At 39.3% G+C, this 144,179-nt stretch overlaps 1 pseudogene; it reads left to right on the top strand.

Moving 5' to 3' along the window:
* The first annotated feature begins 46,186 nt into the window (after positions 1 to 46,186).
* LOC149200514 (uncharacterized) lies at positions 46,187 to 47,184 on the top strand (annotated as a pseudogene).
* Positions 47,185 to 144,179: the final 96,995 nt, after the last annotated feature.

Below are 144,179 nucleotides of genomic sequence, written 5' to 3'. Positions count from 1 at the left end.
TGGCGACTCATATCACACGGTCACTAATGATTGCTATGACATACCCCTCTTTCCTTTATCTAGATGGTATCTCACCTTGATTGTTTTGGCGAGGCCTCCCTCGCTACTAGATCCTGCTATGTCTGCGGGGTTATTCCCTTTAAGTGGCAGGTGCATAATCCGGTGGATTAGGTCATCTGTGATCGGGATCGGCTCTTCCAACCATAGATGTCCGTCATGAATGAGACATAGTAGCTGTTAGATCACAAATATGGTGATGGTCATGCGATGATAGTTAGGTATCCACCTGTTGAGGGCCCCGAGGTCGGGTCAACAACAAGGGGGATACCCACCCGGTCCGGAACCTAGTTGGCGGCTCCTTGCCCGTTTGGAGTAGCGGGTCCGACTGGGGGTAATGGGACCAGTTTCCCAATGTGATGGGTGTGTGTGTGTGCGTAGAGTCTGATGGTATTAATCTAAGGAAGGGGGAAGGATTCTTTTAATCTAGTCTTAATTCTAACTGCTAAATGAACTCTATGCTAATGTAATCTAATGAAGAAAAATAAATTTAATCTACGCTAACCCGGGGTGTTTTTCTTTTGTTATGCGATCTAGAAAGATTTCTAACAGCAGCCGGTAATAAATATCATTCAACTGATATCAGAATATAAATCAATAAAGATAAACCATTCTGCATAAGAAGTTAGGCAGAGTAGTTGTGAACAGCATATCGCATAATCAGTTTTCTATATGTTAAACATAAATAAATGACCCCACCGTACAGAAGTGCCAAATGGTAATACAGACATTCATGCAATAACATACAAAGAACTCAGCCACATATCACTTTAGGAATACTAGCAGAATCTAGCCAAGAGATAAAAGTACCATTTATGACTAAGTTCACAAATAAACTCTAAGTAACAATGATTTATTTCTACTTGTTCTAACATCTGCTAAGAGTACAGAAGTGAAACATCAGTAACAGATATTAAAATGCAAACATAAATAAATCTCGATCCATCCATTCATCAAAAACCTCCTGTGAGGGTGCAGAAGTGCATGTTCTGAGGATAAGTTTTTTGACAGATTTCCGGACCCTTCTCAAAAAACCATGAGAAGGGTTAAATACTACTAACTAATCAATATTAATTACATGAAATTAGGGAATCGGCCTCAAATGACCGCCCTTTTACTAAAAGCAACTTTATTTCTAAACTTAAAATCTAATTTCTGACCGTTTCTGTATATTCTCTTTAGTGCTGTCAACAGTGTAATGCTTTCCTGGGAAGAGTCGGCTAGCCGCCTTCTTGTTTCGCTCGGGAGATAAAAGTGGAAATAGCAGGAGCTGGCACTTCCTTCCGGCAGACCAGAAGATATTTTCGAAAACCTTTCTCTAGCTGGGTGTATTCGCCGTGTGTATACTTAGCGTGTCCCAGTTTCTTCTCGAACTGATTTTTCTGTTGCCGTTTTCGGTTTCTGGTCGTGCAAATGACTGAGTGGGTTAAGAGTCGTGCTGTATGGGCAACTCCCTGTGTCGAGAATTTCTTCCGTTCTTTGTTCCAGGTTTCCCTGAAGCGTTCTCCTTCTCATGCGCTTCTTTCTCTGCTTCACTAAGTCTTAGCTTCAGGATCTTTTCTGAATATGCTGCTTTTGTGCGCCTTTGACTCTGAGTCCTGGATAGTCTAATTTCATCAGTGCCGGTTGGCTGATAGCCTGGGATCCGCGGTTCTGCTGCATGCGGCATCCATTTTGCGAAAGCATTCCCTCTTTGCTGATTGGCGCTTTCCTCTTTCCTTCAGATGTTTCCTGCATATAAACTTATATCAGTTGCGTGTCTTGCAGTCTACGCAAAGGAGAAGTGAAATGAAAAGACTTGACGTGAAAGCATTAATCTGTAATGAATGCATAATTCTGACATCCATCATCACTTGACTCTTCGATAAATGTAACGCAATCATTCCTAGATAATTAAGCATGCGGTCATTAAATTCTTTCAAGGCGCGTGCTTAATGCATGGGTCTATCGTGTGGTAAGTCTTTTCAGATCGCAGGTCGCAGATCGCTGCCATCGCAGATCGCAAATCGCTGCCATCGCAGGTCGCAAATATCGCAAGTTCTCGTTTAATGGTTACGTCGTATAGCGTAATGCTTGCGATTTGCGATATCGCATATCGGTGATCGCATTGCTCGAAGGTTTTTCTTTTAAGGGGTGCGTGTGAAGTATGCGATGCGATGAACTTCGCATCGCAATTTCGCAGTATTTGTTTTTTGCGCTCGAGTTATGCTTCGGCCTTTCTTTGCGATGCGATTTGAGCCTTAGGGAGAGAAATACAAAAAACTTTAGAAAAAGTATTTTTTTGAGATTTTCGTTCAGGGTCCCCTCTTCGCTTGACGTTATTGCTAATGTCAAGTGAAAAAAGGGGGGTTGTTGGTGACCACAACAATGGCGATTCACTGTGAAGAACCAGTTATCTCTGCTTGTTCTATTGCATTTTCACTTCCAAAACAGAAAAGTTTTCTTATGCCTAAATTTTGTTATGGACAGATAGAGTATTACCTTTTATCCTGTCAATGATGCTTCGTCACAATTTCTTATTTGATTCTGATTGTTTGTTTCCCCTGGGTTATTTTTTTGTATTCATACCTAGTCATTACTCAGTCTCCTCAAAGACAAAATAAGGTCTTCTCTGCGTACTGGCTTTGTAAAGTATGCTCATTTGTCGCAGGTAGAGCCTCTGCTGCCCGCAGGCGTCCATAGCCTCGACAGGGTTACCATGTTATCCAGCAATGATCCTTTTTCCTGCTTGAGGTCATTTACAACATTCCAGAGAAAAATCCTTTTGACACTTTTTCTTTCTTTTTTGATTTTTTATTCTCTAAAGAACAATGTCTTGGTTTGGTGGCCAAATTATGACACAGTCATTCACTTGATTTATACTTCTTGCTGAACAAGCTGGCTCGTGATGAGACCCCTTGTCTTTCGATTGCACAATCTTGAGTCGTTGCCCTGTTTTGGTAGACAGTAGTGGCAAAGTCAGCAAGTTATAATATCTGTGATCATGATAAGCCGGCTCGTGATGAGACCTCTTATTCTTTGAGATATAGTGTTTTCTTGGATTGTCTCTCTAGATGCTGCGATTTTCCTTAGCAGGGAGGAAGTCATTGTTTTTCCTTAAGAAAGCTCTGGACGACAATAATAGAGTTTTAAGAACAACAGTTTTGCAGAGAATACCTATTTTGTTATCGATGATACCTTTCATAGCATTGGCATAAAACAATTTTTTCCAAAAGTTACTCTCATCCCAGGTTTCTTTGTGAAGTTTGAAACTAACATCATATTCAGGTTAAAGCTGACTCTATTTGTCAATAATAAAAGTCAGATTTTTCGAAAAGTTTTGCTATTTATACAAGTGAAATCAAAATCTGATACATAAATGGTATGTTTCTTCATGAATACTATTTATGATCATTTACAACCAGCCCTATCTATGAAAAATGAAAACTAACATGAAAATTTAAAACTATCCTACAAAAACAGAAGGATGACCTTCTATGGGAAATACATTTTGAGGATTTGTCCGTTTACAGGCAGAGAATCTCTTCTACCTGTCAAGTCCTGCAACACAAAAGTCGACGGGCCTATGAATTCTACGATTTGAAAAGGACCGAGCCATAGCTTCTGGAATTTCGTATGTTTGCCCTTTTCTTCATGAGCCTTATCCCACTTCAAAACTAGATCACCCATCTGGAAGTTTTTTCTGGTCTTTATGTTCGAGTCAAAAGAGGATTTTATCAACGCTTGGTGGTGAGCATGGGTTTGCTTGGCCTGTTCTCGTCGTTCTTCTAACTTGATTATCTCCATTTGCCTTAGTTGTAAGGGAGAAGTAGGTACTTCATCAATGTGTTGTACTAAGGACAAAGAGGGAATGAGTAAGTGAGTAGGAAGAACTGCGTCTCTCCCGTAAACCAAATTAAAGGGAGAAGTCCCGATAGAGGCTTTCTTAGTAATTCTGTCTGCCCATAAGGCGTTTACCAGCGCTTTGTGCCAATTCTTTTGGTTCTGGTCAACTGTCTTTTTGATAATCCTGATTAGGTTCTTGTTTGTTGATTCAGCCAACCCATTACCTTGCGGATAGTAGTTGGCAGAATACTTCAGTTTGAACCCTCTTTTGAGCGCGAACTCAGTCATGGTATTTCCAGAAAAATATGAAGCATTATCAAATATTAAGGCCGTTGGCAATCCAAACCTAGTAATGATAAACTGATCTATGAATTCAACAATGTTTTCAGAATTAGCTGTCTTGAGCGGAACTGCCTCTACCCATTTAGTAAAATAGTCGGTTGCAGTGAGGATATACCTATGCTGTTTAGAGGAGTGAGGAACGATCTCACCTATTATGTCCAGGCCCCATTGGCTGAACGACTGTTCGATGTTAACCGAATGCAGTGGCATGGATGACTTCTTTTGTTTTCCTGCAGCAGTTTGGCAGACTTGGCATTTTCTCACGTGATTGTACGAGTCTTTAAACAGCGTGGGCCAGTAGTATCCCGCACGTAAGATCTTGTGTGCGGTGGCTTCTCCAGCATAGTGTCCACCTGCTGGTCCATCGTGGAGTTCCTGCAAAACCTTTTCGGCTTCAGTTTTCTCAAGACATCTAAGAGGCACAGAATCATAGTTTCTTTTAAATAAGACATCATTTACGAGTTGGTATTGTTTAGCTTTTAACCTCAGGGCTCTCTTTTTTATGTGATCCAGGTGAAATGGAGCATATCCGTTCTTTAGGAAATAAATGATGTCGGCATAAAATGATTCTGCGTCGTTTAGGCTTACCTCATACGCGTGTACCTCTTCAGGTGACTCTTCGGGGATTTGCGATGCTCCAGCTAACATCTTGCAGAAGCCTTGGCCTCTTACGATGTGTGTCGGCTTGATTTCCAGGTCATATTCTTGCAAGGCGGTGATCCAATTCGCTCTCTTTTCGCCCACGTCTTTCTGAATCAGGAGGTTTCTTACCACCGGGAATGGTACTATGACCTTGGTATGGGCCTTTAGCAAGAAGGGTCTGAAATATTTGACTGCTTTAAAGACGGCATATGCCTGTTTTTCTACGTCCGAATATTTCAGCTCAACACCTTGTAAGTTTGAGCTAAAGAATGCGATTGGGGCTTCTGCCTTTTCTTTGTTTGCCTGGGTCAAGATCGCAGCGTAAGAATGCTCTGAGGCAAACGTGTATAAGACAAATGGTTCTGAAAAATTTGGGGTTGCTAGGGATGGAGCGTCGATGATGGCTTGTTTGATTAAGTTAAACGCTTCGTGCTCGTCTAGACCCCATTTAAAGTTTGAATTTTTTTTTATCATTTTTTGTAAAGGAGAAATAATACGTGAAAAATCTGGGACAAATCTTTTCACAAAATTGATCTGTCCTAGGAAAGATTGCATGGTCTTTTTGTTATGGGGCATGGATATCTCGGAAATTTCTTTGATTCTGGCAGATTCGATGTGAATGCCCGATTTGGACACTATGAATCCTAGCAATTTTCCTTCACTCAACGCGAAAAAAGATTTCTTCGGGTTAAGCGAGATTCCATACCTTAAACATCTTTGAAAGATTTGCTTCAAATCTCTGAGATGGTCGCTTCGTTTTTTGGAGTACACAGTTATATCATCCAGGTAAATCACTACTGATTTATTGATTAACCCTTTAAATGCAATATCCATAGCTCTTTGAAAAGTAGCGCCGACGTTGATCAGACCGAACGGCATCTTTCGATACGCGTAGGTACCCCATTTAGTTCGGAAGGTGGTTTTTAGCTGATCGTCTGGGTGTACCAGCACTTGATTATATCCTGAAAATCCATCCAGGAAAGACATCAATTCTGAGCCTGCCATAGCCTGTAATATTTGCTCCATAGGTGGGAGGGGAAAATTGTCCTTCTGACAGGCTTTGTTGAGATTCCGGAAGTCAATGCAGATTCTAATATCTCCGTTTTTCTTCCTAACAGGTACCATATTGGATACCCATTTGGAATGTCTAACCGGGAAAATTATTCTGGCCCTCAACAACTTATTCAGCTCAGTTTTTATCTGATTTTCCAGGTTGGGGTGGATTTTTCTGAGCTTTTGTTGGACAGGTTTCTCGTTATCGATCATAGGGATAGTGTGCTAGATGATAGAAGTGTTATAAGTTTTTAGCTCATCGTAGTTCCAGGCAAAGACGTTTTTGTACTGTCGTAGAAGACGGATGTATGCTGATTTTTCTTCAGGAGCTAGGACTTGGCCTAGATTGACGTTTTGGGGTTTCTCGTTGGTTCCTAAGTTCACTGATTCGTAGTTCAGAGTTGAACTGTAAAGTTTGGCATTAGCTGACCTTTTGAACCGACTTTTTAAGTCATAAAAATCTTCTAATTTGACCACTGATTTGGGTATAGCGTTATCAGTGCTACTTTGTTGTATTTGGTGGTCATGATAGTCCTCGTCAATTATCTGGTTTGAGTAGGATCCTTCGGAGGTAAGGAAACTTACGATGTCTGGGTCGTCGTTGAATACTCTCCAGTTGGTGATGTTGTCAGGAATAGACGGTTTAAAAATTAATTCTATCGAAAACCTATCTGGACTAAAGTCTTCAGAGGGAATGAGTCTGGAGGCTACGTTTGCTAGCAGGTCTGCGCTTGCATTGTGAAGTCTTAGGATTGATGCAATATTAAATGCTGTAAAATGCGTAGTGAGATCTTGCACTAAAGATTGGTAGTGCTTTAAATGACTAGACATGCAATGTATGGTGTTACGTACCTGTTTGACGACGATCTCAGAATCTCCAAAGACTTGAAGATATTTGACGTTGGAGCCGATTGCTTTGTATAGGCCTTGCACCAAGGCTTCGTATTCCGCTGTGTTGTTCGTGCAATCGAACTCCAGTCTGCATGTGAGCATTGTCTTATTTCCGTCTGGGCTAATCAAGACGCATCCTGCTCCCGCTCCCTCGTTGGACTTAGAGCCATCAAAATATAATTTCCAAAATAAAGAAGTATTTACAGGGTTATCTAAGAAACTAACACATTTTGAATCATCAGTCTGGGAAAAGTTTTCTACTTGGGACACGACTGAATTTTCTAAATATGGTGATATGTGAGCATTGAAATTTCCAAGGAAAGAGTCTACCGAATAGTTGCCTATGATGCTGCTGTTGTATGCTATGGCTTCGTTCTCTCCCTCCAGGTCCGTCACTATGTACTTTTGGTGCAGTTCTCGTTCAACCTTTATTTGATTTGGCTTCCTGTTGAAGGGTAACCACATGTGCGACCAGTCAGTCGAAAAATATCCGTGGAGCTTCTCGGACCAATCCCTGCTAAGAATTAGACCATAAAATTCAGGGATGTCAGCAACTAGAATATCGATGACCTGGCACACCTTGGGGTTGGACGATAGTCTTATATTCACTTGATTTAGTTCGCCTATCACTTCGACTTGTGATCGATCAAGTTGAACTATGCGTACTGCGGATTTTTGCGGTTGAACATTAAGTTTAGCACATATTGACTTGGGTAGAATATTGGTTGAAGCACCAGAATCAACCAAGCAGTTATGCACATTTCTGTTAAAGATCTCGTAAGTGAGGAGGAAAGGGGGAGTGTGAGATCTAGACCTCCCTCCAATCAAGGCGATGTCATTTGGATCGATTTTATTGATCGCGTTGATTGGGGGTCTTCCTACATTATGAGAAGCTATAGCTGTAGGTAGAGGCGCAGTAGGTACGGCGTGTAACTCTTTCATCATGATCTTCTGTTGGTGTTTCAATTTGGTCAGCTCGTACAGGGTGATATTAGCCCTAATCTTCTTCATGTCGTCGATGATGTTATACTCCATTTCATCCGACACTATTAGTGTCTTTGATGGAGGCGATTGCTCTGATTGGACTGGGCTAAATGAGGTCGCTTTAGGGGTTGTCTTGTTTGTTGCGACCTTTTCTCTTGCTGGAGGGCTTGCGCCCTTCTGTTTTGGGGTAGCCTGGGGAGGATCAAGTTGATTTCCGCTTCTTGTACTAACCGGAAGTGCTTCTTGATCTTCCTCTTGTGGGAGGATGAAATCCCACATTCCTTGCAGTTCCACCACTTCTTCATCGTTGGTATGCGTTTCAGCGGTGTTCTCTTCTTCTTCTTCTTCGGATTCCACATTAGAGACCACGCTAGGTGGCTTCATCTCCATAGGAGGATTTGTCTTAAAACTCCTAAAAGGCTTTCTTGGGGACGATTCTGCTACTTGTTTCCTGATATCAATCATCTCATTTGACATGGCCTTTAATACCTTTTGTAATCCTTCCATGTCGAAAGGATCTTTCGTTTGCTTCTTCTTGGTTTCTTCTTTGAAAGAGATTTTCTTAGATTTACGCTCTTCGATTGTAGATCTCTTTTCTAGGGCTACTACGCGTCTTTCGACTGCTAATGCCTCAGCCAAATTTTCGACTAAGGTTGTCTTGCTTGCCCTATCTACGAAGATGACCAAGTTTGAAGGTAAGGCGGTGATGTACCATTCGCATCTTACTTCCTCGCTGGGTTGGGAAGCAGCGGGGATTTTATTGAGGATCTTTAATGGGTTCCCGAGCCTCAGCTTTAAGATTGGACAGATCATTGATCAGTGTCGCTGTCGATCTATCATCTCCGAATTTAGTGAGAAATTGATTTTGAAAAATATCCCAGCTGGTGATAGATCCGGAGGGTAACGAGAAGTACCATGACCCGGCCGTCCCTTGCATCGTATAGGGGAAGAGTCGGACCACGGCGTCTTCGTTGGTAACTCCGTTGAGATTAACAGAAAGCATGAAATTATTGATATGTTCTTCAGCTAGCATTCCAGTTTCTGGATTGAACTTTGGTAACCACTTCTCGGGATGGGCAGGTATTGGACTCAGGGGTGGAGGCATTAGAACCGCCCCAGGGTTGTTCCATGGAGATTGCGCCATCGCTGAGTTGCTGGTTAGTAAAAGTGTAGAAGATGATCTTTGAGGTTGAGAAGATAGAGATGTTATGATCTTTGACGATTGTGGAGGAAGAGTTGCGGAAGATGGATGAGTGATTTGATGTGGAGATGTGGGTGGTCGACTTCGCGGAGAGGGAGTTGAAATGGATGAGGTGGATGAAAGAGTCTCTCTGTCAGACTCTTGAAATGTTTTCCTTGCTCTTTTCCTAGTGGGGAGAGGGATTTCAGTTGGCTGAACACCAAACTTTTCACTCTTCAATCAGGTCAGGGGATGAGCAGGGTTGTATTGCGAAGTCAAGCTGCTTTTAGATTTATCAGATTTCTGATTAAAAAAGGAGAATCCCTGGAGTCTACGGATCAAGGTTTGAACTTCAGGGGGATCGACAATAAGTTGTTCTGATGTATCGGGATGTATAGCAGCGGTGGATGTCCGAGCGACTTCTAGTTCCGAGTTTAGTCGTATTGGGGAAGTCGGGGAAGTTGGTGAGGGTGATTTGCTCTTAGAATGGTATTTGGGTTTTGAATTATGTGCCATTCATAGCTGTGGCCCTCCTTCTAGCGCCAGAAATGTTGAGGGCCCCGAGGTCGGGTCAACAACAAGGGGGATACCCACCCGGTCCGGAACCTGGTTGGCGGCTCCTTTCCCGTTTGGAGTAGCGGGTCCGACTGGGGGTAATGGGACGAGTTTCCCAATGTGATGGGTGTGTGTGTGTGCGTAGAGTCTGATGGTATTAATCTAAGGAAGGGGGAAGGATTCTTTTAATCTAGTCTTAATTCTAACTGCTAAATTAACTCTATGCTAATGTAATCTAATGAAGAAAAATACATTTAATCTACGCTAACCCGACGTGTTTTTCTTTTGTTATGCGATCTAGAAAGATTTCTAACAGCAGCCGGTAATAAAGATCATTCAACTGATATCAGAATATAAATCAATAAAGATAAACCATTCTGCATAAGAAGTTAGGCAGAGTAGTTGTGAACAGCATATCGCATAATCAGTTTTCTATATGTTAAACATAAATAAATGACCCCACCGTACAGAAGTGCCAAATGGTAATACAGACATTCATGCAATAACATACAAAGAACTCAGCCACATATCACTTTAGGAATACTAGCAGAATCTAGCCAAGAGATAAAAGTACCATTTATGACTAAGTTCACTAATAAACTTCAAGTAACAATGATTTATTTCTACTTGTTCTAACATCTGCTAAGAGTACAGAAGTGCAACATCAGTAACAGATATTAAAATGCAAACATAAATAAATCTCGATCCATCCATTCATCAAAAACCTCCTGTGAGGGTGCAGAAGTGCATGTTCTGAGGATAAGTTTTTTGACAGATTTCCGGACCCTTCTCCAAAAACCATGAGAAGGGTTAAATACTACTAACTAATCAATATTAATTACATGAAATTAGGGAATCGGCCTCAAATGACCGCCCTTTTACTAAAAGCAACTTTATTTCTAAACTTAAAATCTAATTTCTGACCGTTTCTGTATATTCTCTTTAGTGCTGTCAACAGTGTAATGCTTTCCTGGGAAGAGTCGGCTAGCCGCCTTCTTGTTTCGCTCGGGAGATAAAAGTGGAAATAGCAGGAGCTGGCACTTCCTTCCGGCAGACCAGAAGATATTTTCGAAAACCTTTCTCTAGCTGGGTGTATTCGCCGTGTGTATACTTAGCGTGTCCCAGTTTCTTCTCGAACTGATTTTTCTGTTGTCGTTTTCGGTTTCTGGTCGTGCGAATGACTGAGTGGGTTAAGAGTCGTGCTGTATGGGCAACTCCCTGTGTCGAGAATTTCTTCCGTTCTTTGTTCCAGGTTTCCCTGAAGCGTTCTCCTTCTCATGCGCTTCTTTCTCTGCTTCACTAAGTCTTAGCTTCAGGATCTTTTCTGAATATGCTGCTTTTGTGCGCCTTTGACTCTGAGTCCTGGATAGTCTAATTTCATCAGTGCCGATTGGCTGATAGCCTGGGATCCGCGGTTCTGCTGCATGCAGCATCCATTTTGCGAAAGCATTCCCTCTTTGCTGATTGGCGCTTTCCTCTTTCCTTCAGATGTTTCCTGCATATAAGCTTATATCAGTTGCGTGTCTTGCAGTCTACGCAAAGGAGAAGTGAAATGAAAAGACTTGACGTGAAAGCATTAATCTGTAATGAATGCATAATTCTGACATCCATCATCACTTGACTCTTCGATAAATGTAACGCAATCATTCCTAGATACTTAAGCATGCGGTCATTAAATTCTTTCAAGGCGCGCGCTTAATGCATGGGTCTATCGTGTGGTAAGTATTTTCAGATCGCAGGTCGCAGATCGCAGATCGCTGCCATCGCAGATCGCAAATCGCTGCCATCGCAGGTCGCAAATCGCAAATATCGCAAGTTCTCGTTTAATGGTTACGTCGTATAGCGTAATGCTTGCGATTTGCAATATCGCATATCGGTGATCGCATTGCTCGAAGGTTTTTCTTTTAAGGGGTGCATGTGAAGTATGCGATGCGATGAACTTCGCATTGCAATTTCGCAGTATTTGTTTTTTGCGCTCGAGTTATGCTTCGGCATTTCTTTGCGATGCGATTTGAGCCTTAGGGAGCGAAATACAAAAAACTTTAGAAAAAGCATTTTTTTGAGATTTTCGTTCAGGGTCCCCTCTTCGCTTGACGTTATTGCTAATGTCAAGTGAAAAAAGGGGGGTTGTTGGTGACCACAACACCACCTGAGATTTATTATTCCCGCCTTCTCCACACTTAGTAACTACTTCTGCGGTAATAGCTTGTCTTCGGGCAGTTCGGGGGAACTTGTCTCTATCAGCAAGGTCCCAATATTTGAATTTGGTGCTTGGAACACGCCCCATCGGAAACCTTTCGAACCTTATGTCGTTTGGAAGAAGCGGGATCTGGAGCGTAGTCTTTGCAGTGTCCACATCTTTTGATATCTTGGTCATCCCGGTCCATAGAGAAAGATACGGGGGTAACGACAGAAGTTGGAACGCAACTTCTTCTTCCTCCACTTGTGCGTCAATCTGATCAATCTGGGCTTGCAAGTCGTTGTCCTCCTCAGCAGGTTCGGTGGTGACTGCTTTGCCTTTGTCAACTACCAAGCATTTATTGAATCTTGGTGAGGCCCAGACCATTCCTACTGTTTGCTTGTTCTTCCTACATCACGGGGTACGAGAAAACTTAGGAACTTTGGGAACTGGAGTCACGTCCTCGGGCTCTTCCTGATGCACTTACATTTCCTCTACGACTCGTGCTCAGGTTCTTGCCGTGGAACTCATGGGGTGCCTAGTAGTCACGTACTCACTACTTTTTGTTGGTTTACAACACCAAAAGTCTAGTGCCGGCCACAAACTATGAGATTTGAAAAAATCCCTTCCCTCCATTTTTAGTTTATTAGTGGCACCAAGTCAGCAGATAATTGCGTATCTCATCCGTAACTTTCATCTTAATGTCTCGCCGCCCGCTCCTCTCTGACGTAATCAGACCTTCCTATCCAGACCAATGTTGCTAATGGTCATATTTTGCCTTTTCCCCGCGGTAGCGCCATCCCTGGGGCGCAACAACGATCTTGTGGACTACTTGACTTGGTAAAGAATCCTTTTTCCATGCCGATTTTCTGCATATTGGTTTAGAGTCCCACACCTTCTTTCAACTGCTCGAGGTGCTGAGACTATAGTTTCTATTACTAGTCAGGTGCTCACACCTTTGGTGCGACTTCAGAACTTCCCTGCTAGCCTAGGCTGCGAACACCTCTCAAGCATCTGGGTAGCTGATCGGGGGGTTATGTTCTTCCGTGAGTGAGGGCGCAACCATGATAGTAGGGTCGTAGCTTGTTCCTGGGCTACTCTGCTGGACCCATCCCTTCTGAGCACACTCTGCTTCCTTGGCCATATCCACAGTTTATTAGGCCGATGGCTACTCTGTCTTTTCTAAGCTTCCTTCTGTCGTCTATTACAGGCCCAATGAACCTGTGGTATCCGCAACTTCCTTGATCCTTAGCTAACCTTGGCACTGGCTGCTGGTGCACCGGTCTGTTGGGGTGGCTTTGGACTACTAATTCTAAGTTGGTTGGAAGCTCACACCTCATACACCTGTAGCCTATACTAGCGAGGAATGATTACTTTGTTTCTCTCTTCCACCCATGCGCGCCCCTAACTTCGACATCTACGCCCTTTCCTTTGCATCTTTAGAGCCACACCCTTTTCTGCAATAGTGGTTGTGCGTGATGCTTTTGCAGATACCTCCGACTGTTCCTTTGCCCCTATTGTCACCATCTTATTACAATTGCGTGTGGTTACTTCATGCAGTCAGTTCTGCCATCGTTCAATCTCTTCATCTTAGTCTGACGTGCAAGAACTATCATGGTCCCATGAGAGTCTATCATCCACTGTTGGATTCACCCTGTCCTGATCGTGCACTGTAATCTAGTAGAAACAGTCCAACTCACCATCGCTATCTATGTCACGCACGGGCTCGGTATATCGCGCCCCTTCCGTTGGATCCAACGGGACTACTACGCAGAGAGATTTCTTTTCGAATATCATTTTTTGTTTCCTGAAGTTGATAACCCATTCATATCCATTGCCCAATATATCCCTACCAATGTAGGATATGGGTTACTATCATCCACAATTTCTATGACCTTAAAATCGATTTGGGTGTTGGCACCATCGATGTCTACGGTAACCTCATGCAGTCTTCCCATGCGTAGAATCTTTTGTTGGTTAGCCATCCGTAATTGAATCGTCGACCATTGCAGTGGAGGCCTGCCCATGCATTCCCAAGTCTGATTTGGTAGGACATTCGCATCAGAACCTAAATCTAAAACGACCTGGTCCATCTCATAGTCTCTGATCTAGATAGTCAATCACATTTGCAACCTAGTGTGCAAATCATGTCTACCTAACTTTCAGACCATTCGCGGTTCGTCTGCTCCTGTGCATCGAGTTATCAATTCTTGCAGTCCATTTACCGCTTTAGCATCCCTAAGTAAGTTCATGCAAATTTCCAAGAAGGTGGTTAGCATAGAAGTATCATTCTTTGATCTGAATTGATCCTTATTGTCTGACGTAGAAGCTTCCGTGAAGTTCTTCTTGGCTTCTATAAAGGTTTCCTTCGAACACTCCACGTCAAAGTATGGTTGTTTCGGGCGGGGGGGGGGGGGGGCTTATGGACCATGCATCCTGATGCAGGAGCATCGGACCTGGCCAGCAATGTGGAAAATTGTCCACATGTTGTGGCCTGACAGGGCGAAATTTATTTCTGTGTGGCTACTAAAGAATTCGATTTCCTAAATAATTAGTATTTACTGTAAGTGAGTGTGTTACAACAGGTGTAAGTGCGTGCTATTAGCTAGGAGTTTTCTTGCTGGAATTTTAAATTAAAAGATTGTGTATTTGTTGTAATAAAAACGAGAAGATTGAGTTAGTTCTGATGTGTAATCTTCTGTTAGCTCAGAGCGCCGAAAATTTGAAAATGTCAATCCCTGGAATCGCGGCATGCCCACCGGCGGCTGGACAGCAATCCGTTGCAGAATTGACAGTCCAGATGTTGGTTCAGGCGTTGTCATCTGGAAGTATACGCAATGTGGACGGAAAATAGCGTTTATTGTGGAGAAACCAAAGGACCTTCTGGAATGCTACCTATTCCAATGCTGGACCAGCCATGCTGGCGGCTTCGTTGTCCACATTCTTCTCATTCTGTTGCATCTTTACTCATTTTCATTAACGTGATCCAAGGGGGATGCTCTCTCGTTTTTGGTAGTATAGATTTAGAGCGTTCAACGCTGATGAAACCAGATGGATAGATAGTATTATGTAATTGTATGTAAAGGGGAATAAAGAATCGGCTCAGAGGTCGATAGTGTGATTTTTATAATTAGATACCAATGTCTTTATATGCTAAAGCTGTGTGTTAAACCAGCGTTTTCCTTTTAGTTATTCTTTTATTCAGAGTTCATGTAAAATACGGGCCATTGAGGTAGCAACGAGTGTTTTCTGAGCTTAATAAACGTGGTATTAAAATTTAGTTCATGCAGAGATTGCGTTACCTATATTAGAGGCTTGAAGGGTAGCGCTATTGCGTTGTGTCATGGTGTTTTCATAAGCAATGCTTTCGATAAGCATTTAGCTCTTAGTGGTGTAGCGTTTTGGGAGTTGATGTAGCCCAAGCGTGGAACAGAGCTCTGCGTAAATTAGAAAGAATGATTTGCGTGGATCCATAGGGTCCAGTTGTTGATTATTTGTTATAACAGTTGTGTGTGAGCTCCTCTGGGAGGTATTGAATGATCTATCCTTGTTTTACAAAACTCTGTTATTTGTGCCTTTGGTATCACAGTTGGATGGTGGTATACTGAACAAAAGAATTGGAAGGCTGTGCCTGTATGTCAAACTGAAAGAATTAGTTGTCATATTTAATTGTAACAGGGTTTTCATTTCGACATTCCGCCTTCTTAAAGTGAAACAGAATTTTTTTTCAGTTTGTATTGTTGTTTGTGCTACAAATTGTAACCTAATTGGATTGAGCACAGGAATTGCGGTGCATCATTTTTGGTATCAGAGCCAAGTTAACGGGTGTTTGCAGCAAAGAAAATGCCGCCAAGAAGAGGGATTGGTCGAGGAAGACCAGAACCTAATGCAGTTCTGATAGACGAAGTGCGAAGACTGCGTGAACGAATGGAGACAATGGAAACAACCCAGAGAAGAGCACCGGATGAGGGGGCTGAAAGCTCTTCAGAAGAATCTGAGGAAAATGTGGAAGCAGAAGAAGAGAATGAAAACGTTAAACTCATGAAGATGCTGGCGAAGGTTGGAAGCAAACCCAAGATAGAAATTCCTATGTACGAAGGGAATTTAAATGCCGAGGAGCTCATGGATTGGATCAGATCCATAGACCAGTATTTTGATTATGAAGAGGTTGAGGAGAATAAGAGGGTGAAGTTTGCAGTCACTAGACTGAAGGGCCATGCAGCCATCTGGTGGGACGAGTTACAGACATCAAGAACGCGAAAGGGGAAATCTAAGATCAAGCAGTGGGATAAAATGGTAAGCAAACTGAAAGCCAAATTTTTGCCTAAAGACTATCATTTAAATCTTTTTAAGCAGATGCAAAATCTGAAGCAGAAAGGAATGTCTGTTAAAGAATACACTGAAGAATTTTACAGGTTAAATATCAGAACAGGCCATGTAGAAGATGATCTGGAGAAAGTAGCTAGGTATATTAATGGGCTAAGGTATGAGATCCAAGATGAGATTAGCCTGTTAAGTTTGAAAACTGTTGAGGATGCCTATCAAGAAGCCTTGAAAGTAGAGGAGAAAATATTGTGGAAACAGAGTCAAAGAAACAGAGGAAAGAGCTCAGCAAGAGGTAGAGGATCAGTCAGATCCAGAGGAACACCGCATCAGTTTGAAGCAGGAAGTTCCAGCAGCAGATCACCACAGATGAGTGACTCTAGTAGAGGAATATTCACGCCCAGAGGAAGAGGGCGGGGAAGAGATGTCAGGTGTTATACCTGTGGAGAATGGGGACATACGTCGTGGAATTGTCCTCATAACAAATCAGCAAGCCAGAGAGGTGCAAATGTGGCTGAGGCAAAGCCGGAACCACCTCGACTTGTAGAGAAGGAAGAACCACCGGAGGAAGGTGAATCATTGCTGCTCAGAAGAACTTTGCTGAGATCAGAAAAAGAGATTGGAGAACCTGCGCAAAGGAAGAACTTGTTCAGGACTACATGCAAATCAAAGGGTAAGTGCTGTAAGGTTATAATTGATAGTGGGAGTACTGACAATCTTGTGTCTACAGAGATGGTGGAAAAGCTTGGGTTAACAAAGAAAGCGCATCCTGCACCTTACAAAGTATCTTGGCTTCAGAAGGGTCATCAAGTCACCGTGACAGAACAATGTAATGTGGAAATGCAGATTGGCACATACAGGGATGTGATTTTATGTGACGTAATGCCCATGGACGTATGTCACCTGTTATTGGGGAGACCATGGCAATTTGACCGAAAGGCGATTCATGATGGAAGAAGAAATACCTACACCATAGAAAAGGATGGAGTTAAGCATACGTTGCTGCCCGTGAAGAATGATGCTGATAAAGAGCTGCCTGAAAATAGTATCATGTTGGTGAGTGGTAAGGAATTGCTACAGGAGGTTGATAAAAGCGAAGAGGTGCATTTTGCTATCGTGGGAAGGCCAAAGGTAATTTTAACCTCCACAAATTTAAATGATTTTCCTGAAGAAATTCAATCTGTGTTAAATAGTTACATGGATATCATTGTGGATGAATTGCCAAATGAATTACCACCGGTTAGAAGTATAAGTCACCATATCGACTTAATACCAGGAGCAAGTCTACCTAATAAAGTTGCATATAGATTAACTCCTCAAGAAAATGCAGAAGTTGCAAGGCATGTTCAGGAGCTGATGGACAAGGGGCTGATTCGAGAGAGTCTGAGTCCGTGTGCTGTGCCAACGGTGCTCAGTCCGAAAAAGGGAGGAGAATGGCGCATGTGCACCGATTCCAGAGCTATCAACAAGATAACAGTCAGGTATAGATTTCCTTTGCCCAGGATGGATGATTTAATGGATTGTTTAAGTGGATCCAGGTACTTCACTAAGATAGATCTGAAAAGCGGGTATCATCAGATCAGAATCCGGGAAGGCGATGAGTGGAAAACAGCTTTTAAAACCAACAGTGGATTATATGAGTGGTTAGTGATGCCTTTTGGGCTCACTAATGCGCCCAACACGTTCATGAGACTAATGAACGAGGTCCTGAAAGAATACACAGGTAAATTTATTGTTGTTTACCTTGATGATATTCTAGTTTTCAGCAAAAGTAAAGAGGAGCATTTGGAACACTTGAAGTTAGTTTTGAAAACTCTGCAGAAAGAGAAACTACTAATCAATCTGAAGAAATGTAGTTTCATGAAAGAGGAGTTGGTGTACTTGGTATTTGTGATTTCCAGAGACGGTTTGAAAATGGATCCGGAAAAGTTACAAGCAATCAAAGACTGGCCCACTCCCAGGAGTGTCTTTGAGGTAAGGAGTTTCCATGGACTTGCTAGTTTTTACCAAAAATTTATAAAGGGATTTAGTCAAGTTTGTGCACCAATCCTTGAGACAATCAAGGAGGTCAATCAGCCATTTTGATGGACAGAAGCAGCTGATAGGAGTTTCAATCTGTTGAAAAGAAAGATAACAGAAAAGCCTATTCTAGCCTTACCAAATTTTGAGAATTTTTTCAAGTGGAAATCGATGCAAGTGGAGAAGCAGTTGGTGCGGTACTAAGCCAAGAGCAAAGGCCAATAGCATATTTCAGCGAGAAGTTAAATGATGCAAAGAAAAAATATTCATCTTATGATAAAGAATTTTACGCTATTGTGCAGGCATTAAAAAAGTGGAGACATTACTTGCTACCGAAGGAGTTCATCTTATATTCAGAAAACCATGCTTTACAGTTTATTAATAACCAGCCAAAGCTAAATCAGAAGCATGCCAAGTGGGTGGAATTTCTGCAAAGTTTCACTTTTGTAATAAAGCATAAAAGTGGTAAGTCTAACAAAGTAGCGGATGCATTAAGCAGAGTAAGTTTTCTTTTGCAAGAATTTAAAGTGGGTGTTGTAGGTTTTGACGAAATGATAGAAATGTATAAGGATGATGAGGATTTTAAAGACATCTACACAGCAGTGCATAATCCAGTGAGCCATAACAGAAGTCAATGGATGGATTACCTTGTTCAAGGAGGGCTGTTATTTAAAAACAACAAATTGTGCATCCCAAAATGTTCCATGAGAGAGAACATCATTAAAGAAAAGCACAGTGGCGGATTATCTGGCCATTTTGGACAAGACAAAACTTTTGCTCGGGTGAATGCTTTTTATTATTGGCCTAAAATGCAAACTGATGTCAAAAAGTTTGTTGAGAAATGCAGGGTATGCCAGTATGCCAAAGGAAGGAGTCAAAATACCAGACTATATCAGCCATTTCCCATACCAGATCGACCATGGGATGCAGTGAGTATGGACTTCGTTTTGGGTTTACCAAAAACTCAAAGAGGAAATGATTCTATTTATGTTGTTGTAGACAGATTTTCTAAAATGGCTCATTTTATTGCTTGTAAGAAGACTAATGATGCCACACACATAGCAAATTTGTTCTTTTCAGAGATTGTAAGATTGCATGGTTTGCCTGTGAGTATTGTATCAGATCGAGACACTAAATTTGTGGGGCATTTCTGGAGGACACTTTGGAAGAAACTGGGAACTAAACTCAGTTTTAGTTCAGCTTACCATCCTCAGACGGATGGACAAACTGAAGTTGTAAACAGAAGCTTGGGGAATATATTAAGAAGTTTGGTACATCAAAATCCCAAACAGTGGGATTTGGCATTAGCTCAAGCTGAATTTGCTTACAATGACACACCAAACCGAAGCACTGGAATGAGTCCATTTCAGATTGTGTTTGGAATGCATCCGAGAGGAGTATATGAACTAAGAGACTTGGGAAAACAGGAAACTAGAAGTGCAAGTGCTGAAGAGTTTGCTGAACAAATGCAAAAGCTACAGGAAGAGGTCAAAGGCAAACTACAGGACAACAACAAGAGATACAAACAGAGTGCAGATCTGAAAAGAAGAGAAAAAGAATTTCAAGTGGGAGATTTAGTCATGGCATATTTGAGAAAAGAGAGATTTCCTACAAAAACTTACAACAAGCTGAAACTGAAGAAAATAGGGCCATGTAAAATCAAAAGGAAATTTTCAGCCAATTCATATGAGATAGAGTTACCAGAAGAAATCGGAATATCTCCCATTTTTAATATTGCAGATTTGTATCCATTCAGAGAGGCAGAAACAGAATTGCAGACCGAAGCTACAGGTGAGGAAGTTCAAACTGTGGATTGGGCAGAACAGGTACCAAAAACACTCAAGAAAGAAGTTGGAGCTATTTTAGATCAGAGGATATCCAAGAAAACTCGAGGACAAACATATTTTCAGTATCTTGTCAAGTGGAAAGAGCAGCCAATGGAGGATTCGAGTTGGTTGACAGCAACTGAATTGCAGAAATACGGTGTAAGTCCTGAAAGTTTAAAGAACCAAACTTTTCTTCTCCGGGAGACTGATGCAGGAGCATCAGACCTGGCCAGCAATGTGGAAAATTGTCCACATGTTGTGGCCTGACAGGGCGAAATTTATTTCTGTGTGGCTACTAAAGAATTCGATTTCCTAAATAATTAGTATTTACTGTAAGTGAGTGTGTTACAATAGGTGTAAGTGCATGCTATTAGCTAGGAGTTTTCTTGCTGTAATTTTAAATTAAAAGATTGTGTATTTGTTGTAAGAAAAACGAGAAGATTGAGTTAGTTCTGATGTGTAATCTTCTGTTAGCTCAGAGCGCCGAAAATTTGAAAATGTCAATCCCTGGAATCGCGGCATGCCCACCGGCGGCTGGACAGCAATCCGTTGCAGAACTGACAGTCCAGATGTTGGTTCAGGCATTGTCATCTGGAAGTATACGCAACGTGGACGGAAAATAGCATTTATTGTGGAGAAACCGAAGGACCTTCTGGAATGCTACCTATTCCAATGCTGGACCAGCCATGCTGGCGACTTCGTTGTCCACATTCTTCTCATTCTGTTGCATCGTTACTCATTTTCATTAACGTGATCCAAGGGGGGATGCTCTCTCGTTTTTGGTAGTATAGATTTAGAGCGTTCAACGCTGATGAAACCAGATGGATAGATAGTATTATGTAATTGTATGTAAAGGGGAATAAAGAATCGGCTCAAAGGTCGATAGTGTGATTTTTATAATTAGATACCAATGTCTTTATATGCTAAAGTTGTGTGTTAAACCAGCGTTTTCCTTTTAGTTATTCTTTTATTCAGAGTTCATGTAAAATACGGGCCATTGAGGTAGCAACAAGTGTTTTCTGAGCTTAATAAACGTGGTATTAAAATTTAGTTCATGCAGAGATTGCGTTACCTATATCAGAGGCTTGAAGGGTAGCGCTATTGCGCTGTGTCATGGTGTTTTCATAAGCAATGCTTTCGATAAGCATTTAGCTCTTAGTGGTGTAGCGTTTTGGGAGTTGATGTAGCCCAAGCGTGGAACAGAGCTCTGCGTAAATTAGAAAGAATGATTTGCGTGGATCCATAGGGTCCAGTTGTTGATTATTTGTTATAACAGTTGTGTGTGAGCTCCTCTGGGAGGTATTGAATGATCTATCCTTGTTTTACAAAACTCTGTTATTTGTGCCTTTGGTATCACAGTTGGATGGTGGTATACCGAACAAAAGAATTGGAAGGCTGTGCCTGTATGTCCAACTGAAAGAATTAGTTGTCATATTTAATTGTAACAGGGTTTTCATTTCGACATTCCGCCTTCTTAAAGTGAAACAGAGATTTTTTCAGTTTGTATTGTTGTTTGTGCTACAAATTGTAACCTAATTGGATTGAGCACAGGAATTGCGGTGCATCACATCCGCCTCTGGCTGCTTCCCCTTATCTTCTCCGGTGGTGGCGCCGGAGCATCATATTTACGTTAGGATCCTCCACGCAGGGTTTAGCCTTCATCATTTGGATGTTCTGAGTGGGGTTTTCCGGAAGCACCCCCTTTTCCTGCATCTGAGCAATCAGCGTGGGGAAATCGACTGCGTTGTGGTCAAATTGGTAACAGTAAGGACAATAGGCTTTGGTCGGGTTCGTGCAATCCCACGCATAATGCCGCAGCCCTCCACAATTATAGCAAATTAATTGTCCTCGACCCCATCCAGGTTCCACCCCCCCACAGCCCTGTCCGTGTCCTTGGTATGCTCCCCGCGTGAGTAGTGTGATGGGATCCTGTCCGTGTGCCTCTGTGTGCATCCTATAATCAGGTGTTCGATCCATCAACATTTTGTAACTACGAGAATTTCTTTCATCGTGGCCCACCGTTCTGTAGAAGTTACAAAATAGTTGTTGAGGAGGGGGTTGTCTTAAGTTTGGTAATAGGTGATAATTGTCCATGGCATGATTTCCTCCCACCTAACAGATTACGCACGAGAGTACGGGTGCCATGCTTGGCCCAGCTTGTACCTCAGGTCGCAACGCTATTGGTCCCCCTCTTGCCACATAGTTCATGAAGATCAGACATTGGTCCTTATCGTGGCCTTGTCCCTTACATTTGATACACCACACTTCTCCCTGTATCTCTGTCCTAAGCGCTTTTCCTTGTTGCAAGATTCACATCTCTAGACATAAGTTTTGTATTTACGCTTGGATTTGCTGAACTCCCAACCCTGGATCCTATATTGGGGTTTCGCTCAGCCGCATTGCTGCCTCCAGTGCTTCAGCTTGGGTTGAGATCATTTGTTGCGACAAAGCCGATCTTAGATATGGCGTTAATGATGTGACAAACCAAGCATGGTGCTGCGCATCCGACAAAGTCATATTGGCCTCGCAGATGGTGCTTTTCAAGCTCTGATCTAAATCCCACGGGGTTTCACCATGAAACATTACAATTTCCTTGAACCCAATAACCGACTGTGATTCTAACTTTGGTCACCCAAATTCCTTGTTTAGTGCCTCTTAGATTACTGCTATTCCTTCATTTGGATAATCACTTGAATATTTCATGTACCAGGTCAATGCGTAGTCCTGCAGCGCGCTAAATAAGGTAGCCTTCTTGATGTTATCATCTATGATGCCCTGAGTGTCCCATACAGAATTTATCAGAAACCAAAACTGACCCGGTTCCTCACTTCCTACACACTTAAATGTTGGCAGCTGGACTGCGCTCAGCATCTCAACTTTTGGTGGGGGTGGGGTTGGTGTTGGGGTGGATGGATCTGATGTAGGTGAAGTGGGTGGTGGCGTGGATGGAGGTGGTATCAGTGGGAAGCGCTCCCTGATCAACCAGACTGCACTTTTGGGTGAGAACCTCGCGAGCTCCTCCTCGCTTTCCCATGAAATAGAAGCCAAAGGACTGTTTTCTACCCCTCCCATTCCGCGGTAACCTCTTTTGCTCCGCGTTACTCCGGACATCAATAAACGTGCATAATCTGTTTTTCACACAACAACATCTTAATCCAAGTATTCAATGATTTGATATACTTACCCCGTAGTCCTTGAAGAAATTTCCTTTCTGCTTCACTATAGCTAACAATTGTATCTATCACAAACTCAGTGATAAATCCTCCTCTCACTTGATCTAGCCAATGATCTACGGTGCATGCGATTTTATCTTTTGTGGCTTCTAGCCTGCGCACCAGTTCCGGAGTCCACACAATAGGTTGATATAATCTGCACCTCCCCACACTATCAGCTAACCTCGCGATCCACTCGTGCAACTCCACCAGAAATGTCGCAAAGAAGACTTCGTGAATATCTGTGTATATATAACGGTCCAACCAATCTTCCTCTGATATGCGCAGATTTTTGTTTCCTTGAACTGTGAACTCGTGGAGTTTCAGATCCCTCTACTCTTTAATTTCTTTCTTTGTAGGGTTCCAGTGTTCCAAAATTAGACACCCCTTAGGCAGATCTCAGTCCTTTCAACGGAACCATTTGTTGTCTTATATGAGCCTGACCCAGGTTCGGAAAAATTATTTAGCCAAACAAACCCTGCAGCTACCGGCCCTTTCGGAAATAGCCTATGGAATGCATACTGAGGTCTCACGCGAGGTAGCAGGGGAGGGTGCTGGAACCAGGTTTCCACACCCTTGGGATGTCTAGATGTGGTCTGGAGGGTTTGCGCGCCGTTTTGCAGCTTCGCGCTGCTCCGTTCTGCGCAGATTTGAAATCAGAATACTCCTTACTACTTATTATTGTGTTGTTTAGGTATTCAATCTACTTATTGGGGTATTTAAGCAAAAATTTATCAAACTTATACATTCATAACATAAGCATATGCACATAGATCAAAAATTATTTTAATCATACAAAAAGCCAGATTCGCGATAATTTAGAGTTAACACAGAATTGCAAAAGCAACTTATCTTTATTTCCACTTTATCACCAATACCTCTAGATCCGCCCTGCGCACTCAATTGCAGGGTCCCGCACACACAGCTGTGGACTCTTCCAGGCCTCTGCACACATAACTGCAGAGCCTCTATCCCTTCCCCAATACCCTCAACTCGGACTTACAAACACTTTCAAACTCTTCTCTTCAAAATCCCATTACACATAAGCTCCCAGATTACATACCAAAACTAAGCTACCTCTACCCATAGAGCCTCGCTCTTATTTATACATTTCCATGGACCGCGATCCATGGGTGAGCCAAATCAACTTATATTTCTTTACATTATTTTTGGGTGGACTACCCTTTGACTCCATTTATTATCTATCGTGCTCTGCACATCCCGCAGAGTCTTTACCCCATCCTTACCCAAACTTTTGGGCTTTGTACCCCATGACCGTTGCGCAAGGCTTCTGCTACCCAACACATACCTAGCTTGACACCAAGATATTAGATTAGGGAATTGATGGGTCTTAGGAAAAGAAAATAATGGCATAAGTGTCTCCCAGAAGTGAATGAAATCCTCCTTATCGGTATATTTCAGTTTTAACCATGAATGCAATTCATAGAAATCAAATTCACATTCACAGTCATTGATCTTGAAGAGGGAGTCTATAAGTGGCATATGATCCAGATCAAGGGAGACTGTGGAGTGATTCCCTTCTTTGGCAGCCTTTTGTATCTTTTCTTTCGAAACCATCACTACTGCAAGGGAAATTCAAAAGCTGTTTTTAATATAAAATTGATGACAGTGGCAAAAATACACAGAGCGACAAATTGTGCTTTTGGTTTATGGATGGAAGTGAAAAGTGGCAAATATTGGAGCCATGGAGGATTTATAGGTTCACTTGGGCTCAATTGACTATTTAGATCTAGCCGTCGACATTCAATTTTCAGGGGAAATGCGAATTAATTCTTAACAGTTGTTTAAATGGATAATCAGGCACAACAACGAGTTTGGAGCATATGGGAAATGGTATTATAATGCGGCGATCGGTGAATGGGTAAGTGAAAATGAATCGATGATGTGGAGGTTCATTATTGGATGGAAGATAACAGATGCACAAGGCATGGGAGAAGTCAACGGTTGGATGGAAGAAAAACCGGAAGAGAATTTCGGGGGGGGGGGGGGGGGGGGGGGGGGTCATAATGGTTTGTGGTTTTGGGCCTTGGGGGTCTAGAATATTTTGGAGGTGCCACATTGCAAAAATCAACAATCATGAAAACTAATTTTCAGAGCCCCCCCCTCGTGTTAACGGGAAACGGCCAAGGGGGGGTGTTTCCGGGAAAACTAGTGTCTTTTTGATCGACTAGGCCTCTAGGATTGGCAACTATCCTAGAAACAAACAGTTTAAATCAATTTGTGATTTCCTCTATGTATGATAGATAAGAGAGAGGAAAAGGAACCAACCTGGATCTTCCACTTAACTCCTTGCTTGATCTCTCTCCCCCTTGACAGAGCTTGCCCCTCTTCTCCTAATTATCCCACTTAGTGAATACCTGTAGAGACAAAGTAACAAAACACCATCAAAGCATCTTGATCTATTATATCATAAGCATTGTAGAATCAGAAATACAATGAACATATAATAGCATTCACGAATAACAACATTCACAAATACATAATTGTATGGAGGAAAACTCAAAGAACTTTATTAGAATAGAAGGAAGAATTACAACCCAGCTGTCTGATCCAACATCATCCTCCTAGCATCAAAGCCCTCTTCACCTCATGAAAAGCAAGATCACCCAACAATACAATGATCTTTCTCAGATACAAACTATCAACACTTCCTTACAAATGACCAAATTCCAGCCTTTAGATCTCTCAGAGGAGGGATCCATTTATAGATGTCTGCAAGGGTGTGAGTCATCTTTGGGTTTTTGATTAGTGTCATTCCACTTGTTGTTTTTGGTTCCACTTGGAGATTTCTTGGATCTCTTACTCATCCCTGGGTGAATTCAGAGAAACAAGTGTCATATGAGAAGTTTCTAGAAGATTCCATGAGCATCCACTTAGCAAACTGTCTCGGACATTTGTCCATTCTCGCTCATCACACCCCACAGAAGGCCTCATCAGTATGCATCACACCTGGCTAGTGTAGAAGTCAGTATGCATCGCACCCTGATAGTGGAGCTCTTAGTATGGTCCAATTCAGGCCAGTTCTGGATGGTTTTTCAAGTGGAACTTTTGGGGAATGATGTAATCAGTTGACCATGATATTTTAGGGTATGAAACAACACTTTTAGGGATTAAAGAGCCCTAGTTTATCGACATATAAGATTGGGGTTGAAGTGCCCAAATATGTCTATAATAGTTGCCCCCTAAAGCATGAAGTTGTAAATCTTTGATGTTGGGTGAAATGCTTTAACATGAGGATCCGAGGTTTTCAAAACTGGAAGGTGACCTGTATAAGATACAATACAATACATCATCATCATATAATTTTCATGATCTAGCTGAGGCGGGCATTCCCATGCTCAGCTTTATAAATTCATTTCATGTACATAGAACAGATAATCGTCTACAGTTGTAGACTGGTGATTCTTCATATGTAGGGTCATTGTCCTTGGCTCGGATGACCATATGTGTACATTTGATGTCTTTACATTCCTGAATATATCACAGCCCAGATGGATGAAACTAGATCTAGGGTCTTCAAACTCATTCAATCTTCGCCCGATGTACAAGTCGATCCATGTGAAAAGATGTTCTGAAGTCGAACATGGAAAGACATCGCCTGATTACCAGCCAATAATGTGAGCTGTTAACAGACGCGAGAGGAATCACTGATAATGATAATTATCCTCAAGGTACTACAGTACAATTCACGTGGTGTGAATATATGATCCGATGTCAAACACCGTGCAAATTTTTTTGGTCAAAGGCTATTGATGTCAACCTGTCGCCGGAAGTGAGAAACTTGCCATTAAGGCATGCAAGCTTCAAAGTACTGAAAGGGTTGTTTCTGTGTTAACTTATTGGATAATGAGCTGATGTTTACAAGAAGAGACTTGTCATAGGAGGGCCTTAATGTATCCCACATCTACGACACGAAACGAAGCAAATGATTTTCTAGAGGTGAAAACGATCGATGACACAAGGTTCATGAATGGCGGTCATGAAAAATGGAGGTTGAAGGTATTGCAATGGATGAGGCATTAACTGGATGGTGAATTCTCAACTGAATGACTTCCCTTGAACATATCGGTGACACTGATATGGATTGGTAGCATTAACCCCAAAATGGATGGTGTGAAAGACCAATGGTGAAATGACCGGTGAACAGAAAAAGGCAACCCAACTCAATCATGGTGATGGAGTGAAAGTGTCATGTTCAAGAGCGACCTACTACCATAAAATTCTTCAAGTTTTCTTCCCTTTTTCCCTAATCATTGCTGACCAGTACCTCTTTATTTTTTTCAAGCTTGAGGAGGATAACATATGCTTGTTCTATAATTTTCTCTTCGGGCAAACCTGTCGCTATGTTTTTAGCGAGTGTAGCGACAATGAAACTCGTTCTTGTCTTGTTGGACAAGGTTGTCGCTATTGCTTTAACGAGTTTAACGACAAAGGTAACTCGGTCCTTTTCATGTTTAGACAGTTTGAAAAGGGTTGAAAAGAAAACTCTAGTAGTTCTTTTTCATAGCATAATCCCTTAGGTCCGAAAAAGATTAAAATAATACAAAAGGGATGACTTTTCGATCACTTTAGCGAGCTGAAATAGACAAACGCTCGAAATTTTTCGTGAGATAATCCCTCAGGTCTGAAAAATATTAAAATCACCATGAGGGATGGATCTTTCAATTATTTTAGCGAGCTGGAAAGGCCAATAGATCGACAATCTTTTCATATTTAACAAGTCTGAAGAGGGTTTAAAGAGGACTCATTTTTGAGGAACGAGTGGTGTCTAAGATAGCAACTGGTTCCGGGTAAGCTTGGAACTTCTCAAAACATGGTGGTGTGAAGAGGGTGGCTAATAGGACCACTCATTGTAGCTATTCCTCAAAAGGTAAACAATCAAGTGGAAGCGTAAGATTGGCCAAAAGAATGGAGGTGATGGCAGGAACACAACCAAGGCTTCAAAAGGCTAATGTAATGGCAATCACAAAGGTTATTTACCGAAGGTAGGTTCATTTTTAATGAGCTTGAACTCTGGGGGGACATATGCTCTGTTTAGGTGCGGGTTCATTTTTTAATGAGCTTGAACCTTGCAGAAACTATGCTCAGTGGGTTTACCTTTTTATGCGAACTAGAAATGATCAAACTAAAAGCTAGAAAAACTAAAAAAGCTAAGGAACTGCTGAGGTTAGGTAGGATGGTTTCATCAGTGGTTAGAAAAAACACTTCCTTTGCTTCATCCACAGAATAGATGAAGGTGAATGGTGTGTCAGACCAATCACCTGACCTCAGGAGTTAAAAAAAAACTAAAAAGCTAAAAAGCTAAAAAGTTAAAAAAAACTAGGAAATGAAATTGGTCATTTTTAGCTTGCATAAAAAGGTTTGCATGCCCCCAACATGATGAAAAGGAGAGTCTCCAGTAGCCATATGGAAACTTACCGTGGTTATGCAGGATGGTTTCATCCGTGAAACAGACAAAATACTTCCCACACAACGTCCACACAATAGACAAAGGTGAAAGGTATCCTAGACCAATCACATAACTTACAGGGAGACCTATTTTTCAGTTGGGTTTGTCCACCAAATAGACAAGGGTGCACGCCCCCTAAGCTTCGTTTCATTCACCAGACTACTCGCGGTAATTAGGTGGATGGAATGAAGGTTGAAGAGACACCGTGGATATAAAAGGACCATTTAGGGATGATGGTTGACTTGGAGCTATGCCTGAACCAGGAAATGAAAGCTAGTCAATGGTGATAATTTTGCCTTCAAGCAAGAAACACATTTTTTGAAAGAGTGTTGAAATTTAACGGTCCTAGGACTACCATCACGTTCAGGTGAATGATTTTCCATCCCAAAGTTATAGGTAACTTAGGAAGGATCCCTAACGGTCAGCTGGTTCCTTTGTTAAAGTCTAACAAATTCTATGTAACAGGCATAAGCGATGGTGAACAACAACTTTCCAAACAGTTTAGGAAAGGATACTCACTGACACACCCTCATCTATGATAGTGCCTGACACGATCATTTTTTAAACTTGTACTATGATCTGGAAAGGTACATAAGAAGAAAGGTGAGATCTGGCTAGTCGATTCCAATCAAAGGAAGTGATTAGACTGCTTGGAGGGGGTACCGAATAAACAGGTGAAATAACCCCTTAAGTAGCGGGAACTGGGGGATCCTCTTCCTGTTGTGAAGGAATGGGTGGATTGCCCCCAAGTTCATCGAACTATGAAGTAATAAAGAGAATTTGAACGGTATCGTTCTCACTCTCTTGAGGATGGATATGATCTTCTGAAGGTAAAAATGGGTCGACTGCCATCTCGACTTGTTGACTTTGGTCCGATATGGACTTAGAAGATTCACTTTCATTGATAGGTGTTTTGACTGATGGTTCAATTAAGTCAATCGAATTTTCCACTAGTAAAGGACTAGGGGAGAGTTTCCTGTATCTAGGTGGAAGTCGCTGTGGTGAAGCAGGACGATTATGCAAGACTCTTTTGGCCTCACCCAAAAAAGGACAACGGGGAAGTGTATGGTTCCCTTCACATAACTCACATGGAACTTTGACTTTTCCTTTCTGTCCGTGGACTTCATTATCACTAGTTGATGGTGTATTGTCAACATGATCAACAGAGGTTGATGACACCTGCTGGTGCGAACGGGGGGACCATTCTCTCAAGATCCGAGGAATGCACAGAAAATCTCAATGAAAATGGTCTCCTTTATAGATTGTGTATGGATATCTGGGTTTATGAGCTTTAATGTGCAGATTTTCACCAGCTGATGCATCCAAATCTATGGTTGGTTGGTTGCCCCCTTGCTGAATTGGCTTCTTCTTCTTCTCCTTACCTTTTTTCTTCTTCTTAGCCACTTGGTTATTAGCATCACTACTTTCACCAAGTGAAGAGGAAGAAGGGGAGGGAGAAACAAACGAAGAAGAAGGTGAGGGGTTAACCTTAGCATCAACTGGATGCTGATTCGATTGCTGAGGAATCACATTATTTTGAACCACAGAGGTTGAGAATAGCCATACTGGCAGGCCAATGGTAAGTCCCAGAAGGGATAAAGTGGCCATATGAGGAGCACCAATATTTCCCCAAGATGTAAAAGGACTAGGATTCCCCTCAAAAGGGATTCCATGACTGGTGCACTCCATTATCTCAACCTAAGATCAACGATGGAAATAGGGATGTTATTCAGAAATTAATAAATTTTAATGACGCTTTGACACAACTTTGCTTTTCCAATTTTTAAGAGTCGAGAAAAAGCTAAAGATGACTCTAATCCCCTTCGATTTTTAATGAGCTTGAAGTGACAAGTGCTCAGATGGACCTTTTCTTTTAAAGAGTCCAAAAGGAACGAAAGTAACTACTCTGGAGTTCTAGATAGAGGGATTACCAAACCAATCGCAAAACTGTAATATACACCTTGGTGATAAATTAAAGAGAAATTACCAAGGACTTATGTACGACAGTCAATATTTCTGAATGCTGTGTTCAGTGCATTGCGATTGATAAGGCGGAAAACACGACTTCCTATGGATAAAGGATATAAGCCTATTGTGGTCTCCCAATATATACGCGATGATACGGGGAGCACAAGTCTGTGCTAGCACTTGTCGTATCAAGGAGGAGGAATCACCCAACCTTCCATGAAAATGATAGTTACTAGATTTTATGACGCCGGAACACGTCTCTAGCCTAGACCTCTAGATGTGTTGCGTTAGGTACCAAAGTGTTGTTAAGTTTATTGAAATTTATTTTAGAGTTGATCTTGTTTAAAAGTTTTCCTTTCAATGGTTCACCACGTGATGTAGATTTAAAATTCCTAAATATGCAGTCTACAATGATAAATAATCATTGTTTATTTTGATCAATGAAAATCTTAGCTACTAAGGAAAGAAGATTACGATTCTTTCAAACAAAGAGCAAAGAGCGCACACTAAATGCTCTTTTCCTAAATCATTTTTCGCACATAGTCTAAATGCAAATGCAAATGCATGTATTTGTTTTTCGTTCTCTTTAATGTGAAAATGCCAAAAAAGAAAACTAAATGTAGTAAAGATCTGAAATATTTTTACTCAAAGCGACATTTTGGACAATTTCTTTTTCAAAATAGAAAGGAAGACTAAATGACACTTTTCGATTTCGAATAGAAAATGCTTTTGACACTTCAAATTTCAACAAATCAAATCAAATACATGAAAAAAAGTTCAATCGACTATCCAAGGAAGGAAGACTCAACGACACTTCTCTTTTTGACACAAAACGACAGTTACGACACTTTTTGTACCAAAACGATAGTTTGATTTAAGAAAATTTTTGACAAAGGATCGTAAATGATGGACAAGTACATAATTTTTTTTACTAATCCTAATCAATGGAGGCTGATCTATCTGATGCAAGGATGCTTCAGTAATGAGGTACTGTTTATAAGCAGCAAAACAACTAAACAGAGTTGAAAACATGGACAAAAACCCCAAATTTCAAGAAGGGAAATAGGCTCAGTCAATCATCGCACCTGGGCTTCAGAGAAACAAAGATGCATTGCACTTTTCAGACTCAAGAGGAGTGATGCATACTGGCAGGCAATGACAGATAGTGCGATGGGCTAGGGAGCGCAATTGAGATGGATTTTGGCTCAAATTTGTGGTTGATTTCAGTGAGTTAAACTGAGCTATGGTAGAAAGTAAATAGCAAAATACAAAGGTATGATATTAGGAGGTTACTGAGCTACCACAAGGGCATCTAGAATGTTTGTAATTCAGATGTTCAGTTCATAAATTAAACCAGAGATTGAATGAAGCAGCATTCATCTACTATGCAATCGCAGAGCAAGAGTAGTTCGAAGGCTATCTAGATAACTTCAAGCTTCGTCTATAGTTTATAAAACAAACAACAATAACCAACAAACATCTATTCGATCCCCAGTGGAGTCGCCATTTTGTTTCCGAGAAAACTAGTGTCTTTTCGATCGACTAGCCCTTTAGGATTGGCAGCTATCCTTGAAACAAACAGTTTAAAGAAATTTGTGATTTCCTCTATGTATGATAGATAAGAGAGAGACAAAATAACCAACCTAGATCTTTCGCTTAACTCTTTACTTGATCTCTTTCCCCCTTGACAGAGCTTGCACCTCTTCTCCTACTTATCCCACTTAGTGAATACCTATACAGACAAAGTAACAATACACCATCAAAGCATCTTGATCCATTATATCATAAGCATTGTAGAATCAGAAATACAATGAACATACAATAGCATTCACGAATAACAACATTAAAAAATACACAATTGTATGGAGGAAAAATCAAAGAACTTTATTAAAATAGAAGGGAGAATTACAACCCAGCTGTCTGATCCAACATCATCCTCCAGCATCAAAGCCCTCTTCACCTCATGAAAAGCAAGATCACCCAACAATACAATGCTCTTTCTCAGGTACAAACTATCAACACTTCCTTACAAATTACCAAATTCCAGCCTTTAGATCTCTTAGACGAGGGATCCATTTATAGATGTCTGCAAGGGTGTGAGTCATCTCTGGGTTTTTGATTAGTGTCATTCCACTTGTTGTTGGTTCCACTTGGAGATTTCTTGGATCTATTACTCATCCTTGGGCAAATTCAGAGAAACAAGTGTCATATGAGAAGTTTCTAGAAGATTCCATGAGCATCCACTTAGAAAACTGTCTTGGACATTTGTCCATTCTCGCTCATCGCACCCCATAGAAGACCTCACCAGTATGCATCGCACCTGGCTAGTGTAGAAGTCAGTGTGCATCGCACCCTGATAGTGGATCTCTCAGTATGGTCCAATTTAGGCCACTCCTGGATGGGTTTTCAAGTGAAACTTTTTGGGAATGATGTAATTAGTTGACCATGATATTTTAGGGTATGAAACAACGATTTTAGGGATTAAAGAGCCCTAGTTTATCGACATATAAGATTGGGGTTGAAGTGCCCAAATATGTCTATAATAGGGGGCCAAAAGGCTTCCTTCGCCGTTGAACCGGGTGGAGTGAAGGATCTTCGTTGAAAAGTACGTGTTGGTTATTGGCGCCCGATGTGTTATTTTGTCGTTTCTGCGAATACGAAAAAAGTGTCATTTGTCACTTATTTATAAGGTCATCAAGTTTTATTACAACAATTAAATCATAATTAAAGAACTTAAGCATGATTAATGAAAAGGATATTTTTCAAAGGTGCTTTTGAGCTAGCAACCTGAATTTATTTTCTAAAGAAAATATTTTTCTTTTGTTGCTTATCTATCATTTTCATTTTGCCTTCCTTTTTTAGAGCAACTACCCTATCATTTTATTTGATATGGACCTGCAATAATAATCACTCCTAACATTTTTATTTTCCATATTGTTTTTGGTCCATATCCTAACTTATCATTTTTTGTATGGCATTTTGAATTTTTATCTAATAGCTAACTTATCAAAAACAAGAATGTTACAACATCGGCTCTAACTGGGGAGTGCTTTCTCCTATAGAATGGAGAGAACTTGTAGATCCATGTGCCTTCTCCTTGGGCTCTGGAGTCTTTGCTGTAAAAATCAAATTGACAGTTGAAAAAGTAAAATAACACCAAACTTTTTACAATGATGGCAGTAAAATCTACTCCAACTTCTCAGTACTGAATGTAATGTTTTAGAAATCTTCCATTAACAGGATATGTGGAATATTTTCCATCTAGATTTTGTAACACAAAAGTGTTGTTTCTTTTTATTTCAGCAATAACTATAGGTCCAAGCCATATGTTGTCAAAATTTCCATGTTTTCCTTTGTCTTCTCTTTTGGAATCCCATCTTAGAACTAGATCACCTTCCTTGAAGTCCCTTTCCCTGGCTCTTCTATCAAATAGGGTCTTCATTATATTCTGATACTTTTTCAATTTGTATTGAACTTCATCTATGTTCTCATTTAGTTTAATGATTTGATTTATCCTCCTTAAATCATCAGGTTCATCAGTTGAATCCTGTAGAAACTTTAAAACAAGGAAGGCCAAATTGGTAGGGAAAATTACATCTTTCCCATAAAATAACCGAAAAGGAAATTTTCCAGTAGATCTCTTTGGAGTAATCGTGTTTTCCCAGACTACATAAATTAAATGAGTGTCCCAACTCTTTTTATGATCTGCTAAATTTTTTATGATAACCTCGACCAGAATTTTATTGGATGATTCTGCAAGACCATTACCTTGAGGATAATCTGGAGTTAAATGATGTAGCATAATTTGATATTTCTAGAAAAACTCAATCATTTTAACACTAGACAATACTGTGGCATTATGAGTAACAATATAGGTTGGGCAACCAAACCTAGATAAAATATTTTCTTCAATGAATTTGATTACTACTGAGTAAGTAGCATTTCTTACTAGAATTTCTTCCACCCATTTAGTAAAGTAATATGTTGCAGTGAGGATCCATCTATGCTAATTTCTTGAAGTAGGATGAATCTCTCCAATAAAATCTAATCCCCATTGGAGAAAAGGTGCTGAAACTACTGTTAGGATTAGTGGAAGATGATGAGCCTCATCATTGGGTAATTATATGGGCCTTAATTCACCTCCTAGCTTAGTCAAACCAACTATTCTAATAACTTATTGCATACTTTTGATTATATTTTGTTTATGAGATGAGTTAGAGTTGGATATTTGCTTTGTGGTTTAATGTGCATTTAATGCAGGATTAAAAGATAAAAGCAAGGAATTTCGGAAAATACCTTGGTCAAAACTCGAATGGCACAAGGGAGAGAAATTATGGGAGGGAAATCCTCCTCATTTACTACCCCTCCATTCTAATATTCCTTCATCAGATCGGAGTGCAAACATCCAAATCATGAGGACTAGAAGGAAACCGAGAAAGTGAAAGACAAAGAACTAGTTTAAATTGAGTTTGGGAGCCGAGCCTCCCTAATTTTAAGGATTCGTTGGAGACTTCAGATGTATAAGTAGACATGCCTAGGACCTCAGTAGGATTCAGATTTTTGATTGTAAAACTCTATTCTATTTTCGAGCTGCAAGACTTGTGACAATTTTTGATGTAATCCATTGTTTTGATAATAAGAATGAGTTTTGTTTTGAGCCAGCACTGAGTTAACTCAGAGGGATGAAGCTCTTGGGTTAGGGCCCAACCCTAGCAACCAAGGCTCCTCTTTATTTTACATGTATACTATCATAGATTCATAGTTTAATTGTTCATTTTCTTAGTAGCTGCATTTCCATTACAATAGTGTAGATTAGATTGGTTGTATGTTAGTTTGCTTCCATTTGTGACTTATTTCAATTAGCAGGTTAGCAAGGAGAAAAATGATCACCATAAGGTTTTTAGGAGGTGTCTCGACCTCACTTCCTCCCTCTGGGACCATGACTTGAGGAAGAGACCCTTCAGCAGCACATAAAACATAGATTTCTAGTTCTTGCATGAGCTTTGGAGTTTTTGTCGTGATTCAACATTTGGTTCATTTCATTGTCATATTTTTCCATTACTCCATTTCTGCAATAATATCTTACTCATGCTTTCATTCCCTTCAACACTTTCTTCATGCATAATATAGGCAATTGATTCATGCTTTTCTAGTTTATGAAAATGTATCTTGTTGCATAGTTCTTGGAAAACACACATGTTTTAAGAAAAGCAGGTACTTTAGGAGGAGACCCAGACTTCATCACCAGCAGCCACCTTCCACTTCATTCACCCTAGCCATCTCTTGTTCTACCATCACCCTCACTAGTGTTTTTTGTCATTTTTCATTAAAACTCCCCTAGATACATTGAGTGAATTTAGCCATCTCTGATCTTGGATATTGACTCATGAGTGTTCCTAGACCTTCTAACACCCCATACCACTCATCACACACCTTTACAATCTTACTAACACCTCCAACACCTCACAATTAGCTCTCGGCCATATCATGTAGATTTCTTGTAATTCTGACAAGATCATCCTATAGGTTTCTAGTACATCCTATAGGTTTTCCTAAAACGACCTGTTTTGAGGCCGAATTGATGGGGAACCTCTAGGAAGTCACAAAAAGCATCCTAGAACCCTTCCACACCATCCAACCACTCCATAAGCCTTTTATCCATCCTCAATCACCTTCCATCCACCTGTCAGTTCTACAAGAACAATTAATTTGCATACTTGATTGTGCTTTAAAAAACCAAAAAAGTGAAAACAGATTTAGTTTAGTTTTCTTGCTTACACATTAGTATGGTTTGATGCTCTTTACTTCTGTAGCTTAGATAGCAGCATTAGGATAGTGATGATTTAAAAATTCTGCTTAGCACAACTGTTTAAATGGTTAATTAGGATATGGTGTGATTTAGCATTACATGTTGTTTTCTTCATTACTACAGTAGTGTAGCTCTCTTGGAATAGTTTTTCTCTTCTTACATCAAAGAATCAAGATTCTTATGACTCTATAGAAGTCTGGCTTGGAACCCCTGGGGTCTCTCTCCGGATGAACAGTGACAACAGGCAACGCCTTCACTTTTACTTGTGCATATAGCACTCTCACCTCCAATTTTGTACGAACCTCGGGTTGATAAGTAAAGCTAGTAGCCCAGGAGTTGCAGCATCCTTGTTGCAATACTATTGCTCATCACTTTTTGGCACCGTTGCCGGGGAGGTGTCTGAGTAGAATGTGATCACTGCTTTCTTTTCTTCTACTTCTTGTCTTCAATTTTATACCATTAGCTTATTTATGAAAAAGTAATCTAGTAGCTTCTTTTCTTTCATTTTTAATTATCTATTTTCCTTTCCATTCTACAAGTAGAATTTCAATTCAGCAAGTGGCTTTTTCATTCTATCAGTGATTTTCATTCAATCAACAATTTCATTTCTGTAAAGTACTTTCTAGCTTAAAAAATTACAAAACCAACCCAAAAACATTTCCTTTCATGCCTCATAGGAATAGGGACAATTTAGGGAAATTTTTGCAAAATACCCCCACTTCATCCAACAACCAACTTCTCTCTTCTTCGGTGGTTTTGAATTGGAGGAACCTTTAGGTGAGCAACCTGACGTATTTGAAGAACTTACAGGGGAAGAAGAAGAAGAGGAACCCATTCCTACTAATCCAATGGTTGAAAACCAAAATGACAAAGGGAATAGAGAGAGAGAGAGTTGAGGGTGTCTTTCCCATTAGGGAAACTAATGGGGACACTAAGATGAAGAATATAAGCCCCTCGGCCCTACCTCATTTCCATGGTGTGACCACAGAATACCCTGACACTTTCCTATTTGAGTTTGCTATTATATGCCGAACCTATGACTATACGGATGATGAGCAAAAGTTAAAACTATTTCCATCTACCCTCAAGGATGCAACATTGTGCTGGTTCATGGGCTTACCTGAAGATAGCATCACAACCTGGGCTCAGATGCAACATGCTTTTAACAACATATATTGGGACTAATGTAGGTCAAAGGATAGTAAAGAATAAATTTTTAGGGTAACCATAGGCCAAGATGAATCCTTAGAAGACTATGAAGAAAGATTCCAGCTCAGCTACAAAAGGGCTAGGTGCACACTTGACCTTGAGTCACTAAAGATGGTCCTGCTCAGGGGAGCAAGAGGAGACCTTCTGGATAACTTACACTTGTTAGCAGGAGGAGATATCTACCAATTACCCTATGAGGATATCAAGATTGTCTTTAGAAACCATTCTAGGGTAGCCAGAAAAAAGGGTAGGGGTAGTCAACCTATGGCCAGTACATCATCTTCCAACTCATCCATCAAGGGTGAAATTGGAAATATGCTGGAAAATTTCAAAAGTGAGATGATGCAAACCCTTGCCTTGCAAATGGACACCACAAACATCAAAAGGAAGTAAGAGGAAGTAGAGAGAGCCTTGGCCATATTTTGTCTTAGATGCACTAGGAGGCTTCCTAGGAATGAATGTCCATTGAACTGTAGTGAAATTTGCTCGGTCTGTGAAGAGAACCACTCCACAGAAAAGTTTCCTTTGTTACCCGGACTCAAAGCTATATATCAAGGAGCTGAAGAGGTCACTATGTAACTTTGCTACATTTACCAAAGGAGGCCTCCTGGGCCTAGACCATACTAGCAGGGCATGCAGGGGTCATCCCATGCATATTACAACCTCGACCAAAACAAAACTATACCTTCTTGGGGATCCCTTGCTCATCCTTCCTGGTCAACACCCCCTCCTTGGTCCTATGCATCTCAGTATCATTCACAACCAGCCAGCCAGTCATTTCAACCTTACGCTCTGTTGTAGCTCTGATCCAAAAATATATGATAACAGAAATAAACCCAAGAAAGAACAAGATCAAAATAGATAGAAATGCTTGTTTATTATCAAACCCTTAAGGTAGGGCAACACCATACATTCACTCCTTAAGGAAGGAGAGCACTCCACAAGCCATATGCTTGTTCATACAATAATACTTCTCTTCATTTCCCTCAATGTGGAGTCTCTAACCTCTATATAGGCCTCATACATACAATACCATGCATCATGGTTTCCTCATACCATCAACTAATACCATGGGCCCATTACATTATTATTAACTACTTGTGGTCCCTTACATGACATGGGTTAACCACCTTATTTATTACTATGGCCCATCCCATTATTACATTATTACCTTGGGTACCTCCCTTGGTGCCCCATATTATCCCCCCTAGGTATATAACATTCCACCCCCCTAAGCATGTTTCGTCCCCGAAACATGGGAAGAACATAAATAATAAGATCTACTCAAAAGAGTAGTCCACTGATACCATGCACGTGCATCTAGCCATCCTAGAGAGAGGTGAACCCTTGATCTCGCTGGTGCCTCGCTCGCTTGAGCTAGAAGTTGACCATGGCAACTCTTTTGTGTTGATGTGTAGTGGGTGGATCTTCTCTCCTCACTATCTGTCATGTGACTACTTGGTTTCCATCTTGATGGTTGTCTTGCGGGGTGATGTGGGTGATGATATGTTGAAGTTTTAACCCACGATGTCTTTTTCTTTAATTCACCCTGCTGTGGTGCCTGTTGTCGTGTCTTCTTGTCCAATATGACTTCAACCACTGAGCCATCCTCTGATGTAGCAGCACCTGTAGCCTTTTCTGCTTCAGCCTCTGTTTGAGTTTGATTATCTATCATTACTAGCTCATCATCCGACTCTGGAACATCTTCTGCTTCAGCCTCCTTGGACTCAACCTGCTTATTAATGGAAATATCTTGTAATGTAATTTTATTCTTTTTATACCAGAGCTTCAGGAATTTCTTCTGCACATTAATATTTATAGTACCCACGGATTCCATCCAAGGGTATCCCAAAACAACATCCATGTTATCCATATCTGAAGCGTAAAAATCACCATGAAACACATACTTATCCATAGAAAGCTTCAAATCCTTGTACACTTGAACATCCTCATGATCAATCTGTGTATGTTCAATTTGTTTCGCTAGGACTTGCAATTTCTTTGCGAAGTTGACATTTATAAGATTTTGTTTGCAACTCGGATTGATAGACACAATGATTTTCTCCTTTTGAATCAATCCATGAACCTGCAATACAGAGATACCAGCCAAAAATAACCCTTTTGGTTCCTTGGTTTCCTTCTTTCCTGTAAAAATAAAAGCTTTGCTAGGCTGTGTGTCTGTTTGTGTGTGCTTATCCACAAAATTTGATTTACGGTCAAAGCGCTCTATAAGAGCTTTTTTGAAGGCATCCCAATTCTGAAAAGGTCCATTGCAACGCTGATGCCATTCCGCCCATTTGCATCTTTCAAGGTCCAAATACATTTCTCCCCTGCTCAACTGAGTATAATGATCATATATGTATTCCGACTTGAAATATTTCTCCATTTGTTCTAGCGATTTAACTGGATGAGAGCCATCAAATTTATACAAGCCCCTCAAACTCCGATCTAGGCCCGCCATCACAAAAATATTGGTGAAAACTTGAAATGGTCACAGATCCGTCAATATTGCTCAGAATCTCTATTATAACCTATTTTTAGAAACAGAACAACCACTCTGCATCTGCCCATGTGGTAGAAATCTTGATCTAGACACTTGAAATTTCAAATCTGCGCTGCTACTCTCCCGCCGTCACCCAAAATTTCTGCAAAAAGAGCTGATTTTAATTCAGCGATATCTCCCTCATCCGAACTCTGATTCGACTGATTTTTTTTTGAAATTATGTGTTTTTCATAAAGATTCCAGATATACAATTAGATCTGGTAGATATTGCACCAGGACTTCTAGATCTGCGCCGCAAAATCGCTGCCCTGAAAATTGTCTGCAACCCCACTGATTTTTAAATCAGCGATATCTTCTTCATTCGGACTTTGATTTAACTGATTTTTTTTTTTGAATTTGGGTATTTTTTCACAAGGAATACAGATCTGTAATTAGATTCTACAGATCTGGCACCAAAACGTACAGATATGATCTGCAATTTCGCCACCCAAAAATCCCTGCAAAAAATAAAAAAAAATTTCTCCACGGTTTGCCCAAGAAAGTGCTCTGATACCACTTGTTGTAGCTCTGATACCAATTGTTGTAGCTCTGATACCAATTGTTGTAGCTCTGATCCAAAAATATATGATAACATAAATAAACCCAAGAAAGAACAAGATCAAAATAGATAGAAATGCTTGTTTATTATCAAACCCTTAAGGTAGGGCAACACCATACATTCACTCCTTAAGGAAGGAGAGCACTCCACAAGCCATATGCTTGTTCATACAATAATACTTCTCTTCATTTCCCTCCATGTGGAGTCTCTAGCCTCTATATAGGTCTCATACATACAATACCATGCATCATGGTTTCCTCATACCATCAACTAATACCATGGGCCCATTACATTATTATTAACTACTTGTGGTCTCTTACATGACATGGGTTAACCACCTTATTTATTACTATGGCCCATCCCATTATTACATTATTACCTTGGGTACCTCCCTTGGTACCCCATATTATCCCTCCTAGGTATATAACATTCCCCCATATCCATCGTTCATTGTCCAGGTACTTGGTCCCCACCCCAAGCTTAGTCTAATCATCTAGGATATGATTCAATCTGAAATACTGCTCCTCTACAACCTCAGTGGAATACACCTCTATAACACGCTCCTCTACAACCTCAGTGGAATACACCACCCCATGGGTGGAGGCCCCATTACAATAATCCTTCAGCTCTATTGCCTCCACCATCTACCCAACCACAACTCCTACACTCTGCTCCACCCAAGCAACCCCAGATGCCTGCCCAACCAAATCCAAACCTGAACAATAGGGAGGCTCAACAAGTATACAGTGGAGAGACATCATATTCATCTTATGCTGTGGAAATCTAGGAGATTAACCTAAGATCTGGGAGAGTCCTCTCGGATAACCAACCTCCCCCTCCACATAGGGAGGTTGAGGAAGAAAGAGATGAAAGCAACCATAAAATATATCCACCCTTTCCTAAGAGATTAACCCAACCACTCCAACCTACTCCAGAAGAAATTGAACTTCTGGGAGAATTGAAAAATCTATGTGTAAAGATCCCCCTTCTCCAGGCAATAAAATGTGTTCCCATTTAAAATAAGTTGATTAAGGAGAAATTCTTCAAGCATCCAGGAAGAAGAAAAAGGGATGCCCCTATCGTTAATGTCATTGGGCAACTGTCTGACTTAATTCTGGGGCTGGTAATATGTTCGAAATATTTGGAACCTGGAAGCCCTGTAGTAGATGTGCACATCAATGGCACCATTATCCCACATAATCTTATCGATCTTGGGGCTACCATTAATGTGATGAACAAAGACACCATGCTCAAACTAAACCTCCAAGGGTCATTGAGGAAGACCACAACAGTTCTGCAACTTGCAGACCATTCCACAGTCACCCCTGAGGGAATTGTGGAGGATGTGATGGTCTCCATTGACTCCTGGGAGTACCCTGCAGATTATGTAGTTCTCTAGCCTAAATCTAAGCTCACTAGTTATCCTCTCATCCTTGGTGTTATCACTTAGATTTTTTTTTTAAAAAGGAAAATTTGCATATAATCCTTTGTCCTAGTTCAATGTCAAAAGTCTGTGGCAAATTGTTTTCGTTGTATGTTTCTTACTTAGGGTTGGAGCTTTAAAGGGGTTTGATTTAAATTAGATTCGAATTCTATTGGTTCTCCTCCACCATCATGGTTTCATAAGTCATGTCTTGTCTTATCCTAGTCACCGATTCTTTTCGTGATTTCGCAGCGTAATCTCCTATTGGCCAGTTTCGCAGCGTAATCATTGTTTAGCCATTCCGCAGCGCGTGATCATTAAGCCATTTCGCAGCGCATTATTAGAATTCAAAACTAACTGCGCTGCGAAATCGGGGATTCGTGCATTTCGCAGCGAATCTTTCCCAAAGTGTCAAGTCTGTTGATGAGTCACCAATTCTGTCCTCTCATGTCAGTTTGTGTACCCTCCCGTAGCATGTCTAAACGCTCATTAGTCACTACTCCATCAATAGATTTGTTGAAATGCACCGAAATATCATTCCAATGGATTTTACCGTGCATGGATCTTTATGATGATCGTAAGTGATGCATAAGTGACAAGCTCGTATGATGATGTATTTGAGTTTTCAAGCGAGGCTGTTTTCAAGCGAGCCTGATTACAAGCGAGGCTAAGTTAAAGAGAACTGATCCGCCATTTCAACTGAAGCTGTTGGTCATTGTGTGTGTGAAGATTTCAAAAGCAAAATGGAGAGGAAAGAACACAGATCTGGAAAATGCCAGAGAACCGAACCCGAAGGTTTGGATATAGCATTGAGAGATGAAGGTGTGAAGAAAGCATTCAAAGATGCCGGGTGCTGGAACTTTTGTAAAAAGCTGCAAGGAGGACATGCGCAGGTAACCAAAGAGTTTGCTTTAAACTTCACCGGTTTAAATTCAAAAATAGCTATGTTGGAAGTTCAAGTGTCTCCGGAGGCAATAGCTGCTGTAACAGAGATTCCAAGAGGGCGGCAAGAATGGTTTAAGAATTTTAAGTTTGATATGAATCCATGCAAAGAGTTTTTAAAAGAGGCATATGTGAATGAAGACCTAACAAAAGCAGTGCCCAGAAACTATGTCAAGGAGCATTATGCCCTTCTTCTTACCTGTATTCAGAAATACTTGACCTGTGAAGGAAGATACAATAAGGTCTACTCTTATCACTTCAAGCTGCTTTTACATTTCACTAGGAAAGCTTCCATATACATTCCTTTTTACTTATTTCGCAGTTTGAGTAAAATGTGTGATAAGGTGCAGCTGAGGAAAGAGGATTGTGAAACTTCTTTGTTTCACCATGGTTTGGTTAAATTGTTAGTTTTAGATGGCCTTCAGAAGATAGGCAGAGACTGGAATTCGTTCATCTTCATGGTTGGTTTCCAAAGCAAAACTGGACTTACTCCACAACCAGTTAAAGAACAACCAGTCAAAGAACTCACGATAGCTGAGCTTCAAAAAGAGGCAAGAGATAAAAAGCAAGCCAAGTTACAACAAAGAAAACCAGTGAAGCCACTGATCATTAGAGAACAACCTCCTCAGCAATCAACAAAAGAAGAAGCTCAGCATAAGAGGACTGTACCTGAAACAAGTAGATCTGAAACAGTGTCAAGGGTAAGGACAAGAAGCCAAATAAGTAAAGAAAAAGGTAAAGCCTTAGCTGTTGAAGAAAGCCCAGTATCTAAGGCAAGCCTGAATGATTTATTGGAAGCCATTGAGTTTGAGCAAATTGAACCAGTGCATATTGATTTGACACAGTCATCACCAGAAAGTACCAAGAAGCCTAAGGCCTCAAAAAGGCTGAAGTTTGATGAACCAGGTGAAGAATTCATTTTCAAACCCAGAAGACCTATTACAAGGAAGCAAGTAAAGGAAGCTGAGAAATTGCCCAGAACAGAGGAAGCCGAGGAATTGCCCAGAACAGAGGAGGCAGAGAAAATTAAGCAAAAAGACACAAATAGAACAGTCATCATATCTCAAGGAGGTAATATTATAGCTATAAGGAACCAGTTAGAAGCAGCTAAACATGAGATTGCTCAGGTGAAGAATGCCACTAGGGAGTCTGCAGTCAGGTATGCAAATTATCGTAAAGCTGTATGGAAAGGAAGTGAAAACCTAGTAAACCAGGTGGATTCAGTAGCCGATGTTTACACATGGACAGTTCCCGCAATTAAGGAGGCCAAATTCATCAGAAAGATAAATATGCATCTAAGAGCTGAAAATAAAGCTATGAGGAAGAAAGTTGAAGACTTGAAGGCATAGTTAGACCAGTTAGCTGCGAAATGAAGTTACTGTTCAAAGAAAGGTTTTGTTCCAAATTTTGTCAAATTTTGCTTAGTTTTATTGTTTTGAGGACATGTATATCCCTGCTATATGTATCAAAGATCAAAAGGAGTTTTGGCAATCAAATGTCTAGGCGGTAAATACCTCAGGAAAAAGACAAGCTGTTTAAACAATTCAGCAGTTTCGTAGCGCACTACGAAACTGCTGTAGGTGGTGTTTTCAACGCAGAAAAACAGTGTGATAATATGTGCGGGAATTTTCAAAAGGAAACACCTAAAGGACATGTAAGGGACCAAATGAAGCCATCACAACCATTCAGATCAAGACAGCTGTACCTTTAAAAGGTGGAATGCTTTACCTCAAGTTTGAAGTTTCTGTTATAAAGCCACTTTATTACCGGTCATAGGGTATTGAATGAGTTGCATACAAGGAATTTTGGCTTGCACACTTGGCCATCGATGAAGCCTCCAACACATCAGGAACATGGTGATCTCCTATATTTTTGGGTTATTAAAAGGGCTAAAAACATGCTGCTGTATATTCGAAGTTATGGAGGACTGGAACCGAAAAGCAAGGGATACATCACTGAGCAGTTAAAGTATTCAGCATCCGAGGCCAACATGGAGCTTTAAATACTCATCTCAGCCATCTCAGCCAAACTGCAAGGAGTCCAAGTGTCAAAGAACAAGAAGGAATCATTCTACGAAGAAGATAGAGTTAGAGTCATAGTAAAATTAGAACTCTTTAGAACTCCAGTTAGCACTAATTGTATTTAATAGTTTGTTGTAAAGCAGATAGGTGTCATCATAGGTAGAATTCGAGTTCCCCTCATGTTGGAGGAGGAAGCTCGAAGTAGTTAGAATAAGGATTCTATATATAGCTGGAACATCTATGTAATGAGGGTTGGATATTTTATAAAACAGAGTACTGTTTTGGCTTATGTAAAGACAGAATTCAGTAATATCAGTTGACTGTTTTTCTTCTCAGGATTCATGAGGGATTTCCATGTTTAGAATGTGTGTTTTATTCCTTCCTTAATGTCTTTTACAGTTGCATATATGTGTAATCACTCAGAATTCATTGATCATGCTCTGACTTCCTGTATGCATGTATGAACTGTGGTTTTGTATGATTTGTGTTCTGAACATCTAAATGCTAAATGCCCTGACTTCTATGTAAAGGCAGTCTCATTATTTACTGAAGTATGATTGACTCCATAGGCCCAATGGAAATTAGTTTAATGTTTGTCCAGCCTTCATATTTGTTAATGTTATTCCACAAGAGTTAGCCATCTTATTAATAGTCAAAATCAATAACCCTTTGAGAGAGCCCTCTCAGGCTAAGGAGGCTAAGCCTTAGTCAAAAGATTGGTTTGAAACAGTTACTTGAAGTCTTCCTGGTCTGCAGCCTTCCAGGGCTTGATTTTGAGATTTAATAGTTAACTCTTGATTTTTAGGGCGCTGTGAAACTGCTAAAAGGATTTAGGCGCATCAAACTAATGTGAGCGGTTTTGAAATTTTGGCATTAGAATTTTCAGTGATAACAGTGGCTCCACTTGGGATTAGCATGTGTAAGGTCTTACATGTCGGTCTTGACACGTGCAGGCTCTGTTGGCATCAAAGGGGCTACAGCTTATGAGGTTTCTGGTAACCAGCAGAACATGTTGCAAGATTATGTGCGGAAGCAGGGGATGCAGTTCGATTAAACAAAGGTGTGATAGAATTAGTAACAGATCATGTAGTTTGCCGAGAAGGAGAGCCGATATCACCCTAAGCATCTCGCATACTACATTTAATGTGTGTTCAAATGGCTACATTCCACCTCAACCTTGTATGCCGGTGGAGTCCTGATGAGTTTGAGATTTACAGAGATCATGGTGTGGCAAATCCTTCAGATGGTTCGTAGTGCATGCATTAAGCATCAAATTCTTTTACAAGTTTTTTGGTTCACGGTATTATTTTAATGTAATACCTCAAGTTCCTTACCATGTTATCATGAACCAACCTGAGGAGATGTTTACTGTGAGCAACAGTTCTCTGTCAGAATTTGGTGTTCTGGGTTTTGAATTGGGTTATTCAATGGAAAATCCCAATTCATTGGTCCTGTGAGAAGTTCAGTTTGGTGATTTTGCAAATGGCGCCCAAGTCATTTTTGATCAGTTCATAAGCAGTGGGGAATCAAAATGGCTTCGCCAATCTGGACTTGTTGTTTTGCTTCCTCATGGATATGATGGCCAGGGTCCAGAGCATTCTAATGCAAGATTAGAGCGACTTCTCCAGATGAGTGATGACAATCCTTTTGTGATTCCTGAGATGGATCCTACATTACGCACCCAGATTCAGCAGTGTAACTGGCAAATTGTAAATGTGACAACTCCTGCCAACTATTTTCATGTTTTTCGTCGCCAGATAAATCGGGATTTCTGTAAACCTTTGATTGTCATGTCTCCAAAGAATCTTCTTCGGCACAAGGACTGCAAATCAAATCTGTCTGAATTTGATGACATGCAAGGTCATCCCAGATTTGACAAGCAGGGAACCCGATTTAAACGTCTCATTAAGGATCAAAATGATCACTCTGACCTAGAGGAGGGCATCAAGCGTCTGATACTTTGTTATGGAAAGATCTATTATGAGCTGGATGAGGAAAGACAGAGACTTCAAAGGAAAGATGTCGCTATTTGTCGGGTTGAGCAACTATGCCCATTCCCATATGATCTGGTCCAACGGGAGTTGAAGCGATATCCAAATGCGGAGATTGTTTGGTGCCAGGAAGAGCCTATGAACATTTTGGCACAATCGTAAAATTCTGGGGCAAGTAAACCCACAAAATCAAGGAGATAGCATCCGGGCAGTTGGCGGTGTTGCTGCCATTCTTGCACTTGCGCATCCAACAAAATAAAAGACTCATTCTCCGCATCTTTTATGTTGGTGTTGTGAGTGAAATGAACAAGCAGAAGGTTACTGCCGCTGCCCATCAAGCTGTAAATTCTTTAATACAGTTGATGAAGAACCCATCTACACCTCAACGGTTCTGGCTATCTCTATTGAATGATTCTGTGGAGTTGCTTATGTGGCCAGATCATGCTTTAATCAATGTTGCTGAAACTAACCTGTTGTTAAACAAGTTGCAAGAACTGTCTCTAGCAAAGGTCCGAGGTGATTTGGAGGTTTCTCATAATGACGAGTCTCCTCAAGCTGTCCAGCATGTGAGGCTGGCACTTGCTACAAACCTTGGCTGTGCTATATTGCAAGAGTTTCCCCTGAGGAGAAAAATGCTGGATCAAGGTCGACTCAAGTGTTATCTGGTGCCTTGAGGGAAGAAGAATTATTTGATACAATGGTGTTGCTCTATCATTTGGGTCTGGCTCCAAATTTTAAGCAGGTATGAAGTTAGTAATGGGTTGCAATCTTTCTTTTACCTAAGGTTGAGGAGATGCAATGGGAACTCTGTCGGCTTTTGATAAACTTCAGTCCCTCATCCAGCCCATCACAATCAACAGGTTCAGTGTTCACGTCATTTTTACAGAGTCTTGTTCGGAAGAACAGAGGAGCAGATCGTAACATGCCTCCACCTGGTCTTTCAAATAACTCAGTTCTTGTTTCTGCATACATAATACTACTGCGTTTCTTGTCTGAAGGTTTTGGTATGGATGATACATGTGAATTGATGAAGGGACCAAGACAAAAAATAGATACTGGGTGCGGTTTTTAGTCATCTTCTTAAAACTCATCCTATTGCCAGTGAAGATTTTGAAGAAATCACATGGAATAAAGGTGACATGGATGTTGAAGAGAGTAATGTCACACATTCTACAAGGCAAAAACCCTGTTGCTGTTTAGGTGCGGCTGCATCTCTTTCGAGCAGTGGGAAGAATCTTATGAAATTTGTAAACAGGTGTTCCAACAGTCATGGCAATGCTATTCCAGAAAGGCCAACAAATGTTAGCACAGAATGTACTTCAAGTAGCTATAGTAATGAAGTCATTGGCCAACCTTGATGGAATTGAGAAGGTTGCTCCCTTCCTGAAACCAATAATAGAGGTGAAAATTATCAAGTCATTTCTTCAAGGATTTCTACCAAGATACTAAAGACTATTGGAGTTTCAATACCAACTTTTTCATCACTTATGTCATGGTTGATGGATGGGCTTGCATTGCTGGTGAAATTCTCCGATTGAAGCCATTAATCATTTTTATCTGAAGAACATGTTTTTGATGAAGACTGTGTTTTTGAAATTACACAGCAGTTTCGTAGCGCGCTACGAAACTGCTGTAGGTGATGGTTTTAACGCAGACAAACAGTTTGGTAATATGGGCAGGAATTTTCAAAAGGAAACACCTAAAGGATATGTAAGAAACCAAATGAAGCTATCAAAGCCGTTCAGATCAAGACAGGTGTACCTTTAAAAAGGTGGAATATTTTAACTCAAGTTTAAAATTTCTGTTATAAAGCCACTTTATCACCGTTCATGGGGTATTAAATGAATTGCATACAAGGAATTTTGGCCTGCACACTTGTCCATCGATGAGGCCTCCAACACATCAGGAGCATGGTAGTGTTCTATATTTTTGGGATATTAAAGGGCTAGAAGACATGCTGCTGTATATTCGAACAAGTTGTGGAAAACTGGAACTGAAAAGCAATGGATATCTCCTAACACCATTGAAACAGTTAAAGGGGTCAGCATCCAAGGTCAACATGGAGCATTGATTACCCATCTCAGCCATCTCAACCAAACTGAAAGAAGACCAGATTTCAAAGAACGAGGAGGAATCGTTATACATGGAAGATAGAGTTAGAGTCATAGTCAAATTAGAACTCTTTAAAACTCCAGTTAAGCACTTTATTGTATTTAATAGTTAGTTGAATAGCAGATAGGTGTCATCAAAAGCAGTTATCGAATTCCCCTCATGCTGGAGGAGGAATCTCGAATTAGGTAGAATAAGAATTCTATATATAGCTAAGACAGTGATGTAATGAGGGTTGGATATTTTACAAAACAGAGGACTGTTTTGGCTTATGTAAAAAGAGAGTTCAGTAATATAAATTACTGTTTTACTTCTCAGGATTCATAAGGGATTTTCTTGTTCAGAATGTGTGATGGTATATTTTCTTTAGTGTTCTTTTATAGTTGTACAAATGCATAATCACTCAGAATTCATTGATCATGCTCTGACTTCATGTATGTCTTTGTAAACTGTGGTTTTATATAAGTGGTATTCTGAACATCCAAATGCTAAATGCCCTGACTTCTATGTAAGGCATCATCATTGTTTGCTGTAGTATGTTTGACTCCATAGGCCCAATGGAAACTTATGTAATGTCTGTCCAGCCTTCATATTTGTTAATGTTATTTCAAGAGAGTTAGCCATCTTATTTATAGTCAAAATCAATAACCCTTTGAGAGAGCCCTCTCAGGCTAAGGAGGCTAAGCCTTAGTCAAAAGATTGGTCTGAAATAGTTACTTGAAGTCTTCCTGGTCAGCAGCCTTCCAGGGCCTGATTTTGAGATAACACTTGGGAGGCCATGGTTGGCCATAGTCGATGCTTATATCAGCTGCAAAGCTAGGAATATGACCATCAAGAACGGGCATGTGTCCAAGTAGTTAGTCCTATACCCTCCTAGTCAACCTTCTCTAGAGCATGCTTTACCTTTATGGTTGGAGGAGGAGGAAGAATATGAGGTTTATTCCACCCAACTTTATGATTTAGAGGCAACGATGGGAGGAGGACAACAAGATGAGGATGACTTGATTGAACACTTGCTCCAAAGTCCAACTCCTGGTTCATTACCATTAGAAGAAGAAGTTAGGGAAACCCAAACTAATCATCCAATTGACTTATGCTTGGCCGATTCCAACCCACTCCATGTCAAAACCATAGAATTCGGCCCAGAGAAAACCTTGAAAATTAATCCATCCCTTTCTGCTCTCGAAGAGGAAAAGCTATGCAACATGTTAAAAGAAAACCTAGAAGCCTTCGCTTGGAGTTACAAGGAAATGAAGGGAGTATAGCCCTGAGTGTGTACTCACCACATATACATCAAAGAAGGTTGTAAGCTGGCTTGACAACCAAAAAGGAGGATGAATCTAGCTCTTAAAGATATAGTCAAAGAAGAACTGCAAAAACTGTTAGATGCAGGATTCATTTACCCTATCTTCGACAGTGAGTGGGTCTCCCCTTTAGTGTTAGTTCCCAAGAAAAATGGTAAGTGGAGGATTTGTGTCGATTATAGGGAGTTGAACAAAGCCACAAAGAAGGATCATTTTCCCCTACCCTTCATTGACCAAGTGCTAGATGACCTGGTAGGGAAAAAGTTTTTTTCTTTCCTAGATGGATTCAATGGGTACAACCAAATCCAAATCTACCTAGAATACTAGGATAAGACCACATTCACCTATCCTTGGGGTACTTTTTCCTATAGGGTACTTCCTTTTGGCCTATGCAATTCTCTTGCCACTTTTGAGAGAGCAGTCTTGAGTATTTTCGTCGAATTAGTACATGATGTGGTGGAAATTTATATGGATGATTTTACACCTTATGGTTGTGATTTTCAAGAATCCCTGACTAATCTAGGAAAAGTACTGCACAAATGAATTGAAATGAACTTGTCTCTGAGTCTTGAAAAATGTGAATTCTTAATGACTAAAGAGACTGTGCTAGGTCATTCAATATCTCAGCAAGGACTGCAGGTGGACCCGAACAAAATAGTAATAATCCAAAGGGTCCCACCTCCACAAAAGTAGAGAGACGTTAGGAGTTTCTTAGGGTTAGTTGGATTCTACTGAAGGTTCATAAAGGACTTCAGCAAGTTGGCCTCTCCTTTATTTTGGTTGTTGGCCAAAGATTCTGAGTTAATATAGTTAAAAAGCTGTCAAGAGGCCTTAGACATTCTAAAGGGTAAGTTAACCACTGCACCGGTTCTTTGAGGCCCAAACTGGGCCCTCCCCTTTCATTTTCATGCTGATGCCTCACACAAAGCCATAGTGTTATAGACATTTTTGGGTACTGAAACCCCAAGCATGAAATTTCCATAAACCAAGGGCTCCTAAGTCCCTAAAAGTGTTGTTCTAACCCCTAAAGGAACAAGGTCAACTGATTACAACTTCTCCCAGAAGTTCTCCATGAAAAACTGCTCAAAACTGGTCAAAACAGGATCATTTCAGCTGCTCCATAGGCAAGTTGCGTTGCATCTCACCTAAGTACACTCTGTGGGTGTGTTGCATTTCAAAAATCCCTTCTATGGGGTGTGATGGGCGAGAAGTGACAAATGGCAGTGTCAATCCGCGAGGTGGAGAGGCATGGAATCTTCCAGAAACTTCTCCTGTGACACTTGCCTCTCTGAATTCGACCAAGGATGAGTAAGAGATCATCAATCTCCAAGTGGAAGCAAGAACTATCAGAGGGAAGACACTAATCAAGTCACAAGCTGACTCATCTCCCTTACAGATATCTATATATGGATCCCTCATCCCAAAGATCCAGAGGCTGGAATTTTGCATCTTGTAAGGAATTGTTGTTGGTTTCTTGAGACAACATCATAGTGTTGGGTGATCTAAGCTTTGTATGAGGTGAAGAAGGGCTTACTCACTGAGAGGATGATGCTGGGTCAGAACAACTGGTTGTAACTCCCTTGGCTCTTTCTTGATTATCAATAAAAGCTATTCAAGTTTTCCTCCATACTCATGTGTCATTTATGTTTTATGCATTTGTATAGTCAATTTACATCTGATCCTAGATTTTTTATGATTATAGATCCATGTTCTTGTATAGTGTTATGCTACTGTGATCCTACATGTACTCTGTGAAGCTGAGCGTACAAGGGAGCAAGTAGCGAAAGACTATCAAGAGAGAGAGGAATCGAAACCAGAGATTCTGGGTTCGATCCCCAGTGGAGTCGCCATTTTGTTACAGGGAAAAGTGTCTACACAGAACTGTTTATCCCACTAAGGTGTGGTAGCTACCTTAGAAACAAACAAAGTAAAGCTACTTTCGTTTTTCCTTTATGAAATATAGACGAGAGAAGAACAAAGAAGACCAACCTCTGTCTTGCGCTTATCTCCTAGTTCGATTCCTTTCTCTCTTGATAGTCTTTTGCTACTTGCTCCCTTGTATGCCCAGCTTCACAGAGTACCTGTAGGATCACAGTAGCATAACACTATACAAGAACATGGATCTATAATCATAAACAATCTAGGATCAGATGTAAATTGACCATACAAATGCATAAAACAAAAATGACACAAAAGTATGGAGGAAAACTTGAATAGCTTTTATTGATAATCAAGAAAGAGCCAAGGGAGTTACAATCAGTTGTTCTGACCCAGCATCATCCTCTCAGAAAGTAAGCCCTTCTTCACCTCATACAAATCTTAGATCACCCAACACTATGATGTTGTCTCAAGAAACCAACAACAATTCCTTACAAGATGCAAAATTCCAACCTCTGGATCTCTGGGATGAGGGATCCATATATAGATATCTGTAAGGGAGATGAGTCAGCTTGTGATTTGATTAGTGTCTTCCCTCTGATAGTTCTTGCTTCCACTTCGATATTGGTGATCTCTTACTCATCCTTGGTTGAATTCAGAGAGGCAAGTGTCACAGGAGAAGTTTCTGGAAGATTCCATGCCTCTCCACCTCGCGGATTGACACTGCCATTTGTCACTTCTCGCCCATCGCACCCCATAGAAGGTATTTTTGAAATGCAACGCACCCACAGAGTGTACTTAGGTGAGATGCAATGCACTTTGCCTATGGAGCAGCTGAAATGATCCTGTTTTGACCAGTTTTGAGCAGTTTTTCATGGAGAACTTTTAGGAGAAGCTGTAATTAGTTGACCTTGTTCCTTTAGGGGTTAGAACAACACTTTTAGGGACTTAGGAGCCCTTGGTTTATGGACATTTCATGCTTGGGGTTGCAGTGCCCAAAAATGTCTATAACAGTTTCCCCCTAAAGCATGAGGTCGTTAATCTTTTGATGTCGGGTGAAATGCTTTATTATGAGGATCCGAAGTTCTTTCAAGCTGGGAGGAGACCTGTAATAAGATACAATACAATACATTATCTTCATAATATTTTCATGATCTAGCTGAGGCGGGCATTCCCATGCTCAGCTTTATAAATTCATTTTCATGTACATAGGATAGAGAATCGTCTGAGTGTAGACTGATGATTCTAGCAGAGCCATCATCACTTTGATTGGATGATTATCTGTGCAACAATGATGTACATTTGATGTCTTTATTTCCCTAAATATATGTCGCAGCCCGGATGGATGAAACTAGATCCGGCGTCTTCAATCTCGTTCAATCTTCACTCGAAGTACAAGTCTATCCATGTGAGAGATATTCTGGAGTCGAACATGGAAAGACATCGCCTGATTACCAGCCAATGATGTAAGCTGTTAACAGGCGCGAGAGGAATCACCGATAATGATAATGACCCTCAAGGTACTACAGTACAATTCACGTGGTGTGAATAAAGGACTTGGCGTCGAACACCATGCAAAATCTTTCGGTCGAAGGCCATTGATGTAAACCTGTCGCCAGAAGTGAGAAACTTGCCATTGAGGCATGCAAGCTTCAAAGTACTGAACGGGGTGTTCCTAGATCGACTTCTTGGATAATGAGCTGATGTTGACAAGAAGCGATCTGTCACAGGAGGGCCTTAATGAATCCCACATCAATGACACGGAACGGAGAAAATGATTTTAATGGAGGTGAAAACGATCTGATGACATAAGGTTCATGGTGGCGGTCATGAAAGAATGGAGTGTAAATGTATTGTAGCGGGTGAGACACAGGTGAATTCTCTGAATGACTTCTCTTGAACATATCGGTGACACTGACGTGATGGATTGGTAGCATTAACCCCAAATGTGGATGGTGTGATGGGACCATGGTGATGTGATCGGTGAATGAAACAACCCAACCCGACTTGGATGCGGAGTGAAAGTGTCATGTTCAAGAGCGACTTGCTACCAACAAAATTTCTTCAAGTTTTCTTCCCAATTTTTCCCCAGTCACTGTTGACCAGTACCTCTTTATTTTTGTCAAGCTTGAGGAGGATAACATATGCTTGTTCTATAATTTTCCCTTCAGGCAAACCCATCGCTATGTTTTAATGAGCCTAGCGATAGTGAAACTCGTTCTTGTCTGCTATGGACAAGTTTGTCGCTATTAAGTTTTAACGAGTTTAACGACAAAGATAACTCGGTCCTTTTCAATTTTAGAGAGTCTGAAAAGGGACGTAAAGGAAACTCCAAAATTCCTTTTTCATCATCTAATCCCTTAAGTCCGAAAAAGTATAAAACAATACAGAAGGGATGAATTTTCGATACTTTTAACTTGCCAAACAAAACAAGCGCTCGATCTTTTTGTGTAATAATCCCTTAGGTCCAAAAAGATTAAAATCTAAAGGAGGGATAGCAATTTTGGTCTCTTTAACGAGTTGGAGAGGCCAATGGCTCGGCAATCTTTTCATATTTTACGAGTCAATTGAAAAGAGCTTAAAGGAGACTCGTCTTTTGAGGAACGAGTGATAAAATTGGGCAGCAGTTGACTCCAGGTAAGGTTTGGAATTTTCCAATCACGGCAGTGTTACAAGGATAGCTAGTGGGATCACTCTTCGCAGCTGTTCCTCAAAAGGGGTAAATTAAATGGAGGTGAATGATCGGCCAATATAGAGTGGAGGTGATGATGAGAACATGACCAAGGCTTTAAAGGCTGAAGTACTACATTCACGATGGTTATTTACCGGAAAATAGTTCATTTTTTAATGATCTTAAATGCGGGGAGAAACATTTGCTCATGAATTATGTTTATTTTTTAACGAGCTTGAACTATGTGCTAAAACTGCTCGATTAATCCAATCGTATAATAAGAATGTCTCATCTAAGATGCCATTTTTCAGAAGCTTAAACCTCGCTCCTGATCCTTTCTTTATGCAAGTTAGGAAACGACCAATCCAAAAAACAGATAAATGATCGCTCTTCGCTTGCACGCCAAAAGGTTTGCATGCCCCCAGGTATAAAATAAAGCCTCAATGTCACCTTTCATTCTACCGACAAAACATTTGTTTTATCAGGAAAGGTCTACCTCTTTCAGGTTACCAGGCTTTACGACGACGGAATACGTCTCTAGCCTAGACTTCTAGATGTTGTGTGCTAGGTTCCAAAGCGTTGTTAGATTCATTAAATTTATTTTATAGTTGATCTTGCTTAAGAAATTTGTCTTTCAGGTTCACCACGAGATGTAGATGTACAATTCATAAATGCAATCTAAGATGATAAACAATCTTTTATCTTCTTTGTGCAATGCAAATCCTAGCTACTAAGGAAAGAGAGACAGTATTCTTTCACAAAGAGAAAAGAGCACACACTAAATGCACTATCCTAAATCAAACCAATCAAACAGTCTAAATGCAAATGCACATGCATGTATTTGTTTTCGGCTTTCTTAGTATGTGAATGGTAAAAAGAAAGCTAATGCGCAAATCTGAATTACTTTTCAAGCGACAATTACTAACAAGTTTCTTTTCAAAATAAAAAATGGAGACAATCACAACACTTTACGATTTGGAAATGAATACTTGCTTTCGACACTAGAAAAACTACAAATTCAGACCAAATACAATAGCAACAGGGTAATCGACTATCAAGAGAAACCAAACTCTCTCATATGACTGAAAATGACACTTGTGACACTTTCAAATCAAGGGACGATAGTACAATTACGTTACTTTTTGCAAAGGAGAACTGAAAATGACTCAACAAATACACAAAAAAATTTACAGTTCTTTTGCACAATGGAGGTGGAATATCGGCAAGGAAAGTGGTTTCAAACAGAGAAATACTGATTACAAACAGCAAAACTCATGAATAGAACTGAAAAGAATGAATACAGAAACCAAAACTGAGGAACAATGCCTAGTCTGATCAGCGCACCTGTAACACAGGGACCTTGAAATGCAGCACACCTACTACACTCGGGAAGTGCGCTGAATTTCAGATTCACAGAACAGAGCCTGCGCTGGGCCAGAGACTAGACTTTTCTTGGGTTCTGGGTCACAGTTTGCTGTTCAGTTCAGGGGTTTTTGCCGAGCAAATGGTAATCAGTAAATCAACAATCAGGGGTAGATCTAAGGAGGTTCCAAGAGCTACCACGAGGGCAATTAGAGAGTTTGTAAATCAGTTGTTTAATTCATAAACAAATCCCAGAGATTGACTGAAGTGGCATTTATCTACTTTGCATTTGCATAGCAAATGCAGTTCGAAAGCTACCTGGCTCGACTTTAGGCTCCGTCTGTAAGTTTATAAAATAAACAACAAAGACGATAAACAAACAACCTAGTCACTCCCCAGCGGAGTCGCCATTTTGTTACAGGGAAAAGTGTCTACACAGAACTGCTTATCCCACTAAGGTGTGGTAGCTACCTTAGAAACAAACAAAGTAAAGCTACTTTCGTTTTTCCTTTATGAAATATAGATGAGAGAAGAACAAAGAAGACCAACCTAGTTCAATTCCTCTCTCTCTCTTGATAGTCTTTCGCTACTTGCTCCCTTGTACGCCCAGCTTCACAGAGTACCTGTAGGATCACAATAGCATAACACTATACAAGAACATGGATCTATAATCATAAAAAATCTAGGATCAGATGTAAATTGACCATACAAATGCATAAAACATAAATGACACAAGAGTATGGAGGAAAACTTGAATAGCTTTTATTGATAATCAAGAAAGAGCCAAGGGAGTTACAACCAGTTGTTCTGACCCAGCATCATCCTCTCAGCAAGTAAGCCCTTCTTCACCTCATACAAAGCTTAGATCACCCAACACTATGATGTTGTCTCAAGAAACCAACAACAATTCCTTACAAGATGCAAAATTCCAACCTCTGGATCTCTGGGATGAGGGATCCATATATAGATATCTATAAGGGAGATGAGTCAACTTGTGACTTGATTAGTGTCTTCCCTCTGATAGTTCTTTCTTCCACTTGGAGATTGATGATCTCTTACTCATCCTTGGTTGAATTCAGAGAGGCAAGTGTCACAGGAGAAGTTTCTGGAAGATTCCATGCCTCTCCATCTCGCGGATTGACACTGCCATTTGTCACTTCTCGCCCATCGCACCCCATAGAAGGGATTTTTGAAATGCAACGCACCCACAGAGTGTACTTAGGTGAGATGCAATGCACTTTGCCTATGGAGCAGCTGAAATGATCTTGTTTTGACCAGTTTTGAGCAGTTTTTCATGGAGAACTTCTCGGAGAATCTGTAATCAGTTGACCTTGTTCCTTTAGGGGTTAGAATAACACTTTTAGGGACTTAGGAGCCCTTGGTTTATGGACATTTCATGCTTGGGGTTGCAGTACCCAAAAATGTCTATAACACATAGGAGTAGCCTTAGTTCAGACAGAGGAAAAACTGCCTTATGCCATCTATTTTATCAGTAAGAACTTGTCAAAGGTTGAGCTAAATTATACAGTGACCGAAAAGGAACTCCTGGCTGTTGTGCATTCATTAAACAAATTCAGGCATTACATTACAGGCTATCAAACATTTGTGCATACTGACCATGCTGCAATCAAATATTTAATGAATAAACCATATGTGAATGCTCGAATTATAAGATGGTTTCTTTTATTACAATAGTTTGATCTAACCATTGTTGATAAGCTTGGTAAGGAAAATGTTGTTGTAGACTTTTTATCTAGGGTGAATCTACCTGTAGGTGAAGAAGGAATGGTGGATGACCAGTTACCAGATGAGCACTTGTTTGCTATTTCATTTCTCTCTCCATGGTTTGTTGATATAGAAAAATATTTGGTATCATCATAGTTCCCACCAAACTTTCCCTCCAAAGAAAAGATCAAGATAGTCAGGAAAAGAACCCCCTTCACCTAGATTGGGTGCAATCTTTTCAAACTTGGCCTAGATCAAATCTTGAGAAGGTGTGTAAGGGAAGAGGAAGTTTTTGACATCCTTCTAAGCTGTCATGATGGGCCTTGTGGAGGTCACTTTGTATCAAAGAGGACAACATTCAAAGTGTTACAAGTAGGTTATTATTGGCCCACTCTTCATTAGGATGTGAAAAAGTACACTAGTCAGTGTGATTGATGTTAGAAGATGGGAAAGCCTACTATAAGAGATGAAATGCCCCTATAGCCTCAAGTGAATTTCGAGCCATTTGACAAGTGGGGCATGGAATTCATTGGGCCTATCAACCCTCCTTCAAAGCAAAAACAATACATTATTGTGTGCACTGATTATTTGACTAAGTGGGAAAAAACCAAGGCAATTAAGGCAGCAACAAAAGAGAAGGTGGCTGAGTTCCTAAGGGAGAATGTATTCTACAAATTTGGGTACCCTAGAGAGCTAGTCACAGACCAAGGTAGTCAGTTTACCTCCAACATGATTGAAGAACTGCTCAACAATCACAAAATCAAGCATAGGACCTCCACTTCCTATCATCCACAAGCTAATGGGCAAGTGGAGGTGACCAATAGGGCACTGGAGGGCATCTTAACCAAGGTAGTGAGCAGCAGCAGGAAGGATTGGGTAGAGAGACTAGTAGAGGTCACTTGGGGCTATAATACAACATGGAAGACCACCACTGGATTTACACCCTATGAGCTGGTCTATGGGAAAAAGGCCTTGTTGTCCATTGAGTTTGAATATAACACATTGAAGATGGTAGCCTAACTAGATTTGGATCTTAGTCATGCACAAAAAGAGAGATTGTTCCAATTGAATGGCTTGGATGAATTCAGAATGCAACCCCTCCTACATACAAAGATAGTTCAGCTTCAGAGGAATATCTGGCATGATAAACATATTAAGGAGAAGCAATTTCAGGAGGTCGATTGGGAATTGTTATATGATTTTAGGTATAAAGACTTTAAGGGCAAGCTAAGGAAAATAGGACTCAGACCTTATGTTGTGGAAAGATGCCATGATAATGGGACAGTGAAAATCAAAACTATAGATGAAGAATCCATTTCGTTGAATGGGCACCGATTGAAAATGTACAAGAGACCTTTATCAAAACAAGAGTTCATTGACAATATCAATAAAAAAGTGATGATGGTGGAGCAAGTTCTAGCTCCTCCCTCATCACGTCATTGAGAAAGAAAAAAAAGAAAAAAAATAAGGACTCAAGTGAAAACCTCCATGAGGCGCCTAAGTTCCATCTTTGGGTTGAAAACCTCGTGAGGTGGCCCAATGATGAAAAAAAAGAGAAAAAGAATAAGAAGATCCCTGTGTGAAAACCTCCCTTGAGGTGCCTAGGGCAAACAACTAGGGTGAAAACCTCTCTGAGGTAGCCTAATTGTTTTTCCGAAAAAAAAAGAGAGAAAAAGATATAATTGTTATTTACAGGTGGGCGAGAAAGACAGTCAAGGAGAAAAAACAGGATCCAAAGGGAACCCTGCCTTACACATATTGATCTCCTCCACTCCTCACCATGCATCCCTCCATAATTTCTATCGTTTTTCCACTCCATTGCTTTGATTTATGTGAAGACTGTGTTTTCTAAAGGACCCCTTGTATTCCTATAGGATCCCCTAAAAACCTATAGGATGATCCTGTAGGAATTATAGTGGCCTGGAAAACCTACAGGAAGCAATCCGAGGGCACATGGTAGGTTTGTTGGGTGCCCAAAATTCATCCTAGGCATTATCTAACACCTCACCTCATCCACCATCCTCATCCCCACACTCACCATTCAAAACAAAAAAGATAATTTTCAACAGTTTCTGCCAGTCATAGTAAAAAAAGAAAAAAGAAAAAAATCTGAGAGGAGTAAGAGCATTCCCTGAGTGTCCTTTTCTCTACACACACTCCTACTCCCTCTGTCTATTCATTGCACCATCTTCATAGCCCCAACTAGCAACATGATTAAAGAATTCTAAGGGAGAAGTAGCTACAAGACATCCTGTAGCAGCCTATCCCACAAAATTCCAATCACCAGCTACAAGTCTTCACTAGGATGATCCAGGAGCTCCACAGTAGTAGAAGCATAAGATTTTTAGTCACAGATACTTGCAAAAACCAAGAAACCATTAACAGACAGCAAGAGGAGGAAGAAGAATGACATGCAGCAAATAAAACACGCAACACCTCTGATCTTCGACAACTACAACATGGCATCGAAACCACATGTAAGTATGCCTTTCGCTCACTCATATGCATCATTTAATCAAAATTTGTAAGGGTTATGAGATAGTTGGTTTATAAGTGAAAAGGTGGCTAGTTAACTTGGTCACCTTCTTTCAGTTAGCACATGCAAACTGGGTATCCTCTCACACGTCGCTGTAGTCAACTCAAAGAAAGAGGAGGAGTAGGAGAAGAAGTGGTTAAACTACAAATCTACAAGGAGGGAGAAGATTACGAGGAGTGGGAAATGATGAGGTGGTAGTGGGGACCAATGGTCCAAAAATGGCAATGTACGTCTGCTTCCAGCACACCACCTCACCCCGAAACACCATAAAGGGAAACAAAACATCCTTCACATGCATTCATGCATTCCACCTCCTCGAAAATCCCTCACTCAAGTCATTGTCATAACTCTGTCCACCCACTGGAAGCAAGGATCCATCGTTCTACACAGAAATTCCTACAAGAGCATGCATAAGGATTCCTACAGGATATAGTCTACAGGATACATATAGTCAGTCTACAGGATAGGCAGAGAAGATTTCAAGAGGGATATCACGGGAATTATCCACTACCACCATTCTAAAGTGGTAGGCTCTAAAATTCCATTCCCATTTACAAACAAATGAACCAAAAATACTCTAAAATCCAGTGAATTTAGCAATCGTGAGAGGTGAATTCCATACACAGTCAACTTTGTTTTGCTCCTGCATTTAAAAAAATTTGTGTCAACCCTCTCATTTTTTTCCTCAAGCTTCACAAGCAAGATGTCAAGAGGGTTTAATAAGAGAGAGCTCACAAACATTGTGAGGATACAACAACATCCCCAGGTTCTTGAAATCTTTACAAGACATAGCTAAATGAGGTTTTTCGAAAAATTCATAGGGTATGATGATGAAGTGGCTCAAGAATTTTCTCATTCCCCCACTCCACACAACAAAATCCATGCCACTGTTTTAGTTAGAGGTCTCACTATATATCTCACCCCAGAGCTCATTAGTAGGGTCACCACACTTCCCCTAGGAATTCCATGTAGAAAAGAAGACAAAGGAGAGAGTCAGGTGGCAAAAAGGAAATTCTTTTTAGAAGGTGAAGAACCCATGGAGGACAAAAATGGAGTAAGGAGGGACAGTCTGCCATACCCATGGAGTGAGGTAGGCCACCAACTCATCAAATACATCTCATGTGAGGGTAGATATAGTGTTGTTTATGGATATCATTTCAAGATTCTTAAGGAATTAAGATTTGGGGTAGAAACACCAGTTCACCAAAGACTCAACATACCCTATTTCTTGATGCAATCACTCATAGACTCCAACAACAAAGTGAAGGAAGGGAATTACAAAAAATTGGATCACCATGGGTTGATTAGGATGGTCATTGAAGATACCCTCCAAAACCTTAGAATCCCTATAACATGGTCAGTCTTTAGAGACTTGCCAGTAGAGGATGACATCAAAACCCTCACTTATGATGTTAGTCCTTCTGTCAGTGAGGAGGAGGCAAAACAGGAAGAGGAAGATATAGAGCTCAATAAGGATGAGATGGACGAAGAAGAAGCTAACACAGAGGAACATGATGAAGAAGAAGAAGAAGAGGGAGAAGAGAAGAAGGATGATGGTGAAACAAAGGAGGAAACAAAGGAAGAAACTAATAGAGATGATGAAGATCCACAAGAGGAAGAAGACAGAAAAAGCAGATAGGAAGAAGGTATGGAAGTAGAGGGGAAAGAACAGAAGGAGGAGTCACCTAGGGTGTCCCTAGAGGCCACTGAGAGAGAGGTAGTAGCTGCCCTCACTACTCTCAGCACCCCAGTCAAGCAAAAAGGAAAAAGGAGGCAAACCCCACTATATTTCAGAACAAGAAAGAGCACAAGAATCAAACAAGGGAAGCCACAAATATAAACAATAATTCCTATTGAGATTGAAGATTCCCCTACTCAAAGAGACAAAATGTGTCCCCCCAAGTCACCAATAACACATGTAAGGAGGCCTAACACTAAATAAACTTCCTTAAAGGGTAAGGCAATCCTACAGGTGTTGGGGTCCAGGTATGAACAATCTATTTTCCCTTTTCCTACATTAATTTATCAATCTGGGTGCGTATCCTTTTCAAGGCAACACACAAAATATATGCAGGGGCAAGGTTACCATCCGTCACCGACCAAGGGTTCGTGATTAATACTCAAAACATTGCTGTAAAACTGAAATTAACTGCAGTACTTAAGAAAAACAATTACAAGAAATAGCAACCTGCAACAGCAACCATGAAATGATAAACGACAAACAACATGAAACTACACAACACCTGATCAGAAGAGCGGGTGCAACTCTCTAATCAGGGCTTTGTTAATCACAATGGAGAATGGAGTAGCAAAAGAAGTGATATTTTATTAACTGGAAGAGAACTGTTACAATATCGAAGGGGAGTCCCCCTTTTACAGGAATAACCTATCTTTTATACAAAGTGAAGGAGAACAACATCCTTCCTAAAAACCAGGTAACTGTATATCAAAAAATATACATCGGTTCAAAATGGCACCAACATCGGATGAACAAGATCAGAGAATGGTCCAAGAATGGTTCAGGGACATCTGCGACTCCAACTACACGACTTCCTTATGGCTGGTTATTTTTGTGAATTGCGTATCTGCTGTGGGACGTTGAAAGATCGGTACCTGTTCTCCGAGAGCTACAGTCAAACATGTGTTTTAGTGCTATGAATAGGCAAAACCTCGTGACTTTACTTCATTAATAAAATATTCCAATAGACAGAAAAGGGGTAATTACCTTGCGGATTTAGCATAGTAAATACAGATGAATAAGTGCAAAAAGGACAAAAAGAGGGATGGAAATGCAATAGAAAGATAGCCTGATTTGGTGCCCAACATCTCCCCCCAACTAGCCTTCTGCATGTCCTCATGCAATTCGCTGCCTCCACAGGTCTAGGTTATGCAGACTGTTGGCTTCCTGGAGCTGAGCGAGATCATACTCTTCGGCCATCTCTGTCCCTAGAACCTTAAAACCTTCTGAGAGGAGGATTTCCTTCCACCAATCACCCGAAACATTATATGTTGGGGTGTAATCTTCCACTGGCAACCAGATGATGGGGAACTGGAACCGGATCCCCATCCACCGGACCTCACATGTTCGGACGCACGCCACATACCTAGGCACTCTGGTGAGTGCTAGTGCAAAATTTGGTGCTTCAAATGGTTCCCTATTCTAGATAGCAGTAGGTGACATCATCCATCTTTTCTGACATCAATCAAGGGCTTCATCTTGAAATGTGACTAATTGTTTGACACAAAGATCAAGGCACCATTTTTGTGTCCTTAGCATTCTTTCCTTGTTTCCCTCAATTCCCAAAAAGGTGTTGTGTTTAGTGAACATGGTTATTGACCTTTCATGTTCTCCTCTTACTATAAATGGATTTGTAACCTAATTGGACTCAAATGTATTAAAAGCCTTCTGCCAAATGATTTGATCAAAAGTGTAAGAGGTGAGAGCCCTTAAATGAATGTCTCCCACATATGGGACCTGGTTGAATTCTCTGTCCAAGCGTAGTAGATATCCATGCATGTGAAACTCCCACATCAAATGTTGAGTTGGCACATCATGGTTCCTCAATATGTGGAGGAACTGTACACCATCCTCTATTTCATAACTGATTTCGTTCTTGATGCTATCCATGCAGAATAAAAGAAAATGTTCATGCAAGAATAAAGAATAACAAGAAGCAGGGGAACGACATGCCATCACCTCTTGTGCTAAGTTAAACATCTGCTCCTTATCAACTTTCAACTCTGCCACTTGCCTTTCCAGCTGCTCCATCTTGAGTCGTTGCTTCGCATGCCTCAAATTCATGACATCTATACACTCCACATATTCGAAAATGGTTTTGCAGGCTCGTTCCTAAGTTCTTTTGACCTTGCTTTGATACTGAGCTATAGTGGATTTCCACGTTTGCACTTCGGTTGTTAGGGCATATTCACGGTCTTCAAACAGTTGCTCGACCGGGTCTATTTGAGTGGCAGCAGAAGTTGTGGCTATCTGGTCCATCTGAGTCCCTGCTTCCACTATTGTGGCCTTGGAATTTTTGGCCTGTCTCTTGTATTTCTTCACCTGCTTCTGCAATTTGTGTACCTACTTCCTCAACTTCCTAACCTCTGTCTTAAGCCGCATTGTTTCTCTAAATTTCATCTGGTAATTTTGTTTGACAGGTAGTCTTCATTGTTCACACAACTCCACCCATTCTTGCTTAACAAAAACCTCTTCAGTTTCTGCAACTGGTTCAGCTGGAGGTAAATCTCCTGGGACAGCTTCTGCTACACCGACTGTCAGATTTCCTTCCACTACCCATTCTTCCTCGATTATTTCTTGTTTTACGGCCTTCTCGTCTGGCCTTACCACTGGCTCATTCATCGAGACCGCTTTGCTTGGTCCCTCCTCTTCACCAACAACTGCTTCCTTTTGTTGTGTGATCACCACAACCGGTGGTGCCCTTGTGAGATGATCACCTATTAATATGTCTGTTGGAACCCCTTTAGGTTCCCCTACCTCAGGGATATCTACCTCTTCCTACCTTTTAGACTCCGAAGTGCTTGTCGCCTAGGCAACATCTATCCCACCCGGTTGTGGTCTTTGTGATAATTTCAAAGCAGGAGGAACAACGATATCTTATTTTGTGTGCCGAGGGGAACGAGATAACCTCGCTCCTCTTGGAATAGAAGAGAAAAAGGAAAATTGGCAGGGATCTTTAGTGTTTGGTCCCGAGGTTGACGCTGGTTCTTGTGAAGCAGCGCCAGCCTCATGCCCTATTTCTCCCAGGACTTCCTCCCTAGATTCCATGGTTCTCCCAGCTTCAAGCTCTTCTCATCCTGGTTCATCCTCCACCATTGGTCCTACGGTTGGGGTGGCCATGACCTCTTCTTCATTCGTGTTGTCTTCTTCCATTGGTTCCACGGGGGCAGGAGGTCCTTGTGGGATACCTTTGGTTGCAATATCAACCAATTCTCCCGTCCTTGCTTGTTGTGGTACCTCCTCTATTGTTGTCATGTTGTCGATTTGTTTTGCTAGCTCTACAGTCGAGGCTGGTTCTTGTGGAACAGCCTCGGCCATCGTACTAGTGGGTCTTTATACGTTGACTCCTGCATCTTCCATCGGTTCCGTAGTTACGGCTTGCTCTTAAGGAACCACCTCTTCTTCAAGTTCTTCGGCTCCCATTTCCATCTCCGCTGGCTCCTCTTGGTCAACATAGTCATCTCCTTCTCCATATTCTTCCTCCATTGCCACAATGGCTGCTACCTCTTCCTCCATGGAATCCTAAAATAGCTCCCACGGAATTGGAATCCGTCTAATTGCATTCATCACTAGTAGCTAGACTAGCCCGTGGTGGGTAATGACCGCCATCACCTGTCGCGACCATTGAGCAGAATGTGCCATCAACTGAAGGATCCTTAGTAGGAAATAAGGTACATTTAATGATAAGGCCTCTGCTTGGGGGAATCGGAGGTGAGCTAATATCCGAAGATGATATTTAAACATAGTGGAGTATCTTCCCTCACAAGTTATATATTTTATTACAAACTCTGCTACCTCTTCCCATGGATTCGGTAACGAGTTTAAGTCATATCCTCGACCCTTCTGAGCAATTCTTTCTCCTGACTGCAAAAAGGCTTCCACAATGTCCGGGAGGGAAGTCCTCCTTGAAAACCATCTTTGTCCATTTTGAGGGAGCCTGCTAACTTCTGCAATGGCTTCCTCCGTAATAGGGACTTCTATCCCGCAGACCCGAGAACTTTCTTCTTCCAGATTGAGTGAAAATTCCTCCGCAATTGCCTCGTGGGACCCCCTCAACCTGTCAAAGTAGAAATCCCAACTTGCATTTTCAAAGACCTGCCATACTTCCCTAATTGGTGTGAATCGTGTGATATGAATGCACTTTTTTGGTATGCTGTCATTTATTATGACGGGATCACCTAACTTAATTATGACCGTCCGCAGAACGTATTGATGTCTTTTGGAATATTTTAATTAAATCCATAAAATTCAGCGGAGACGTGCCTGGGAACCTACCTTGTGGTGGAGTAATAGCAAAATTACTTTCGGAGTAACAACAACATGGATTAACAGCAGCGACAGAGTAACAACAACAAGGAGTAACAACACCGGTAGAGTAACATCAACGATGGAGTAACAACAGTTGCGGAGTAACAACACCGACGGAGTAACAGCACCGGCGGAGTAACAACAACGGCAGAGTAACAACAGTTGCGGAGTAACACCACCGGTGGAGTAACAACAACAAATAGCAGTTTCGAAGTAACAACAACAGCGGAGTAACAACAGCTGCAAAGTAATAGCAATGGCAGAGTAAGAGCACTAGTGGAGTAACAGCAGCGGCTGAGTAGCATCACCAGTAGAGTAATCGGCACCAATGGAGTAAAGCACTGGTGAATAACAACAGTGGCTGAGTAGCAGCACTAGCAGAGTAACAACACCAGCGGAGTAACAACGCAGGTGGAGTAACAACAATAGCTGAGTAACAACGCTGAGTGTTACATTTCTCCTGGCTATATTCCTTTGTTATTCCTGCAAAATACAAACAAGTAAGTAACTATATATAAATATATATATTTTAAAGCAGAGTGAGAGTGTCCTTTATATAAACAACCATTAAACCATATGAATCAGAAATATATTTTATGAAAGCATCTCTAGAGGCTGGACGGTGGTATAGCTTTAGACGGTGTTCATTTACTAAAAACAAAGTATGATTCCAATATATTGTAATTAGTCTAACTGTTCCATTGTCAAACACTACATCCACCTCATACAGTCCCATCCAACGAGTGTAAAGCTTGCCTTTGAAATCTTTAAACTGGGAGTCGTAAAGTAATGCCCAATCCCCTACATGAAACACCTTGCTCTTGATAAAGTTATCATGCCATTTCATTCTCTGTTGTTGAACAACAATAGTTTTCTGTACAACTATCGATCAAATCTCGTCCAATTCATTGAACTATTCCAGTTGGTGTTTCTGTGCTTCTGATAAGTCTAGGCCTACTTCTAAAGCCTTTATGAGTGTGTTGATCTCAAATTCTACTAGAAACAAGGGGGATTTCCCATAGACTAACTCAAATGGAGAAAACCTGGTTGTGTTTCGCCATGTTGTTCTATATGCCCATAAAGCTTCTGGAAGTTTCTATGCCCAGTCCCGGCGATGACTTGCTACTGTTTTTGTCAAGATATTTTTCAATATCTTGTTTGTACTTTCTACTTGTCCATTCACCTGGGGATGATAAGGGGTTGTCACTCTATGTTTAACCCCGTATTTCTACATCAGCTTCCCTGTCATGTGAGATGTGAATTGCGCTCCTCCATCTGACACAATTTCCCTTGGAGTACCATATCGAGCAAAGATTTCTTCAAAAATAAAGTTTGCTAGTACTTGCTCTGTTGCTCTCATGACTGCTCTAGATTCCACCCATTTAGTCACATAATTAGTGTAGACCAAGATGTGAGCTTTCTGATGAGAAGGTGGATTGAAAGGTCCAACAAAATCGATGGCCCATTTCTCGAAAGGTTCGAGGACTATCTAGGGCTGTAGAGGCATTTCATCTGCTTTCCCAGGTTGTCCCATTCGTTGGCAACTATCACATCTATGGAAATAATCCTGAGCATCACGAAAGATGGAAGGCCAGTAGTATCCCATTTGCAGCACTTTGTGGCTTGTTCTCTTATCTGCAAAATGTCCTCCACAGGGTTCATCATGGGTAGCCTTTAATATCTCATAGATGTCATCCTTTGCCACACAACGCCGAATCTGTTGATCAACCCCTATATGAAAGAGATACCCTGCCATCCATCAATATTAGGTACTATGACGAATAGTTTTCCTCTGATCCTTATATGACAAATGGCGAGGCACCTTCCCTGTAGCAAGATAGTTAGCAATATCTGCATACCACAGAGTGTTAGTAGAAACTGCAAAAAGATGCTCATCTGGAAAATTATCTTCAATGGGTGTATTCTTACCATCATTTTCTATCCTAGACAAGAAATCAACAACCACATTGTCCTTCCCTAGTTTATCTACTATAGTAATGTCAAATTCTTGAAGTAGAAAAAGCCATCTTGTAATGCGACCAGGGGTAACAGGGTTATTCATTAAATACCTAATAGCTGCATGATCAATATGTACAAAGGTAGGATACCCAGTAATGTAATGCCAAAATTTGTTGATGGCATAGATGACAACAAAGAACTCTTTTTCAGTCACTGTGTAATTTAATTCAGCAGGGGCCAAATTCTTACTAACATAGTAAACTACATATGGTACCCTGTCCTCTTGCTGTCCCAACACCGCACCAACTGCTGTTTGGGAAGCACCCATGTGAATATGGAATGGTAATGACTAGTTTGGCCCTCTAAGGATCAGAGTGATACAGACCAATTCCTTGATTTTTGTGAAAGCTACATCACAGTCACCTGTCCACACACAATTTGCATCTTTTGTCAGTAATTGAAAAAGTGGATGTGCTACTTTAGCAAAATTTTCTATAAAGCGCTTGTAATAACCGGCACAACCAATAAAGCTATGTACCTGTGTGGGTGTTTTGGGTGTCAAAAAGTACAGAATTACCTTTATTTTAGCTGGTTCCATCTGGATTCCTTCAGCCAAGAGCAAATGTCCCAGAACAATTCCTTCCTCCATCATCATATGGCATTTTACTGTACTTAAGGAGACACACACTTGTATGCACCTTTCAAGAACTTTCTCTAAATTTCTCAACCCTTCTATAAATGAATCCCCGTATGGAGTAAAGTCGTCCATGTAAATTTCAACACTATCATCCACCAAATCAGAGAAGATCCCAAAAATTTCCCTCTGGAACATTGCAGGTGTGTTACATAGGCCAAAAGGAAGGAACCAATATGCGAATGTTCCCTAGGGGCATGTGAAAGTAGTTTTGTCCTGATCTTCAAGAGCTATTTGGATCTGGTTATACCCACTAAATCCGTCTAGGAAGGAGAAGAACTTTTTGCCAGCCAATGTGTCCAGAACTTGGTCAATAAATGGTAAAGGAAAATGGTCTTTCTGTGTTGCCTTATTTAATTCTCTATAATCCATGCATATCCACCATTTACCATTTTTCTTAGGGACCATTACTAATGGAGAAACCCATTGGCTATCTGAAATGGGGTAAATAAAACCTACGTCCAGTAATTTTTGAAGTTCTTCTTTCACAACATTTTTCAATGTAGGGTTCATCCTTCTTTGAGGCTGTCTCACAGGATGACAATCTTCCTTAATATGATGGGTACACAAATTAGCAGGAATCCCCTTCATGTCTGAGTAATCCCAGGCGAAGGCTTCTTTATGTTTCCGAAGGACATCTAAAATTTGCTTCTTCTGGGATTCTGACAGGTATGGATTAATGTTCAGGGTCTTTCCTGGTTCTAATTCCACTGGGATACTCCCATGGGGTGCAACTTTGGGTGGCTCCTCATTTCCTTCTTCTATTTCAATAGTTTCATCCGTTTCACAGCTTAAGATGGATTCTAGGATTTGTTGATTTGTTTATGAAATGGAGCAAAGATCATCCATAAAAGTGGTGATTACATCATCCTCTGATTCCATTTTTAATTGGAGAGCTTGTCCAATAGTAAGGACTGGTCTTAATTCCTCATTTTTTGATTCAAGTTCCTTCCTAGATAAGGTTTTCTTGCTACCTGTTGGTTTTGCAGATGGGTTTGGTTCTGGAGGTGGGTATAACACTAGATTCTTAGTGTTGTGCGCATTTGAAATGACCATGTGCCTTTAACGACACCCAATGTAAGAATCTGTAGTAGCCAACCATGGCCTACCTAAAATTAGGGGATGGCCGCTGACCGAATATTGCATGTGCAATACTAGGAAATCTATGGGATAGTGCCATGAATCCACCGAAATTGTTACATATTCTAACTTCCCTACAGGTTTTACTGTAGATCGATCTGCCAGTTCTAACACTGTAGGTGTGTGCTTCAAGTTACGAAGACCTAATGTATGCATAGTTTCAGTGGTGATAACATTGATGGCAGCACCTAGATCTACCAGCACATTCGGAATTTCTATCCCATTAATTTGTACTGTCAGAATTGGGTTCCCTGGATCTCCATACTTTACAGGAATTGACTTTCCCATCATAAAATCTGATAATTTTCCCATGACATGAATAGTAAGGGGGTCTTTGGATTTCTTTGTAGGCTTCTTAGAACAATATTCCCTAAGAGTCTTTGCATATATTGGTACATCCTTCATAGCTTGTAACAGGGGAATTTTGACAAATAAGTTCTGTAATTCACCTAATAAGTCAAATTCAGCTTGAGGGCTTGATTTACTCAAAGTCAGTCTTTCTGGATAGGGTGGTTCAACTTGATGTTGTTTTGCAGGAGGTGCCTGATTTCTACCAATTTGTTTTGGTTCCTTATTAATTAATTCTAATTCTTTACCCTCACTATCAAGTTGTTCAATGATGACTCGTGGTGGTTGAGCATCGACTATCCGCCCTGATCGTAAATTCATTTCATACAATTCTGCGGTGGAAATGCTATACGAGGGTAGGTTGAGAATGTCGGTTTGATGAACTCCTTTATTATTAGGATTCGGGTTAGGTTGGATGGGAAGTTGGGGACGAACAGGTTGACTACCAAGAGGCACATTAGAGGGAAGTTAGAGTTGCTGCTGTGGCAGCGGCTGAGGAAACTGTCCAGGAGAAGATCCTCGCCAAGTTCGAGCCCATGGGGAGCTCGAACCAGCTTGAGGGCTCCACTACTGCCAAGGTGGAAACTGGTATTGTGGCCACATGGGTGGATAGGGCATGTACCGAGGATTCATAATGAAATTAATAAAATATTGAGATGGGTCTGAATACATACCTTGATTTCCCATTGGTGGTCGAGGTTGCCATGGCTTTTTAGACCCCATGAGGTACAACTACTCCATGTCTTCTCCTGTCCCTTGAAACACTGCTTTTAGGCCAGACAAGGAGGGGCATGAGCTTGTTGCATGACTTAATTTACAGATTGCACATTCCTCTATGGAGTTCAATGGACATTCCCTCTCTGGATGCTTCTTTCTACACATTCGACAAAATATTGCCATGGTCCTGTCCAATTCCAACTACTTCCGTTTCACTTGTAGCATGTCCATCGGTGCCGACAGAGTACTCAGGATATCCATTCCCAAGTTGTCCATCAAGTTTCCAATTTCTGCCTTCGTAACACCTTTGCCAGATACCCTTGCTGAGCGAATCCCCTATCTATTTCTTGCGAGTCCCCTTGAGCACTGGATGCATAGTTCACATATAACCTTGAAGCTTTCCTTTGACATATCTCTATTTCCCACAATGTTCAAAAATTCCTAAGAGTGCTCACGAAAAGCCTGGAGGAGGATAATTTTCAAAATATCCTTATCCAGGTCGGAGTGACCCGACCTTTGTAATGTGTAATTAAACCGTACTACACAGTCTTCCAAGCTCTCGTCTTCTTTTTGTGTGAACTTAAAAACTCCGCTTTGATGTTCCAGGATTTGCAGTAATCCTAGTATTTTTCCAGAAAAGTTGTTTGCATCTCATCCCATGTGGAAATAGAACTCCCTCTAAGGCCCATAAACCATCGCAAAGCTTTCCCTTTTATTGTGGTAGGGAAAATTTTTAACTTCTGGGCATCCGTCATGTAGTCATACCCCCGACACACTATGTCAAACTTGAACAAAAATGTGTCATGGTCTTCTGAAATAAGCCCATGAAAGCTTGGTAAGGTTGCTAATGGAATGGGCTTCGTGGGTGCGCCAACTCCTAGATCCCCTATTGGAAAATCGACAGTGGAGGTTGTAGGTGCCATAAATATCCTCCAATAACCACTAGGTATTTCAACCGGCTCTGTGGACAATGGTCGAGGTTTCCTTACCACTCGAGTTCAAGTTGCTTTGGCAGCACTTCCCCGGTTCCTTGGTGATGCGAGTACCCCTACGTTTCCTTCTCCTATGTGCTGATGACTTGATGCCTCAGCTACGACTTCCTCTCCCTTGATGGAGTGGCCTAACTCTATCGTTGTTCGGCTTGCAACCTCTTCCCTTTCTATTGCCAGTGTAGGGTTCCCCTGGTTAGGTATATTGCTAGATGTCTCCTCAACTACTGGAAAGGGCTACTGTGTCGAATCACCCAAAAATGTTGTAGATAGCATTGGTTGATCTACCGATTGTCCCTCGGATTTTTACTCTCTGCGCACCCGGTCTCACGGCTGCGCGAGAGGACGATTTTGATTCAACTTTTGCTATAATTTGCTGGATGTAAGTCTTTCTTCCCAATTCTGGTCCTCCCCTCTTTGGGGCTCTTCCTCTACCCCTCTTATTTGGTTCTCTGTTCATACAAATAATGATATGACAAAAGGTTTAGGTGTCGAATTACAATGCTCTAATCTTGAAGTGAGGTGTCGAAAGACCATTCCTTCCCCAAGACGAAAGAGCTTACTAAAAGAGAGACAACTAATAGAAAAGAACATGAATCCAAGGTTCCAGACCTGGAGCAGGTCACCAAAGGACTCCTCCCTCCCCAGGACAAGAAATAGAAACAAAAAAACACACCTCCAAGAAGACCTAATACTTCCATATCTGAAGTAGGGCGTCAAAAGACTCCTCCCTCCCCAGGGTAAAAGCTAGGGTTTCCTGAAATTAAAACACAAAGGGGTTTAAAAAAAAAAAATCTAACTTAGGGCCTAGAGCAGGGCATCAAAAGACTCCTCCCTCCCCAGGACGAGAGGTCAGCCCTAGGAAAATAGGAAAGCAAAATAAAAATAAGCAAAACGAAACACCTACACTCAGGACCTGGAGCAGAGTGAGAAAACTTGTTCTCTCTCCAAGATGAGAGATTGACCCTCTGGTTGGTCTAGATCGTGTCTTGCACCTTGTTAGCCTCCCTGGAAATAGCGCCAAAATGTTGGGGTCCAGGTGTGAACAATTTATTCACCCTTTTCCTATATTAATTTATCAATCCGGGTGCGTATCCTTTTCAAGGCAACATGCAAAATATATGCAGGGGTAAGGTCACCGACCAAGTGTTTGTGATTAATACTCAAAACATTATTGTAAAACTGAAATTAACTGCAGTACTTAAGAAAAGCAATTACAAGAAATAACAATCTGCAACAACAACCATGAAATGATAAATGGCACACAACAAGAAACTATGCAGCACCTGATCAGAAGAGCGGGCCCAACTCTCTGATTAGGGTTGCGTTAATCACAAAAGAGAAAGGAGCAGCAAAAGAAGTTATATTTTATTAACTGGAAGAGAATTGTTACAATATCAAAGGGGCATACCCATTTTACAAGAATAACCTGTCTTTTATACAAAGCGAAGGAGAACAACATCCTTCTTGAAAACTAGGTAACCGTATATCCAGAAATATACATCGGTTTAGAACGGCACCAGCACCGGATGAACAAGATTATAGAATGGTCCTAGAATGGTTCAGGGACATCTGTGACTCCAGCTACATGGCTTCCTTATGGCTGGTTGTTGCTGTGAATTACCCATCTGTTGTGGGATGCTAAAAGATAGGTACCCGTTCTTCAGGAGCTGCGGTCAAACATGCGTTTTAGTGCTGTGAATAGGAAAAACCCCACGAATTTACTTCATTAATAAAATATTCCAATAGACAGAAAAGGGGTAATTACCTTGTGGATTTAGCATAGTAAATATGGATGAATAAGTGCAAAAAGGACAAAAAGAGGGATGGAAATGCAACGGAAAGATAGCCTGATTTGGTGCCCAACAACAGGATCCACAACAAAACCTACAAGAAGCAAAAATAGTCCTACAGGAAGCAAAAATAGTCCTATAGGATACTCTGCTGAAACTACAAGAGGCACAAAAATTGGAAAGTAAGGTAGGGGAGCAGAAAGAAACAAAAGAAGAAGACCCAGAGACAAAGGAACCAAGCCCCCAACCTAACCTGGACTCCTATAATCAGTTTATTGAAGGAGGCAGGGTAATACCTAAAAAATTTTCCATCCCATTATTTTTCGAACTTGAGAAGGAGAGGGTCGGAACCCATCGATGGATGCAAATCACCAAGTCAAAAGGGGTGGAAGACATTGGGTATATGGAAGAGAAACTCAAATAAATGGGCAAAGAGCTAAGTGGCTTAAGGGACAAAGAAGCAATCATGAGAAGTCAACTTGAGAGAAAAAATGCATGGCTAAGTGGAAAACTGCAGTAAAGAGAGAACCAACTAGCATGTATGGCTAGCCTCTCCTTGGAGGTCATCCAATGTAGGATGCCAGCTAAATCCTATGCTCTTTTCCTCAAAAAACAATGGCTGTAGTTTCAGATTAAGACACTAGCACAGAGGGGAACCATGCCATTTTAGGACTACAAGTAGTTTATTGATCTTTGTGATCAAAGTACACTAGAGGATAGGGCCAAAATGGCTAAGTTTTATTTGCACAACATGGCCCTCACAGACATGAATGTTTGGGACCCTAATGCCAAGCTAGGAGATTTACAATTAATGGCTTTGGCATCATGGATGAACCATGAGGAGTCAAGAGCTATAGAGATGAAAAGAATATTGGCTAGAGAGAAAAATGAACCTCTTTTCATCAGGGCTGATCAATCAAATCCCATGGCCCTAATCAAAACCCATAATTTGATTGCAAATGATCCTTAGCTAGCACCTAGATATCTTATTGCCCAAGAACAAGCAATTTCACATTTTGAGGATATGTTTAGGCTGCTAGGAGATGATAGTATACATGCTCCCTAAGGAGATGGAACACACTGCCACACAACTTGAAGATAAGAGAGTATCACTCCCCTCAAAGGTTGAGAGAGGCACTCAAAAGGACACCTATGTATAAGCAATCAATGCAAAGGTCGAAGGTCAATTGGATAGGCCTAAAACTCTATCCACTACTACTCCTCGGGATGCTAATAGGGAGAAAAGAAGAAGAAGAAAAGATGTAGTGGGAAGAAGTAGAAAAGAAAAAAGGCTTCTATGAACAAGAATAAGAGACCACAACATAGGCATGGGATGTCAGAGAGGCTACCAGAGCCACGAAGGACATGGATATTGACTAAGTTTCTTAGAGGATGAGCAACATTTTCAGTAGGGGGGTGATGATGAGCAAAGCTGAATCCTTGCTTTAGTCAAACCAACTATTCTCATAGCTTATTGCATACTTTTGATTATATTTTGTTTATGAGATGAGTTAGAGTTGGATATTTGCGTTGTGGTCTAATGTGCATTTAATGCAGGATTAAAGGATAAAAGCAAGGAATTTTGGCAAAGACCTTGGTCAAAACTTGAATGGGACAAGGGAGAGGAATTATAGGAGGGAAATCCTCCTCATTTACTACCCCTCCATTCGAATATTCCTCCATCAGCTCAGAGTGCAAACAGCCAAATCATGAGGACTAGAAGGCAGCCGAGCAAGTGAAAGACAAAGCACCAGTTTATCTCGAGTTTGGGAGCCGAGCCTCCCTAATTTTAAGGAAGTTGTTGGAGACTTCAGATGTATAAGTAGAGAGGCCTAGGACCTCAGTAGGATTCAGATTTTTGATTGTAAAACTCTATTCTATTTTCGAGCTGCAAGAATTGTGACAATTTTTGATGTAATCCATTATTTTGATAATAAGAATGAGTTCTATTTTGAGCCGGCATCGATTTAACTCAGAGGGTTGAAGCTCTTGGGTTAGGGCCCAACCCTAGTATCTAAGGCTCCTCCTTATTGTACATGTATACTATCATAGATTCATAGTTTAATTGTTCATTTGCTTAGTAGTTGCATTTCCATTACAACAATGTAGATTATATTGGTTGTATGTTAGTTTTCTTCAATTTGTACCTTCTTTCAATTTCTAGGTTAGCAAGGAGAAAAAGGGTCACCATAAGGTTGTTAGAAGGTGTCTCAGCCTCACTTCCTCCCTCTGGGACCATGACTTGAGGAAGAGACCCTTCAACAGCCCCAAAAACACAAATTTCTAGTTCTTGCATGAGATTTGGAGTTTGTTGTCTTGATTCATTATTTGGTTCATTTCATTGTCATCTTTTTCCATTACTCCATTTCTGCAATAAGATCTCACTCATTCTTTCATTCCCTTCAGCACTTTCTTCATGCATAATATAGAAAATTGATTCATGCTTTTCTAGTTTATGAAAATGTATCTTATTGCATAGTTCTTGGAAAACACACATGTTTTAAGAAAAGAAGGTACTTCAGGAGGAGACCCAAACTTCATCCACCCTAGTCATCTCTTGTTCCACCATCACCCTCACTAGTTTTTTTTGTCATTTTTCATTAAAAATCCCCTAGATACATTGAGCAAATCTAACCATCTTTGATCTTGGATATTGACTGCTTAGTGTTCCTGGACCTTTTAACATCCCATCCCACTCATCACACACCTTTTCCAAGCTTCCCAACACCTCCAACACCTCACAATTAGCTCTCGGCTGTATCCTATAGGTTTCTTGTAATTCCTACAGGATCATCCTGTAGGTTTTCCTGAAACGGCCTGTTTTGTGGTCGAATTGATGGAGAACCTCTAGGAAGTCATAAAAAGCCTCCTAGGACCCTTCCACACCATCCAACCACTCCATAAGCTTTTTAGCCATCCTCAATCACCTTCCATCCACCTGTCACTTCCACAAGAACAATTAATTTGCATACTTAATTGTGCCTAAAAAAACAAAAAAAGTGAAAACTGATTTAGGTTAGTTTTCTTGCTTACACATTAGTATGGTTTGATGCTCTTTACTTCTATAGCTTAGATAGCAGCATTAGGTTAGTGATGATTTAACAATTCTACTTAGCACAACTATTTAAATGGTTAATTAGGATATGGTGTGATTTAGCATTACATGTTGTTTTCTTCATTCCTGTATTAGTGTAGCTCTCTTAGAATAGATTTTCTCTTCTTCCATCAAAGAATCAGGCTTCTTCTGACTCTATAGAAGCCTTGCTTGGAACCCCTGGGGTCTCTCACCGGATGAAAAATGTAAATAGGTAGGACCTTCACTTTTACTTGTGCGTATAGCACTGTCACCTCCAAGTTTATACAAACCCCGGGTTGATAAGTAAAGCTGGTAGCCCAGGAGTTGCAACATCCTTGCTGCAATATTGGCACTCATCAAAAGAGCTAATAGTTGTTGCTTACCAGCAAACATCTGACAAGGGACACAACTTCTGACCTTTGCTCCTACTTGTAAGAACAATGTTGGCCAATAGAATCCTGCCTTTAATATCTTATATGTTGTTTCTTTCCAAGCATAATATCCTCCACAAAATCCTCTATGAAACTGATCAATGATCCCTTCAGTCTCTGATTTGTTAAACATAATAGAAATATATTGAGTGGGTCTTTCCAATATATATTTGCATTTATGATACAATACTTGACTATTTTCAATTTGAGAGTCTTACATTGACTTTTGGAAAATGATGCGGAACACTCAAAATGTATTAAGAAATTTACAATATCTTGATACCAATCTGATAAAAGAAATTTCTCATCAATGTGTACTGAAACAGTCTGATCTGAGGGTAAAGGTTCTTGTGGATTATTTTCTTAAGGATTTTGGGAAGGTTCTTGTGGATTCTCCCCTATTATTTCCAGAATAGGGTTGATGCCTAACACTTTACAGTTGGATTAAGCTAAAAGCTTAGCTAATCCTTGACCTTTTACTAACTTTGTGGTTTTGATAGTTAGATCATACTCCAAAATTTTGGTTATCCATCTACCTCTCCTCCCATAAGTATCTGGTTGAGTGAGAAAAGTTTTAACAACACTGTTGGGAACATAGGCTATAATGGTTGAAATTAAAACATACATCCTAAAAGATTTCAAGGATTGGACTAGGGCATAATGCTGCTTCTCAATTATGTCATATTTGAGATGAGCATCTCTCATGACTTTTCTAAAAAATGCTATAGGTTTGTCATGGGAATCTTCATTATTTTGTAGTAAAACAACAAGGGTTGTTTTAGAGGCAAAAGAAAAGATACTGAATGGTTTGGTATAATCAGGGTTGGCCAGGGTTGGAGCTTCAGAGATAGCTTTCTTTATTTGATCAAATGCATTTCTGGAAGAGATAGTCCATTTAACTTCATGACCCTTCTTAAGCATATCAGTTATATCTTTAACAATTTCAGCATAATTGGGTATGAACTTGCTTAAAAAGTTGATTTTACCAGGAAAATCATGAGCTTCTTTTTTATTTCTTGGTAATGTTAATGTCTAAATGGCTGATACTCTGTTTGGATCGATAACTACTCCATCTTTAGAAATTATATGACCAAGCAATTTCCCTTTTGAGATAGAAAATAAAGACTTCTTTGGATTCAATGATATCCCAAATTTCCTGCATTTTTCAAAAACCTTCATCAAGTGCTTTAAATGTTTTTTTATCAGAATTAGAGAAAATTGTAAGGTCATCAAGATAAATAACAGTAAATTTGTTTACCTGGCCTACAAAAACTATATCCATAACTCTCTGGAATGTAGCTCTTGCATTTGTCAAACCAAAATGCATCCTTGCATACATGAAAGTACCCCAAGGTGTTTTGAAGGCATTCTTTTCCCTATCCTCTTTTTCCACCATAATCTGATTATAACCAGAAAAACCATCTAACATAGAAAGTATGTTGGCTCTAGAAACTTGTTGAAGTAACTAATCCATATTAGGTAATGGATAGTTTTCCTTTAATGATGCTTTATTTAAGTTTCTGAAATCAACACAGAGTTTGATTTCACCATTCTTTTTTTCTGACAGGTACTAGATTGGGAATCCAATTAGAATATCTTAGTGGAAGAATAATCTATGCATCTAACATTTTCTTAAGCTCTTTCTCAATAGTTGGTAGAATAACTATATTAATTCTTCCGAGTTTTTGCTAGTAGGGTTTAGCTTCAGTTTTTAGTGGGATCTTATGTTTAATGAGGGATGTATCATAAGTTTTAAGATCAGCATAAGACCAAGCAAAAACATCTTTGTATTTTTTAAGTAACTTAAGATATTCATCTTTAACTTCTGGGGCTAAAGATGTAAAGATTTTTATATTTTGCACTTTTTCTTGGGATCCAATATTGATTTCTTCTATGTCATCTTTAGGAGAAATGGATGGAGGGTTTCGGGGGACATCATTATAATCAAATAATTTCTATAAAGGAATTAACCCCTTAGGAATGAAGTTGTTTGATAATTTTATGATGTCATGATCTGCAATCTTGGAATTTAATTCTGGATCATCATTAGCGTGAGGATTGACCATATCAAGATTGTCTTCATCAATTTGTAGAAGAGAAAATTCACCTACAATTTGAAGGAAAGATTTTAGCTGTTCATCATCCTCAAACACCTGCCAATGCTTTTGGTTATCAGGTATAGATGGCCTGTATTTAACCTAGATTTGGTATAACAGTGGTGTTTGATCAGGAATCTTAAATGAGCTTGTAGAAACAACCAAAGAATCTGCATGTATGTTTTCGTTTCTAAGGACATAAGTTATGTTGAAGGCATCAAATAAATTTTTAATGGAATCCCAAACCTCATTTCTATAATACCTAAGCCTAGGATGCTTTGTTTGGAAAATATTTCTAACTTGTCTTACAATGAGCTCCGAATCAGTGAAAACACTCAGGTTGTGTACCTTTAAACTCTTGGCTAACTATAGTCCTAGATGGAAAGTCTCATGTTCTGCTACATTGTTGGTAACTTCAAAATCAAGTTTACATGATTGTGTTATGTTTTCCTTTTCTGGTGAGATTAACACTACCCCAGCCCCTGCTCAATCCTTTGTACAAGAACCATCAAAGAACAACTTCCATACATCAGTTTGATTTGATACAGGGTTTTCAACTACATCTTCAATTTTTACTTGAGATTCATGTATTTGATTTGAAGAGAGTTGAAAACAGCCAAAATCTTGATCAATTGCATAAATGGGGTGGTTCTTTGGTTGATCTGTTTTGCATATCGTGTGGACAAATATAACCTCTCTATACAACCTAATTTTTTCTCCCCCATAAACTGGAATAGTGGCATAAGACATGTCCATCTCAAGAGTTCCCCCTAATTTGGCACATGGAGACCATGAAAGGAGAATTCCAAATTTGGGAGGGATGTCAGTGACAACAATATCTAACACTATGCTCTTTACTGAGATTTGGGCAAGAGTGACTACTAAAGCCCTAATCAATCCTAGACAAGGTACTCTTTTTGAATCAAAGGTGTACAAATCATGATAGGATCTAGTTATGTCAAGATTTAAATGATCCATGATGGTTTTTGGCATGAGATTGTGTGATGCTCCAAAATCAAGCATACAGTTATATAACATGGAGTCATTTGTCTTTAGTGTCACATAGAAAGGGGGTACTATTTCATCTATCATATATGAGCTAGGACCAAAGACAACTGTTGGTTTTTCATCTTGAAGGCTAATAACATCACTTTCAACATCAACATAGGTGTTTTGTATCCATTTGGAAAATTGATTTTTATATCTAGGGTTTTTGGACAGTTCTGAAAGTGGTATAGGAATTTTAACTCTTTCTAACTCCTTTTCAACATTAAATGCAATCAAGACATTTTTTTTCAATCTGAGCTGTATCAATTGACTGATTTAATGGTCGAATAGTAGTTGTCTGAGTTTCAATAGTTTTGGTATGAGGTTCAATTGTTGGAGGTTCCTTAGGAGGTCTTCTAGGGCTAGGTCTAGGTCTAAGATCATATCTTTTGTTGAGCTCTGCAATTAGGAATTTAGAGAAGGCATGGTATTTGGAAACCTGTGAGGATTCTTGATCTTCTTGAACTTGCTTATTTTGTGAAAGAGGAATAATAGTGGTCTGACTAGAAGAGCTATCCATATTGTTAATGTCTTCGGTGATAGTCATGGTATTGTCATCAGGTTGTTGATCATCTATCAGTAAAGGAGTTGGAACCTGCTGATCATTACTAGGTCTTTGAAGAATTTGTAATTGTGGATTTCTTTTGTATTGACCTTGATTTTGATTTTGAGGTTGAGTTATTGTTTTTTGCATTGTTCTAGGTTGAGTCTCAATCTTGGAAATTCTATTGGAGAGATTTCTAAGAAGTGAAGTGATCTCATCAATTTTAGAATCTTCAGTTTTAGTCTTTGAAGAAGTAGAGGCCTCTTAACTAGATTTAAGCTTTCTTTGAGCTTTTTCATCTTTAGCTTTTAAAGTGGCTAAGGCAACCATATTTGCTTCTACCTCTATAGTATTAGTTTGCATGTATTCAAGAGTCCGTGAAGTTATTTATATTAACATTACAACAAAATCATCTTCAAAGGATTTTGAAAACCTAGATTTGGCTGCTGCCATAGGGAGTTTGCAATCAGGGGGCATCTTATGATAAAGTTTGTTGAACCTTTTACTAAAATTAGATATAGGTTCACCAAAATTTCTTTTAAGTTCTTAAAACTTAGTGAAAAATTAAAGAGCATCTTTCTTCACGCCCCATTGGTTTTTGAATATATTTGTTAACTCTTCCCAAGACCTAATGGAAATTGCAGATAACTGCCTAAACTAGGTTCTTACATTTCCCTCAAGAGATTGAACAAACAACCTCATATAGACATTTTCTTGCTCTATGTTCATATTATCTGCAAAGTCTAGAAATGCTTGAAGATGGTCTTTAGCTAAGGGACCAGTTTCTCCATTATACTTAGGAAGGTTCTTTAAATATCCAAGAGGGAAAGAATCAATATTTGGAGGTAAAACTAAAGCTGCATATCTTGCCTGTACAATGGGTTGGAATGCCATAATAGAAGGTGGTGTATGAGGTGTTTGCATAGAAGAAGAAGAAGAAGATGATGATGGTGATAGAGAGGGTGAATAAGTATGTGGAGGTGAATAAGGATGGGATAAAGAAGGAGGAGACGTCCTAAAATATTTTAAAGGAGTTTTAATAACAAACTTGTGGACCTGAGAATGAATATCCTCTTTTGTTTCAAAGAGTGGATTTGAATATATAGGAAATGTCCCTTCAGGTTGTTTAGAAGGAGAAGATTCAGGGCATTCAGAAGTGGAAGGGAATGAATAAGTAGTGGGGGATATGAAATCTATAGGTTTGTATTCAGGTAAATGAACACCCAGGTCAGACTCATATTTAGGTGATCCTGGTGGAAGTAAGGGTTCTGGATGAGATTCAAGTGAATGAATAAGGAAAGATGATTTAAAATCAACTCCCCTATCTAAAATTTCAACAACCCTAAGTGATAAATGAGTCCAATTTGGATTGGATGGAATATTACTATAGGGATCAAATTGTAATACATCTTAAGACTGGAAGGCTGAAGTGTAAGAAGATGGTTGATGTCTCCTTTTAGAACTGGCCTTTCTTACAAGTCTTTCTGGATCTGACAGAGGACTAACTGTGTCAGATTTAGAATGGGATCTAGTGTGCTTAAAAGGTGCCAGTTTGATACAGTGGAGTCGCCAGGTGAAGGATTTTGACCTATCTAGACCTTTAGTCACCTTAAAGGAATAGGATTTATGTCGTTGACCCAAGAAAAATAATCAAATTCAAGTCTGCGGCAATGGCGCCATATTGATGTTGTTCCTTTGAGATGATAATGGTCAATTGATCATGCCAGAGCATCTAAGTTATTTGTTTTAGGAGATTTGGTTTTGGCTTTTATGGAGGAACAATACATAGAAAAAACTTTAAGAATGATGTATTAAATCTTTTAGATTGTACTAATAGATAATCAAAGGGCTGCTATTTGACTTCACATAGTGATTTGAATTTATAAGGTGTTTAGAAAGAATAGTAAGTAGGTATGATTAATTTAGATTTCAGATAGAAAGATAAACTATCATAAGTGGGAAAATCTTTGTCCAATGTTAAAAAGTTAAACAAACTATGCTTAAGATTATATAAGATGCTGACAATTTTATGATTTAGAGGGAACATTTTAGATAGACAATCTAATATCCATTCTCTTTATGATAATAAATTTAGAAAGGAATTTTAAGAATAATTGTAACACATTTATTCTCACCTGATATCTCTGTAAAACTTAAACATATTCAGAATAAACACAATGAATGAAACACATGAAAAAATTACAGAAGAAAACGAAATTGTATGAGACTAAATTAAGAATCCTTTGCATTATTATTAGTGATCTAGAGACAACTTGTACATCAATGCTTTTGCAAAATTGATTATGGAAAGGTACCACCTTTAATAACTCATAGAAGAGAGTTATTTATACAAGTTCTAAAAAAATATCCTAAACCGATTACACGATAGCTTGAAAGAAGATAGGAAAAGAAAATTTGCTACATGATGTGTCCCTATTAGATAGGAAGTTATTGATGACTGTTCCTTCAAAACTTGCTATTGTTGTCTTCTTGTTGGAATGAAAAGTTAATCAATTGTTTCACACAATTGATCCCACCTTTTCTCACTGGGTATATTGAGATTTACCTTCCTTCTAAGTATCTCATCAACTTTGGTATATCTCTAAAAATTGGGTTTGGTGAGAAAAATATGACAAATTTCATATTTAATGGAAAGGTCTAAGCTTAAAGCTTCTCAAAACTTCTTGGCAATAATCTACCATGTTATCCCAGCGAATTGACTACTGTCTGCTACAATGGTATAATGCCTTTCACAGTAATCCTCCAATTTTACTAGCTGATCATTTGATGATACTATCTCTGGTAAACCTTTTTTATGTAATATACTGAATTTGGAGTGAAACCTCTTGACTGTAGTGTTCAAAGCATCAAACTTTGTTTTTAGCTGAGTTAACAGATTCTTCTTCACTAGGACTTTCTTAATTTCCAAAATAGTAGCTGCCATATCTGGAATGTTCGTCTGTCGTAAATTCTGCCTAATTTTAGAGTTTAGTACCCTGATCATTCCTGATGCTTCTTTGGGTTTTGTGCCCAATGCTGCCTTCTAGGTCTTTATCTCTTCTTTGCATTTAAAAATTAGTTCTTACTACTCAAAATTTATTTGTATGGATGGCCATACTTCTGTTATAGAGTGTCTAATATCTAACTAGATATCTTCTTTGGCTTGGGCCAAAGTGTCTGCCATTAGAGTCTTGCTTTCTAACTATTTAACCTTGAGCTCTAACCTATGTGACTTTTGCATTTCTTCTACATACAAGGTATCATTTTTTACCTTTTGTGACTCCAGGGCTTGGAACTTCTGGAGTAACTTCTCATTTTGTTGTTTCTGTTCTTGTAGCTCCTGTGATAACCTTGTTGTTTCACTTGTTGCTGAAGATGAAGCAATGTCAGTAGGAGATGAGCTTAAATCTGCACCTGTCATTGGAATTGTTGTCACTGAGGTCACAACAAGTTGTGCTGTCTCTTTTTCCTTGAGCAGTTGTTCTATCTACTCCTCCATTTTCTTGATCTGTATGTTTTTCTCAATAATGAGCTTTAACATCTCCTCCCTGTGCTGTTCATTTTCTGCCATTTCTTTGGTCTATGGATCCTCAGTTGAAGGCAACTTCAACTATTTCTTCAAGGCTATAATCTCAACATTCTTCTTTTGTAGTATTTCTTCAATTGCTTTACAGTCACGGGAATCATATCCAATCTTGATAATAATATCTTATAAATATTTTAATTTGTTATATTTAGACAAGGATGACAACTTTTCAATCTTAAGTTGTGACTATACATTGGACAAAGTAGTTCTGATCTTGGAAAGAGACATGGTAGTTGTAGTCATTGTTGAAAATAACATCTCACCTAATTGCTTATGCAAATACATTTGATCAATGGTATGTATCTGGTTCACATCAAATGAGAAGATGGTCTTTTGCAGTCTGCTGTGGATTTAGGAAACGAAATTTGAGCCTGCAAAAATTCAATTTGCATCCTTCCTCTTTCACTATCGAAGGTAGAGAGAAGTCTATGCTGAGAAGTGGATGTATGTTTCCAAAACTCACTGTAAACTTGAGATTTAAGACTTTCATTCTTTTTCTTGATTTCCAAAAATGTTGAGAAGATATTAGTATCTCCTACTGAGCTGGTCTCAGTTGATTGGATAATCTCCATAGGTTCAGTTGAAGAAGGAGTTGAAGAAGTAGAGGGAGGCTTGGGATCAATGGTCCCTGCTGATGAAACATCTTCCAATTCTCCAAGATCAATTATTTGTGGTTATTTGCTTCCTGATGACATTGAAAACCCAGTTTTCAACTTCTTTTGTAAGATATAATACTCTTTACCTGGTTCTGTAGCTGATTGAGTTTCCTCTCTGGCTCTTTTATGCTGAGTACTCTGTGTAGCTGGAGTCTTTGTCTGAGGAGTTGATATAACTTGTTCATCAACTTCTGTAAGAGTACCTTCATACCATTGCTCCTAGTTCATGAACTTCTCCAATTATGGCCTGGGAGTATGGTTGTAAGGTGTTGCCTTCAACTGCACTCTAAGAGCTGAAATAATCCCAAAAGTATCATAAGACCAAGTGAAGCTTGGCTGGAGGTTCATGTTGTTTAGCAATTTGTCTGCTTCTGTACCTACATACCTAGTGTTATGGATGAAACTCCCTACTTTGGCTTTGAGTTTAAACTACATTTTCTTCTTGCTTGAGACAAAATGGATTTCATCCATATTTATGATTTGCTTGATGTATTCCAGTGAGAATATTCTCATTGGCACATACTTAGGCAGTTTGTATGGAGCCAATTCACTTCCATAGATCCTAATCTTAGTGTAATTTTGGTATAGGTACCAGTCACCAATCTTGGTTTGCTCTGATAGGTGCAGTGTATTTTAAATTTCTTCTCTAATTCTGGGCTTTTCCTGGCTATTGAGTAATTGGAGAACTAGATGTATGAAGGAATCAATGAACTGGGAGAATGTAAAATTTAATGATCCTTCTCTTACTAGCTCTGTCAAGTGAATCACTAATTGATTCACTCCCTGCTCATCTTGTCAGTTCATCTGAATAGGAAATAAATCTCCCTGTTGAAAAAAATTAGATGAATTATAATTGAACTATACCTAAATACTCCTTGTGTGGTCAAATTCATAAATTGTTCATGTATATTATCAGCCAAAAAGTGGCTATAACTATACATGAAGGCTGTATGATATTCTTTGCTAAAAGTAGAAAAGAATCCACGGATGGATTCATCAACAGCTTGGTCATTTTCATAACCTATGAGGTATGATAACAAAGAGATAATGTGTCTAGTAGCTTCAGGGAACATGGAAGATGAATATGGAGGATTTCTCTTGGGTAATGCGATATCTTCTGGTAGGAAAAGTTCAAAGATAAGAGCTCTCTGTGGGAAGGTGAGTTTATTGTAGAGGTCCATGAGAGCTGCAGGTGAGAAATGTCTAAGGGAATCAAATGGAGGTATCATAAGCATCTGGTCTATGCTCTAAGAAGTGATGCTAATCAGATTTTTCCATCTTGAGTCATTACTGTTCTTTGCACAAAGACATACCTGGCTTGACACAAAGAGATTAGATCAGGGAATTGATGTGTCTTAGGAAAAGAAAATAATGGCAGAAGTGTCTCCCAGAATCGAATGGAATCATCCTTATCGATATATTTCAGTTTTAACCATGAATGTAATTCATAGAAATCAAATTCACATTCACAGTCATTGATCTTGAAGAGGAAGTCTACAAGTGGCATATGATCCAAATCAAGGGAGACTATGGAGGGATTATCTTCTTTGGAAGTCTTCTGTATCTTTCCTTTAGGAGCCATCATTATTGCAAGGGAAATTCAGAAACTGTTTTTAATCTAAAATTGATGACAGTGGCAAAAATACACAGAGTGACAAATGGTGCTTTTGGTTATGGATGGAAGCAAAAAGTGGCAAAGATTGGAGCCATGGAGGATTTATAGGTTCAGTTGGGCTCAATTGATTGTTTAGATCTAGCCGTAGGCATTCAATTTGTAGGGGAAATGCGAATTAATGCTTAACGAATGTTTAAACAGATAATCAGGCATAACAACGGCTTTGGAGCACATGGGCAACGATATTATAATGTGGCGGACGGTGAATGGGTAAGTGAAAATGGATGGATGACATGGAAGTTTGTTATTGGATGGAATATAATGGATGCAAAAGGCGCGGGAGAAGTCAATGGTCGGATGGGAGAAAAATCAGAAGTAGATTTCGGGGGGGGTGGTGGGGGGGGTTCATAATGGTTTGTGGTTTTGGGCCTTGGGTGTCCGAAACATTTTGGAGGCGCCACATTGCAAAAATAGGCAACCATGAAAACTACGTTTTGGATCCCCCCCCTTGCATTAACGGGAAACGGCCAAGGGGGGGACGAAAGACTTCCTCTGCTGTTGATCCAGGCGAAGTGAAGGATCTTCGTTGAAAAGTACGCGTTGGTTATTGATGCCTGATGTGTTGTTTTGTTGTTTTCGTCAATACGACAAAAGTGCCATTTGTCACTTATTTTATAAGGTCATCAAGCTTTATTACAACAATTAAATCATAATTAAAGAACTTAAGTAATCAAAAGGACATTTTTCAAAGGTGCATTTGAGCTAACAACCTTAATTTATTTTCTAAAGAAAATATTTTTATTTTGTTGCTTATCTATCATTTTTATTTTGCCTTCCTTTTTTAGAGCAACTACCCTATCATTTTATTTGATATGGACCTGTAATAATAATCACTCCTAACATTTTTATGTTCCATCTTGTTTTTGGTCCATATCCTAACTTATCATTTTTTATATGGAATTTTGATTTTTTATCTAATAGCTGACTTATAAAAAATAAGAATGTTACAACAGGAAGGTGGTCCCAAAAATACAAGTGTCGTACATGAAGAAATTCAATTTTGAGAGGCGACAAAGTGACCCTTCTTGGAAAAATGGCTTCTGGGTGAAGTGTAAAATCATCAAAAACTGAGAAAGACCCATTATAATACTCTATGAGAGATTTCTAATGGTGCTGACAGTTCGTGAAACTGAGCTATGGTTTGGTCACAATGGGCGATAGAAAAATTGTGGGTTTTTCTACTAAATGGTGTTTTCCCTCCAATTTGAATTCATTTGCTAAGTGAGTTGTGGTGAATTTAGAGAGGAGGAAGAGGCCCTAAATCTTGTGAAGATCGTAGTAGACAAATCAACCATCGGAATCGAGATTTGCATCTTTCAGGCAAGTGGCCTTACTTGTCTAAAGATGGCCTTAATGCTTCTTGGAACGATGGTTCCTGGTTAAGAAATAAGGGAAGAGGAAAATGAGAATGAACTAATAGAGGAGGTCTAGAGTCATCCTCACCCACTAAGTCAAACATGGGGACTATGTGTAGATAGAGTAGAATATTTGAAGACATGGTATCAAACGTCTACAATATGTCATGTGAATATGGCTCGCCGGAGAGGTCGGTAGGACAAACTATCCAAGGAATGGGAGGATAATTGACCATACCTAGATTTAATGGGATCTAGGCTGAGACTTAATTGAGAAGATGGATAGGGGAAAACCATCATGCCCCCAAGCATGGGATACTACCCACAAGCATATGTGATGGACGGGACTAATTTGGTATGCAAAGGTGGGGATGATGCCTCCTAGCAGGAGGAGTTTGTGGAGCGCCATTGTGTTTTGAGTGCTCGAAAAAGGGATTTAAGCATCTTAGCCCAATATTGGCATGAGATCCAACAAAGGATGATAAGGAGATGTAGGGGCATATGTTTCCCCAGTATGATATGGGAATACTCGATGTATTTAGAGTGGTGTACTCCAAATATGGGAGGAAGTATGCACGATGGTGCATATCATCCCAATGATAATTAGGGGTAGTCATGGCTTTCATGATGTCCTCATCAAAATCGAAGATGGGGGGATGATAGGAATATTGACTACATGATGCGATGGCGTTACCTGGTGCATCATCATGAGAAAGAAGGTTCACATACACATCATCTGAATTGGTAGACAACGAGCTAGTAGATGAAAAATCTACCAATGTTGAGACCTGGGCTTTCATTTAAGGAGGTTCGATAGAAGTGCGTGTAAAATCCTCAGAGAGGTTTTCCTGTGAGGAACTCAAAGATGACGATAGGTAAAGGATATGGATCATGGATTTCATCATCTTAACATCAGGGGGAGGGATCATGATGGTGGGACCAGAGTCCCCGTGTTCTGCTGTACTAGTGGTACTAGAATCCACAGGTAGAGGAGTAAGTTATCCACTACGAGTGGTCTTGTATTCGCAAAATGCCTTAAGGCAATCACAAAATTCATTGAGACGAGGGATACAATGGGAATAGTGACCATGACGATCACATAATGCACAAGGGTGATTTGTGTGTAACTTTTTGAGTTTCTTGGCAAGACATGGTAAGGTAATTTGGACCTCAGGGATATTTGACTCAAGGAACGTTTCATGAACCAAAGGTTTGAGATGAGGGAGTTCAGGACAATTATTGGTGGCATGCCCAACTACTTTACACAAAGCACATGGAGGTGACGACTTTAGGGCCTTAGGGTCTGGAGGAGCTTGGGGAACCTTGTACTTAGGTTCTTTCCTCTTGGCTTTTCCCCCCTATCTGGATGCTTTTGTAACAGGAGTGGGTTCCTGTTGAGGTTGTGATGGAATTGGAGTAGCAGCAGGGGGCGTAGGGACCGGTTGAACCAGAGTCAAAGCATGATAAGGTCTTAGCTGACTAGGTGGAGTGCTTGTAGGGGGATCAATGTACCATACTGGGATTCCCAAAGTCATATTACAGAGGACCAAAGAAGCCATGATAGGGACAGAAAAGATTACCAAAGGAGGAAATAAGAAAGGTGTCTGGTGTTTTTGGGAAACCTAGTCTTTCTAAGAAATGCTAGCCCTCTAGGTTTGGTGGCTAACCTAGAAACAACAGTTAAAGCAATTCACTATCTTTCCTATGAGTGACAGATAAGAAATAGATTATGAAGGACCAATTTGTAACTTTCGCTTGATTCCTTGCTTGATCTCCCTCTCCTATGGCCGATCCCGTAACTCCTCCCCATACTTAACACACTTGGAGAGTACTTGCACAACTACAGAAACAAAGACGTGTCAAAGCATAATGATCCATCACAACATAAACATTATAGAATCAGAAATATAATAAACAAATGAATGCATTTACAATTAACACAATCAATTGGGAAAAATCTTGAGGAACTTTATTAATAACAAGGAGAATTACAACACATAAGCAGTCTGATCCAGCACCATCCTCCAAGATTCAAGCCTTCTTCACCTCATGAATCAGAAAGAACACACCAACAATAGCACAATGCTCTCACCTCACTACTGAAACTAGCAGCACTTCCTTAGAACTCAGAATAATTCAGCCTTTTGATCTCTTGAATGGGAGAGCCTTTTATAGATGATTGCAAGAGGGTGAGTCATCAATGGAGAATGATGAATGCCATTCCATTTGTTGAAATTAGTTCCACAAGAGAGGGGAATTGGAGATGGTTTCCTAGTTCCCTTAGTCATCCTTGGGCAAATTCAGAGACGCAAGTGGCATAGGAGAAGTTTCTAAAAGATTCCATGAGCAGCCAACTCACAAACTGTCCCGAAATTTTGTCCAACCTTGCCCATCACACTTACTAAAGGGCCAAACTGTGATGCATCTCACTTAGACAATGTAGCAGGTGAGATGCATCTCACCCTAACACAGGGCTTTCAGATATGGTTAGGTTTAGGCACTTTCTGGATGATTTCTGAGATGGAACTTTTTGGGGAATGAGGCATTTAGATGACTAAGCTTCTTTAGGGTTTAAAACAAATCTTTTAGGGGTTGATGAGCCCTAATATCATTGACATATGAGTTTGGGGTTGATGTGCCAAAATATGTCTATAACAGTTGCCCCCTAAAGCATGAGGTCGTAAATGTTCATGTCGGGTGAAATGCTTTATCATGAGGATCAGAAGTTTTGAACTGGAAGGTGACCTGCATAAATTACAATACAATACATCATAATAATATGATTTTTTATGAACTAGCTGAGGGAGGCATTCCCATGCTCAGCTTTATAAATTTACATTTCATGTACAGAGATCAGATAGTCATCTACATATACAGACTTGTGATTCTACAGATATATAGTCATAATCCATGATTAGGATGACCATCTATGTAAAGCCTTTGTACATTTGATGCTTTTGTACTCCTGAATATATCGCAACCTAGATGGATGAAACTAAATCTGGGGTCTTCAAACTCATTCAATCGTCACTCAATGTACACGTCAAACCATGTGAAGAGATGTTCTGAGGTCGAACATGGAAAGACATTACCTGATTACCAACCAATGATGTGAGCAGTTAATAGACGCGAGAGGGATCACTGATAATGAAGATGATCCCCAAGGTACAACAATAAATTTCACGTGGTGTGAATAGATGATTCGATGTTGAACACTACGCAAAATCTTTCGGTCGAAGGCCATTGATGTCAACTTGTCGTCAGAAGAGAGAAACTTGCCATTGATGTATGCAAGCTTCAAAGCACTGAAAGGGTGTTTCTAAGTCAACTTATTGGATAATGAGTTGATGTCGACAAGAAGCGACTTGTCGTAGGAGGGTCTTGATGTATCCCACATCTACGACATGAAACGGAGCAAATGTTTTTGGAGATGAAAACGAACTGATGACACAAGGTTTAGGAATGGTGGTCATGAAAATGAAGGTTTGTGGTATTGCAATGGATGAGACTTTCACTGAATGACTTCTCTTGAACATATCAGTGACACTGAGATGAATTGGTAGCATTAACCCAAAAATAATGGATGGTGTGATAGACTAATGGTATGATTACCAGAAAATGGAATAACCCAACCCAACTCAATCACAGAGATGAAGTGAAAGTGTCATGTTCAAGAGTGACTTGCTACCATAAGTTTTCAAGATTTTTCCCCATTTTCCCCAGTCATTGCTGACCAGTACCCCTTTATTTTTATCAAGCTTGAGGAGGATAACATATGATTGTTCTATAATTCACCCTTTGGGCGAACCCATCACTATTTGATGTTTTAACGAGTCTAGCAACGGTGAAACTCGACCTTGTCTAGATGGACAATTTTGTCGCTATTATTTTAATGAGCTTAACGACAAATATAACTCGGTCTTTTTTATGTTTAGAGAGTTTTAAAAGAGACGAAAAGAAAACTCGATAGGTTCTTTTTCGTAAAATAATCCCTTGGATCCGGAAAAGGATAAAATAATACAAGAGGGATTTCGTTTCCAATACTTTAATGAGCTGGAAGAGACAAGCACTCGACTATCTTTTCATATTTAGAGAGTCTGAAAAGAGTTTAAAGAGGACTCTATTTTGAGGAACGAGTGGTGTCTATGGTAGCAACTAGTTTCGGTGATGTTGGAACTTCTCAAAACATGTTTATTTATGTGAAGAGGCTGGCTAATAAGACCACTCATTGCAACTGTTCCTAAAAAATGGTAAAACAACCAAGTGAAAGCGTATGATTGGCCAAAGAGATGGTGGCGATGGGATGAAAACAACCAAGGATCATCTGATAGAAAAGGCTGATAGAATGGTAATCAAAAGGGTTAAAAATTGAAATTGTGTTCACTTTTAGATAAGCTTGAACCATAGGGAACTATGCTTGGATTTAGTTTCATTTTTACACAATCTTGAAACAAAAACTATGTTGAGATTCGGTTTCATTTTTACACAAGCTCGAAATGAAAAATCTATGCTTGAAAATGGTTTGCATGCCCCCAGCATGATGAAAGGGAGAGTCTCCTGTAACCAGATGGAAGTCGCTGTAGTGAAGCAGGACTGTTATCCAACACCTATTTGGCTTCATCCAGATAGAAAAAGATGAATGGGGTGATTCCCTTCACATAACCTATAGGGAAACTTAACTTTACCACTAGGTGCATGTTCCCAGCATGATGAAAGGGAGAGTCTCCATAACCAGATGGAAGTCACTGCAGTGAAGCAACATGGTTATTCAACACCTATTTGGATTCATCTAGATAGACAAAGATGAATGGGGTGATTCCCTTCACATAACCTACAGGGAAACTTAACTTTACCACTAGGTGAAAATGGGTTCATTTTTAGACAAGCTTGAACCATAGGGAACTATGCTTGGATTCAGTTTCATTTTTACACAAGATTGAAACAAAAATTATGCTTAGATTCAGTTTCATTTTTACACAAGCTTGAAATGAAAAAACTATGCTTGAAAATGGTTTGCATGCCCCCAACATGATGAAAGGGAGAGTCTCCTGTAACCAGATGGAAGTCACTGCAGTGAAGCAACACGGTTATCCAACACCTATTTGGATTCATCTAGATAGACAAAGATTAATGGGGTGATTCCCTTCACATAACCTACAGGGAAACTTAACTTTACCACTAGGTGAAAATGGGTTCATTTTTAGACGAGCTTGAACCATAGGGAACTATGCTTGGATTCAGTTTCATTTTTACACAAGCTTGAAATGAAAAAACTATGCTTGAAAATGGTTTGCATGCCCCCAACATGATGAAAGGGAGAGTCTCCTGTAACCAGATGGAAGTCTCTATTGCGAAGCAGGACAATTATCCAACACCTATTTGGCTTCATCCAGATAGACAAAGATGAATGGGGTGATTCCCTTCACATAACCTACAGGGAAACTTAACTTTACCACTAGGTGAAAATGGGTTCATTTTTAGACAAGCTTGAACCATAGGGAAATATGCTTGGATTCAGTTTCATTTTTACACAAGCCTGAAACAAAAACTATGCTTAGTTTCAATTTCATTTTTACACAAGCTCGAAATGAAAAAAATATGCTTGAAAATGGTTTGCATGCCCCCAACATGATGAAAGGGAGAGTCTCCTATAACTAGATGGAAGTCACTGCGGTGAAGTAGGACGATTATCCAACACCTATTTGGCTTCATCCAGATAGAAAAAGATGAATGGGGTGATTCCCTTCACATAACCTACAGGGAAACTTAACTTTACGACTAGGTGCATGCCCCCCAATCTTCATTACATTCACCTAAGTAGAATACGACTCAAATGGGATTTTACAAGATCTAATGAAAGACTCAACTTGGAACCTTGTTTCAATTTTTAATGAGCTTGAAATAAGATAAGGAACTATGCTCATACCCTTAGTTTCATTTTTTAACGAGGTTGACACAAGACAAGGAACTATGCTTATACCCTTAGTTTCATTTTTTAATGAGGTTGACATAAGACCAAGAACTATCCTCAGGCTCCTTGTTTCATTTTTTAACGAGGTTGATACAAGACAAGAAACTATCATCGGATTTCTTGTTTCATTTTTTAACGAGGTTGACACAAGACAAGGAATTCTCCTCGTTGGGAGCTGTTTCATTTTTTTAACGAGGTTGACATAGTAAATAACTATCCTCATGCCCTGTTTCATTTTTAAACGAGGTTGACACAGTAAAAGAACTATCCTCGAACTCCCTGTTTCATCTTTTAACGAGGTTGACAGAAGACCAGGACTGTCCTCATGGACCTGTTTCATTTTTAAACGAGGTTGACACAGTAAAAGAACTATCCTCATAGACCCTTGTTTCATTTTTTAACGAGGTTGACACAAGACAAAGAACTATCCTCGGAGACCTGTTTCATTTTTTAATGAGGTTGACACAATAAAGGAACTATCCTCATACCCTTAGTTTCATTTTTTAACGAGGTTGACACAAGGCAAGGAACTCTCTTCAAATTCCTTGATTTCATTTTTTAACAAGGTTGACACAAGACAACGAACTATCCTCGTATGGATGTGTTTCATTTTTTAACGAGGTTGACACAGTAAAAGAACTATCCTCATGGACTTGTTTCATTTTTTAACGAGGTTAACATAGTAAAAGAACTATCCTCATAAGAGTTATTTCATTTTTTAACGAGGTTGACATAGTAAAAAAACTATCCTCGTATTTATTGTTTCATTTTTTAACAAGGCTGACACAAGACAAGAAACTATCCTTGTGAATCCTATCACAACTCATAAGAAGTCATGAAGGAGAGACTTGGTTCCGATTCCCCCAGCACATGATGTACAACATCACTGAATTGATCGTCAGTCGATGTAGGTATGGAATAGGTTTCCACATAATTAACCCGTGGCGGGGATGATACCATTGGCATAAATGGATCATTTAGGGAAGATGGTTGACTGGAAGCTATATTTGGACCGGGAAATGAAAGCTGGTCAATGGTGACAATTCTGCCTTTATGCGTGAAACAAATCACTCGAAAGAGTGTTGAAACAATAGATTTCATGTCATAAACATAGTCGCGCCCAAGAAGTAAATTGTAATATAATGGGCCTGGGACTACCATCACATTCAGATAAATGGTTTTTCCTCCCAAAGTAATAGGTAACTGAGGGAGGATCCCTAAGGTTCGACTCGTTCCTCTCTTAAAACCCAACAGATTCTGTGTAACAGGAACAAGTGGTGGCGAACCAAGCGCTTGCCAAGCAGTTGAGGAAATAATACTCACTAATGCACCTTCATCTATAATAGTGCTAGATACAATTATATTACAAACTTGTACTATGAACTGGAAAGGCACATAAGAAGGAAGGTGGAATCCTGCGAGTCGATTCCAATCAAAGGAAGTGACTAGACTGCTTGGAGGGGGTATCATAGAAATGAGAGAATTAACCCCTTGAGTTACAAGAAGTGGAGGAATTTCCTCCTGTCTTGATGGAACAGGTGGATTGCCCCCAAGCTCCTTTGAATCTAAAGAAAAAAAAGAACCTGAGTGGTATGGTATTTACCCTCTTTGGAAAATGTACAATTTAACAAAGGTGAAATTGGGTAAAATGTTACCTCGAACTATTGATTTTGGTTAGGTATAGACTCATAGGATTCACTTTAAGAGAAAGTGGGTTTGATCGATGGTTGATTTTGGTCAGTCGATTCATCAACTAGTGAAGGATTTACGGATATTTTCCTGTAACCAGATGGAAGTCACTGCGGTGAAGCAGGACAATTATCCAACACTTTCTTGGCTTCATCCAGATAGGGACAAAGGTGAATGAGGTGATTCCCTTCACATAACCTACATGGAAACTTGAATTTTCCCTTCTTTCCATGAACTTTACTATCACTAGTTGATGGTGTGTCACCAACATGATTTCCAGAAGTTGATGACACATGATGATGTGAACGGGAAGACCATTCTTCTAATATCTAAGGAATATCAGGACAACTTTGAAGAAGATGGTTTCCCACACAAAGTTTGCATGGATATCAAACTTTGTGAGGCTTGACGGGTGGTTTATCATCATATGTTGCATTCAAAGAAATGGTTGCTTAGTTGTCCCTTTGCTAAATTTGTTTCTTCTTATTCTTCTTCCCTTTCTTCTTCTTCTTAGCCACCTGGTTACTAGTACCAATACTTTCACCAAGCGAAGAGGAAGAAGAGGAGGAAGAAACAAACGAGGAAGAAGGCAAAGGGTCAACTAAAGGATCAACTGGAGGTTGATTTTGTCCAGTTGGAGGTGTACTCGATTGCGGAGAAATCATGACATTTTGAACCAAGGAGGTTGAAAACAACCAGACTGGCAAGCCAATGGTAAATCTTGGAAGGGACAATGTAGCCATATAAGGAGCACCAATATTTCCGAAAGGAGGAAAAGTACTAGGATTCCCATCAAAAGGAATTCCTTGATTGGTGAACTCCAGCTTTGCCGCCATATGTTTCAACCTATGATCAACTAAGGAATAGGGATGTTATTCACAATCAAGTAATTCTAATGACACTTTAGACGCAACTTTGCTTTTTTAGTTTCAAAGAGTCGAGAAAAAGCTAAAGATGACTCTAGTTGCCTTTGATTTTTAATGAGCCTAAAAGGACAAGTGCTCAGATGATCCTTTTACTTTTAAAGAGTCGAAAAGGAATGAAAGTGACTACTCTAGAGAATCTAGACAAAAAGGTTTACCAGACCAACTGCAAAACTACAATATACACCTTGGTGATAAATTAAAGAGAAATTACCAAGGAATTTATGTACGACAATCAATCTTCCTAAATTCTGTGTTCAGTGCATCGTGATCGATAAGGTGACAGAATCGATTTCCTATGGACAAAGGATTTAAGCCTATTGTGGTCTCCCAATATATATGCGATGGTAAGGGGAGCACAATTCTATGCTAGCACTTGTCATATCAAAGAGGAGGAATCACCCTACCTTCAATGAAAACGATAGCCACTAGGTTTAATGATGCCAGAACACGTCTCTAGCCTAGACCTCTAAATGTGTTGCGTTAGATTCCAAAGCGTTGTTAAGTTCATTGAGGTTCATTTTAAGTTGATATTTCTTAAAGATTCACATTTGAAGGTTCACCACGTGATGTATGTTCGCAATTTCTAAAATGAAACTATCATGATAAACAAACTTTTGATTTAGTTTGAACGATGAAAACCTTAGCTACTAAAGGATAAAGCAATCAGATCTTTAACAAAGAGCAAAGAGCACATCTAATGCAATTTCCCTAGCTATTCCTATCAAGCATTCACAAACCAAAATACTAAAATGAAAATGTATTTGTTTTCAGCTCTCCTTAATGTGAATGGTTCAAGAAGGAAAACTAAATGCAACAATGATTCAAAATGTTTCACACAAAATGGAAATTTTCGACAATTTTTCTTCAAAGAGAGAAAGGAAGACTCAAACGACACTTTCAAGTTTGAAGAAATAAAAATTTTCGACACTTTGAATAAAACCAAATCAAATGCACAAAGTAGTTTAATCAATTAGCTATGAAGGAGGATTTTAACAACACTTCACTTTTTCGACGAAAATTGAAGACTTTACGACACTTTTTCTATTGAAGCGACAATTGATTAACACTACTTTTTGACAGTGGATTGTAAATGAAAAAAAAATACACAAAAATATTTAATAATCCTATTCTAAATAGAGGCTTATCTGAGTGATGTAAGTTGGCATCAGTGATGAGACATTGTTCATATTCAGCAAGCAACCAAACAAGAATGAAAACTAGTCAAAAACCTCAACTCCTAGATGGGAAAATTGAGTTTCAGTCAATCATCGCACTTAGCCTTTGAAGAGAGTGAGATGCATCACACTTTTCCCATTCGGGAACTGAGATGCATCTCATTTTGCAGTTTAGGCAAGTGAGATGGTCACAGGGAGCTATTTTGAAAGTGTTTTTGTTTCAAATTTGTCGCAGTTTTTAATGGATTAAGCTTGGTTTTGATGAACAATAATAAGCAAAGTGTTATGGAATGTCATAAGAGGATACTAAGCTACCAAAAGGGAATTTTGATGCTTTTGCAAGTCAAATTCTCAATACATAAACCAAACTAGAGATTGACTGAGGTAGCATTTATCTACTACGCAATTGCATAACAAAAGTGGTTCGAAAGCTTCCTGGCTAGCTTCAGACTCTATATATAGTTTATATAATTCAACATAGAGCAAGAAATAGAAAAAAACAATCATCTGGTTTCCCCAGCGGAGTCACCAATTTGTTTTTGGGAAAACTAGTCTTTCTAAGAAATGCTAGCCCTCTAGGTTTGGTAGGTAACCTAGAAACAACAGTTAAAGAAATTCACTATCTTTCCTATGAGTGACAGATAAGAAAGAGATTATGAAGGACCAACCTGTAACTTTCGCTTGATTCCTCACTTGATCTCCCTCTCCTATGGCCGATCCCGTAACTCCTCCCTGTACTTAACACGCTTGGAGAGTACCTGCACAGCTACAGAAACAAAGACCTGTCAAAGCATAATGATCCACCACAGCATAAACATTATAGAATCAGAAATATAATAAACAAATGAATGCATTTACAATTAACACAATCAATTGGGAAAAATCTTGAAGAACTTTATTAATAACAAGAAGAATTACAACCCATAAGCAGTCTAATCCAGCGCCATCCTCCCAGCTTCAAGCCTTCTTCACATCATGAATTATCAAGAACACACCAACAATAACACAATGCTCTCACCTCACTACTGAAACTAGCAACACTTCCTTACAACTCAGAATAATTTAGCCTTCTAATCTCTTGGATGGGAGATCCTTTTATAAATGATTGCAAGAGGGTGAGTCATCAATGGAGGATGATGAATTCCATTCCATTTGTTGAAATCAGTTCCACAAGAGAGGGGAATTGGAGATGGTTTCCTAGTTCCCTTAGTCATCCTTGGGTGAATTCAGAGAGGCAAGTGGCATATGAGAAGTTTCTAGAAGATTCCATGAGCAACCAATTCACAAACTATCCCGAAATTTTTTCCAACCTCACCCACCGCACTTACTAAAGGGCCAAACTATGCTGCAACTCACTTAGACAGTGTAGCAGGTGAGATGCATCTCACCCTAACATAGGGCTTTCAGATATGGTTCAGTTTAGGCACTTGCTGGATGATTTCTGAGATGGAAATTTTTGGGGAATGAGGAATTCATATGACTAAGCTTCTTTAGGGTATAAAACAACTCTTTTAAGGGTTTATGAGCCCTAATATCATCAACATATGAGTTTGGGGTTGATGTGCCCAAATATGTCTATAACATTTGGCTTGTAGTGTAATGTCCTGGCGGAACAACTCTTGGATGGTTGAGACCTGGAGGAACAGTTCCTGGTGGGAACATAGGAGAGGCACCCACAAATGGAGGAGGTCCTCGGGGGGGTGGATCTAGATGGCTCAGCTGAGAGGGTAACAACAGGGTGCTGAGGAGCTGGCTGTTGATTAGATGTACCAGACTGCTTGAGAGCATCTCATGATGCTTATAGCATGCAAACAATCAAAGATATATGCTCATAGACGAGAAGGGGAGGACCAGGGAAAGCACCCAACAATGAGGAATATTTATAGACTCTGGGTGAAACACTGGTGAGAGGAGTTGAAGATTGCTTATTTGACCATTAACGATATAATGGACTCAGGGGAGGTCATAGATGTTGGCTCGTAGTATGTCAATTGATCGATGGTAATGATCTTCCCTTCATGGGGGAAGCACATCTCGTGAAAAAACACAAGTGTGACAACTAACATGGAATATGTGTAACTACGACCCAAGAGAATGTTGTAATCTAGAGGGGCATCAATAATCTCAATGTCTAAATGTATAGTCTTTCCCGCAAGAGTCATTGGACAATTGTGATACATGTTGAGAGGCTCGGAGGAGTGACCATCCCAAGCACGCAGAGTGATGGTGAATGTGGACAACTCAGGTGACTTAAGTTGTTTCCAAACGACAATGAACATCACACAAGTGGATGCACCTTCTTCAAATGCATTGGGAGATGATGGCATTACAGACTCAGACTAGTAGTTGGAAAGTAACGGATGAAGGTAATAGGGGATGTTCTGATGTATCAACTGGGAAGATAATGAAACGATTTTTGGAAGGATCTAATGCACCCAAAGAAGTTAGTAGAGCTTTCTTTTGAGATGGGAATGAATGGAGGACTTCCAGCGTCGACATGGCAGTAGGTGATTGTGCCAAGTCGTCTACTATACTGTATGTATGGGTAACTCGGTTAGAAGACACATTACAACGTAATGGTCCCTTTGGGATCTTATGAATTGACTCAAATTTAGGTTGAGGGATCTGTAACAGACCATTTGGTATCGTAAGAGGCTCAGTAGATTCTTTGGTTTTGGACTCAGTGGCAGACAAAGTCGATGGCTTGTCATATTGACACGACCGAATTTGCAGGTTGATATCAGAGGTATTAACCTCATCAGAATTCATCATGAGGATCTGGTAGTCACCAGGACCAGAAGGTTGGGGAGAATGGGCTGCTTGACCTAGAAGAGGTTGAGAAGAAAAAAATCCTTGTTGGGGGAAAGGATTTGTAAGCACTACTGGTTGAGATGGCACAGGATTCTAAGGTGATTGCTGGATGGCCAGTTGACCTCTAGAAGTTGCTTGATCTTCCCACATTTGGCGCATCTGGGGTAAGAGAGGAGACTCATGTGTATAATGGCCATGTACACCACAACATGCACAAGGCTTGTTCGTATGAATAACCTTGTTCTGCTTGGGCTGACTGCCTTGTTTTTGGTTGTTGGTGTTAGACTGGTTCCCCTGGGGTTCAATAGGTTGATTACCTTGATTACCTTAGTTACCCTTCTTACCTTTCCCCTTATTATTTTTCTTCGAATTTTGGGGATTGGTTGCACTCTGCTGCGCAAATGCTTGACCCTAAGGGGGCGGTGTCTACTGGGGTTGAGGATGTATGAGCGTCTGCGACACTAATGCTCGAGGGGATGGAGTGCTCGGATGTGCATAGGGATAAGATGGTGGAGCAATGGTTTGGTAGACCGGTTGAGCATTGGCTGGCCCTGAAAATATGTTGCTAGTAGGAGGGGCATAAGTGTTGGAGGAATTGGTGCCCCCTGCTGATAGCCATAACTTTTTTGAGTATATGGTGAAGGATGTGAAAGGGTTCCAACGATATCATTGGCAATGTGAGATGTCCTCAGTGCATTGGCACCTCCAGGATGGGGGAGGCTTGGAATGACGGTATAGCCATAACTAGATTGCGCATAAATCAAGTCATATCTTAGAGTGGTTTGGAGAGCTTCTTCCTCTGTTTGAGGAAAATGGGAAGCGACATATTTGGAAATGGGTGATAAAATGCTCCTAAGAAACCAATCGAGGTAGACATGGTCATTGAAGGGCAGGGCACGACATGCTCTCCTCCTTCTACACCATTCCTGAACATGATTGAAAAGGCAAGTGGTAGAGGACTGATGGAATATGGTCAAGAGCTCCATACCAGTGTTGTATCGGAGAGGTAATTGAAAATATGAGAAGAACGCTTTAGCAAGCACCGTGAAAATGGAATGAGAGATGCTGGGCTGATCTACATACCATTTTGTAGCATATCTAGTGAGCGTGCGTTGGAACAACCAAAGACGAATGGCGCCATCAGTGATGGCATTTGATGAAAACCACATATGGAAGGAGCAGATGTGATTGGTGGGGTCCTCTCCAAAATTACTCGAACTTGGGGATGTCGGAGGGAATCTTAGTTGGCATAGTAGACCAACCAACATCGTGGTGTATTGGGTCATTTATCAACTGGCTAAAATCTGGGAGACTTAACTCAGCCATAAAAGCATCATGGGGGCTGTTGGAATGGTTCCTATGATGTGATCACTGGGATAGAACCAGAGCTAGCATCAGGTTGGGTTCTTACACCAGTAGTGGGTCTAGACATGGTGACAATATGCAGTGAAGGAGGCTCAAAATTCAATGAGGAATCATATGAACTAGAAGAGGAGTTGGTATGGGGACTCGGGGGACTATGAACTCGAACCCTACAGGGAGGAGTAATATGCCCAAGTAGAAACTGGGGATGAAGGCCTAAGAGTCTCCATGACAAATGCCTTGGTGGCACAATGGTGGTAAGACACAAGTGACACGGAAATGGTGAAGGGAGATCAATAATATGTTTTTGTCTCTGTGTGGGGAGATAAATTAATTATGTTATGCCTTGGCTTGGTGATGTAAACCAAGTTCCCTTTGCTTAAGGTGTGTTGTGTGTGCAAGTGTGTTTTTAAATTAAGCCTAGATCATGTTTGAGAAAATAAGAAATATAGCTGAAAATAACTGAAATTGAAAACAAAAAATGAACAACAAATCAATTAACTAAATCCTACCCAAACTGGGTTTGCAAACACTGTGCTGGTTGGTGATAAAATTGACTAAAAACACACTCAAAAGCCCAAGATATCTAAGCGTCAGTGTGATTGGGATCAAATGACACTATGCTGCTGGAAAGTGGTGCAAGAACAACAAAACACTAGAGAGAGAAATTGCTGCAAAAAGATAGGGAGATGAGTGTAAAACCTAGGGCAACCAATGGGGCCCTAAGGGAAATGACCAAACAAGGTTTAAGATGAAACTTTGGATGCAAACAACCTATCTTTGAAGATCTAAAACAAAAGGGTACAGATCTGGAAAATGTGGCTAAAAGCACTACAGAAATTCAGAGTTCTTTTTCAGCTAAAGTCCTCCTATAAAGGTGGAAGCGTACAAGAAGCCCTGAGGGGATAAATTCCTCTTCGAAGAGAAAACCAGAGTATATCAAGGCCTAAGTGGGATGAGACAGTGGCCAACCAACCCAGTAGACGACTCTTGGCAAAACCCAGAAACAGATCTGAAAAAACCCTAGAAACCCTAAAAATCGCAAGTGCCAACCTGATTCCTAGGAGATTGCACTTTTTGGGACAGAAGGTGCACGATGGAACTCTAGATTGCACTTTTGGGGTAGAAAAGTGCAATTTATTCTCCTTGATTCCCGGTCGGCAAGTCTTAGACAAATTTTCCATCTTTGTCGCGACTGGTTTCTGTGACCTGCGAAAAAGAACAAAAAACTTCCGGAAGTTAGAAATTTGACAGATCTAGGGTTAGAAAGCTAGTAAACAACATTAAGAGACTGAAAAAATAATAAACCCTATGCTGAAAACTAAAGGTAACCTAGGTTTCTGGATCATAAATAAAGACCCAGTGGAGTCGCCAAGTTTTTTTATAGTGTTTTCTTCTCAAAGGTGTATGGAAAGAAATCACCTAAGACTGTGGATGACAAATAATATCAACAATATAAATGGTTGATAAACAATGTAGATCTTTAGCAAATGATAGAAACAAAACCTACCAAAGTCTTGATCTATGCCATAATCATAGTTAAACAACAAAATGAAATAGTAATAAATGTGGGTAACTCCAATAATCTGATGGAAACTAGATATACAAGGAATAGATTTTATTAAATAACACCTGTGAAGGGAACAAACAAATGTTACCAGTCCCCCTCTATGGGATGGGTTCTTGGCTATCCTCAAACGTCTTTAGCTTTTGTAGTCTCTCTCCTCTATAATGTGTAAACCCAACGAATAAAATGTTTGAGCTCAATAGGAACTTAAATGGAAATAAAAATGGTGTGCAATAGTGACAATAATCAGAGTTGCAATAGTGAGTGCAACAATGAAAATAATCAAAAGTGAATAATGAATGGAAAACACTTCTATTTATAACAAAATATTAAGTAATCCTCGAATAATGAGTAATAATAAAATATTATTAACCCCATTCTAGAAATAACCACTTGGAATATTTTATTATATTTGGTTAGGAGGGAAAAAGTATTTAAACTTTTATTTAGAAATAATAAATAAATAAATGATTTATTTATCATCTCAAGAAATATGGTTAAGGAATAATAAACAAATAATGGTTTATTTAATTATTCTTAAGGAATTTAGTCAAACTTGACAAGGAATAATAATTAATTATTCCTAGAGAAAAAGAGATAACTAATAATTTATCTATTTATTTTTCATAACTGGGTCAAATATGACAAGGGATATTAATTAATCAATGGTTTAATTAATTATTCCTAGAAGAAAATTAAATAAATAGTGATTTATTTAATTATTCTTCATGTGTTTATTATAAATTACTTAACAAATGTGGTTTATTAAGTAATTTATCACAGTGAAAGCAATTTTACTATGGTAAAATTGGCTTTACATGGAGTACTTAGATCCATCTAGTAAATTAGACTAGATGATCAATTTTTTGGTGATACCAATGACAAGTGAAGCCTTTGACAGAGAAGTTATGTCATGGCCCAATATTCAATACATGGAGATTCCTGTAGGTGTTTCATATTCCCTTGAGGGCTTAACACCTTGAAGATTATCTTCTGCTGCTCCACCCTCATCTTGGAAACGTTAAACTGCAGTTGTGTCTAATTTTCAACCTTTTTTCAAGTGACTTCATGCTTTTTTTCTTCTGTCAATGCCACTATCTCCAACATTGAATCTCTAGTGAGTACACCTACCATTACTTCATCTATCCTTGAGGCTATTCCTTATTAGTAGAAAACCTTTAAGCCTAAGTATCTCCCCTTGGCTTCAATATCTCCTTTATCTGCTCCAATTGGTTCTACTGTTGAAATGTTTATTCCTTAGTCCTTTGATCTTTCTAGCTTAATTCCTTGTTTGTTAGTTTCAAAATATTTGGCGTCTTTGGTATCAAAATTTCCTCCTCCTACTCCAAATCCTTCTCATGTTGTCCACATACTTGATGATGAACCTGTAGAGCCCATTTGAATGACTCCTATTATTGAGGAACATATTGTTATTTAGTCTCCTATATCTATCATAGAGTCCCATTTCCTCACCATAATCTTTTGCACCTTTGGATACCATTTATGATGTTCCATATCATCACTCTAATCCAAAATAGATTAAAGAGACCATGCAAGACCTTGAGGTCATGAATGATATTGAGACGACCTCAGAACCAAAAGATACATGGGAACTAGAGAAAGTTCTAGAGACAATAATTTCACAACATGATCTTCCTATTTCGGGTATCACGACCTAGAGCAACTAGCAACATTTATCCTATGGAGCTTTTTGATTTTGTTCGTGACCCTAGTCATTGTAAATAAGTTTTTCACCTTTGTGCTCAAACCTTGGATATCACTCCTTTGCTCCCTCATCAATTTATCACTAAATTATGTGAGGACTTTCATCAAGAACAAGAAGAATTGCTGAAGGTATCACCACAAGCTCAATCTAACAAATGTGTCACTAGTGGGAAACCCTTGAAGTCCAAGTTGCATATAATTGATACCTTATCCACAAAATATCTTCAACATTGGTCTCTTCAACAATTATTTTAGATTACCATAGCTTATTTAGTGTGGCTAGAGGATCATTTGGCCCTCACAAATTCAAGGTATAATGGCCTAACTTCTTACACATGATCAACAACAACAACAACTCCTTAGAGTGATAGAAGATCGTTATCAATTGCATGTGCAGAAGGAGAAACTTGAGCAACAGGTCAAGGCTATCAATGCTAAACTCTAATAGGTGTGGCCAATAGTGTTTCGATAATGCTTCTAGTGCCCCAGAGGACATTTCCTCCTATGAGCCTGTGTAAGGCCTTCAATTTATTAAAAGTCTCTGGATGTAATTAATTACTGTAAAAAAAAATATACACCATATAATTTCTGAGTTCCATAGCAAGGTTGTTTACCTCGCTGAGCATTTCAATTAGTAGCTAGATAAAATCATAGAAAATGGTCTACAATTAGAGCTACTCTTCAACAACATATTCAAAAGGATTCCCAAGAGATTTTGTGCCAAGTGAAAGATTGGCCTAGATTGCTAGCCAAGCGTAATAAACCATTGTATAACCTTCATGAAAAGAGTAAAAAGTTTATGGAGGAAGCTCTTGGTACTGACTAAATTGTGCAACAACAATTTTTTTTTAACGAAGCTGAAGAGAGAGATACTCAAATCGTTTCCTTGGAAGAGGAGTCCCATAAAGTTAAGTATACTATTCGAGATTTTAAGCCACTTGTTCAAGAAAAATATTTGTAGCTTTGCAAAATCAATCTTAGTACAGATGCATAGTGGAATTCTACGCTCACAATGTGCCTCGAGAAACTAGATGCGGAGACGACCTAATAGTTCATTGATAAATCTACCACCATGAATAAGACATGGAAGGATATATTGGATATGTACAACTGTTTTCCCCTCAAAGGCTTGGAATTTATTCTTGAGTTTGGTCCTTCATTTGAAGGAATATTTTTTGGCCACATATAGGAAATATCAACATCATCTTAGAAGCCACAAGGAGAACCAAATGCAAAATCATAAGATTGACTTGAGGGGTCAATGGACTATGGTTGGGGACTGTTGGGTCCTTCATTTTTTTGAGCAGTTTAGTAGTTGCAAAAAATAGGATAGACACATTTGAAAAATAATTCGTTAATTTGGTCCAAAAAAACAATAGAAAAGAAGAGACAAGCAAGGGGCTAGGAATTATGTTGGATTTTTTCATATTAGTGAAAGAAGGATTGAGCTTCTAAAGTGGAAAATATCAAGCAAATATTGACCAAGGAGGTATAGATCTTGTCAACATGGTTAGAGTAGGCCATATCAAGTGAGTGAAAACAAGATCAAAGGGCCAAATATTATATATAGACAGGAAGATCGAGCTATAGAGGAGAGATCAAAAGAAGGCCAACATGCTGCTAGAATTAGGAACTGAATTTTGTGGATGGTTTTCTTTGTAATTTTGTTCTAGTCTTGAGCCTATAATGAAAGTTTTGGGAGAAGTTATTAACATATCCCTCTAATACGTTCAGGCCTACAACACAAACTAGATGAGCAAATACATAGTAAATATTTCAAAGAATGTGCATATTAGACATGTTAGATCATTAAGTATAGATATATAAATCATAATATGTTAGACATGAATTTTATAAACATGAGATAAAAACATTTCAGGAACAAGATAGAGCTTCTTTATTCATAACAACAAATAGGAGAGGAAGAATACAATGTGATCCATCCACTGGCACCAACGAAACTTCCTCCAGATCCATCCAGACGAAGCCTCAAAAATCACCTCAATATGTGAAAAAGGATGTCATATAATGGAAGATGAACATCTCTACAAGGAAACAAGGGTTTCCTATGATTGGAAGTGCAGGAGGAACAGGGGAAATCAGACTTGTTCTAGGATAAAAGGGCTATAATGTCGATATCATATCTCCTTCTATGAATTAGGCCTTCCAAAGAGGTGTATAAATACCACCAGAAATCAGTTAATTTTAGTTAGGACATGGGCTCCTCTAGGTGGGCTTTCGGTGAAATCCGTAAACCCTGTTCGAGAAATAGGAATTTTTTTTTCATATTTTAAATTATGTACTCAGGTTTAGTATTGTGGTACCTGCGTGTACACGTTCTTTATAAGGGTAGAGTCACATATGGAATTTAAAAAATTGCTTTTTAATATATGATCAAGTATGAATGGGAAAGGGCTACCCAAGGCCATATAAAAGCATCATGACTACATGAGTGCTGAATAATGCTATAATAATCCATGTCGATCACTTGTTCAATGGAGTGCCACACCTAGATGATAACGTGAGATTGAACAAGGAGAAAGGAAAGGGCAAGGAAGGAGACCCTCAACTCATATTGGAATAAGAAGAACCAATGTATCCCAATGAATCTTCTTAGGGAATACCTTGTGTCGAACCCACAACCCCACACACGTCACCAAGTCAAGAAGTAACGTCGAACAATAAGTTAATATAGTTGAATTTAGTTAGTAAAGGGGATAATCAAAGTAGTAAAAATAGTGGAAATAATTAGACATGATCTAGTATATTAGCAAATCAACCAAAGGTATGGAAAAGTACAACTACCCATAGAATGATGAGGGGCATTGAGCCTTCTATGTGAATGCCGATATTTCATAGTGCTAGATCATAGGATCATGTGCAACACCCTTTTTTATGTGAGGAAGTTTGGAATGTCAAGTAGGTAATGATAAATAGAAAAAAGTGGCACAACTGGAGACATCTTTTAGGGACTGCGTGTTAACCCATATGAAATTCAAGCACACTACATTAGGAGGGCAAGGAAGAGGATTAGGAGAGATCAAGAAATCTTTGTTAAAGGAGTTTTAGAAACCAAAATTGGAGTCCCAGAGTATCACAAAGGTCAAGGATATTAAGTAATTCTTTGGCGAGTTTGTATGGGATTATAAGTAGAGGTTCAAAGTCTTGCTAGATCAGTTATAATTATGATTCCTGATGCACAACATAAAGAATGGTTCATTGCAGGTCTATTACCACATACAAATATTTCGTTGACTCAATAATTGTTTTCCACACAATTTGAAGTTATCAAGACTTCCATGAAATTGTACACATAATTTTACATGTTGTGAAAGTAGTGCGTGATTGGTGCAGGTCCAATCATAGTTGGAAGCATTACAAATAAAATAATAGGACCTTGTGAAGGGAAAAGAGAAACATGAAGAAGTCTGGCACACTATATGTAGAAAGGAGGGGTACCATATACATGAAGGTATAACTAACATAACATACATGGCTACAGGAGTTACGAATCCATTGGAACAAGGGAATTATGATGTGAGGTTTGCAGGGTCTTGGGAAATATACCCACTTCGTGTTTGAAGATGCAGAAATATCAAATTTTGGTGAAAACATTATTTTATGACTTTTTCAAATCAGTCATGCATGATATACATACTTGCCACACATTAGAATTGCTTAGAGAGTGCACTATGGGTACATAAAGGGTGTAGGAAGTGGAAGGTTTTAAAGTTTCTATGCCAATATATAACACACTTAGAGGATATAATCCAGTAAGAGGCTAAGGGATGGTTTGCAACGGCTAGGGATTTCTAGGTAGAGGCAAAGGAGGGTTTGGACAAGGGCGAGGACTGACCATATATTATAACTGTGGGAATCTAGGACATTTGGTGTAAGATTTCCCTAACCCATGCATAACATGTACTTACTCCAAGCAACTAAATGATGCTAATGAGGATTGTTCCTATCTCATCGAAAAATGTTAGGAGAAAAGGATGTAAAATGTGTAGATGACAACTTTATAAGAGTGCATCGATCGACCACAAGTTGGAGCAATTATGTGCGGAGGAGTGAGGATGGTAGTAGATGCCAATGGGCTAGGGAATCAATAGTACTAATGGGTAAGGAAGGCAACCATTGATAGTATGAGTGTATTATAAGGACATAGTCTTTTTAGATTGTAAAAGATGGTGGAAGCAACCATTAATAGGATATCATCATGCCCGAATCCATGCACTGAGGAAAAAGGAACATGGAAGAGTAAATATGAAAGGATATTGAATCACACCTGAAATATTTTGATTTATTGTGGCTAGAAAAACACACAGTAAGGTAGCCAAGCATAAAAGGGGGAGATATGATGAGACAAGCTTATTCTACATAAGGAATTTGAAGCACGAAAAGAAGGCCAAAGCTGTGAGATATGCATCATTTCCAAATTCTATAGAAATGATGTTTATTAGAGGAGGAAATTTTGCTCCTAGATAGAAAGCAAGGAATAAGACACTGAGGGAGCCTCTAACTCATGTGCAATAATCAAAACTAGTAGAAATAGACAAGTTGGTAATAGGGTAGTACTATCAAGAGTATATACCATGATGAAGATACATGAAAAAGCTAGTGCACCTCAAGAAGGACCATAAGTACCCAGTAGTGATGCCCCAAATCTTAGATTCCATGATTATTGAAGGAGATATGCTTGGAACGATTGCTCTGGAACACTTCAGAAATCATCAACAAACTAAATGTATTACTCTGGAACACCTCAAAAATCATCAGCAAACCAGATGTCCCCACCAAAGCTCGAACTTTGTAAAAAGGAGATTGTTGAAATATTAGAAAGAAAGTTGATCGAACCAAGAAAAATCCCTTGGTCTTGCCCATAATTCTATGTCAACAATCATTCATAGAAAAAGAGAGGTAAACCTTAGATGGTGATTAAATATAGAGAATTAAATGATTCTTTATTGCCTATCAGGTATCCTATGCCATCTAAAGAATCTTTATTTTAGAAAATTAGTAATATTATTGTGTTTAGAAAATTTGACCTTAAGAGAAGATTCTAGCAAATATGGATCAAACCATCTGACAGATAGAAGATTGGTTTTGTGGTACCACACGGGCAGTTCCAATGGCGAGTAATGCAAATCCAAGATTGAAGAATACACCCTCTGAATTCCAGAAAAGAATGGAATATATTTTTGGAGATTTGAAATTTGTTATTGTTTATATTGATGACTTACTAATCTGTTCTTTTGACTTAAAAGAACATAGAAAGCACTTGGAGGCAGTTCAACACAAGATTTTTAAGCATGGGTTAGTCCTCAACAAGCCTAAGCTTGTGTTTGCAAACACTAGAATTGAATATTTAGGACTAATCCTATTTCAAGGCAAAGTTGAATTGAAATAACATGTGTTGAAATATTTAACAAAATTTCTAGATGCCATTTATGACCACATAAAATTGCAGAGGTTCTTGGGAAGCCTCAATTACATTAGGCAATTTTATGAAAATCAAGCCAAAGATGTCAAGGTCCTACATAAGAGGCTCAAAGGAATAGAATGGACCCCATCCATGACGATTGCAGTTCAAATTATTAAATAAAAGGTCCAAAATCTACCAAGCCTACTTCTTCCAAGACATGAATTTCCCTATATTTTAGAAACAGATGCATCCAATGAATTATGGGTAGGAGTTTTGATGCAAAATAATGAAAAAAGGGAAGAAGTTTCCTCATATGCATTAGGATGTTTTAATGACACTGAACTTAGGTATCCATTTTCTCATAAAGAAATCCTTTCCATAAAAAATGAAATCAAAAGATTCAGGTTGTTCCTAAGGTCAGTAAGATTCATTGTAAGAACAAACCTCAAACATATGGCTCGAATTCTTAGAAACAAAAGATTTTTAGAACAAGGAAATAATAGGGTACTAAGATGGAGCCTATGGTTGGACGGATTCAACTTTGAGATTGAATATAAAAAGGGAAAAGATAATTGTTTAGCACATTTTCTTACAAGAGAATAAACTCCGAAAGAAATCGAGATGTTAAGTTGTTCATCAACTTCAACTTCATCAACACCTCCCTCTACTCCAAAGGGTTTTCTGCGGGTTCTAGTATGTAAATATTGTCCTATGTCATTTTGTTTTCAATGTCTCATAGATAGGGTCAAGGAGAGTCCTACATATGAATACATCCTTGAAAAATGGGTTAATAATAGCCATATTAATTGTTATGAAACCAACTCAAGCAAAGATAGAAAAGATAGATCAACGCCTTAGAATTCAGCCTCTTCAAGGGGGCAACCTCCTTTACATTACATAAATGAACAATTATTTGATGATACAAATGAAAAGACCTCCTTTCTATATATAGGAGTCTAAGGGGTCATAACATAATCAGAGCCAACATAACAATAATAACGTAAGGGCACAATAATAACAATACTGGGCTTCTATGGGGCACAATAGTAACAATATGGGCACTACATGGGTACATCAATATAATAAGTGGGTTATACTAATAACAATAAGGGGTTACACTAGTAGTATAGGGGCCTAACATGCCCCTCTCCTTCAAAAAGTGTTGTCCTCAACGCTTGAGTAGTTCTTGATGCTTCTGTATAAAATTCTTGTCCTCCCATGTGGAATATTCAGCGTGTAAGTTATTCCACTTGATGAGATACTCTGAAATTGATCGATTTCGTAGCTGTTGGGTTCTTGTTTCTGTGACTGCTCCAAGTGCCAATATGATTTTTCCTTCCTCTTCAATTTCTGGCAATATTGTTTGAATTGGGATCTTTTGCAACTTTTGAATAAGTGGCCATACTTCTTCGTCCTTCTTCCATTCATCCCTTGCTTCGTTTATCCAATCTGGTTGGATAATAGAAATAGCACAAAACAATGCTTCCACATCCTCATCCTTGAAGAGTCTTCCCATCTGGTAAGGTCGCCATTTTTTAAGTGCATGTTGTATTGCCAACGTTTCCTTCTCATAAATAGCTTGCTTTAGATGTAGCAGTAAAAATACCAAATCACCTACATCAAAACATTTTTCACTATGATGTTGATCTACCTGTTGTTTCATTTGATTTTGCACCGAAGTGGCGTTATCCTTTAAAAGTTGGAGAACTTGTTGTTGATGCTTGATGTGATCTTTCACTGCTTGAACCTTTTTCTTCTTGATATGTCCTTCTATCTTTAGAGTTTGAGGAGTGGTAATTTCTTCCAATCCTTTACAAGATATGGTCGGATTCATTTCTTGACGCTCGATGTGATCTTTCACTTCTTGAACATTTTTCTTCTTGATATGACCTTCTATCTTGATAGTTTGAGGAGTGGTAATTCTGACCAGTGAATTACAATATATGGCTGAATTCATTTCTTCTTTCTTGATGTGATCTTTCACTTCTTGCACCTTTTTCTTCTTGATATGTCCTTCTATCTTGAGAGTTTGAGGAGTGGTCATTCTTTCCAATATTTTACAAGATATGTTCTGATTCATTTCTTCTTTCTCTGGGGTCGGGTCCTGACATATATCCTCTTCTTTCGATGTTTATTGATCATTTTATTCCTCCTCTTCATACTCTATGTAAAATAATTTCTTCTCAGCACACTTATGACTTATAGTGCATTTGCTATCACAATTCTAACAAATCCCTTTTTCTCTTTTTTCTTCCAATTGTTGTGGTGTAACCCTTGTAGGTTATGGAAGGCTAGGAGAAACAACACGTCCATCTTTAAAGTTGTGAGGGGTAGACTTCCTTGTTTCCATAATTTTACTTTCAAATATGTCACAAATCCCTTTTACTCTTTCCAATTGTTGTGGTGTTGCTCTAAAGAAGGTGTTGCTCTTTGTATCCTCATAATGTGCTATCATTTCCTCCATGAGAATTGACCACGTAACAAGTTTTTTACGAGAACAAAGCCCTTTATACCATAAAAATTGATATGGTTCTAAATATGAAGATGCAATACATACCTTTTGTAATAGTGGTACACCATGTAGATCAAAATATTGCTCCATCTGAAGTATCCAATTTATCGGATCCTTGCCATCAAACTTCCTCATCTTGCTTTTTCTTGATTTTAGGACCTCTATATTGAAACAACTGTAACTCTGTACTTGCGGATATTTAAGTTCTGAAATTTATACCTGTAGTAGCCCTCTGTGTCCTCTTTCCAATGCCACTAGTCTGATCCAAATTGGATTCTCCAAAAAAGCGTTATGCACAATCTCCCAAGATGACCTAATTATCGAACTTTCCCGAAGAGCGAACTTGTATGAAGTGCCACGTGTCAATTTTTCGACCTTTGGCTCTAAAAAAGATATACAAGAAACTACAGTCCGTCCTCTTTTTGTGCCTTCTTACGAAATTTCAATCCAATCACCAGAGAGAAAGTTATGACGATTTTCCCCAGGTCACCTGTTTTGAATGTAATTCAGGAGTCTGCAAAAAAGACCAACTTCCTCAGATCATATCTCCGAAAATATCATGCGAAAAGCTCTAAATTCGAACCCAAGGTTCAGCGCGATTTCTTCTCAAATGGGTTTTTTTTGCGACTTTTGAAACGTCACAGAAAAAAAGTTATAGCAAAAATGCCACAATGACCTGTTTGGAGCAGCGAAACCCTAGAATCCAAAGCTCTGATACCAAATGTTATGAAACCAGCTCAAGCAAAGATAGAAAAGATAGATCAACGCCTTAGAATTCAGCCTCTTCGAGGGGGCAACCTCCTTTACATTACATAAATGAACAATTATTGGATGATACAAATGAAAAGACCTCCTTTCAATATATAGGAGTCTAAGGGGTCATAACATAATCAGAGCCGACATAACAATAATAATGTAAGGGCACAATAATAACAATAGTGGGCTTCTATGGGGCACAATAGTAACAATATGGGCACTACATGGGTACATCAATATAATAAGTGGGTTATACTAATAACAATAAGGGGTTACACTAGTAGTATAGGGGCCTAACATTAATGTAAGTAATATTATGTATTTTGTAGAGTCTCCCAAAATGTTTCAAGGGGCCATTAGATTTGCACCTTTTGCGGGACAAAGATATATTTGTCTGTATGAGCCATGACTGAGCTATGAAAACTATTGTAATATATTGATGTACACCAAATATGCCAAGATATTTTGGTTGATGTTCGAATGTAGGTGTATGTGTAACCCTTATAATCATTAGTCACCCCGGTTCAAAATACTGCTACATGACTGGAACCCAAGAGAAGGAATATTATCAACCATCAAAAGACATGAATTTATTGATTATCTTCGAGAATATATCAGAACATAAGCATAGTTCGAGGCATGGTTTTTCTTTCAAACAAAAAATTTGTTCAACACACTTAAAGTACATACTATTCAGCCACTATAGAAACCCGTCTACAAGGAAATATGTCAGTTCTTTAGATCGATTTGTAATCCTGTAGATGAGAGGGTACCTAGTATATATGGATCTCCTTTCTTTCCATGCTATAATATCATGCCACCTCATGCAGAAGCCCATTTGTCACCAAGCCCGCAACATCTATATTACTCAAGTGACAGTGATAATTATGGATATCCAAGCGACTAACAGAATCTTTGTAAGGAAGCATGGTGGGTTATATTTCATGTCTAGTCACCTAACAATGGGTGTGACCGGTGCCATGGGATTTTGATAAAAGGTCCACTGTGTAAATCTTAGAAGATGTTTCTAGGACAGTTTAAATGACTAAGTTGAGGGGTTTGTCTTCCAAAGTAAAATCTTAGGTTAACTTTCTAGACGAATACTTGAATCTTGGAGCACTTCTTCGACTTTTGGTGGGACTTGACCCACATTTTAGAGAATCTATAGAAAAGTTTAGATTTGAGATCTATATTTTGTGAAATTTATGTAGACATGTCATATTTCGAGAAGATACTTGATGCCCTCTTGAAATCCTATAAATAAGGAAAATGTATCGCCATTTGGGTATTCGAGTTTGTGTTTTCTTATCTCTCTCTTTCTAAAGCTCTATGTCATTCTATCTTCGGTCAAGTTTGACAAGCGTGCGCATGTGCAATTTGATGCATATGTGAACCTAAAGTGGCTGGAATCCTAATATCCTAGGAAGTATTGAGTCTGAGACTTTTCTAAGGTCGATCTGCACCTCTGATCTACGTCTCTGATGAAAAGTCTGTAAATATTTGGCAAAGAGAGCAATGCTATATATATATATATATATATATATATATATATATATATAGATATATATATATATATATATGTCTGTGTGTATGTTTTGATGCTCAGAGGAATTTTAGACTTGAAGCCATTGCAAGGATGTACTCATTATGATCTCAACATGTAGGAATCAAACTTGAGTGGGGATCATAACAACATTTCTCCCAACCACTTGAGGTACATTTAACAATTTAAACTTATTTGTAGATCATTATTTAAAAATACAAATATATTATTAAAGTTTTTAAAAGTATATGCTCATTTTTAGTGATATTTCTAATAACCTAAGAATATCAAAGCATTTTGTTTCTCTTTCATTTGACCAATTTATCTGATTAGATTGTATTTATATTACAAATTATTGAACTCGATTAATTTCTAGGGTATGTTAGGATGCTACATATTTATAGGTTTCTTTTAACCTTTCAAAAAAAAATTTGTTTCAAATTATTTTATTGATGATGATGATGGTGGTTAATGTCCACCAAGACCAAATTGGTCTATTAGACCTCAAGAAAGGTAAGGAATTACTCGGTTAACTTTATTGTTTTATTTCTATGCTCAAATTTTTTTCCTTGGAAGAAAACATAATTTTATATTCAAAAGGGTACAAAATACATGTTGTGGATACATGTCACACATGTATTCATGATAGGCCAAAAGTGTTAGGATTTTCTAAAATGTGGCTAAGCCTTTACTAAAGAAGCAAATTATTTTTCCATATGTTAAAAATAAAATCATCTATTAAAAAAATAGTTGAAACTATTTTTATAAGCAACGTATACATTTCTATTCATAAAAACCAGAAGTTGACCAAAAGAAACTGTGTTGAAATTCCACAAAGGAAAGCTGTAGGAGAAAATTTTTAACCCATGCTATTCATGTAGAAAAAATGAGATTTTGATAATGTAACTCTAGACCAGTTAGGAAACCAAGTACCTATCCATAAATGGATGATGATACTATGCGTTAAAAGTGCCATTATGCTATGCTGATATCTTACATGTGCATGTCTCCATTATGATGCCCTCTTTTGATAAGACACCTATAACATTGTTTAGTTCCATGAATATGAAAGTTATGGAGAAAATATTTAATAAATATTTGAGTTTTTTGAATTCAATCATGATAGGAGAAAGATGAAGGTTGTGACACTACTTCCAATCTTTGATCTAGTTTATCACCAATAATGAGTTCCCAAATATATATGAGAAGAAAATTTAAATCCATAAACTCCAAGAAATTGTTAGTACCTACTCCAAGACCCATTTTTAATCTGCAAATATGTGACTCTCTATGATGAAGAATAGTTACCCTCCATCGCAAACATAGGGGACTCCTTGAGCAACATCGTCAAAGAATTCCCAAGGCACATTTATTGATAATAACTCCAACAATATCCCTGTAATGTTGTGAGATTTGGTTTAGGGAGAACAAAAATTATTTCCATAGTGTGTCTGACACTAATAATGGGAGGAGTGATCATCTCACTGAAAATGAAGAGATTTATAGCCAACCAAATGCCCCAACAACCAAGTAAAGGAAGAAATTTGAAATCTATAACAACCCTGGTGAATATTCCACGTAATAAAAGTTAATAAAGGAAAAAATAATAACCACGACTGATGGGACACTTATTCCAAGCTAAATGTTGGGAAAGACATCCTAGTGTGGGTGTTGATCGATTTATTATGGCTAAGGAAATTGGAAAAGGCAATGGCTAAGACTCTGGAAAGGAAAAATGGCATTTTGGCAAATTCATTTATGAAAATAATGGAAATTAGGAGAAAAAGGAGGTGAAAGGTCATAGGTTGCATGTGAGGAGGAAAAAGAAGGAAAATAATGGAAAATGAAGAAAATGGAGGCCTCATTAATAAAAAGGCTTTTGAGGATCAGTTGGTAGCCTTTTTTTTCAATTTAGTTTTGGAGCTCTCCCATTACTCTCTCTCTGTCTCTCTCACTCTTGGACACTTAGATTTTTCTTGGAGCATTTTGGCATTGGATCAAGAAAGGTAAAGAAGGCAATAGGAAGAAAATATCAAGTAGGGAAAGGCACGATCATGCAGCTACAACAATATTCTTTGGGGGTATCGATTTGCATGTGTATTTTCCTTGCTAGGTTTGGCATGCATGGTATTGCATGTGGTTCTTTTGTTTTTATGGCATGGGTTTTTCTAGTTGTGACAATGTTTTCAGCCTAGCCTTTCCATTTTTGGTAGCCATAGTGTGATGGGATTCTCATGTTTTGGTTGAGTTGGATTGCCGGACGGATTTGGAGCTGAGTGAGCTGGATCTCTGAATGATAAATCACATGGCCTAGTGGTCCCTGAAATAGACTATGGATCACAATAAAGACACTGGCCTAGTGACCCCTGAGCCAAACTATGGGTTGTGATAAATCCAAGATTGTGTTGCCTTGGTGGGCTTAGGAATCCTTGCCGGTGAATGGAAGGATATATGGTAAAGCCAAGAGGTGGTTTACTATCCGTTGGGCCTAGTAATCCCAAGTTTGGGATATGTGGTAAAGCCTGGAGAGTGGGTCTCAGTTTATGGCCTAGTGATCCGAGTTTGGATTTCGGTAAAGCCTAAGAGACTAGGAGACAAGAAAATTCCTTAGAGTGTAGGTGGAGAAATCCGATGGCACACATGCTTGTTTGGCCTAGTGATCAAGTGGAGATCATGGTAAATCCTGTTATTACATGTTTATTGTGTTGGCCTAGTGACCGGGATGGATTAAGGTAAAGCCTAGTTTCTATTTATGAGGGTGAGGTGGTTTAGCCTCAAGATTCCCTGGTTTGTTCTTTTGGTTTGAGTCCCACATTCATGCTTGGAATATGGCACGGGGGTGAATGGTTGAAGAGAGATTTGGCTCAACCATTCTATGATCAGGTGGAAAGTGGTAGCCCCATCCTGGGTTTGGATTTTGTATCATTAATGAGAGGTTATTCCTCCTTGTATTTCTATGAGTATTATATTGATTTATATGTGGATCATATGGTTGTGATTTCATTTCTATTTATGCTACTATTATGCTGGTTATATATGTGTTTTATGACAATGGCTATGTATGGCTCTCATCATGTTTTTACTTGTAAATGAATGGAAAATGTATCTATGGTCTAATAGATGATAATGCAACAGATGGTATGAGGGAACAATGGTTCTTAGATATTCTTAGATAAGTATGAGATCCCTATGCTTAATTATGTTGTTTACATGTGTAGATTACATATTTGTGATATGTTTGACGAAATTCTTGTCATGGCTAGTAGGGGTATGGTTAAGGGCTTGTTTAAGTATTTGCTTTAGCATCATTATTTCCCTATTAATTTACTGTTCTAAAGAAGTCATGCAATTCTAGGCAGTGACCTAGGCTCTGAGCCTTAAAAAGTGGCTTAAATCCCAGGGACATTGGCACAGAACTGGACAAAATAATACCTAGATGCTGGCATGCATATATCATTAGAGCATCTAGAGCCTCTTGGACACTGGCAGGCCTATGTCATGAGAGCGTCCAGAGGTCAAGTGATCAAAAACTTTAGTGGGATCCAAGGGAAAGTTGCCTAAAGAGTTGGGATGGTTCTCAGGGGTCTTATAATTGATGTGGAAAGTTTGTATGTTGTGGTTTCGTCGATTCCATTTACTTAAGGTAACATGGGAGGTTTAATATAACCATGGTAGCCTACCATCACATGTTTATCCCTGTTGGCTGGTTACATAGGTAGATGTGGGAGGAGGGTGTTACAAAGTGGTAATCAATGGAGGAGTGATCATGTCACTGAAAATGGAGCTATTTCTAGCCAACCAAATGCCTCAATGAGAAATTAAAGGAAGAAATTTGAAATCATTCACCTCTTGATTAGAAATCCAATGTTCCCATACTTCAATTAGTTAGTTCCCAATCCATCGAAAAGACGACCAAAATTTTGTTGCACAAATCACCCAAACGATCCGAAACTTGAGAATATAAGCATGATAGGAATAGATGATGGATACAATCCTCCTGTAATTTGTAGAGACAACACTAAATTAGACAAGTTTTATGAAGAAAATCCCGAGTATGGATCTTATTTTCTAAAATACACCACATGAAATGTTAGGATTTGGCTAAAAAGTTTAATCACCATAGATATTTCCACCAACCAACCTGATCCCATGTGATATGATATGAAATAAGGTGTGCGTATCCCGATTTTGGAGTGTAATGGCCATGCAATACATGTTGCAAAATTAATTCATCCTTTGACTAATTTAGGTGAATGTGGCTCTCAGACAATGCCCTTATGTAAATGTCCGAATGATATTTCTATTCATTAGGAAGACTAAGATGTTGTGACAACACCCAAAATTGTGGACACAAAAAATTACCTCGCCGGCTAATAATCTGCACCAACTTGTATAGTCCCTTGTCATATAGAAATTGAACTAGGTCCATAGGAAATATATATAGAACATTACAACCAAACCACAGGTCAATACCTATTCGACAAAATTAATCGCTGCTAATCTTCCACTCAAAACCATGCTCAATATTAGGAAAAGAGGATATGACATATTTCCAAATAATGGAATTGTTGTATGAAATTTTATTTACAGATCTTATCCAATCCTAAATGGATAATGGATGGATATATTTTTGATATACAACTATCAACCAAAGGCCTATAGATGAAATAAGGCACTAACACACTTTTGCAACCAAAGCGCTAGAAAAGAAGGGTAGATGATTCATCCCCCAACCATGCCACTCTTTTGGGAGAGAGATGTGAGCCAATTTAACCAAAGGAAAAACATATTTGTCAATAGAGCCAACCCATATAAATTTATAACAAATATTTTTCATGTTCTTTAGTATGCTCCTAGGAATCAAAGATAATGCCATCCAGTAGACTGGAATAGCCTTGAGAACCGATATGAATAATACTAGTCTACTCGCTCTTGGTAACCATCGAAGGCTTGAGACGCGTTACCTTTGCTCAAGTTTACCAAGAAGCCAATGCCAACCAATGTTCTTGTATGAATTTGGTTTTAGGGAGAACCTAAGAGACTGAAGACCTTATTCCACTGATGTAAACTCAAAAGGAAATATATAATGAGTATAAAGAAGCTTATCCTCATTGAGCTTGAATAGAGTTATTGTGGACTCCATATAGTTAATAATCATACTTGTATCAGCTTTGAAAAGAGAAAATAAATCCTTTTTTGTAGAGATGTCTCTATAGGAACCATCATTAAATATAATAATATCACCCATGAACAATAAGTGAGTGATGTTGAATATTGGAGCCTCTAAAATACCAATTAACAGTCCCATCCTTTTATAGTCGACTAGAGATCGAATAAATCCTTCAACTAGAAAAATAAATAGTAAAGGGGACAACAAGCATCCTTGTCGGACTGCACTTAGTCAAGAAAAAATGGTAGGTGATTTGTTGATGAGAATAGAGAAGGATATCGTATATATGTAGCTCATTATCCAATTTATGAAGGCTAGGTCAAAACCCAAATGTGTAAGAAACAATCAGATGTGAATCCAATTTCCTTGTCAAATGCCTTAGATAAATCAATTTTTAGACCACCCCTCTTAAATATCATTGTTTAAGATTCTGGAGCCCCTCCTAAGCCGCTGCTATGGCCTCATGAATCTGTCACCCCTGTAGGAAAGAAAGTTGTTCCACTGAGATTAAATTGGAGAGAATAGGTTTTATCTGCACTCAATAATCTTAACAATGATCTTATAAATGTGATTTTAGAGGGAAATGGGTCTATAATCATCAAACGAGGTAGGGGAGTTCTAATTTGGGATAATAATGGTGAAGGTTGAATTAAATGACATATGAATACTACCCATGGCTCTCAACTCCTAAACCACTCTAAGGAAGTAAGCCCTAATGATATCAAAAATACAAATGAAGAATTCAACTGATCATCCATACAGACCCAAACTCTTATCCTTCTAGAAGATGGAAAGAACCACCATAAGTTCCTCATTTGTAACTATTTGCTTGTTGGGGCCTAACCTAGGTTCATATTTAATTAGAGAAACAAATCCTTGTACTACTAGCCCTTTCGGCAATAGTCCGTGGAGCACAGACTGAGGTCTCACCTGAAGTAGTATGGGGGGGGGGGGGGTGCTGGAACCAAGTTTCCGCACCCTTGAGATGTCTAAGAGGTTGATTTGGTCCAACTGTTAATGCCTTTGCACAGGTTACTTCATGCACCTCCCTGTCCCTCATGCCCTAATATACTTTCCTTCATGCAGCCCTAACCAGGGGCTGTGGGGCTTCTGCGCTACTGGAGCAACACTCTGCACTATGTCCCTAAGTCACACTTGAGATCTTACTTATCTTCCTACCCCAGTTATTTATCTTCGCATAAATGGATGCCTTATGTTATACTTATTTATATAACACATTCATATGAGTTCACGCAACAAATACACATTAAACTTGTAATTCATACCCAATAATACATAAAACAATAAAAAATACACAGAAATATGATAAAACTTCTCTTTATTGATGTTTCCAATGGTTACGGACTCGACCTACCCTACACACTCAGCTACGGACTACTATGCCTCTACGCACTTAGCTACAGAGCCTTCTCCTACTCTACGACGCAAGACACACTTTACACTTCGACTCAATCTCTTAGACTCAACATGCTTCTAGTCTATTCATTCATTCACTATATTCTACACTTAGAGCCTCGCTTTATTTATATAATCCCATGGTCCGAGGACCATGGGTAGGTCTATCAAGCCAACATTACAGTACAAAAACAAAGGCGGACAACCTTGTGACTCTATTATGACTTTGCGCTACGCGCCCACAAATCGCAAGGCCTTTACAATGGACTTGGTCAAAACTTGTGCTTTAAGCCCCAAAACATGCATTGGGGGGATTCCATGCCCAACAGGCCGCCAACACAAACATCGTGACTCCCCCTTGAGTCACTCTATTTGTACGGAGATCTTCGTATGGAGTCCCTCCAACTCTGTTTGAACTACTGCAAGGTCGGCAGCGCACTAAGCGGCTACCTGCTGGATCTCCTGTACCTATTGTTTCTAGACCGTGATGTCAGAACTGCTTCCCTAACCCTGTTCTTATGTCCCCTGCATTTTGCTAGATTGCCTTCAATTGTTGTTGTGATGGTGAAGACCTCGTCGATCCAAGGCTGAAAGCATGCCTTCAGGACTAATTCTTTGTGTCGTGCTGCGTCCACTTGTTCTTTCAGTGCTTTGGCCTGTTGCATTCGTGCGAGCCTTTGAGTGAGGGCCACCATCTGCATGGTCACTTTGACGCTGTTGTACTACTACTAGAGCTCATGCACCTCTGTCTCTAAGCGCTGGATGTTGGGGTCCTCCTGCAGATTCGTGAGGACCTCAAATGACTCCTCCAACATTCTGGTGCAGTCCCTTACTGCACTACCGATCTCTTCCACCCTGATGCAATAGCACTGGCATGCTGTTCTCTTACTCTCAGAGGGATGGATGCCTACGCCTTCAACCACAACTCTACTATCGGAAGGTTTAGCTCCGACTAAACGTTAGTCATTTCTTCTCGCGCCTCGTGCACCCCTGCTACTAACCTGTGGATTTGCGCCTCTACTGGTGTGTCTGTTGGGATGGCCAGCTCAGGGACCATCTGACATGCTTCTTCTAGTTCCTGCACCAACTTCCTATTCTGCGACACCACTTTGTCGCACTACAAGCTCAACTGCTCCATGTTGATCTTTTTCTCTCTTAGTACTTGCAGCGCACGACTCTCCCTAGCCCACAGTTTTGCAGTAATACAATCCTGCAGAACATATAGCTTCTCCTGTGTGAGTGCAGCCATGTTGGTCCCGATACCTTTCAGTGCACTAATCATAGGCCTGTCGGCCTCATTTTTTGTCACCAGTTCCCCTTCCAACAACATTATTGTATTTGTTGTCCAAGTGCACAACATATACTCCGCTGCAGTTATGCCTACTGTGAGGTTGGTCGAAAGGGTACCAGATTGAGGAGTGTGCACCTGCAACTCCTGGAGTTGCGCTTTGAGGACCTCCAACACAATCTGCTTCTCTTACACAAAGTTCTAGAGGGCCTCGGAGGTGACATCGCACATCGTCTCACCAATGTTGTAGATAACCCTCAGTAAGGGTGGTTGGGTCAATAGACAACTTTGATGCCTTTACCTTCTTATGCGGCCCCTTCTGCTCACTCGGGCACTGGCGCTTCAGTTGTGTTGACGTAGTTTGTGGGTCTGCACCGCCCTCCTCTTCCTCTGTTTCCTTCCCATGCGAAGGCAACTTCTGGCCCTCACGCCCCTTCTCGGATGCCTCCTATGATGTTGCTGTTGCAACCCTTTTCTGTTCTGTTGTTGTTTATGCAGCGTCCCACGCCTCCTACGCTTTTGTTGTTGTTGTTTCTTGCCTTCTCTTCTCTGCCAACTGTGCCATGTGCATTTTGGCCTCTTCTTTCTTCTCCTGTGCTGTATACTTCTCCATTTCCGTGATGTCTGGGGTGCACCACTCCTGCAGCCATGTTTAAAGTACATCAAAGATTACGTCATTTGTGGCTCCAAAGGGTAGCTCTCTCCATTTCTTGGCTGGGTCCTTGCGTGCTCTGATATAAATGCTATGGAGGTCCGCTTTAAATTTTTTCAAAACTTTGTAGGATGTTGTAGACAGTGGGTGATTACTGTGGCTTGCGGTTAATCCCCATTCTAATGTTCATTTCCATGAACACCCAAAATATCTTATTGTCGCAAATCTGGGTTGCATCCTTCGTGGCCTAGAGAAAATCGTAATTCGTGACCTATGATAGATCCTTGTCAATTGTGGGGAACTGAATGTCCTCTGGAAATTCCCCTGCCACGAGCACTATGGATAGCAGAAGACATGCATAGTGGAATGTTTTGCCTTGTTCTTGAGCATCGCAGAAATTTTCCAGGGACTCCTTGCAGAGGAACTGGGACCAGTTAAACTGGATCCCCTCTACGCACTGCTCAACAAGTTCTATCACCGATGTGGATACCTTGTCCATCCGGTAGTTGCGGTCGCCACTTTAACTGCTTTTTTGTTGATGCTGGATATGGCATAGCCCCTTTTGTTCTTCTCATTCTTGTACTTCTTCATGGCCTCCGCGATGGCCAAGTCACTGCTCTTCCCCTCTGAGATATCTATGGGGTCCTCTCCTCTTGTTCTCAAGTCAATCATGACATCATGAATAGTGACTCCAATAGTCACTTTCTAGCCAAACCACACGGCAGTGGAGTCCCCCTTGCGCAGTCGCGGGCCTTGTGACTCTTTGCTCCTACACGCAGCTCCAACATCGTGCAGCTCTTGGGAAGAGTAGTTTATTGTCCTCTTCCTCCTTTCAATTGCTTGAAGTGCTAAGACTATACCTCCTATTGTTAGTCAGGTGGCTACACCACCTGTATAGGGGTTCATCTGGTCATCCATCACTTTTCCTAGAACATACCCACTTTTTATCGTCACTGGCTATGTCGCGCATCTTATCATCAGCAACATGCCACCATGGTTGATCCATTTAGTAATATGTGGTTCAAGCCAAGGCATCAGGCAGATCAATTCATGGCGATAGTCCCCAAATTTGTCAACGTGATCGTGCACACCCTGCTTTATCACCCTAGTCTCTTTATCGAGAAAATCCTTCTTGATCCCATCCTCCAACTTCTTGGCGTTCGCTTCCACCAGAGCACTTTTCTCCCTTAGTCACTGTTGAGTGATGGAAAAGGTATGCATTTTCCATTTATTTCTTTATCTTTTCCTTTGAATCATAACTCCTTTACATTCTAAAATGGTAATATGTTAAAGAATTATGGTAGAATTAAGGAGATTTATGATTGATACAAAATAACTGATTATTGTCTTTTTCTATATAGAAAATGAAGCAAATGGAAAATCACTATTCGAGAGGAAAAGACAAAGTAGAAGAAACTACTGTCCCTTCCCCAGGAAGCTATATCCAGACAAGGAGATCAAGATCGGAGTGCATAGTCCAGGAGAAGAAAGGGAAAGCGCGACATCAATGTAAGAAGACAAAACGATAAACTGGAAATCAAAGAGGGATTGTTGCTTCAGAACTTATCTGTATTCTTGATATATCCGCCTAGCAATTATAGGAAGGGACACTTCTTGTAGCCCAAGGGCATGTATTATTTGCAGAACTTACTGTTGTGCTGTTACTTTGATCATCGACTCTTGTTGGTTAAAACAGAGTACGATTGCTTGTAAACTTTTTATACATGATTAATATATAAATCAATTGCCGTTCCATTCCTTCCCACTGAATTAGCTCGGCGGTGCTTCACTAGCAGGCCCGACCTTGGTGGATCCACTTGCTACCTGTACCATTATTTTACAGTTCCAGTCGTGTGATGGTTTGATTTACTTTTCGTTTCCTTGAATCGCATTGCTTTATAGTTTCTTGTCCTTACAAGTTCTAATACTTTATGGAATCATTTTATTGCATAAGCTGTGATTGAATCGCGTTGTTGTTCCCTTCCTATCATAATGAGATTGTTATCCTTTACCACTTATATCATTATTCATTTCAGTTATAAAGCCTCGCAGTTCATTACAGATTGCTATTCATTTCTATTAAATTAGCGTTGTTGTTCATTTCCATTTAGCATTGCTGTTCATTTCTATTAAGTTAGTGTTGCTGTTAATTTCTAGTGAATTAATGTTGCTGTTCATTTCTATTTAGCATTTTTGTTAATTTCTATTAAGTTATCATTGTTGTTCATTCATACTAGATAGGTGTTATTTATTTCCTGCAAGTAATTGGTTTTGCTTTTGAGTATTTTGCAGTGAGCATTTTTTTACCACATTTCTATTAGCAGCATTAGTGATCTATCATTACTAGTTAATTGCTTTAGTGTGGAGTGTAAGATCAACAACTATAAAGGACATTGGCTATCTCTGCCTAAGTTCTCAGATTTTGGATCTTGGTTATATTTGATTTCATTTATATCAGTTGACAGAGGAAAGAGTTATCACTATTGCATCCCTGATTTATAAATTGATGTAGTTTTCTGAGTGAATGATTTAAGTTTTAGAGCATTAAGTTTAGTTTGATTGCAATTATATTTTAATTCAAGCATCCGTTTACTTTCATATTTAACACTGTACTACAAATTAGAAAACATTACTATTGAAATAAATTTCCCGCCTCAAACTGAGTACACTCTTGAAATGAAAAATTGTACCTGGATTGATAAGTAATGTAGTATAAATAGGAGTTCAAAAGACACCTTTTATACCTCAACATTTTGGCACCATTGCCGGGGAGAGTAGCCATTTTTTTTTTGAAGAGTAGTGTGCATTTGATAAAGTGCCTACTAGGAGAGAATTGGGTATTAAAAATGGAAGGTAAGAACCTGCGTACGGAGCATGTAACAACCCTTCTCCCCTGCCCGCTTTCCTACAGATTTTTTGATTACTTTGGGTAGAAATAAGTATTTGAGTTGTGTACATGACTAAGTAGAAAAAACCTGAAAAGAATCCAAAACCACTACCCAAACCTGATAAAGCTAAGGGACTGGTGACCCTTGGCCAATCGACCTTTATAGACAATATCATCAAGAAAGCAAAATCTCAGCCATTAGTAGGCCCTAGAAAAGTTGCTTCTAGAAAACATACTAGTTCGCTTTAGTCCACAGAATCACCATATGTAGCTTTTGCCGAGGCACATAGACAAATAGAAGAAATTGAGCAAGATTTTTAAGAAATTGAGAATTCTCACACAATTTCTTTACAAGAAGGGAACTCTAGTGATCTCTGTGAAGGAGGAGGAGAAACAAGGGAAATAGGAGAACCAAGATCCCCTCTTGGAGTAGTTCAAACACTAAGCAGCCCAGATAAGGGAAGTGCTGTCAAGATCATCCAAAACAAAGGTGAAGAACCTGAAAAGCCAAAATCCCCCTAGATAATAGTTCAACAAAGAACAGTCATTATCCCAGACCAAGGAAGTGCTGTCAAGGCCATTCCTACTCCTAGTCAGCCTAGGAATAACTCCCTAGAAATCCCAGAAGGATATTGGCACATATTTGATAAAATGGCCCAGAACCAACAAACTCCTCAAACTTCCACATTGCAATATCCCATTGTAGATAATGCATTTAATGCACCTATGAAGGCCATTCCTCTCTAGCATATTCCTACATTCCATGGCCTAACATCGGAAGATCCAGATGCATTTCTATTTGAATTTGATGTATCATTCTGGGGGTATGACTATACCATCGATCCCCAAAAGCTAAAACTATTTCCCTCCACATTAAAAGGAGCAGCTTTATAATGGTTTATGGGGTTAGGTGGAGGTATAAATGACTAGGATCAGATGAAAGATGATTTTCTAAAGAAATATCAGGATTATTGTAGGTCTAGAGAATTAAAGGATTAAATATTTCAAATGACAGGCAGACCTAATGAAACATTGGAGGAATATGTAGAATGCTTTCAATACAATCCCCAGAGATCTCCTTATGCATCTTTACCCTTACCTGACAATGTGTTAAAAACTACATTAATTAAAGGGATGAAGGAACAATGGGTTGAAACATTAAACATTATGGGACAAGGTGACATATATCAGGAAAGTTTTGCTAACATTATTGATTTATGTATTAGGAGTTTGAGACGCAGTACAAGGCCAAAACCAGCAGAACGTGACACAATCATAAGGGACAACAAGATCTTCGATGGAGGTGTAACCCATGCAGAAATTGGGAATCTACTGGAAGACTTCAAAACCAATATTCTAGGGACTCTGACAATGCAGCTCGACATTATGCAGGCTAAACAAAAGCAAGTAGAAGTAGAGAAAAATTTGTCAATATTCTGCCCTAAATGTAGAAAGAAACATAGCCATAAAGAGTGCCCACTAGATGCAGTCCAAGTCTGTGCCATTTACACAAAAACCACTCCAAAAAATACTGCCCCTCACTCTCAGGCCTGAAAGCGGTCTACAAGGAGGCAGAAGAAGAATTAGAACCAATGTGCCTACTCAATCAGCGCCGTCAATGGAAGCCACGACAAACAGGTATCCCAGTTATTCATCCTCTTCTTTTTAGTCTCCTCAGTATAATGCTCAACAATATAATGGAATGTGGCAAAATGAGCCACCTTTCCTAGCTAGTCACAATAGCCATTTCGTACATCACCATGGCCAAATCAAACAAATCAAACCAATTGGCCAAACTTCCCTTACTGTCCACCATTTTGGCAAAATAATGCATATCCGACACAATGGTCACCCTCCACCTTGCAGAGTCAAACCTGGTAGTCGAACTAGCAAAAAATTATGAATAAGCCAGCTGGAACAATTCCTCTCCCTCAACCTACACTGCCAGCACCATATACATTGCAACAAAATACTCAGACCAACTTAAGACCGCAACTCTCAGCCCAACCCAACCCGAACCCTAATAATAGACCAGTTCAATCTATTCAAATAATCGAAGCACCAAAACTAGAAACTGAGTTAAGGGAGTGGAACGACCTTCAATTAAGGTCTGGGCGCATAATAGAAACTGAGGGAGATAAAAATGCTCAAGTTGAAAATCCGACAACAAACAGCCAATATAAGAAGAGGATGTGGTTAGACAACAAACTCACGACCAAGCAACTACTTCTTCTCCCCCATTCCAAAAACGACTAATCATACCGCGCCCAATAGAACATCCTGAATTTGATCTTCCAGGAGAACTAAGAAATTTGTGTATAAAGATCCCACTCCTCCAGGCTATCCAAGATATCCCGATCTATGCAAAAACCATGAAAGAGCTATGTATAAAAAATCCAAAGAGGAGAATAACAACTAACCCAACCGTCCAAGTAGTCAGCACCCTATCTAATTTACTATCAGGAAGAGAGACACCCATAAAATATGAGGACCCAGGGAATCCTATAGTTACGGTGCAAATCAATGGACACTCCTTTCCAAATGCCTTAGTTGATTTAGGATGTTAGGCCCCTATACTACTAGTGTAACCCCTTATTGTTATTAGTATAACCCACTTATTATATTGATGTACCCATGTAGTGCCCATATTGTTAGTATTGTGCACCATAGAAGCCCTCTATTGTTATTGTTGTGCCCTACAATATTATTGTTATGTAGGCTTTGATTGTATTGGGACCACTTAGACTCCTATATATAGAAAGGAGGTATTTTCATTTGTATCATCCAAGAATTGTTCATTTATGTAATGTAAAGGAGGTTGCCCCCTCGAAGAGGCTGAATTATAAGGCGTTGATCTATCTTTTCTATCTCTTCTTGAGCTGGTTTCATAACATTTGGTATCAGAGCTTTGGATTCTAGGGTTTCGCTGCTCCAAACAGGTCATCGTGGCATTTTCGCTATAACGTTTTTTCTGTGATGTTTCAGAAATCGCAAAAAAAAACCCATTTGAGAAGAATTCGCGCTGAACCTTGGGTCCGAATTTCAGAGCTTTTTGCGCGATATTTTCGGAGATATGATCTGAGGAAGTTGGTCTTTTTGGAGACTCCTGAATTACACTCAAAACAGGTGACCTGGGGAAAATCGTCATAACTTTCTTTATGAGCATCGGATTGAAGTTTTGTAAGAAGGTATAGAAAGAGGACGGATTGTAGTTTGTTGTGGGTGTTTTTCAGATCCAAAGGTCGAAACAGTGACTCGTGGAACGTCGTACAAGTTCGCTCTACTGAACTAGTCTATAATCAAGTCACTGTGGGAGATTTCGCATAACTCTTCTTTGGAGAATCCAATTTGGGTCAGACTTGTGGCATTGGAAAGAGGACACAAAGGGCTACTGCAGATCACAAATTCAGAACTAGGTGATTGAAAAGTACAGAGTTACAGTCGTTTCAAGGTATAGCTCCTAAAATCAAGAAAAAGCAAGATGAGGAAGTTTGATGGCAAGGATCCGGTAAATTGGATACTTCAGATGGAGCAATATTTTGATATACATGGTGTACAACTGTTACAAAAGGTATGTATTGCATCTTCATATTTATAACCAGATCAATTTTTATGGTACAAAGGGCTTTGTTCTTGTAAAAAACTTGTTACGTGGTCAATTTTCACGGAGGAAATGATAGCACATTATGAGGATACAAAGAGCAACACCTTCTTTAGAGCAACACCACAACAATTGGAAAGAGTAAAAGGGATTTGTGACATAGTGGAAAGCAAAATTATGGAAACCAATAAGTGTACCCCTCACAACTATAAAGATGGAAGTGTTGTTTCTCCTAGCCTTCCACAACCTACAAGGGTTACACCACAACAATTGGAAGAAAAAAGAGAAAAAGGGCTTTGTTACAATTGTGATAGCAAATGCACTAAAGGTCATAAGTGTGCTGAGAAGAAATTATTTTACATGGAATATGAAGAGGAGGAAGAAAAGGATCAAGAAACAACAAAAGAAGAAGATATACGCCAGGACCCCACCCCAGAGAAAGAAGAAATGAATCAGACCATATCTTGTAAAACATTGGCAAGAATTACCACTCCTCAAACTATCAAGATAGAAGGACATATCAAGAAGAAAAATGTTCAAGAAGTGAAAGATCACATCGAGCATCAAGAAATGAATCCGACCATATATTGTAAAGGATTGGAAGAACTTACCACTCCTCAAACTCTAGAGATAGAAGGACATATCAAGAAGAAAAAGGTTCAAGCAGTGAAAGATCACATCGAGCATCAACAACAAGTTCTCCAACTTTTAAAGGATAACGCCACTTTGGTGCAAAATCAAACGAAACAACAGGTAGATCTACATCGTAGTGAAAAATGTTTTGATGTAGGTGATTGGGTATTTTTACTGTTACATCTCAAGCAAGCTATTTATGAGAAGGAAATGTTGGCAATACTACATGCACGTAGAAAATGGAGACCTTACCGAATGGGAAGGCTCTTCAAGGATGAGGATGTGGAAGCATTGTTTTGTGCTATTTATATTATCCAACCAGATTGGATAAAGGAAGCAAGGGATGAATGGAAGAAGGATGAAGAAGGATGGCCACTTATTCAAAAGTTGCAAAAGATCCCAATTCAAACAATATTGCCAGAAATTGAAGAGGAAGGTAAAATCATATTAGAACCTGGAGCAGTCACAGAAACAAGAACCCGACAGCTACGAAATCGATCAAATTCAGAGTATCTCATCAAGTGGAAGAACTTACCCACTGAAGATTCCACATGGGAGGACAAGAATTTTATACAGAAGCATCAAGAACTACTCAAGCGTTGAGGACAACGCTTTTTGAAGGAGAGGGGCATGTTAGGCCCCTATACTACTAGTGTAACCCCTTATTGTTATTAGTATAACCCACTTATTATATTGATGTACCCATGTAGTGCCCATATTGTTAGTATTGTGCACCATAGAAGCCCTCTATTGTTATTGTTGTGCCCTACAATATTATTGTTATGTAGGCTTTGATTGTATTGGGACCACTTAGACTCCTATATATAGAAAGGAGGTATTTTCATTTGTATCATCCAAGAATTGTTCATTTATGTAATGTAAAGGAGGTTGCCCCCTCGAAGAGGCTGAATTATAAGGCGTTGATCTATCTTTTCTATCTCTTCTTGAGCTGGTTTCATAACATAGGAGCTGCAATTAATATTTTAACAACCACAACTTGTCAAAAACTTGGCATTACATCATTAGATCCAACCACAACCTTATTAGAGTTGGCTGACCGATCGGTAGTCAGACCAGAAGGCACACTACATGATGTAATGGTATTTGTAGACTCCTAGGAATAGCCTACAGACTTTCTGATAATTAATCCCAAAATTTTTCTAGATGGAAACCCTTTAATCTTAGGTAGACCTTGGTTAGAAACTGCTGATGCTTACATTGGCTGCGGACAAGGAAGTATGACTATAACTAGAGGGAGTAATGTCAAGAATTTAGTTTATACCCTCCAGCCTAGCCAAGCCTAACAATAATGAAAACTAACAAACAACCTGTATCATATCTCACAAAAAACATTAGATCACCTTTAACCATAGAAGATGCCCTCGAATTTGAAGACCAAACAGAGGACAACATCATTAACAATTTCATTAACCAACCAGAAACCAAATCCCATGTACAATGTCACATGATAGAGGAAGCATTTGATAACGAACTAGAAGAAGATCCCCTCAAAGACACTCATGATCAATCAATACCTACTACCTCTATTTCAAAAAACAAAACTATAGAAATTGAGCCAGGAAAAACCTTGAACATTAACAAAAACCTGACTCCAGAACAAGAAGAAAAGCTAGTCCAACTACTGAGAAAATACAAGGAAGCTTTTGCATGGGATTACCTGGACATGAAAGGAATTGATTCCCAACTGTGTACGCACCACATTTATACAGAAAAGGATACTAGACCCATTCGCCAACCCCAATGGAGACTAAACCCTCATCTTAAGGATATTGTGAAAGCTGAATTACAAAAAATTTTAGATGTAAACTTTATTTACCAAATATCTGATAGCAAGTGGGTCTCTCCACTAGTAGTGGTGCCAAAGAAGAATGGAAAGTGGAGGATATGTGTAGACTACAGAGAATTAAACAAAGCAACCTAGAAAGACCACTTTCCCCTTCCATTCATTGATCAGGTATTAGACACATTAGCAGGAAAGAAATTCTTTTCTTTCTTAGATGGATTTAGTGGATACAATCAGATCCAGATTGCCCCTGAAGACTAGGATAAAACTACTTTTACCTATCTTTGGGAAACATTTGCTTATAGAGTCTTACCCTTTGGCCTATACAATGCCCCTGCCACATTTCAGAGGGCCATCCTCAGCATCTTTTCAGATTTAATAAATGAAGGGCTCGAAGTATATATGGATGATTTCACACCATATGGAGATGATTTTGAGCCAGCACTAGACACATTGGAAAAGGTGTTGCAAAGACCACCAGGAATTGCTTGAGCCATGAAAAGTGTCATATGATGATGAAGGAGGGACTCATCCTAGGTCATTATATCTCAGCCCCTGGAATACAGGTAGATCCGGCTAAAATTCAAATAATTTTGTTAATGCCTACTCCTACCACACAAACAGAGTTACACAGTTTTCTGGATTTTTCTAGTTATTATAGGAGATTCATAGAGCATTTTTCTCAAATAGCTGCACCTCTATATGCACTAATTCGAAATGTTGATTTTATTTGGATAGATAAGTGTGACCATGCTTTCGAGGATCTGAAAAATCTTGTATTGATAGCCCCAGTGCTAAGGGGCCCAAATTGAAATTTTCCATTCCAAATTTCATCAAATGCTTTAGACACAACTATTGGAGTAGTCCTTGGGCAGGAAGAAGATAAAAAACCTTATGCAATTTATTATATTACCAAGAATCTATCTCCTGCTGAACTAAACTATACTGTAACTGGAAAAGAGTTTTTAGCTATAATACATGCTGTAAATAAGTTTAGACATTATATAACTGGGTATCCTGTAGTTGTATATATAGATCACTCTACCATAAAATACTTATCAAATAAACCTGTTACAAATGGTAGAGTAACAAGATGGTTGATTTTATTGCAGGAATTTGACATCATAATAAAGGATCGACCTAGAAAAGAGAATCATGTAGCTGATTTTCTCTCACGAATGCCAAACCCAACGGACACAACAACAGTCGAAGATCAATTCCCAAATGAAGATTTGTTTGCTGTTACTATCAGAACACCATGGTACGATGATGTTCCAAATTATTTAGCAGTAGGTAAATTACCCAAACATCTAACACCCAATGAACAAAAACAGATAGTGCAGCGCAGTACTCGATTTTCATGGATTGGGGGCTACCTATTTCATACAGGGGTGGATATGCACATCAAAATATGCGTCCGTGAAGACGAAATATTTGAAATTTTGAAAGCTTTCCATGACGGACCGTGTGGCAGACATTTCGCAGAACGCGGGACTGGTCACAAGGTTTTACAAACAGGCTATTACTGGCCTACAATATTTAAAGATGATAAGAAATTTGTTCAAGCCTGTGATAGTTGCCAAATAGCGAGAAATCCTAGATAGTCCGACGAAATGCCTTTAAATCCACAGTTAGTAATTGAGCCATTTGAGCACTGGGCACTCGATTTTATTGGTCCGATTAACCCATCCTCAAATCAGAAAACATACATTCTAGTAGAAATAGAGTATGTTACAAAATGGGTGGAAGCAAAGGCACTTGCAAGAGCTACAAAGGATTCTGTAATACATTTCCTTTTCCAAATATTTGTGCGACATGGCCTCCCGAGGAACATAATAATGGATGGAGGACCGCAATTTGTAGGAAATAAAATTGCTGCAACATTAAAAAACTACCACATTCGGCACAAAATAACCACCCCGTACCACCCACAGGCAAATGGCGAAGTAGAGAGCACGAATAAAGTGATAGAAGCAATACTGACAAAAATTGTTGCATCACACAGGTGTGATTGGGCTTCAAGATTTCCGGAGGCCTTGTGGGCATACTGAACAACATGGAGAAATACCACCGGCCATTCACCATATCAACTAGTATTTGGAAAAGAACCCATATTTTCAATAGAATTCGAAATACAAACATTAAGAATAGCACAGGAGGTGGGTTTGAATTTAAATGAAGCCCAAACTAGCAGATTACAACAAATCAACGAGCTAAATGACATTAGGCTCTCGGCCCTTCAACGCACTGCATTAATTCAACAACAGAGAGAAAAATGGAACGATTCCCTTATCAAAAAGAAAATATTCCATGAAGGAGATTGGGCACTCCTATACGATTCCAGGTTTCAAGATTTCCTAAGAAAACTCCAGACACAATGGCTTGGACCTTATGAGATACAGAAAGTGCATGACAATGGCACCATTAAATTGACTACAATTGATGGATTTGGACATTCGTTCAAAGCAAATGGTCATTGAGCGCGACTTTACCACAAACCGCTCACTCGAGAATCCTTTTACCAGCAACTACGGGAAGATTCAACTATGCAGATTCTTGCTGAGGAAGTTAACCCCTCCTTAGCAGTAGTTCACTGAATAATTCTTATTTTCCAAATTTTGTATATAGCATTTTCTCTTTTTTTTGCCTGTATAAATTGTTTTTTTTATAGACTATTACTGTTGTTCCTCTTAAGGAACAACAATTTTGTGTGCCTGTATTTTTCGTGCTGTTCCTCTTAAGGAACAACTGCTGTTCCTCCGAAGGAACAATAGCTATTCCTCTTAAGGAACAATAGTTTTGAGTGCTTACATTTGTTTGTTGTTCCTTTTAAAGGAACAACTGTTGTTCCTCTAAAGGAACAACTGTTGTTCCTATAAAGGAACAACAACCGTTCCTCCTTAGGAACAACATTTCTGCATATTTCACAATTTTTGTTGTTCCTTTCAAAGGAACAGCTATTGTTCCTCTAAAGGAACAACATTTCTGCACCCTCATTTATTTTTTTCCGTTCCTTTTAAAGGAAAAGCTGTTGTTCCTCTTAAAGGAACATCAGTTGTTCCTGTTAAGGAACAACACATTTGTGTGTTTATTTTTTTCTATTCCTTTTAAAGGAACAAAAATTTTGCGTGTTTATTTTTGTTGTTCCTATTAAAGGAACAAAACTTTTGCCAATTGTTTTTTGTTGTTCCTCTTAAAGGAACAACACTTCCACAAGATTGTTTTTGCTGTTCCTCTTAAAGGAACAATACTTCTGCCAGATTGTTTTTGTTGTTCCTCTTAAAGGAACAACACTTCCACCAGATTGTTTTTGATATTCCTCTTAAAGGAACAACACTTCCGCCAGATTGCTTTTGCTGTTCCTTTTAAAGGAACAACCCCTTCGCATTTTTTTATTTTTTGCCGTTCTTTCTAAAGGAACAATAGTTTCGATTTGGAATGTTCTTAGGCTATTCTGCTGAAAGATCAGTGTTTTATTTCGCACTTGCTTTATTTGTTGTTCCGCTTAAGGAGCAACTACTGTTCCTATTAAGGAACAACAATTTTGACTATATCTTTTTCTTTTGTTTGCTGTTCCTCTTAAAGGAATCGGTGTTTGGCGTGTAGATGTTCTTTTTGTTGTTCCTCTTAAGGAACAACAACCGTTCCATCTAAAGAACAACACTTTTTGAGTGCATTTTTTTTGTGCTTCTTAAAAAAAACATTTTTTAGAGAATTTTTGTGAATGATGGTTCACTGTTCATGATCCCTACAAGGCTCAGATATAAATGCAAGGATACAAAAACTAGAGGATATTAAAATCAACAAACCAAAGAAAAATTATTATCTTTAGAGAAATTGCTTTGTATCAATAAGAAAAAAGAGGAAAGGACACAACTATTTATATCACTCTGCTGTCTTTATTTTCACTAAAACTAATTTGATTGATTACTTTTATCATGTTGGTTCTTCCCTACTCTTCATAATTCTCTTTGATGATTATTATTGAATAAGAATAAGGGCATATTTTCCTCTATTTAGATGTTTAGACTTATTCCACCATCCCTACTTTAAGGAGTGTTGAGCATTCCTCTATATATAAATAGGAATGTGCTTCATATATATATATATATATATATATATATATATATATATATATATGATTACTAACAATTCTATGATTTGTCAAATGAAGGATAGGGGGTCTCATCAAGAGCTAGCCTACCATGATCATAAGGAAGTAGTGAAGTGGCATTCCCACTATGGCCACCACACCAGGGTTATGATCCAAGAGGAACATCAGAAAAATAAAAAAGGTCCTTGGAACAGGAGGTCTCATCACGAGTCGGCCTGCCCACCTTTCACTCCTTCCTGGTGAATGGCATTGTGATTCATTTGGTTACCAAGCTAGCACAATGACCTCCATTCTGACATCAAAAAGCACTTTCCTAGGCATACATAAAGGATTATGGTTCCAAGGGTGAAAAAGCAACTTTGTCAAGGTTATGAACACCTGTGGGCAACAAAGCTCTACTGATGGTATTGAAGTCATATTTCTCACACATCAATAGTCATTATAAACCCTTTTTCTTATATATTTATCTTGATTTCAAATGAGATTATGCTTTAAAATCCTTTTGAACCTCTTACACATGAAATATTGTTGGAAAATCAATCATAATGGTTAAAGTGGATAATGACCGCATAAGAATTTTTACTTACGACAGCTGTCCTCTTCCCTATTTTTCACATCATTTCATAGAATTTCCATATCTATTCGCGATTTTCATCATAAGCCTCGATTTCAGTAATTCGCTACTTTTTGCAATCATGTCTATATACGCCGTTCATTTTTTCACTATATGGTTTCCGTCCAATACACTGCTCCTCCATTTGCTGGTCGAGGATGACCTATCATATTTTAGGGGGCACAGGTGACCTCCAATATACACTGGCAGACATATCAATTCCTTATTTGGAGGTACTACGACTCCATCAGATCTTGGAAATAACAAGTTTAACGGTATTGATATTTTCCAATATGCATAGCCGTGTTGTTCCATTGTCATTTCTATGTTTTGAAAAAATTAATAGTGTGCTAAGGTTCGACGAAATGGGAGGCAGAGCAATATGCAATGAACCACAGGTGCTAATAATTTCCGATGCTGCATGAGAAATTCTAGAGAGAGTAGGATGGATTGCTTACCTTACTCGACTACAGCAGTCCCATGAAACGGTGGCCATCAAATTTCTGCAGAATTTGTAGGAAGATCTTTCAATGGTGAGAGGAAGGCAAATAACAGTAATAGATGCGGTAATTGATGAAGTATCTAGACTACCAGCTGTTGGACCAATATGGACCCAGAAAAAAGTGAGACTTCAAGAGGCCATAGCTATCTTTTGGGATGAAGGATAGAACCTTACCGTCAAAGGAAAAGGAGTCCTGCCTGCAACCCTGGGAGAACCATAGGCAGAATTAGCCAGAATAGCGCAAAGCTACATCAGATGTGATGGGAGAAATGATGTGGTAAGACCACGCCATCTCGAATTATTAGAAGTATTAAAAAATAAATGTGCTGTAAATTTGCCTGCATATTTAATTTCTTTATTGCATGATGCTGCTCGGAGCATAAGGAAATCACGTCATACAGAAATGGTAGTAAGTCATCATGGTTTAATTCGATTAATAGTCAGTTATAGTCTTTCTCAGCAGTAGACTAGTTGGGAAGAATTGGTATTTTCAATAGACTGCGGATTGGCTTACCAGCCTTGAAAAGAAAAAGAACCACTAGCATATCAACTAGACCACATAAGCGCAGACAGGCCTCCAGATTGACGAGAAGCAGGGGAATGTTTGAAAATCTCCAAGATAACAGTAGCCGACCCTTAGAAATACATGGCTCCGAGGATGAGCAACCCCTGCAACTCGAAGGAGGGGAAACATGGAAGAAGAATTGGAAGAGGAATTGGAGGAATAAACTGAGTGCTTTGGTGCAAGTCCACTACAAAGTCCATTGTAGGAAGGGGATTTGGCCCAAATCTTGGCCAATATGGATGAGTATATTCAACCCCAGAACCCACTCAACATCAATATTGAGGCAGGGAAATCATAGGAACACTCTGCTCACAGTAAGAGTGCATTCATGGAGATGAATGATGAGGAAGAAGAAGAAGCACAGTCACAGGAACACTCTACTCATAGTAAGAGTGCATCTGAGGAAATGAATGACGAGGAAGAAGAAGAAGCAGAAGCTACTCAGGAAGTGGCAGATCAAACTAGGGTTACCTCCCTTGAGGAACCTAATCAGGATGATGAGAACACTGAAGAAGTGTTCCAAATAGAAAATGAGGGCACAATCCCTGAAGAACAAATTTAATTGAGCAGCCAAGTCCAGTCAAGGAAATAGTTGTTCCTCCTAAGAGGAAGAAGAAGAAGATGAATGAAATCAAGAGGCTATAGAAGGAACAACAAACACTACTAAATGTAATAAAACAACTCAAACAGTAGATAAGGGCCCTAAAAACGGGGAAAATCTCAAAAATAACCCTAAGAACAAAAGATGCAGCCACCCAAACGAAACCCCATAAAATAAAGGCCATGTGGACTCAAGCTGAGCCCATATCCATTGAGGACAGCAAGGGAAAACATGCGGCTATTACAGATGCAGTAGCCCAAACAGAAGATATACCAGTCTGTAATAAGGATGTCTAGACAGAGGCACTGTCCTATAGCGTTACGACCAACCAGACAATTTATGATAAAGGGACAAAGACTGTGGGAACCAGATGTTGCAATAAGAAGATCCAGGTAAATCTTCAACCCAAAAGTGTTTTGACGGACAATGACCCTAGGGTAGTAAGACTCCAAGAGGATCTGGCACAGGCTCAACAGACTATAGAAAAGCTCACAGAAGAGCCTGTTCCTTAGGAAAAATATTAAAAGTTATAGCGGCAAGTAAAGAACATCAATGCATTAGAGAGCGAGGTAGGAGAAAGTCGAAAAGGTAATAAATAGACTAAAAATAGTAAGGAGTCAATTGGATATTCTCTATTCTCTATATATAGATGTCCTAGCATGTAGGGCCCCTACCAAAAATTATGCTTTGTTTTTATTAGAAAGATATTTGCAATTAAAAATTAAAGTTGTTAAGGGAGGGAAACTTTTAGAATTGAAAACTGTTGACGATTTTTTAAATTGTTGCAAGCACTATGGAGTCAAAGCTTAGAATTTACTCTGTGAATTTTATTTGCACAATTTTATCTTGGAAGAGGAAATGGAGAAGAATCCCAATCCTTTCGTGGGAGATATCTAGTTTCAAGCATTCATTTCGTTTGCTGCCAACCAGTTAAAGTGGCTCAAGGCCCATAATACCTTTCAGAGACAAGAAAACGGGTTAGACCTTTGGGTTAGGGATGAACTAAAAAACCCATTATAGCTGTTGATTAAGCATAGAAGCCTAATGAAAAAGGAGGGTGTGATCCAGACATTGGGACCCATCCACAAAGACATTGTCCAACAAGGGGTAAAATATTTCCTATCTATCAAAGACCATGCCGTAGCAGCAACTAAACTCCGATGGAAGACTTCCAATCGGAATATTTAGGACAAGGATCCATTCAATTACAAAAATTTTAAGTTAGCTACCGATTGCCTGGTTATCTATGGTAACCTCATCTTAAGGGAAGGACCATATTGGCTATGTTGTAAATTTCGAAGCCCTATTATCTGGTATCCTGCAGCAGAATATAAGGCCATCTATGAATTACCTGAAGGGCAGACAGGGCACATTTTTGAAGTTTTAGCTACACATCATGATTTTATACCACTTCATGAAAATCCCTCTCCAACCTATTCCCTAACTGCCTTACATGTAAATTACATGGTTTTCATGAGGGCATGAAAAAGGGTAATCCGGGGGGTGTGTTGAGCGATGGAAAAGGTATGCATTTGCCATTTATTTCTTTATCTTTTCCTTTGAATCATAATTCCTTTACATTCTAAAATCTTAATATGTTAAAGAATTATTGTAGAATTAAGGAGATTTGTGATTGATACAAAATAACTGATTATTGTGTTTTTCTATACAGAAAATGAAGGAAATGGAAAATCACTATTTGGGAGGAAAAGACAAAGCAGAAGCAACTGATGTCCCTTCCCCAGGAAGTCGTATCCAAACAAGGAGATCAAGATCGGAGCACATAGTCCAGGAGAAGAAAGGGAAAGCACAACATCAGCGCAAAATGACAAAACGATAAACTGGAAATCAAAGATAGAGTGAATCCCTTAGGATCCTGAGGGATCACCGCTTCAAAACTTATCTGTATTATTGATATCTTTGCTTGGCCATTATAAAAAGGGATAGCAATTGTAGCCCAAGGGGCATGTATTATTATTTTTTAGAACTTATTGTTGTGCTGTTACTTTGATCATCGACTCTTGTTGGTTAAAACAGAGTACAATTGCTTGTAAACTTTTTATACATGATTAATACATAAATCAGTTGCCGATCTATTCCTTCCTACTGAATTAGCCCGGTGGTGCTTCACTACCAGCTATGGGCCCAACCCTGGTGGATCCATTTGCTAATTGTACCATTATTTTACAGTTCCAGTCGTGTGATGGTTTGATTTACTTTTCGTTCCCTTGAATCACATTGCTTTATAGTTTCCTGCCCTTACAAGTTCTAATACTTTACTGAATCATTTTATTGCATAAGTTATGATTGAATCACATTGTTGTTCCCTTCCTATCATAACGAGATTTTTATCCTTTACCACTTATATCATTATTCATTTCAGTTATAAAGCCTCATAGTTCATTACATATTGCTGCTCATTTAAGCATTGATGTTCATTTCTATTAAATTAGCGTTGCTGTTCATTTCCATTTAGTGTCGTTGTTCATTTCTAGTAAATTAGCGTTATTGTTCATTTCTATTTAGCGTTGTTGTTCATTTCTATTAAGTTAGCATTGTTGTTCATTCATCCTAGATAGGTGTTATTTATTTGCTGCAAGTAGTTGGTTTTTCTTTTGAGTATTTTGCAGTGAGAGTTTTTTACTACATTTCTGTTAGTAGCATTAGTGATCTATCATTACCAGTTAATTGCTTTAGTGTGGAGTGTAAGATCAAAAACTGTAAAGGACATTGGCTATTACTGCCTAAGTTCTCAGATTGTGGATCTTGGTTATATTTGATTTCATTTATCTCAGTTGATAGAGGAAAGAGTTATCACTACTGCATCCTTGACTGATAAATTGCTATAGTTTTCTGAGTGAATGATTTAAGTTTTAGAGCATTAAGTTTCTTTTGATTGCAATTAGATTTTATTTCAAGCATCCGTTTAATTTCATACTTAGCACTGTAATACAAATTAGAAAACATTACTCTTGAAATAAATTGCCCACCTCAGACTGAGTACACTGTTGAAATAAAAATTCGTACCTGGATTGATAATTAATGTAGGATAAATAGGAGCTCAAAAGACAACTTTTATACCTCAACATTTTGGCACCGTTTCCGGGGAGAGTGTAGCCATTTGTTTTTTTTTTTAAGAGTAGTGTGTATTTGATAAAGTGCCTGCTAGGAGAGAATTGGGTATTAAAAATGGAAGGTAAGAACCTGCGTACGGAGCATGTAACAGCCCTGCTCCGTTGCCCGATTTCCTACAGATTTGTTGATTACTTTGGGTAGAAATAAGTATTTGAGTTGTGTGCATGACTAAGTAGAAAAATCCTGAAAAGAATCCAAAAACACTACCCAAACCTGATAAAGCTAAGGGACTAGTGACCCTTGGCCGATCGACCTTTATAGATGATATCATCAAGAAAGCAGAATCTCAGCCATCAGTAGGCCCTAGAAAAGTTGCTTTTAGACAACCTACTTGCTCCCTTTGGGCCACAGAATCACCATTTGTAGCCTTTGCTGAGGTACATAGCCAAATATAAGACATTGAGTAAGATTTTCAAGAAATTGAGAATTCTCGCCCAATTTCTTTACAAGAAGGGAACTCTAGTAATCTTTGTGAAGGAGGAGGAGAAACAGGGGAAATAGATGAACCAAGATCCCCTCTTGGAGTAGTTCAAACACTAAGCAACCCAGATAAGGGAAGTGTTATCAAGATCATCAAAAACAAAGCTAAAGAACCTGAAAAGCCAAAATGCCCCCAAATAATAGTTTAGTAAGTAACACTCATTATCCCAGACCAAGGAAGTGTTGTCAAGGCCATTCCTACTCCTATTCAGCCTGGGAATAACTCCCTAGAAATCCCAGAAGGATATTGGCACATATTTGATTAAATGGCCTAGAACCAGCAAACTCCTCAAACTTCTACACTACAATATCCCATTGTAGATACTGTAGTTAATGCACCTACGAAGGCCATTCCTCTCTATCATATTCCTACATTCCATGGCCTAACATCGGAAGATCCAAATGCATTTCTATTTGAATTCGATGTATTATGCTGGGGGTATGACTATACCATCGATCCCAAAAAGCTAAAACTATTTCCCTCCACATTAAAAGGA

Source organism: Pinus tabuliformis, chromosome 2_1 (assembly GCF_031772625.1).
Source record: "Pinus tabuliformis cultivar Carrire ecotype Pingquan chromosome 2_1, CPIR1, whole genome shotgun sequence".
In the NCBI taxonomy this organism is placed as follows: domain Eukaryota; kingdom Viridiplantae; phylum Streptophyta; class Pinopsida; order Pinales; family Pinaceae; genus Pinus; species Pinus tabuliformis.
This window is presented reverse-complemented; position numbering and strand designations above follow the sequence as displayed.